Raw genomic sequence first — 141513 nt, forward strand, 5'->3', positions numbered from 1 at the left:
ATGGACAGACGGGTGATGGATGGATGGAGTGATGGACAGACGGGTGATGGATGGATGGAGTGATGGACAGACGGGTGATGGATGGATGGAGTGATAGACAGACGGGTGATGGATGGATGGAGTGATGGACAGACGGGTGATTGATGGATGGATGGAGTGATGGACAGACGGGTGATGGATGGATGGAGTGATGGACAGACGGGTGATGGATGGATGGAGTGATGGACAGACTGGTGATTGATGGATGGATGGAGTGATGGACAGACGGGTGATGGATGGATGGAGTGATGGACAGACGGGTGATGGATGGATGGAGTGATGCACAGACGGGTGATTGATGGATGGATGGAGTGATGGACAGACGGGTGATGGATGGATGGAGTGATGGACAGACGGGTGATGGATGGATGGAGTGATGGACAGACGGGTGATGGATGGATGGAGTGATGGACAGACGGGTGATTGATGGATGGATGGAGTGATGGACAGACGGGTGATTGATGGATGGAAGGAGTGATGGACAGACGGGTGATGGATGGATGGAGTGATGGACAGACGGGTGATTGATGGATGGATGGAGTGATGGACAGACGGGTGATGGATGGATGGAGCGATGGACAGACGGGTGATGGATGGATGGAGTGATGGACAGACGGGTGATTGATGGATGGATGGAGTGATGGACAGACGGGTGATGGATGGATGGAGTGATGGACAGACGGGTGATTGATGGATGGATGGAGTGATGGACAGACGGGTGATGGATGGATGGAGTGATGGACAGACGGGTGATGGATGGATGGATGGAGTGATGGACAGACGGGTGATGGATGGATGGAGCGATGGACAGACGGGTGATGGATGGATGGAGTGATGGACAGACGGGTGATTGATGGATGGATGGAGTGATGGATAGACGGGTGATTGATGGATGGATGGTATGATGGACAGACGGGTGATTGATGGATGGATGGAGTGATGGACAGACGGGTGATGGATGGATGGAGTGATGGACAGACGGGTGATGGATGGATGGATGGAGTGATGGACAGACGGGTGATGGATGGATGGAGTGATGGACAGACGGGTGATGGATGGATGGAGTGATGGACAGACGGGTGATTGATGGATGGATGGAGTGATGGACAGACGGGTGATTGATGGATGGATGGAGCGATGGACAGACGGGTGATTGATGGATGGATTGAGTGATGGACAGACGGGTGATTGATGGATGGAGTGATGGACAGACGGGTGATTGGTGGATGGATGGAGTGATGGACAGACGGGTGATTGATGGATGGATGGAATGATGGATAGACGGGTGATGGATGGATGGAGTGATGGACAGACGGGTGATTGATGGATGGAGTGATGGACAGACGGGTGATGGATGGATGGATGGAGTGATGGACAGACGGGTGATGGATGAATGGATGGAGTGATGGACAGATGGGTGATGGATGGATGGAGTGATGGACAGACGGGTGATGGATGGATGGAGTGATGGACAGATGGGTGATTGATGGATGGATGGAGTGATGGACAGAAGGGTGATGGATGGATGGAGTGATGGACAGACGGGTGATTGATGGATGGAGTGATGGACAGACGGGTGATTGATGGATGGATGGAGTGATGGACAGACGGGTGATGGATGGATGGAGTGATGGACAGACGGGTGATGGATGGATGGAGTGATGGACAGACGGGTGATGGATGGATGGAGGGATGGACAGACGGGTGATTGATGGATGGAGTGATGGACAGACGGGTGATTGATGGATGGATGGAGTGATGGACAGACGGGTGATGGATGGATGGATGGAGTGATGGACAGACGGTGATTGATGGATGGATGGAGTGATGGACAGACGGGTGATGGATGGATGGATGGAGTGATGGACAGACGGTGATTGATGGATGGATGGAGTGATGGACAGACGGTGATTGATGGATGGATGGAGTGATGGACAGACGGGTGATGGATGGATGGAGTGATGGACAGACGGGTGATTGATGGATGGATGGAGTGATGGACAGACGGGTGATGGATGGATGGATGGAGTGATGGACAGACGGTGATTGATGGATGGATGGAGTGATGGACAGACGGGTGATTGATGGATGGATGGAGTGATGGACAGACGGGTGATGGATGGATGGAGTGATGGACAGACGGGTGATTGATGGATGGATGGAGTGATGGACAGACGGGTGATTGATGGATGGATGGAGTGATGGACAGACGGGTGATGGATGGATGGAGTGATGGACAGACGGGTGATGGATGGAGGGAGTGACGGACAGATGGGTGATGGATGGATGGAGTGATGGACAGACGGGTGATTGATGGATGGATGGAGTGATGGACAGACGGGTGATTGATGGATGGATGGAGTGATGGACAGACGGGTGATGGATGGATGGAGTGATGGACAGACGGGTGATGGAGGGATGGAGTGATGGACAGACGGGTGATGAATGGATGGAGTGATGGACAGACGGGTGATTGATGGATGGATGGAGTGATGGACAGACGGGTGATTGATGAATGGATGGAGTGATGGACAGACGGGTGATGGATGGATGGAGTGATGGACAGACGGGTGATGGATGGATGGAGTGATGGACAGACGGGTGATGGATGGATGGATGGAGTGATGGACAGACGGTGATTGATGGATGGATGGAGTGATGGACAGACGGGTGATGGATGGATGGACTGATGGACAGACGGGTTATGGATGGATGGAGTGATGGACAGACGGGTGATGGATGGATGGAGTGATGGACAGACGGGTGATGGATGGATGGATGGAGTGGTGGACAGACGGGTGATGGAGGGATGGAGTGATGGACAGACGGGTGATGGATGGATGGAGTGATGGACAGACGGGTGATTGATGGATGGATGGAGTGATGGACAGACGGGTGATTGATGGATGGAGTGATGGACAGACGGGTGATGGATGGATGGAGTGATGGACAGACGGGTGATGGATGGATGGATGGAGTGATGGACAGACGGTGATTGATGGATGGATGGAGTGATGGACAGACGGGTGATGGATGGATGGAATGATGGACAGATGGGTGATTGATGGATGGATGGAGTGATGGACAGACGGGTGATGGATGGATGGAGTGATGGACAGACGGGTGATGGATGGATGGAGTGATGGACAGACGGGTGATTGATGGATGGAGTGATGGACAGACGGGTGATTGATGAATGGATGGAGTGATGGACAGACGGGTGATGGATGGATGGAGTGATGGACAGACGGGTGATGGATGGATGGAGTGATGGACAGACGGGTGATGGATGGATGGAGTGATGGACAGATGGGTGATGGATGGATGGAGTGATGGACAGACGGGTGATGGATGGATGAATGGAGTGATGGACAGACGGGTGATGGATGGATGGATGGAGTGATGGACAGACGGTGATTTATGGATGGATGGAGTGATGGACAGACGGTGATTGATGGATGGATGGAGTGATCGACAGACGGGTGATGGATGGATGGATGGAGTGATGGACAGACGGGTGATTGATGGATGGATGGAGTGATGGACAGACGGGTGATGGATGGATGGAGTGATGGACAGACGGTGATGGATGGATGGAGTGATGGACAGACGGGTGATGGATGGATGGAGTGATGGACAGACGGGTGATGGATGGATGGAGTGATGGACAGACGGTGATGGATGGATGGAGTGATGGACAGACGGGTGTTTGATGGATGGAGTGATGGACAGACGGGTGATGGATGGATGGAGTGATGGACAGACGGGTGATTGATGTATGGAAGGAGTGATGGACAGACGGGTGATGGATGGATGGAGTGATGGACTGACGGGTGATGGATGGATAGAGTGATGGACAGACGGGTGATGGATGGATGGAGTGATGGACAGACGGGTGATTGATGGATGGAGTGATGGACAGACGGGTGATGGATGGATGGAGTGATGGACAGACGGGTGATTGATGGATGGAGTGATGGACAGACGGGTGATGGATGGATGGAGTGATGGACAGACGGGTGATGGATGGATGGAGTGATGGACAGACGGGTGATGGATGGATGGAGTGATGGACAGACGGGTGATGGATGGATGGAGTGATGGACAGACGGGTGATGGATGGATGGATGGAGTGATGGACAGACGGGTGATTGATGGATGGAGTGATGGACAGACGGGTGATGGATGGATGGAGTGATGGACAGACGGGTGATGGATGGATGGAGTGATGGACAGACGGGTGATGGATGGATGGAGTGATGGACAGACGGGTGATGGATGGATGGAGTGATGGACAGACGGGTGATGGATGGATGGAGTGATAGACAGACGGGTGATGGATGGATGGATGGAGTGATGGACAGACGGGTGATTGATGGATGGATGGAGTGATGGACAGACGGGTGATTGATGGATGGATGGAGTGATGGACAGACGGGTGATTGATGGATGGATGGAGTGATGGACAGACGGGTGATTGATGGATGGATGGAGTGATGGACAGACGGGTGATGGATGGATGGATGGAGTGATGGACAGACGGGTGATGGATGGATGGAGTGATGGACAGACGGGTGATGGATGGATGGAGTGATGGACAGACGGGTGATGGATGGATGGAGTGATGGACAGACGGGGTGATGGATGGATGGAGTGATGGACAGACGGGTGATGGATGGATGGAGTGATGGACAGACGGGTGATGATGGATGGATGGAGTGATGGACAGACGGGTGATGGATGGATGGAGTGATGGACAGACGGGTGATGGATGGATGGAGTGATGGACAGACGGGTGATGGATGGATGGAGTGATGGACAGACGGGTGATTGATGGATGGATGGAGTGATGGACAGACGGGTGATGGATGGATGGAGTGATGGACAGACGGGTGATTGATGGATGGATGGAGTGATGGACAGACGGGTGATGGATGGATGGAGTGATGGACAGACGGGTGATTGATGGATGGATGGAGTGATGGACAGACAGGTGATGGATGGATGGAGCGATGGACAGACGGGTGATGGATGGATGGAGCGATGGACAGACGGGTGATTGATGGATGGATGGAGTGATGGACAGACGGGTGATGAATGGATGGAGTGATGTACAGACGGGTGATTGATGGATGGATGGAGTGATGGACAGATGGGTGATGGATGGATGGAGTGATGGACATACGGGTGATGGATGGATGGATGGAGTGATGGACAGACGGGTGATGGATGGATGGAGCGATGGACAGACGGGTGATGGATGGATGGAGTGATGGACAGACGGGTGATTGATGGATGGATGGAGTGATGGATAGACGGGTGATTGATGGATGGATGGTATGATGGACAGACGGGTGATTGATGGATGGATGGAGTGATGGACAGACGGGTGATGGATGGATGGAGTGATGGACAGACGGGTGATGGATGGATGGATGGAGTGATGGACAGACGGGTGATGGATGGATGGAGTGATGGACAGACGGGTGATGGATGGATGGAGTGATGGACAGACGGGTGATTGATGGATGGATGGAGTGATGGACACTCGGGTGATTGATGGATGGATGGAGCGATGGACAGACGGGTGATTGATGGATGGATGGAGTGATGGACAGACGGGTGATTGATGGATGGAGTGATGGACAGACGGGTGATTGATGGATGGATGGAGTGATGGACAGACGGGTGATTGATGGATGGATGGAATGATGGATAGACGGGTGATGGATGGATGGAGTGATGGACAGACGGGTGATTGATGGATGGAGTGATGGACAGACGGGTGATGGATGGATGGATGGAGTGATGGACAGACGGGTGATGGATGGATGGATGGAGTGATGGACAGACGGGTGATTGATGGATGGATGGAATGATGGATAGACCGGTGATGGATGGATGGAGTGATGGACAGACGGGTGATGGATGGATGGAGTGATGGACAGACGGGTGATGGATGGATGGATGGAGTGATGGACAGACGGGTGATGGATGGATGGATGGAGTGATGGACAGACGGGTGATGGATGGATGGAGTGATGGACTGACGGGTGATGGATGGATGGAGTGATGGACAGACAGGTGATGGATGGATGGATGGAGTGATGGACAGACGGGTGATGATGGATGGATGGAGTGATGGACAGACGGGTGATGGATGGATGGAGTGATGGACAGACGGGTGATGATGGATGGAGTGATGGACAGACGGGGTGATGGATGGATGGAGTGATGGACAGACGGGTGATGGATGGATGGAGTGATGGACAGGACGGGTGATTGATGGATGGAGGAGTGATGGACAGACGGGTGATGGATGGATGGAGTGATGGACAGACGGGTGATGGATGGATGGATGGAGTGATGGACAGACGGGTGATTGATGGATGGATGGAGTGATGGACAGACGGGTGATTGATGGATGGATGGAGTGATGGACAGACGGGTGATGGATGGATGGAGTGATGGACAGACGGTGATTGATGGATGGATGGAGTGATGGACAGACGGGTGATTGATGGATGGAGTGATGGACAGACGGGTGATGGATGGATGGAGTGATGGACAGACGGTGATTGATGGATGGATGGAGTGATGGACAGACGTTGATTGATGGATGGATGGAGTGATGGACAGACGGGTGATGGATGGTTGGAGTGATGGACAGACGGTGATTGATGGATGGATGGAGTGATGGACAGACGGGTGATGGATGGATGGAGTGATGGACAGACGTTTGATGGATGGATGGAGTGATGGACAGACGGTGATTGATGGATGGATGGAGTGATGGACAGACGGGTGATTGATGGATGGATGGAGTGATGGACAGACGGGTGATGGATGGATGGAGTGATGGACAGACGGTGATTGATGGATGGATGGAGTGATGGACAGACGGGTGATTGATGGATGGATGGAGTGATGGACAGACGGGTGATGGATGGATGGAGTGATGGACAGACGGTGATGGATGGATGGAGTGATGGACAGACGGGTGATGGATGGATGGAGTGATGGACAGACGGGTGATGGATGGATGGAGTGATGGACAGACGGGTGATGGATGGATGGATTGATGGACAGACGGGTGATGGATGGATGGAGTGATGGACAGACGGGTGATGGATGGATGGAGTGATGGACAGACGGGTGATTGATGGATGGAGTGATGGACAGACGGGTGATGGATGGATGGATGGAGTGATGGACAGACGGGTGATGGATGGATGGAGTGATGGACAGACGGGTGATTGATGGATGGAGTGATGGACAGACGGGTGATGGATGGATGGAGTGATGGACAGACGGGTGATTGATGGATGGATGGAGTGATGGACAGACGGGTGATTGATGGATGGAGTGATGGACAGACGGGTGATTGATGGATGGATGGAGTGATGGACAGACGGGTGATGGATGGATGGAGTGATGGACAGACGGGTGATGGATGGATGGAGTGATGGACAGACGGGTGATTGATGGATGGATGGAGTGATGGACAGACGGGTGATTGATGGATGGATGGAGTGATGGACAGACGGGTGATGGATGGATGGAGTGATGGACAGACGGGTGATTGATGGATGGAGTGATGGTCAGACGGGTGATTGATGGAGGGATGGAGTGATGGACAGACGGGTGATTGATGGATGGAGAGATGGACAGACGGGTGATTGATGGATGGATAGAGGGACAGATGATTGGACTGATGGCTGGATAAACAGGTGATGGATGTGCATAGGGGGCTCTGACAGATGGTCTCCGATTTGTAAAACATCCTTTTCCTGCCCCAGGTGAACGGACGCCCAGTGAAACAATCCCAACTGCCATTTAAAGCCACCTCCAGTGTGACCATCAGTGTTGAAGCGGGTGCAGTGATCGTGGCGCACTCTGCCAAGTTTCAGCTGCAGTTCCGTGGATCTTGGGATCTCACCGTGGCCGTGGCTGACAGCTTCACCAGCCAGCTGTGTGGTGCCTATGGAAACTTTGATGGCAGCAGCAATGGCGAGCTGAGGTTGCCCGATGGGAAAGTGACTACTGACATTCAGAAGTACTTTCAGGCATGGCTGGCAAAGGAGTTTGCGAGCTGGTGAGTCTCCCTATTAGGATGTCTGCCTACACCGTGCTGAGTGGGTCACTCTCCCTCAGAGACCCTCCCTGTGTCTCCACCCCTCTCTCTCAGCCATTCTGTGTCTCTCTCTCCCACCCACCACACCCCCCCCCCCCCCCCACCACCTCACCCACCCCCTCCGTATCTCTCTCGGCCCCTCCATTTGTGTCTGTCTCTTTCTCCCCTCTCACTAATGCCCCTCCATCTCTCTCTCGTCCCCCTCTGTATGTGTCTGTCTCTTGCTCAGTCTCTTGCCCTCCATCGCTCTCTCTTTTTGCCTCACCCCTTTCTCTCTCACCCTCCATCTCTCTCTTGCCCCCCACCCTGTGTCTCTCTCTCTCTCCCTTTCCCCTCTCTCGCCTCCCTCTATGTGTCTCTCTCCCCTGTCCTTCTGTCTCTCTCTCCTTCCCTCCCCGTGTGTGTGTGTGCCTCTCTCCCGTCCATCTCTCTCTCTCTCATCCCTCTGACTCTCCCTCTCTCTCCCTTCATCTGTGTATGTCACTCTTCCTCTCTCCCCTCTCTTGCCCCTTCCTCTCCATTCCCTCCACCCCCCCCTGTCTGTGATTTGGATTTGTTTGAATGTGTTACTAAAATAGAGGGGGATGTCTGACTTCAAGAATTCCCACATAGACAATTATTTGCATCAGTTGCAATTGAAATCAAATGATTGACTTGGTTGGGAAATTGGATGAGCAACAGGAGACAGAGCAGGAATGAAGGGTAGGTGCAGTAATTGGCAGGATTTGACTGGGGGTATCCTACAATGATATGTGGTCGGCCTCAAATTTTCACTGTATTCATTAACCACTTAGATGATGGGATAGAAAACACATATCCCGATTTACTGACCTCACAAAGATAGGCATTGTTGTAAGTGATGTAGACAGAAGCATAAAACTACAGAGAGATACTAATAGATTAGTGAACCGGTATACGTTAACAAATGGATATCAATGTAGGTAAATAAGAGGCAAAAATTTGGTCTCCTTATCTGAGGAAGGATGTACTTGCTATAGAGGGAGAGCAGCGAAGGTTTACCCGACTGATTCCTGGGATGGTGGGACTGACATATGAGGAGAGATTGAGTCGGTTAGGATTATATTTGCTGGAGTTCAGAAGAATGAGGGGGAATCTCATAGAGACCTATAAAATTCTAACAGGACCAGACAGGGTAGATGCAGGAAGGATGTTCCCGATGGTGGGGGAGTCCAGAACCAGGGGTCACAGTCTGAGGATATGGGGTGGACCATTTAGGACTGAGATGAGGAGAAATGTCTTCACCCAGAGAGTGGTGAGCCTGTGGCATTCACTACCACAGAAAGTAGTTGAGACCAAAACATTGTATGTTTTCAAGAAGGAGTTAGATATAGCTCTTGGGGCGAAAGGGATCAAAGGATATGGGGAGAAAGCGAGAGCAGGCTATTGAGCTGGATGATCAGCCATGATCATAATGAATGATGGAGCAGGATCGAAGGGCCGAATGGCCTACTCCTGCTCCTAGTTTCTATGTTTCTATCCACCTTGGACCCAAAAAAGGATTCTAAATGGTGCAAAGCTAGAAACAGTGGAGGTCCAAATAGACTTCTGTGGAGGAGTCAAGTACACAGGTCATTAAAATGTCACAAAAAGCTAGATATAATAATCCAATTGATGCCATAAGTAAATATCTTACATCGATAGCGCCTATTTCTGGTCACAGACCAAGAAGTGGAAATGTGTTCTCTACGGTGAATCGATTGAACCCCATTATTATTGTTAACGACCCGGTAACAGACTCACCCATCAATCTGCTCTCACAATATTACAATCCCAATCTAATGATTCCTACCTCTCTTTTTTAATTTTCAGTTTGATTTAAGAAATACCACTCAGTCTCGGGCTAACGGATTTCTGAAGATACAACACAGTCTGTCTCATCGTAAGTCCTTCAAATTCTCTACCGACCAATGAATGTATTTCACCTCAGACCAGTAAATCACTGAAGGAATTGTATAAATCGAAGGAGGGCGTGGGTTAAATTTAATGTACACTTCACAGCAAATAAAATCAGATTATTCAAAAGCATGGTCCGAGCTTTGTTCATTTACTGGGAGGTGTCACACAGTATTGGGATAGGCACAGAAGGCAAATTGGACTGGTGGGATATTAAAGTGAGCGGAGAGAGAGGGAAGAGTGGGATTAGACTGGGTGGGATATTAAAGGGTGTGGGGAGTGAGGGGGAGAGTGGGATTAGACTGGGTGGGATATTAAAGTGAGCGGAGAGAGAGGGAAGAGTGGGATTAGATTGGGTGGGATATTAAAGGGTGTGGGGAGTGAGGGGAGAGTGGGATTAGACTGTGTGGGATATTAAAGTGAGCGGAGAGAGAGGGAAGAGTGGGATTAGACTGGGTGGGATATTAAAGGGTGTGGGGAGTGAGGGGGAGAGTGGGATTAGACTGTGTGGGATATTAAAGGGTGTGGGGAGTGAGGGGGAGAGTGGGATTAGACAGGGTGGGATATTAAAGGGTGTGGGGAGTGAGGGGGAGAGTGGGATTACAATGGGTGGGATATTAAAGGGTGTGGGATGTGAGGGGGAGAGTGGGATTAGACTGGGTGGGATATTAAAGGGTGCGGGGAGTGAGGGGAAGAGTGGGATTAGATTGGGTGGGATATTAAAGGGTGTGGGGAGTGAGGGGGAGAGTGGGATTAGACAGGGTGGGATATTAAAGGGTGCGGGGAGTGAGGGGGAGAGTGGGATTAGATTGGGTGGGATATTAAAGGGTGCGGGGAGTGAGGGGGAGAGTGGGATTAGACTGTGTGGGATATTAAAGGGTGCGGGATGTGAGGGGGAGAGTGGGATTAGACTGGGTGGGATATTAAAGGGTGTGGAGAGTGAGGGGGAGAGTGGGATTAGATTGGGTGGGATATTAAAGGATGCGGGGAGTGAGGGGGAGAGTGGGATTAGACTGGGTGGGATATTAAAGGGTGCAGAGAGTGAGGGGGAGAGTGGGATTAGACTGTATGGGATATTAAAGGGTGTGGGGAGTGAGGGGGAGAGTGGGATTAGACAGGGTGGGATATTAAAGGGTGCGGGGAGTGAGGGAGGAGAGTGGGATTAGACTGGGTGGGATATTAAATGGTATGGGGGGGTGAGAGGGAGAGTGAGATTAGACTGGGTGGGATATTAAAGTGTGCGGGGAGAGAGGGGAGAGTGGGATTAGACTGTGTGGGATATTAAAGGGTATGGGGAGTGAGGGGGAGAGTGGGATTAGACTGTGTGGGATATTAAAGGGTGTGGGGAGTGAGGGGGAGAGTGGGATTAGACAGGGTGGGATATTAAAGGGTGTGGGGATTGAGGGGGAGAGTGGGATTAGACTGGGTGGGATATTAAAGGGTGCGGGGAGTGAGGGAGGAGAGTGGGATTAGACTGAGTGGGATATTAAATGGTATGGGGGGGTGAGGGGGAGAGTGAGATTAGACTGGGTGGGATATTAAAGGGTGTGGGGAGTGAGGGGGAGAGTGGGATTAGACTGTGTGGGATATTAAAGGGTGCGGGGAGTGAGGGGGAGAGTGGGATTAGACTGGGTGGGATATTAAAGGGGGTGGGGAGTGAGGGGGAGAGTGGGTTTAGACTGGGTGGGATATTAAAGGGGGCGGGGAGTGAGGGGGAGAGTGGGATTAGACTGGGTGGGATATTAAAGGGTGTGGGGAGTGAGGGGGAGAGTGAGATTAGACTGGCTGGGATATTAAAGGGTGTGGGGAGTGAGGGGGAGAGTGAGATTAGACTGGGTGGGATATTAAAGGGTACGGGGAGTGAGGGGGAGAGTGGGATTAGACTGGGTGGGATATTAAAGTGCACGGGGAGTGAGGGGGAGATTGGGATTAGACTGGGTGAGATGTTAAAGTGTGCGGGGAGTGAGCGAGAGAGTAGAATTAGACAGTGTGGGATATTAAATGATGAGGGGAGTGAGGGGGAGAGTGGGATTAGACTGGGTGGGATATTAAAGGGTGCGGGGAGTGAGGGGGAGAGTGGGATTAGACTGGGTGGGATATTAAAGGGTGTGGGGAGTGAGGGGGAGAGTGGGATTAGACTGGGTGGGATATTAAAGGGGGTGGGGAGTGAGGGGGAGAGTGGGATTAGACTGGGTGGGATATTAAAGGGTGCGGGGAGTGAGGGGGAGAGTGGGATTAGACTGGGTGGGATATTAAAGGGTGTGGGGAGCGAGGGGAAGAGTGGGATTAGACTGGGTGGGATATTAAAGGATGTGGGGTGTGAGGGGGAGAGTGGGATTAGACTGGGTGGGATATTAAAGGGTGCGGGGAGTGAGATTGAGAGTGAGATTAGACTGGGTGGGATATTAAAGGGTGTGGGGAGTGAAGGGGAGAGTGGGATTAGACTGGGTGGGATATTAAAGGGTGCGGGGAGTGAGGGGGAGAGTGGGATTAGACTGGGTGGGATATTAAAGGATGTGGGGTGTGAGGAGAGAGTGGGATTAGACTGGGTGGGATATTAAAGTGTGTGGGGAGTGAGGGGGAGAGTGGGATTAGACTGGGTGGGATATTAAAGGGTGCGGGGAGTGAGGGGGAGAGTGAGATTAGACTGGGTGGGATATTAAAGGGGGTTGGGAGTGATGGGGGAGAGTGGGATTAGACTGGGTGGGATATTAAAGGGTGTGGAGAGTGAGGGGGAGAGTGGGATTAGAATGGGTGGGATATTAAAGGGTGCGGGGAGTGAAGGGAGAGTGCGATTAGACTGGGTGGGATATTAAAGTGTGCGGGGAGTAAGGAAGAGAGTGGGATTAGACTGGGTGGGATATTAAAGGGTGTGGGGAGTGAGATTGAGAGTGGGATTAGACTGGGTAGGATATTAAAGGGTGCGGGGAGTGAGATTGAGAGTGAGATTAGACTGGGTGGGATATTAAAGGGTGCAGAGAGTGAGGGGGAGAGTGCGATTAGACTGGGTGGGATATTAAAGGGTGCAGTGAGTGCGGGGGAGAGTGGGATTAGACTGGGTGGGATATTAAAGGGTGCAGTGAATGCGGGGGAGAGTGGGATTAGACTGGGTGGGATATTAAAGGGTATGGGGAGTGAGGGGGAGAGTGGGATTAGACTGGGTGGGATATTAAAGGGTGTGGAGAGTGAGGGGGAGAGTGGGATTAGAATGGGTGGGATATTAAAGGGTGCGGGGAGTGAAGGGAGAGTGGGATTAGACTGGGTGGGATATTAAAGGGTGCGGGGAGTGAGGAGGAGAGTGGGGTTAGACTGGGTGGGATATTAAAGGGTGTGAGGAGTGAGATTGAGAGTGGGATTAGACTGGGTAGGATATTAAAGGGTGCAGAGAGTGAGGGGGAGAGTGGGATTAGACTGGGTGGGATATTAAAGGGTGCAGAGAGTGAGGGGGAGAGTGGGATTAGACTGGGTGGGATATTAAAGGGTGCGGGGAGAGAGGGGAGAGTGGGATTAGACTGGGTGGGATATTAAAGGGTGCGGGGAGTGAAGGGGAGAGTGGGATTAGACTGGGTGGGATATTAAAGGGTATGGGGAGTGAGGGGGAGAGTGGGATTAGACTGGGTGGGATATTAAAGTGTGCGGAGAGAGAGGAGAGAGTGGGATTAGACTGTGTGGGATATTAAAGGGTGTGGGGAGTGAGGGGGAGAGTGGGATTAGACTGGGTGGGATATTAAAGGGTGTGGGGAGTGAGGGGGAGAGTGGGATTAGACAGGGTGGGATATTAAAGGGTGCGGGGAGTGAGGGGGAGAGTGGGATTAGACTGGGTGGGATATTAAAGGGTGTGAGGAGTGAGGGGAAGAGTGGGATTAGACTGGCTGGGATATTAAAGGGTGCGGGGAGTGAGGGGGAGGGTGGGATTAGACTGGGTGGGATATTAAAAGGTGTGGGGGGGTGAGGGGGAGAGTGGGATTAGACTGGGTGCGATATTAAAGGGTGCGGGGAGTGAGGGGGAGAGTGGGATTAGACTGGGTGGGATATTAAAGGGTGCGGGGAGTGAGGTGTGAGAGTGAGATTAGACTGGGTGGGATATTAAAGGGTGCGGGGAGTGAGGGGGAGAGTGGGATTAGACTGGGTGGGATATTAAAGGGTGCGGGGAGTGAGGGGGAGAGTGGGATTAGACTGGGTGGGATATTAAAGGGTGTGGGGATGAGGGGAGAGTGGGGTTAGACTGGGTGGGATATTAAAGGGTGCGGGGAGTGAGGGGTGAGAGTGAGATTAGACTGGGTGGGATATTAAAGGGTGCGGGGAGTGAGGGGGAGAGTGGGATTAGACAGGGTGGGATATTAAAGGGTGTGGGGAGTGAAGGGGGGGAGTGGGATTAGACTGGGTGGGATATTAAAGGGTGTGGGGTGTGAGGGGGAGAGTGGGATTAGACTGGGTGGGATATTAAAGGGTGTGGGGAGTGAGGGGAGAGTGGGATTAGACTGGGTGGGATATTAAAGGGTGCGGGGAGTGAGGGGGAGAGTGGGATTAGACTGGGTGGGATATTAAAGGGTGCAGTGAGTGCGGGGGAGAGTGGGATTAGACTGGGTGGGATATTAAAGGGTGCGGGGAGTGCGGGGGAGAGTGGGATTAGACTGGGTGGGATATTAAAGGGTGTGGGGAGTGAGGGGGAGAGTGGGATTAGACTGGGTGGGATATTAAAGGGTGCAGTGAGTGCGGGGGAGAGTGGGATTAGACTGGGTGGGATATTAAAGGGTGCGGGGAGTGAGGGGGAGAGTGGGATTAGACTGGGTGGGATATTAAAGGGTGCGGGGAGTGAGGAGGAGAGTGGGGTTAGACTGGGTGGGATATTAAAGGGTGCAGAGAGTGAGGGGGAGAGTGGGATTAGACTGGGTGGGATATTAAAGGGTGCAGTGAGTGCGGGGGAGAGTGGGATTAGACTGGGTGGGATATTAAAGGGTGCAGAGAGTGAGGGGGAGAGTGGGATTAGACTGGGTGGGATATTAAAGGTTGCAGTGAGTGCGGGGGAGAGTGGGATTAGACTGGGTGGGATATTAAAGGGTATGGGGAGTGAGGGGGAGAGTGGGATTAGACTGGGTGGGATATTAAAGTGTGTGGAGAGTGAGGGGGAGAGTGGGATTAGACTGTGTGGGATATTAAAGGGTGCGGGGAGTGAGGGGGAGAGTGGGATTAGACTGGGTGGGATATTAAAGGGTGTGGGGAGTGAGGGGAGAGTGGGATTAGACTGGGTGGGATATTAAAGGGTGCGGGGAGTGAGGGGAGAGTGCGATTAGACTGGGTGGGATATTAAAGGGTGCGGGGAGTGAGGAGGAGAGTGGGGTTAGACTGAGTGGGATATTAAAGGGCGTGGGGAGTGAGATTGAGAGTGGGATTAGACTGGGTGGGATATTAAAGGGCGTGGGGAGTGAGATGGAGAGTGGGATTAGACTGGGTGGGATATTAAAGGGTGTGGGGAGTGAGATTGAGAGTGGGATTAGACTGGGTAGGATATTAAAGGGTGCGGGGAGTGAGATTGCGAGTGAGATTAGACTGGGTGGGATATTAAAGGGTGCAGTGAGTGCGGGGGAGAGTGGGATTAGACTGGGTGGGATATTAAAGGGTATGGGGAGTGAGGGGGAGAGTGGGATTAGACTGGGTGGGATATTAAAGGGTGCGGGGAGTGAGGGGGAGAGTGGGATTAGACTGGGTGGGATATTAAAGGGTATGGGGAGTGAGGGGGAGAGTGGGATTAGACTGGGTGGGATATTAAAGGGTGCGGGGAGTGAGGGGGAGCGTGGGATTAGACTGGGTGGAATATTAAAAGGTGTGGGGAGTGAGGGGGAGAGTGGGATTAGACTGGGTGGGATATTAAAGGGTGCGGGGAGTGAGATTGCGAGTGAGATTAGACTGGGTGGGATATTAAAGGGTGCAGTGAGTGCGGGGGAGAGTGGGATTAGACTGGGTGGGATATTAAAGGGTATGGGGACTGAGGGGGAGAATGGGATTAGACTGGGTGGGATATTAAAGGGGGCGGGGAGTGAGGGGGAGAGTGGGATTAGACTGGGTGGGATATTAAAGGGTATGGGGAGTGAGGGGGAGAGTGGAATTAGACTGGGTGGGGTATTAAAGGGTGCGGGGAGTGAGGGGGGGAGTGGGATTAGACTGGGTGGGATATTAAAGGGTATGGGGAGTGAGGGGGAGAGTGGAATTAGACTGGGTGGGATATTAAAGGGTGCGGGGAGTGAGGGGGAGAGTGGGATTAGACTGGGTGGGATATTAAAGGGTGCAGTGAGTGCGGGGGAGAGTGGGATTAGACTGGGTGGGATATTAAAGGGTGCGGGGAGTGAGGGGGGGAGTGGGATTAGACTGGGTGGGATATTAAAGGGTATGGGGAGTGAGGGGGAGAGTGGAATTAGACTGGGTGGGATATTAAAGGGTGTGGGGAGTGAGGGGGAGAGTGGAATTAGACTGGGTGGGATATTAAAGGGTGTGGGGAGTGAGGGGTGAGAGTGGGATTAGACTGGGTGGGATATTAAAGGGTGTGGGGTGTGAGGGGGAGAGTGGGATTAGACTGGGTGGGATATTAAAGGGTGTGGGGTGTGAAAGGTGTCTTTGGGCTATTGTAGGGAGCAGTCTCAATGGGGGAGTTGCGTTATGATTAAAAGATTACATTGAATATGATTCGATCCCAAAGAGGACTGGACCAATATTCCAAGTGGAAAAATTTGTCGGGCTATGGGGAAAGAGTGGGGCAAACTGGATAGCACAGGGAGGATGGGTCGAAGGGCCTCCACCTGTGCTGTACAATCACAGGGAGATTTGAGTTGGATTAAATGAGGAGAGAGCTGCTGGACTGGGAGTGTTCGTGGCGACAATGGGGGATGTATCCTGCATCTCTCCCACCGGGTACTGCCCGTTAGTGACAGCGAGTTAAAATGTCTGAGGCCACCAGCCTCAGTGTGGGAGGGTAACCAGACCTTCCCCGGCAGCAAACAGCTCTCTCAGTCACTGCCACCGCCCCCCTCTAACCAAACAGGTCTGAATCTGGGCTGAGCACACCCCACTCACAGCCAGTCTCAGCTGAAGGGCCTGACACACCTGTCACGTTCAGAGCAACATGGGAGGGGGGTGGGCGCATGAGGCCATTCAGCCCATCGAGACTGCTCCGCCATTCAATAAGATCACGGTTGATCTGATTGTGGCCTGAACTCCACTTTCCTGCCTGTCTCCACCCCACCCGCCCCCCCCACCCCCCACCCCCACACCCCCAATTCCAATAACCCTGGAGTCCCTTGTCAATCAAACATCTGTCTAAGTCAGCCTTGAATCTGTTCAATGGTCCAGCCTTCACTGCTTTCTGAGGAAGAGAACTCCACAGACTAATGCCCCTCAGAGAAATGAAATTCCTGCTCATCTGAGTCTTAAATGTGGAACCCCCTCATTTTTAAACCATGTCTTCTCATTCTAACCTGCCTTACAAGTGGAAACAGCCTCTCTGCACCCACCCTGTCGAGTCCCTGCTCAGAATCTGATATGTTTCAATAAGATCACCTCTCATTCTTCTAAACTCCAATGGACACAGGCCCAACCTGCTCAACCTTTCCTCATAAGACAAACCCCCCATCCCAGGAACCAGCCCAGTGAACCTTCTCCGAACTGCTTCGAACACATTTATATCCTTTCCAAAATGAGAGCAATTCTGTCCACAGGACTCTGGATGTGAAGCTGCAGCAAAACTTTCCTCGTTCTGTATTGCTCCCACTACAATAAATGCTAACGTTCCTTGTGACATTTGTATTGACTCACCAGGACCTCAGGCTCTTGGCCTCTGCCTGACCACAACGTACCATCCTGTGCATTGCCCAACTCGATCTCTTGTTCTGCTTTACTGAAGAGGGGGGAGGGGGAGAGCCGACACAGGAAGAAACAAAGTGAAAATTTTCAAAGCAACTTCAATAACATGAAATGGGTCTCACAAATCAAGCAAGGCTGGGCAGAATCTCTGACAGTGCGGCACTCCCTCAGTACCATCCCCGCAACAGTGCGGCACTCCCTCAGTACCGTCTCTGCGACAGTGCGGCACTCCCTCAGTACCATCCCCGCGACAGTGCGGCACTCCCTCAGTACCATCCCCGCGACAGTGCGGCACTCCCTCAGTACCATCCCCGCGACAGTGCGGCACTCCCTCAGTACCATCCCCGCGACAGTGCGGCACTCCCTCAGTACCATCCCCGCGACAGTGCAGCACTCCCTCAGTACCATCCCCGCGACAGTGCGGCACTCCCTCAGTACCGTCCCCGCGACAGTGCGGCACTCCCTCAGTACCATCCCCGCGACAGTGCGGCACTCCCTCAGTACCATCCCCGTGACAGTGCGGCACTCCCTCAGTACTGACCCTCTGACAGTGCAGCACTCCCTCAGTACTGACCCTCTGACAGTGCAGCACTCCCTCAGTACTGTCCCTGCGACAGTGCAGCACTCCCTCAGTACTGTCCCTGCGACAGTGCGGCACTCCCTCAGTACTGACCCACCGACAGTGCGGCACTCTCTCAGTACCATCCCCGCGACAGTGCGGCACTCCCTCAGTACTGTCCCTCCGACAGTGTGGCACTCCCTCAGTACTGTCTCTCCAACAGTGCGGCACTCCCTCAGTACCGACCCTCCGACAGTGCAGCACACCCTCAGTACCGACCGTCCGACAGTGCAGCACTCCCTCAGTATCAACCCTCCGACAGTGCAGCACTCCCTCAGCACTGACCCTCCGACAGTGCAGCACTCCCTCAGTACCGTCCCTACGACAGTGCAGCACTCCCTCAGTAGTGACCCTCCAACAGTGCGGCACTCCATCAGTACCGTCCCTGCGACAGTGCAGCTCTCCCTCAGTACCGTCTCTGCGACAGTGCAGCACTCCCTCAGTACTGACCCTCCGACAGTGCGGCACTCCATCAGTACCGTCCCTGCCACAGTGCAGCACTCCCTCAGTACTGTCTCTGTGACAGTGTGGCACTCCCTTAATACTGCCCCTCTGACAGTGTGGCACTCCCTGGGACCTGCCCCTCCGACAATGTGGCACTCCCTGGGTCCTGCCCCTCCGACAGTGTGGCACTCCCTGGGTCCTGCTCCTCCGACAGTGTGATGCTCCCTTGGTTCTACCCCTCCGACAGTGTGGCACTCACTCGGTCCTGCCTCTCCAACTGTGTGGCACTCCCTGGGTCCTGCCCCTCCGAAATGTAGCTCTCCCTTGGCTCTGCCTCTCTGACGGTGCAGTGCTCCCTGGGATGCGAGGCCATATTTTTGTTCTCAAGTCTCTGGACGGGGCTGGAACTAGGTGTGCAGTGCAGCTGGAGTGGACCGAGGCATTGCTCCAGCACCTTCTATTTAAAGGCTTTAATATTCACTGCTGGGTGGTAAACTCTGCTTTGCTGGTTGGCCATCCATTGGCTGCCTGATGTGTGATACAGAGGCAGCTGGCATGGGGATCACATCGAATGATTTCTGTCTGCATCTTTATGTGAGGCACAAGGGTAGGCTTGGCCACGAGTTCCTGTTTGAGTTCAGGCCAGACGGCAAGAGTTGACCACAATGTCCCAGCTTGCAGTGTGGCTATGAATCCGGAGCCTGGGGAGGTTTGGAGGTGGCGGAGTGAAGGCCCTGCCCAAGGTCCTGGTCTTCACACTGCTACTGATGAATGTCTCTGAGTCAATGTACAGCAATAGCAAGAACCCTCTTGTACAACTCCCTAACTGTAAAAATCATACAGACCTTACAACTCCGTGCACACAATTTCTCATAAACAGGCATTGCAGAGTCTTTGAATCTCAAGATCCTAAAGCAGCATCAATGTACCAAGCCACCCTGCTGCATTTGCCTACTGAACATTGATTCCTTGGCTGTCATGGCCTGAGTGTGTGAAATGCAGTGTAGTGTTTGTATTCCCTGCTGGAAACTTGACATGGAATTTACAGCACAGAAAGAAATAGACCTATCCTCAGTCAGTTGAAGGCTCAGATAACATATTGGAAGTGATACTGAATGTTCCACACAAGCCTCCTCCCACCCTTCTTCATCACACTATCAGGGTAACCTTCAGCTTCTTTTTACCCCCTGTGTTCTTCAAGTTCCTTGAATATACCTGTACTCGAATCATAGAATGGTTACAGCACAGAACAAGGGCATTCAGCGCATTGTCTTTCTGTCGGCTCTCCGCAACTGCAACTTAGCTAGTTCCATTCCTCCACCTTTTCCACGTAGCCTCGTAAAATCTTCTCTTCTGATAATTCTCCAGTTTCATTTTGAAAGCCACAAACCACAATTGAACCTGTCTCCGCCACATGCTCAGGGAGTGCATTCCAGATCCAAACCACCTTTCCTCATTTCGACTCTGGTTCTGTGGTTAATCACCTCAGGGTTCTCGACCTTCTGCTGATGAGAAAAGTTTCTCCCCATTTATTCTGTCCAGGCTCTTCATGATTTTTGAATACGTGTAACAAATCTCCTCTCAACCTTCTGCTGGCAAAGGAGAATGGCCCCAGCTTCACCAATCTCTCCATGTAACTGAAGTCATCCTCGGAACCATTCTTGTAAATCTTTTCTGCACCCTTTCGAAAACATTCACACTCTTCCCATTGAGGTTGAACCAGTGTTTTATGAAAGTTCATAACTTGCTTGATTTTGGACTCTGTGCCCCTATTTATAAAGCCCAGGATTCAGTATAATTTATTAACTGCTTCCACAACCTGCCCTGCCACCTTCAATTATTTATTCACATATACACCCAGGCCCCTCTGCTCCTGCATTCTCTTCAGAATTGTACCCTTTATTTTATGACACCTTCTCTTGTTCCTTTGACCACTTCACACTTCCCTCCATTAAATTTCATCTGCCACGTGTCTGCCCATTCCACATACCAGCCTGTGTAAATCCTCTTCAAGCCTATCACTAACCTCCTCACGGTTCACAATACTTTCAAGTCTTGCATCATCTTCCAATTTTGAAATTGTGCCCTGTGCACCCAGGTTCAGGTTACTAATATAGATCAAGAAAAGCAGTGGTCCCTCTATATACCATCCCCCTGTCAGAAGTAAATGAAGTTTTCAGTAATTCATGTTTTTAATCAGCTTGAATTAAATCATTAAACCATTGCATAATAAAATTCTAGCTATGCTAGAGACTAGTGATTCAAAATGCCGCATGGTTTGAAATAAAATACCTATAAGGACTAATATTTTTCACTTAAAAAGCATTGCTTTACTGACTTTTGGGGACTCAAATGATTAATACATAGATAATCAATGTAATAGTAGATTTAGAAATGATACAGCCAACACATTATCAAAATTTGGCACGATACCACTAACCACATAACAACTATCCCCTTAACAACTCTCAACCTTAACTCTAACAACTAACCACTGAACAACTAACTCCTTAACAACTAACCCCTTAATCCCAACAACTAATCCCAATGCATATGAGAAAATGGGCCTTTCATTAAACACCCAGAAGACTAAGATCCTCTCTAAACCACCTCCAGCACCACACCTTCACCCACCGATTCTGATCAATGGTGAAATCATGGAAAATGTGGACCTAAGCTTTCCTAAATTGGGATCTTCTTCCAAATGAATGCAGACGCAGACAACAAAATTCAACATCGCCTCCAATATGCCACCTGAGCCTTCAGCTGACTGTAAAAAGTCCATTTGAGGACCTAGAATGCAAACGTGAGATTAAGGTGATGATTTACCAGGCAGCAGTGATCCCTGCACTACCGTATGGGTCGGAGGCTTGGATGACCTACAGCAGGCATCTCAAATCACTGGAGAATTACCACCAGCAGTGGCCATGCATGATCCTCCAAATCCAGTGACAAGAAAGACCTCATCTCCCAAGCCAACTTCCAGGCCATTCACAAACTCGCTCTGCTAAATGGGACCTGCTGTTCCTATGCCTGACACTAGACTCGCAAAGCTGCTCCACTCACAACTTGGAAGAGGCAGAAGACTCCCAGGTTGGACAGTGGAAACACTTTAAGGATGCCCTCAAAGCATTTCTGAAGAGATCGAACATCCCTGCCGACACATGGGAGACCTTGGCTTGTGAGTGACTAAATTGGAGAAGCTTTGTTTGGGAAGGCACTGAGCACATTGACAGTTTTTCTTAGGAGCATTCAGAGACGTAGTTGATGTGTTGGAGGGAGCACACAAACCTCCGAACAACCCATTTACCCAACCCCACCAAGCGCCACCTGCCCTGTATATGGTAGAGTCTGCAGATTGCACATTAGACTTATCAGGCATCTTAGAACCCATTAAACCCGAGTGGAAGCCAGTCATCCTCAATCCCGAGAGACTCCCTTAACAACTTACCCCTTATGAACTAATCACTTCACCCTACAAACTAACCTTTTAACAAGTATCCCCTTAACAACTAATCTCTCAACACTACCAACTAATTCCTTCACCTTGCTAACTGATCACTTAAAAGCTAACTCCTTAACAGCTAGTCCCAACTCGGGCTCTACTATGTACGATCTCCCACTTCCCACTCAATCATTTTGGACCTTGAATTGCATTGGCTAGCAGCCATCTTCCATCAGAAATTCCCAGACACCGTCAACACTGACCACGAATCTGAGGCTTCTTCTCTCACTCAGGTCACGGCAGTCTTGAAGGCAGAGAATCCCCAGAAACTCTCTTCTGTGAACCCTTTAAATTATCCTGGAGTATTATGTGCAGTTCTGGTCACCACACTTTCGAAACAATGTAAAATCTTTACAAAAGGTGCAGAAAAGATTCATGAGAATGGTTCCAGGGATCAGGAATTTCAGTTGTGGAGATAGATTGGAGAAGCTGGGACTGTTCTCCTTGGAGAAGAGAAGATTGACAGGATCTTTGAGAGAAATGTTCAAAATGATGAGGGATCTGGACAGAGAGGAACTGTTTCTATTGGCAGCAGCATCGAGAACCAGAGGGACAGCGATTTAAGGTGACTGTCAAAAGAAGCAATGGTGACATGAGGAAAAGCCTTTTTGAACAGTGAGCTGTTAGGATCAGGAGTACACTTCCCCCGAGCGTGAGGGAGGCAGATTCAATCGAGGCTTTCAGAAGAGAGTTGGGTTATTATCTGAAGACAAAAAGGAATTGCAGGGCTCTGGGGAAAGGGTGGGGGAGAGGCTAGCTGATTTGCTCATGCAGGGAGCTGATATGGAAATGATGCACCTAATGGCTTTCTGTTCTGTAATTGACTGATTCTATTTTACTTGTTCTGCTTCACTGGTTTCATTTCTGCTGTGGATTTTGCTCTGATTTCCATTCCCTCCTTCTCACTTCCTGCTATGTAAGCAGCAACTCAGAGACAACACCCCTCCTTCCGGAGAGACAGAAGGAGAAGGTAACTCAGCTCCAAAAGCTGGAGGATCACTGAAACAAAAATGAGTGAAACAGGGAAGGTACGTGTTAGTTAAAATCAACCTCATTGCCATGAAATATAATCCTGTCTTTTCATTCTCTCTAGTTGGATTTGGCTATTTTATAAGATTATCATGAATGAATTCACAAATAATTATATTCCCTGCTTCATTTGCTGAGAGACTGTTTTAAGGATGGGACTCTGTCCTGGAGAGTGCAGCAATCTGAGTAAAGGTAACTCGGGGACATGGAGAAGTTCAGGAGTTTGAGAAATTCGGAAATGTAAGTGGCGTTCTTGGACAGAACACGCTGCTGTCCAAACAGGATACTGGTCACCGGGATGTGCTGCTCATTAATGAGATTGTGATCGATGGGTGAACTCTGCTAATGAATGTAACAATTGGTGACTGGTGCTCCACCAAAGAGAGGTAGCATGTTGAGTGGGAGCAGGGTTGCCAATGTATAATTGAACCCATGATGTGTAAGCTGGAGTATTGCTGAAAAAAGAGACATGCTGTTGAAGCTTTTCATCTTGAACTCACCAGGACAGGTTCATAAACTTCACAAATCTCAAAGTTAACAACAATTTATACTGCTTGGAAAAGAGTGCTTAATGGTTGGCAAATGGAAATCTGGAAAAGTAGCTGTTCATTGCTACAAGGAGATTCACTAGCAGCAATGTGACTCCAGGGACTCTGGTAGAGGTATTGCCATAGAGAATGCACCAGGGAATGATTAACTGCCAAGCTTTTCTTTAAATTCAAACCAGGCAAATCGACTCTGGTCAAGGCATTGTCATGGGGAATGAAGCAGGGAATGTCTGACCCCCAAACTTTTGTTTTGTTTAAAATGGTGTGATGCATGGACCTGTTCTTTCTGTTTGTGCAGTCGGAGTACTGAGGGAGACTGGAATCAGCACAAACTGTCAGACCACTAACACTATTATGTGTCAAAGAGGTGTGCAGTCAGACTCTGCAGGAGCCAGGTCTAATGACCAGCTTTTGTGGATGCTTGCTTAAACCTTGTGTTTTATTGCTGTGTTTGTGACAGGTGACCTGGCTGTTTTTGATCCTCTATCAATGTGTCTCCAAAGCCACCACCTCTCAGAACTGTCCCAGACTAGCTGAGGTAAGTGTATGGTATAAACATGCTCATCGAGAAGCCAGGGTAGTTTGTGTGACAGCGAGTGGTTATGGCCTCGAATACACTGCCTGAGAGGTTCAACTAGAGCTTTTGAAATGGAATAAGACTGTATTCTGAAAAGGGAGAATTTGCAGGGTTACGGGGAGAGGGTTGGGAGTGGGGAATGGCACAAACAGATTGCTCATTTGAAGATCTGGTGCAGAAACAACAGGCTGAATGGCCACCTTCTGCTCTCTAACAATTCTCTGATTCACTAGCAGCAATGTGACTCCAGGGACTGTGGCAGTGAATGTGATAACGTAGAAGGTTCCAGTTACATTAAGGGTTGGTGTCAGGAAGAAGTTCTTTATCCCAGGTCATAGTGAACCAATAGCAGAAGTTGCCTTTTCATGCTCTGCTGCTGATTTGCCAAGTAATGTCTGTCCAGGTCAGAACCGGGTTCAGCTATCAGCTTGTGCAAGAATGAGATGCCCTAGCAAGTAGGTCAGAGCCATTGTGATTTCCCATATTAGCAATGAACAGCTACTTTTCCAGATTTCATCCACCCTATCCTTTCCACATTAACCCTGGGTGTTTGGTCTGGCCTTTCCTCTCAGTTCAGTTGCTTTTTGACAACCATGTGGAGTGTATTCACACCTGGAGCACTGTGGACAGTTCTGTTCTCCTTACTTAAGGAGGGATAGACTTGCATTGGAGACAGTTCAGAGAAGGTTCAGTCGGCTGGTTCCTGGACTGGGGGTTTGTCTTATGAGGAAAGGTTGAGCAGGTTGGGCCTATACCTTTTGGAGTTTAGAAGAATGAGAGGCGATCTTATTGAAACATATCAGATTCTGAGGGGGCTCGACAGGGTGGGTGCGGAGAGGACGTTTCCCCTCATGGGGGGATCTAGAACGAGGGGGCACAGTTTCAGAATAAGGAGTCCCCCATTTCAGACTGAGACGAGTAGGAATTTCTACTCTCAGAGGGTCTTAACACTGTGGAATCCGCTACCCCAGGGAGCAGTGGATGCTGCGTTAGTCAAATATTTGATCTACAAGGGAGTCAAGGGTTATGGGGCCAGGCAGAAAAGTGGAGTTAAGGCCATAATCAGATCAGTCATGATCTTATTAAGTGGGGGAGCAGGCACAAGGGGCTGAATGACCTCACACTTTTCCTATTTCTTTTAATGTACTTATATGTGGACTGTGGCTGGGAAGTTTAAGGCTCTAGATTTAGGATAAACCATCTAAAGGCTATGGGTCCAAACTTCATGTCTGCTAGCATTTGTGGTACTATGATCTCATTTTGGGTATGGACTCAATGGGCTGGTGGAAGGTATATGCTGAGGGAGCGCCACACTGTCGGAGGGTCAGTACTGAGCGAGTGCTGCACTGTCGGAGGGTCAGTGCTGAGGGAGCGCCGCACTGTCGGAGGGTCAGTGCTGAGGGAGCGCTGCACTGTCAGAGGGTCAGTGCTGAGGGAGCGCCGCACTCTCGGAGGGTCAGTACTGAGGGAGTGCAGCACTGTCGGAGGGTCAGTGCTGAGGGAGCGCCGCACTGTCGGAGGGTCAGTGCTGAGGGAGCGCCGCACTGTCGGAGGGTCAGTGCTGAGGGAGCGCCGCACTGTCGGAGGGTCAGTGCTGAGGGAGCGCCGCACTGTCGGAGGGTCAGTACTGAGAGAGTGCAGCACTGTCGGAGGGTCAGTGCTGAGGGAGCGCCGCACTGTCGGAGGGTCAGTACTGAGAGAGTGCAGCACTGTCGGAGGGTCAGTGCTGAGGGTGCATTGTACTGTCGGATGGTCAGTGTTGATGGAACGCTGCACTGTTGGAGGGTCAGTGCTGAGGGAGTGCTGCACTGTCAGAGGGTCAGTGCTGAGGGAGCGCTGAGAAGGTCAGTGTTGATGGAGTGCCACACTGTCGAATCGGCAGTGCTGACAGAGTGCCGCTGTGTCAGAGGGTCAGTGTTGATGGAGCACCGCACTGTCGGAGGGTCAGTATTGAGGGAGTGTTGCACTGTCGGAGGGTCAGTGTTGAGGGAGTGCCGCACTGTCGGAGGGTCAGTGCTGAGGGAGTGCCGCACTGTCGGAGGGTCACTGTTGAGGGAGCTCCTCACTGAGAAAGAAATGCCTCCTTCCATCGATGCAGCTCCTTCACACTCAATACGAGGAACATTGAAAACTGGCTTTTCGAATTGTTTCAGATAACCTTTAAGGATATAAAAGACGCAATTAATAAAATTAAAGAGATTGATGCCCTGACCAGGAGGATCACTGTTTTGGAAGAAGAGGTGGCGAGTCTAAAGAAATGTAAGTGAGAACATACTCGATCTGGGCTTTATAATCTTTTGAGTTTGGTTGGTTTTGGGCTGGCGATCTGCAGATTCTGCCGTGTGGGGTGGGTGGAGTTTCAAGGGTTGGGTAGATAGGTTGTTTGAGGGTCTGTGCACTCCTTCAGAGGCCTCGACTTTCGCTCTGCACCTTCCCAGTGAAGCTTCTGTGATTGGTGCCTTCCCGAATGAGTTTTCTCCATTTTGGTCGGTCACAAACCAGGGACTCCCATGAGTCAGCAGGGCTGTTTGACCTCTTCAGGGATGCTCTGAGGATACCCCTCAAAGGTTTCTACTGTGCTTTTGGGAGCCTCCTGTCATGACTGAATTCTGACTAAAGCAGTAGAGCTTCCATAGTCTGGTATCAAGCATACGAACAACACAACCCTTCCAGCGGAGCTGGTCTGAGTGGTTTATATCAATGGCCTGGGACACGATGCTGCTGTTTGACCACCTTTCTTGTCACCAGATGTGTAGGATCTTACGAAGAAGCCACTGGTGGTATTTCTGCCGTGCTTTGAGTTGCCCGCTGTAGGTCTCCCAAACCTTTGAAGCATTTGGACTATCGGGGTCACTGCTGCCCAGCAAAGCATGACCTTAGTTGTCATAACCAATTAACACACCAGCCACAAAGTATCAAGCAATGAGCGTCTCCAACAAGAGAGAATCTAACCATCACCCCTTGACATTCAATGACATTACCATCACTGAATCCCCCAACATCCTGGGGGGTGACCCTTAACCAGAAACTGAACTGGACTAGCCATAGAAATACTGTGGCTACAAGAGCAGGTCAGAGGCTGGGAATCCTGCAACAAGTAACTCACCCCCTGATTCCCCAAAGCCTGTCCACCATCCACAAGACACAAGTCAGGAGTGTGATGGAATACTCCCCACTTCCTAGATGAGTGCAGCTCCCACTCAAGAACAACACTCAAGAACCTTGACACCACCCTGAACAAAGCAGCCTGATTGGCACCACATGCACAAACATGCGCTCTCTCTGTCACCGACACACAGTGTCAACAGTGTGTACCATCTACAAGATGCACTGCAGCAACTCACCTTAGTGCACCTTCCAGCACCTTCCAAACCCATGACCTCTACCATCTAGAAGGACAAGGGCAGCAGACACATGGGGAACACCACCACCTGGATGTTCCCCTCCGAGTCACTCACCATCCTGACTTGGGAATATATCGGCCGTTCCTTCACTGTCGTTGGGCCTGAGGCAATTAGAGCTAGATTATAAATGCTGACATTGCCAGATAAAGGGCGTCAAACATCATGTAATTTTAGAAGGGAAACGGGAACACACACGACACATTCAATTTAACATGAGAAATGGGATATATTGTGGTCGAAAGAATGAGGAGAGGTAACTTCAGCTGAATAATGCAATTTTAAACCAAGTGCAAGAACAGCAATCTTAACATTTTCACCCTAATTTTCAAACATATCCATGGCCTCCTTTCCCTCCCAATCTCTGTAACCTCCTCCAGCCCTTACATGCTGCCTATCACAGTTACCTCATCCTGTCCCTACAGCTTCCTAGTATCTGTAACCTCTTCCCACCCCTAGAAACCTCCCTATCTCTGTAGCCTCCTCCAGCCTCTGCACCCCTCCCTATGTACGTAATCTTCTCCAACCCCTACAACCCTCCCTATCTCTGTAGCCTCCTCCAGCCTCTGCACCCCTCCCTATCTCTGTAACCTCCTCCAGCCCCTACACCTCTCCCTATCTCTGTAACCTCCTCCAGCCCCTACACCTCTCCCTATCTCTGTAACCTCCTCCAGCCCCTACAACCCGCCCTATCTCTGTAACCTCCTCCAGCTCCTACACCCCTCCCTATCTCTGTAACCTCCTCCAGCCCCTACAACCCTCCCTATCTCTGTAACCTCCTCCAGCCCCTACAACACTCCCTATCTCCGTAACCTCCTCCAGCCCCTACACCCCTCCCTATCTCTGTAGCCTCCTCCAGCCGCTACACCCCTCCCTATGTATGTAACCTTCTCCAACCCCTACAACCCTCCCTAACTCTGTAACCTTCTCCAACCACTACAACCCTCCCTAACTCTGTAACCTTCTCCAACCTCTACAACCCTCCCTAACTCTGTAACCTCCTTGAGCCCGTACATACCTCCCTATCTGTGTAACCCCCTCCAGCCCCTACAACCCGCCTCCAGCCCCTGCAACCCTCCCTATCTCTGTAACCTCCTACAGCCCCTACAACCCTCTGAGATCTCTGCGCTCCTCCAAATTCCGGCCACTTGACCATCCCCCGATTCCCATCGCTCCACCATTGGCGGCTGTGCCTTCAGCTGCCTGGGGAGGGGGGCCCTGAGCTCTGGAATTCCCTCCCTAAACCTCTCCACCTCTCTGTCTCTTCACGCCTTTGAGACACTTCTCAAATTGGATCTCTTTGACCAAGTTTTTGGTCACTTGTCCTGACATCTCCTTACCTGCTTTAGGGCCACGTTTTGTTTTAGAACACTCCTGTGAAGCCCCTCTGGATGTTTTGTGATTTTGAAGGTGCTACATAAATGGCAATGCTTGTTGTTCTTATTGGCTCCTGCCTGTTTGCTCCTCACTCACCACCGTAACCTTCATTTCTAGACGTGCCGAGTGTCATTTTCCACGCTAAAGTGTCTGACGGCAAGAACCCAACGGCAAAGCAACGCCTCATTTACGACTCAATTATTGTCAACAAAGGATCAGCTTACAACCCCTTGACTGGGGTTTTCACTGCTCCGGTGGCCGGCACCTATCACTTCACTTACTCACTGCTCGGGGGATCGCAAGCAGAAGATACTGCAGTGCACCTGATGAGGAATGAGGAAAGACAGAGTTACTTACACAGCAAACTGAAAAGCGAACAAGCCCAGACAGCGTCCATGCCCGCAATACTGTCCCTCAACAAAGGTGATCAAGTCTCTGTCCGGCTGGAGACCGGAAACACATGGAGTGGGCTGGGAGCCATGAACTTCCAGGGAGTCCTTCTGGAGGCTGATGAGGCATGAGCCAGCAGGGTCTCTGGTCTTTACAGACTGAGCCGGGCTCCCGTGAGGAACGGTCCACTCTGTCCAATCAACAGCTGCCGCTTGACAAATCCATGGAACATTTTCATCCTTTCTTTGCAACCTTTCAATATTTGCACATTTATTTTTTTGCAAAGTGAGGAGACGATCCAGAGAGCTCACCGGACACCCGATACTCCCATACCCCCAACTACTGTCAGAAAAACTCCCTGCAACATCCCAGCTCCCCAACTGAAACATCTTCCTCCATAACCCAGCTTCCACATCGGGAGCCCTCCCTCCAAAACCCGAGCTCGCCCATCACAACCCCTCCCTCCAATACCCCCACTCCCCCATCGGGACCCCTCCCTCCAATACCCCTACTCCCCCATCAGGACCCCTCCCTCCAATACCCCTACTCCCCCATCGGGACCCGTCCCTCCAATACCCCTACTCCCCCATCACGACCCCTCCCTCCAATACCCCTACTCCCCCATCGGGACCCCTCCCTCCAATACCCCTACGCCCCCATCGGGATCCCTCCCTCCAATACCCCTACTCCCCCACCGGGACCCCTTCCTCCAATACCCCAACTCCCCCATCGGGACCCCTCCCTCCAATACCCCTACTCCCCCATCGGGACCCCTCCCTCCAATACCCCTACTCCCCCATCGGGCACTTCCCTCCAATATCCCAACTCCCCCATCGGGCCCCTCCCTCCAATATCCCAACTCCCCCATCGGGCCCCTCCCTCCAATATCCCAACTCCCCCATCGGGACACCTCCCTCCAAAACCCAAGTCTCCTATCGGGACTCCTCCCTCCAAAACCCCCATCAGAAACCTTCCCTCCAATTCCACAACTCCTCCATCAGGACCCCTCCCTCCAATAACCCTATTCTCCAATTGGGCTCCCTCTCTCCAATACCCCCATTCCCCCATCAGAAGCCCTCCTTCCAATACCCCAGTTCCCTCATCGAGACCCCTCCCTCCAATATCCCAATTCACCATGAGAAGTCCTCCTTCCAATACCCCAATTCCCCCATCAGAAGTCCTCCCTCCAATATCACTATTCCCACTTTGTGACTCCCCCCTCCAGTATCCCATCTACCCCCATCAGAAGCCCTCCCCCCAACCCCCCAAATCTCCCATTGGGACCCCTCTCTCCAATCCCCCAAATCTCCCATTGGGACCCCTCTCTCCAACACCCCAAATCTCTCATTGGGACCTCCCCCCCACAACCCCCCAAATCTCCCATTGGGACCCCTCCTCACAACCCCCCAAATCTCCCACTGGGACCCCTCCCTCCAATACCCCAAATCTCCCATCGTGACACCTCCCTCCAACACCCCAAATCTCCCATCGTGACCCATCTCTCCAACACCCCAAATCTCCCATCAGGTCCCCTCCCTGCAACACCCCAAATTTCCCATCAGGACCCCTCCCTCCAACACCCCAATCTCCCATTGTGACCCCTCCATTCAATATCCCAAATCTCCCATTGTGACCCCTCCATTCAATATCCCAAATCTCCCATTGTGACCCCTCCATCCAATATCCCAAATCTCCCATCGTGACCCCTCTCTCCAATACCCAAACTCTTCCAAGTCTCCTCCATCCAATATCTCAACTTCCTCCGTTAGACCACTTCCTCCAATACCCCCCAATCCATCGAGACACCTTTCTCTATTACCCCAAAATTTTCACCACCACATGGGAACATAAAACCTAGGAGCAGGAGTAGGCTATTCAGTCCTTTGAGCCTACTCCGCTATTCAGTAAGATCATGGCTGACCTGACTGAAGTCCCAACTCCACTTTCCCCCATATCCCTTGACTCCCCCCCAATCTATCAGAAATCTGTGTAACTCAGTCTTGAATAAATTCAATGACCCAGGATCCACTGCTCTCTGTGGAAGAGAATTCCACAGACTAACAAACCCCTGAGTACATTAACGATCCTCCTTATCTCCGTCTTAAAATAATTGTGTCCCCTTGTCCTCATCTTCTCCACAAGAGGAAATATCCAGCACCACTACCTAAACCAAAATTCACCACACCCACTCCCTTAAATTTTCCAATGAGGTTTATCTCACTCTCTCCCCAGTATCCCCTGCCCCCCGACCCCAACTCCCAGTGTGTAGGCCAGGGTGATTAGACTTTAGTTTATCTCAACCACTTTTAGACCATTTTTATATTACATTCATTTTAAAGCTAACAAGGTCAAGGAAGCCATTTTGATACTAACACATGGCTAAACAAGCTATTTTGTATTTTGCGTTAACCGCATGCATTAATGAAATCATTATATTGAGATTGTAACTAGTCACAAAACAGATGATTGTACAAGCAGTGAGCCTTAAATGAGTTACAATTAATGAATCAACAATCATATTAATGTAAATTTTCATGTAAAGCTTGTTAATTGTTAATTGCAATAAATTTCTATGCTGGGGTGAGAAAGAGCAGTTTCTGAAAAGTTATTCCATCAGTGTAACGCTTGGAACTCTGCTAAGTTCCTGAGAGAGCGTACACCACGACCTCAAAGAGGCAAAATCAGAAAATGCTGGAAAAACTCAACAGGTCTAACAGCATCTGTGGGGAGAAAGACAGAGTTAACATTTCCAGTCCTTATGACTCTTCATCAGTCTGACCTCAAAGAGCTTGCCTTTGTGAACAGTGATTAGATGGAGAGACACAGTGAAACAGTTCCATTGTATTCTTGTTGAAGATACTGAGGCCAGGTGCCTACTATGGTCAAGAATCAATTAATTAACCAATTAATTATTAAATTGGAAAAAGCCTGACTCTGACATAAGGTGATCACTAAACAAGAAGTGAAGACTCCCGAGGCAAGAACTACATATACATCTCCACAAGTGGGGTTGTGTCCCAGCCAGAGTCTTGAGAGGGTTACATATCGACAGACTGATCGCCCAGGTGAAGTTGTAAAAGTCACGGACTCGAGTTGCTAAGCAAACCTTGCTCTTTTAATAAATTTCTTAAAGTTACTTTCCAAAGCATCCTGTCTTGCCTTAATGGGTGAAATCATGTACAAAAAAAAAGTAAATTTATTGAGTCACTTAGAAATTGCTGGCAAATTGGGATGCCTGACATCAATGAAGTCCTGATGAGCAGACTTGGAGGAGTTTGGGTGTTGGAGAGAGGGGTCACGTTGGGAGATTTGGGGTGTTGGAGACAGGGGTCACAATGGGAGATTTAGGGTGTTGGAGAGAGGGGTCACAATGGGAGATTTGGGGTGTTGGAGAGAGGGGTCACGATGGGAGATTTGGGGTGTTGGAAAGAGGGGTCATGATGGGAGATTTGGGGTGTTGGAGAGAGGGGTCACGTTGGGAGATTTGGGGTGTTGGAGAGAGGGGTCACGATGGGAGATTTAGGGTGTTGGAAAGAGGGGTCACGATGGGAGATTTGGGGTGTTGGAAAGAGGGGTCATGATGGGAGATTTGGGCTGTTGGAGAGAGGGGTCATGATGGGACATTTGGGGTGTTGGAGAGAGGGGTCACGATGGGAGATTTGGGGTGTTGGAGAGAGGGGTCACGATGGGAGATTTGGGGTGTTGGAGAGGGGGGTCACGATGGGAGATTTGGGATATTGGATGGAGGGGTCACGATGGGAGATTTGGGATGTTGGAGAGAGGGGTCACGTTGGGAGATTTGGGATATTGGATGGAGGGGTCACGATGGGAGATTTGGGGTGTTGGAGAGAGGGGTCACGATGGGAGATTTGGGGTGTTGGAGAGAGGAGTCACGATGGGAGATTTGGGGTGTTGGAGAGAGGGGTCACGTTGGGAGATTTGGGATATTGGATGGAGGGGTCACGATGGGAGATTTGGGGTGTTGGAGAGAGGAGTCACGATGGGAGATTTAGGGTGTTGGAGAGAGGGGTCACAATGGGAGATTTGGGGTGTTGGAGGGGTCACGATGGGAGAGTTGGGGTGTTGGAGAGAGGGGTCACAATGGGAGATTTGGGGTGTTGGAGAGAGGGGTCACGATGGGAGATTTGGGGTGTTGGAGAGAGGGGTCACGATGGGAGATTTGGGGTGTTGGAGAGAGGAGTCACGATGGGAGGTTTGGGGTGTTGGAGAGAGGAGTCACGATGGGAGATTTGGGGTCTTGGAGAGAGAGGTCACGATGGGAGATTTGGGGTGTTGGAGAGAGGAGTCACAATGGGAGGTTTGGGGTGTTAGAGAGAGGAGTCACGATGGGAGATTTGGGGTGTTGGAGGGGTCACGATGGGAGAGTTGGGGTGTTGGAGAGAGGGGTCACGATGGGAGTTTTGGGATGTTGGAGAGAGGGGTCACGATGGGAGAGTTGGGGTGTTGGAGAGAGGGGTCACGATGGGAGATTTAGGGTGTTGGAGAGAGGGGTCACGATGGGAGATTTGGGGTGTTGGAGAGAGGGGTCACGATGGGAGATTTGGGGTGTTGGAGAGAGGGGTCACGATGGGAGATTTGGGGTGTTGGAGGGGTCACGATGGGAGAGTTGGGGTGTTGGAGAGAGGGGTCACGATGGGAGATTTGGGGTGTTGGAGAGAGGGGTCACGATGGGAGATTTGGGGTGTTGGAGAGAGGGATCACGATGGGAGATTTGGGGTGTTGGAGAGAGGAGTCACGATGGGAGGTTTGGGGTTTTGGAGACAGGAGTCACGATGGGAGATTTGGGGTGTTGGAAAGAGGAGTCACGATGGGAGATTTGGGGTGTTGGAGAGAGGGGTCACGATGGGAGATTTGGGGTGTTGGAGAGAGGGGTCACGATGGGAGATTTGGGGTGTTGGAGAGAGGAGTCACGATGGGAGATTTGGGGTGTTGGAGAGAGGGGTCACGATGGGAGATTTGGGGTGTTGGAGAGAGGAGTCACGATGGGAGATTTGGGGTGTTGGAGAGAGGGGTCACGATGGGAGATTTAGGGTGTTGGAGAGAGGGGTCACGATGGGAGATTTAGGGTGTTGGAGAGAGGGGTCACGATGGGAGATTTGGGATATTGGATGGAAGGGTCAGGATGGGAGATTTGGGATATTGGATGGAGGGGTCCCAATGGAAGGTTTGGGATGTTGGAGAGAGGGGACCCAATGGGAGATTTGGGATATTGGATGAAGGGGTCAGGATGGGAGATTTGGGATATTGGATGGAGGGGTCACGATGGGAGATTTGGGATATTGGATGGAGGGGTCACGATGGGAGATTTGGGGTGTTGGAGAGAGGGGTCACGATGGGAGATTTGGGGTGTTGGAGGGGTCACGATGGGAGAGTTGGGGTGTTGGAGAGAGGGGTCACGATGGGAGATTTGGGGTGTTGGAGAGAGGGGTCACGATGGGAGATTTGGGGTGTTGGAGAGAGGGATCACGATGGGAGATTTAGGGTGTTGGAGAGAAGGGTCACGATGGGAGATTTGGGATATTGGATGGAAGGGTCAGGATGGGAGATTTGGGATATTGGATGGAGGGGTCCCAATGGAAGGTTTGGGATGTTGGAGAGAGGGGACCCAATGGGAGATTTGGGATATTGGATGAAGGGGTCAGGATGGGAGATTTGGGATATTGGATGGAGGGGTCACGATGGGAGATTTGGGATATTGGATGGAGGGGTCCCAATGGGAGATTTGGGATATTGGATGGAGGGGTCCCAATGGGAGGTTTGGGGTGTTGGAGAGAGGGGACCCAATGGGAGATTTGGGATATTGGATGGAGGGGTCACGATGGGAGATATGGGATATTGGATGGAGGGGTCAGAATGGGAGATTTGGGATATTGGATGGAGGGGTCACGATGGGAGATTTGGGATATTGGATGGAGGGGTCCCAATGGGAGATTTGGGATATTGGATGGAGGGGTCCCAATGGGAGGTTTGGGGTGTTGGAGAGAGGGGACCCAATGGGAGATTTGGGATATTGGATGGAGGGGTCACGATGGGAGATATGGGATATTGGATGGAGGGGTCACGATGGGAGATTTGGGATATTGGATGGAGGAGTCACGATGGGAGATTTGGGATATTGGATGGAGGGGTCCCTATGGGGGAGGAGGGGTATTGGAGGGACGGGTCCCAATGGGGGAGTTGTGATATTGGAGGGAGGGGTCTCAATGGGGGAGTTTGGATATTGGAGTGAGGGGTCCCGATGGGGGTGTTGGGGTATTGGAGGGACAGGTCCTGATGGGGGAGTTGGGGTGTTGGAGGGACGTGTCCCAATGGGGTAGTAGCGGTATTGGAGGGAGGGGCCCGATGGGGGAGTTGGGATATAGGAGGGAGGGGTCCCGATGGGGGAGTGGGGGTATTGGAGGGAGGGGTTGTGATGGGCGAGCTCGGGTTTTGGAGGGAGGGCTCCCGATGTGGAAGCTGGGTTATGGAGGAAGATGTTTCAGTTGGGGAGCTGGGATGTTGCAGGGAGTTTTTCTGACAGTAGTTGGGGGTATGGGAGTATCGGGTGTCCGGTGAGCTCTCTGGATCGTCTCCTCACTTTGCAAAAAAATAAATGTGCAAATATTGAAAGGTTGCAAAGAAAGGATGAAAATGTTCCATGGATTTGTCAAGCGGCAGCTGTTGATTGGACAGAGTGGACCGTTCCTCACGGGAGCCCGGCTCAGTCTGTAAAGACCAGAGACCCTGCTGGCTCATGCCTCATCAGCCTCCAGAAGGACTCCCTGGAAGTTCATGGCTCCCAGCCCACTCCAGTGTTTCCGGTCTCCAGCCGGACAGAGACTTGATCACCTTTGTTGAGGGACAGTATTGCGGGCATGGACGCTGTCTGGGCTTGTTCGCTTTTCAGTTTGCTGTGTAAGTAACTCTGTCTTTCCTCATTCCTCATCAGGTGCACTGCAGTATCTTCTGCTTGCGATCCCCCGAGCAGTGAGTAAGTGAAGTGATAGGTGCCGGCCACCGGGGCAGTGAAAACCCCAGTCAAGGGGTTGTAAGCTGATCCTTTGTTGACAATAATTGAGTCGTAAATGAGGCGTTGCTTTGCCGCTGGGTTCTTGCCGTCGGACACTTTAGCGTGGAAAATGACACTCGGCACGTCTAGAAATGAAGGTTACGGTGGTGAGTGAGGAGCAAACAGGCAGGAGCCAATAAGAACAACAAGAATTGCCATTTATGTAGCACCTTCAGAATCACAAAACATCCAGAGGGGCTTCACAGGAGTGTTCTAAAACAAAACGTGACCCTAAAGCAGGTAAGGAGATGTCAGGACAAGTGACCAAAAGCTTGGTCAAAGAGATCCAATTTGAGAAGTGTCTCAAAGGCGTGAAGAGACAGAGAGGTGGAGAGGTTTAGGGAGGGAATTCCAGAGCTCAGGACCGCCCCCCCAGGCAGCTGAAGGCACAGCCGCCAATGGTGGAGCAATGGGAATCGGGGGATGGTCAAGAGGCCGAAATTGGGAGGAGCGCAGAGATCTCAGAGGGTTGTAGGGGCTGGAGGATGGTTGTAGGGGCCGGAGGAGGTTACAAAGATAAGGAGGGTTGTAGGGTCTGGAGGAGGTTACAGGTATAGGGAGGGTTGAGGGGCAGGAGGAGGTTACAGTGATAGGGAGACTTGGAGGGACTGGAGGAGGTTACAGAGATAGGGAGGGTTGTAGGAGCTGGTGGAGGATACAGAGATTGGAGGCTTGGAGGGGCTGGAGGATGTTACAGAGATAGGGAGGGTTGTAGGGCTGGAGGAGATTACAGAGATAGGGAGGGTTGTAGGGCTTGGAGGAGGTTACAGAGATAGGGAGGGGTGTAGGGGCTGAAGGAGGTTACAGAGATAGGGAGGGTTGTAGGGTCTGGAGGAGATTACAGAGATAGGGAGGGGTGTGGGGCTGGAGGAGGTTACAGAGATGGGAGGCTTGGAGGGGCTGGAGGAGGTTACAGAGATAGGGAGGGTTGTAGGGCTGGAAGAGATTACAGAGATATGGAGGGTTGTAGGGGCTGGAGGAGGTTACAGAGATAGGGAGGGTTGTAGGGGCTGGAGGAGGTTACAGAGATAGGGAGGGGTGTAGGGGCTGGAGGAGGTTACAGAGATAGGGAGAGGTGTTGGGGCTGGAGGAGGTTACAGAGATAGGGAGGGTTGTAGGGGTTGGAGGAGGTTACAGAGATAGGGAGGGTTGTAGAGGTTGGAGAAGGTGACATACATAAGGAGGGGTGCAGAGGCTGGAGGGGTTACAGAGATAGGGAGGGTTGTAGGGGTTGAAGAAGGTTACATACATAGGGAGGGGTGCAGAGGCTGGAGGAGGCTACAGAGATAGGGAGGTTTCTAGGGGTGGGAAGAGGTTACAGATACTAGGAAGTTGTAGGGACTGGATGAGGTAACTGTGATAGGCAGCATGTAAGGGCTGGAGGAGGTTACAGAGATTGGGAGGGAAAGGAGGCCATGGATATGTTTGAAAATTAGGGTGAAAATGTTAAGATTGCTGTTCTTGCACTTGGTTTAAAATTGCATTATTCAGCTGAAGTTACCTCTCCTCATTCTTTCGACCACAATATATCCCATTTCTCATGTTAAATTGAATGTGTCGTGTGTGTTCCCGTTTCCCTTCTAAAATTACATGATGTTTGACGCCCTTTATCTGGCAATGTCAGCATTTATAATCTAGCTCTAATTGCCTCAGGCCCAACGACAGTGAAGGAACGGCCGATATATTCCCAAGTCAGGATGGTGAGTGACTCGGAGGGGAACATCCAGGTGGTGGTGTTCCCCATGTGTCTGCTGCCCTTGTCCTTCTAGATGGTAGAGGTCATGGGTTTGGAAGGTGCTGGAAGGTGCACTAAGGTGAGTTGCTGCAGTGCATCTTGTAGATGGTACACACTGTTGACACTGTGTGTCGGTGACAGAGAGAGCGCATGTTTGTGCATGTGGTGCCAATCAGGCTGCTTTGTTCAGGGTGGTGTCAAGGTTCTTGAGTGTTGTTCTTGAGTGGGAGCTGCACTCATCTAGGAAGTGGGGAGTATTCCATCACACTCCTGACTTGTGTCTTGTGGATGGTGAACAGGCTTTGGGGAATCAGGGGGTGAGTTACTTGTTGCAGGATTCCCAGCCTCTGACCTGCTCTTGTAGCCACAGTATTTCTATGGCTAGTCCAGTTCAGTTTCTGGTTAAGGGTCACCCCCAGGATGTTGGGGGATTCAGTGATGGTAATGTCATTGAATGTCAAGGGGTGATGGTTAGATTCTCTCTTGTTGGAGACGCTCATTGCTTGATACTTTGTGGCTGGTGTGTTAATTGGTTATGACAACTAAGGTCATGCTTTGCTGGGCAGCAGTGACCCCGATAGTCCAAATGCTTCAAAGGTTTGGGAGACCTACAGCGGGCAACTCAAAGCACGGCAGAAATACCACCAGTGGCTTCTTCGTAAGGTCCTACACATCTGGTGACAAGAAAGGTGGTCAAACAGCAGCATCGTGTCCCAGGCCATTGATATAAACCACTCAGACCAGCTCCGCTGGAAGGGTTGTGTTGTTCGTATGCTTGATACCAGACTATGGAAGCTCTACTGCCTTAGTCAGAATTCAGTCATGACAGGAGGCTCCCAAAAGCACAGTAGAAACCTTTGAGGGGTATCCTCAGAGCATCCCTGAAGAGGTCAAACAGCCCTGCTGACTCATGGGAGTCCCTGGTTTGTGACCGACCAAAATGGAGAAAACTCATTCGGGAAGGCACCAATCACAGAAGCTTCACTGGGAAGGTGCAGAGCGAAAGTCGAGGCCTCTGAAGGAGTGCACAGACCCTCAAACAACCTATCTACCCAACCCTTGAAACTCCACCCACCCCACACGGCAGAATCTGCAGATCGCCAGCCCAAAACCAACCAAACTCAAAAGATTATAAAGCCCAGATCGAGTATGTTCTCTCTTACATTTCTTTAGACTCGCCACCTCTTCTTCCAAAACAGTGATCCTCCTGCTCAGGGCATCAATCTCTTTAATTTTATTAATTGCGTCTTTTATATCCTTAAAGGTTATCTGAAGCAATTCGAAAAGCCAGTTTTCAATGTTCCTCGTATTGAGTGTGAAGGAGATGCATCGATGGAAGGAGGCATTTCTTTCTCAGTGAAGAGCTCCCTCAACAGTGACCCTCCGACAGTGCAGCACTCCCTCAGCACTGACCCTCCGACAGTGCGGCGCTCCCTCAGCACTGACCCTCAGACAGTGCGGCGCTCCCTCAGCACTAACCCTCCGACAGTGCGGCGCTCCCTCAGCACTGACCCTCCGACAGTGCGGCGCTCCCTCAGCACTGACCCTCCGACAGTGCGGCGCTCCCTCAGCACTGACCCTCCGACAGTGCGGCGCTCCCTCAGCACTGACCCTCCGACAGTGCGGCGCTCCCTCAGCACTGACCCTCCGACAGTGCGGCGCTCCCTCAGCACTGACCCTCCGACAGTGCGGCGCTCCCTCAGCACTGACCCTCCGACAGTGCGGCGCTCCCTCAGCACTGACCCTCCGACAGTGTGGCGTTCCCTCAGCAGTGACCCTCCGACAGTGCAGCACTCGCTCAGTACTGACCCTCCGACAGTGTGGCGCTCCCTCAGCATATACCTTCCACCAGCCCATTGAGTCCATACCCAAAATGAGATCATAGTACCACAAATGCTAGCAGACATGAAGTTTGGACCCATAGCCTTTAGATTGTTTATCCTAGATCTAGAGCCTTAAACTTCCCAGCCACAGTCCACATACAAGTACATTAAAAGAAATAGGAAAAGTGTGAGGTCATTCAGCCCCTTGTGCCTGCTCCCCCATTTAATAAGATCATGACTGATCTGATTATGGCCTTAACTCCACTTTTCTGCCTGGCCCCATAACCCTTGACTCCCTTGTAGATCAAATATCTGACTAACGCAGCATCCACTGCTCCCTGGGGTAGCGGATTCCACAGTGTTAAGACCCTCTGAGAGTAGAAATTCCTACTCGTCTCAGTCTGAAATGGGGGACTCCTTATTCTGAAACTGTGCCCCCTCGTTCTAGATTCCCCCATGAGGGGAAACGTCCTCTCCGCACCCACCCTGTCGAGCCCCCTCAGAATCTGATATGTTTCAATAAGATCGCCTCTCATTCTTCTAAACTCCAATAGGTATAGGCCCAACCTGCTCAACCTGTCCTCATAAGACAAACCGCCATCCCAGGAACCAGCCAAGTGAACCTTCTCTGAACTGTCTCCAATGCAAGTCTATCCCTCCTTAAGTAAGGAGAACAGAACTGTCCACAGTGCTCCAGGTGTGAATACACTCCACATGGTTGTCAAAAAGCAACTGAACTGAGAGGAAAGGCCAGACCAAACACCCAGGGTTAATGTGGAAAGGATAGGGTGGATGAAATCTGGAAAAGTAGCTGTTCATTGCTAATATGGGAAATCACAATGGCTCTGACCTACTTGCTAGGGCATCTCATTCTTGCACAAGCTGATAGCTGAACCCGGTTCTGACCTGGACAGACATTACTTGGCAAATCAGCAGCAGAGCATGAAAAGGCAACTTCTGCTATTGGTTCACTATTACCTGGGATAAAGAACCTCTTCCTGACACCAACCCTTAATGTAACTGGAACCTTCTACGTTATCACATTCACTGCCACAGTCCCTGGAGTCACATTGCTGCTAGTGAATCAGAGAATTGTTAGAGAGCAGAAGGTGGCCATTCAGCCTGTTGTTTCTGCACCAGATCTTCAAATGAGCAATCTGTTTGTGCCATTCCCCACTCCCAACCCTCTCCCCGTAACCCTGCAAATTCTCCCTTTTCAGAATACAGTCTTATTCCATTTCAAAAGCTCTAGTTGAACCTCTCAGGCAGTGTATTCGAGGTCATAACCACTCGCTGTCACACAAACTACCCTGGCTTCTCGATGAGCATGTTTATACCATACACTTACCTCAGCTAGTCTGGGACAGTTCTGAGAGGTGGTGGCTTTGGAGACACATTGATAGAGGATCAAAAACAGCCAGGTCACCTGTCACAAACACAGCAATAAAACACAAGGTTTAAGCAAGCATCCACAAAAGCTGTTCATTAGACCTGGCTCCTGCAGAGTCTGACTGCACACCTCTTTGACACATAGTAGTGTTAGTGGTCTGACAGTTTGTGCTGATTCCAGTCTCCCTCAGTACTCCGACTGCACAAACAGAAAGAACAGGTCCATGCATCACACCATTTTAAACAAAACAAAAGTTTGGGGGTCAGACATTCCCTGCTTCATTCCCCATGACAATGCCTTGACCAGAGTCGATTTGCCTGGTTTGAATTTAAAGAAAAGCTTGGCAGTTAATCATTCCCTGGTGCATTCTCTATGGCAATACCTCTACCAGAGTCCCTGGAGTCACATTGCTGCTAGTGAATCTCCTTGTAGCAATGAACAGCTACTTTTCCAGATTTCCATTTGCCAACCATTAAGCACTCTTTTCCAAGCAGTATAAATTGTTGTTAACTTTGAGATTTGTGAAGTTTATGAACCTGTCCTGGTGAGTTCAAGATGAAAAGCTTCAACAGCATGTCTCTTTTTTCAGCAATACTCCAGCTTACACATCATGGGTTCAATTATACATTGGCAACCCTGCTCCCACTCAACATGCTACCTCTCTTTGGTGGAGCACCAGTCACCAATTGTTACATTCATTAGCAGAGTTCACCCATCGATCACAATCTCATTAATGAGCAGCACATCCCGGTGACCAGTATCCTGTTTGGACAGCAGCGTGTTCTGTCCAAGAACGCCACTTACATTTCCGAATTTCTCAAACTCCTGAACTTCTCCATGTCCCCGAGTTACCTTTACTCAGATTGCTGCACTCTCCAGGACAGAGTCCCATCCTTAAAACAGTCTCTCAGCAAATGAAGCAGGGAATATAATTATTTGTGAATTCATTCATGATAATCTTATAAAATAGCCAAATCCAACTAGAGAGAATGAAAAGACAGGATTATATTTCATGGCAATGAGGTTGATTTTAACTAACACGTACCTTCCCTGTTTCACTCATTTTTGTTTCAGTGATCCTCCAGCTTTTGGAGCTGAGTTACCTTCTCCTTCTGTCTCTCCGGAAGGAGGGGTGTTGTCTCTGAGTTGCTGCTTACATAGCAGGAAGTGAGAAGGAGGGAATGGAAATCAGAGCAAAATCCACAGCAGAAATGAAACCAGTGAAGCAGAACAAGTAAAATAGAATCAGTCAATTACAGAACAGAAAGCCATTAGGTGCATCATTTCCATGTCAGCTCCCTGCATGAGCAAATCAGCTAGCCTCTCCCCCACCCTTTCCCCAGAGCCCTGCAATTCCTTTTTGTCTTCAGATAATAACCCAACTCTCTTCTGAAAGCCTCGATTGAATCTGCCTCCCTCACGCTCGGGGGAAGTGTACTCCTGATCCTAACAGCTCACTGTTCAAAAAGGCTTTTCCTCATGTCACCATTGCTTCTTTTGACAGTCACCTTAAATCGCTGTCCCTCTGGTTCTCGATGCTGCTGCCAATAGAAACAGTTCCTCTCTGTCCAGATCCCTCATCATTTTGAACATTTCTCTCAAAGATCCTGTCAATCTTCTCTTCTCCAAGGAGAACAGTCCCAGCTTCTCCAATCTATCTCCACAACTGAAATTCCTGATCCCTGGAACCATTCTCATGAATCTTTTCTGCACCTTTTGTAAAGATTTTACATTGTTTCGAAAGTGTGGTGACCAGAACTGCACATAATACTCCAGGATAATTTAAAGGGTTCACAGAAGAGAGTTTCTGGGGATTCTCTGCCTTCAAGACTGCCATGACCTGAGTGAGAGAAGACGCCTCGGATTCGTGGTCAGTGTTGACGGTGTCTGGGAATTTCTGATGGAAGATGGCTGCTGGCCAATGCAATTCAAGGTCCAAAATGATTGAGTGGGAAGTGGGAGATCGTACATAGTAGAGCCCGAGTTGGGATTAGCTGTTAAGGAGTTAGCTTTTAAGTGATCAGTTAGCAAGGTGAAGGAATTAGTTGGTAGTGTTGAGAGATTAGTTGTTAAGGGGATACTTGTTAAAAGGTTAGTTTGTAGGGTTAAGTGATTAGTTCATAAGGGGTAAGTTGTTAAGGGAGTCTCTCGGGATTGAGGATGACTGGCTTCCACTCGGGTTTAATGGGTCCTAAGATGCCTGATAAGTCTAATGTGCAATCTGCAGAGTCTACCATATACAGGGCAGGTGGCGCTTGGTGGGGTTGGGTAAATGGGTTGTTCGGAGGTTTGTGTGCTCCCTCCAACACATCAACTACGTCTCTGCATGCTCCTGAGAAAGACTGTCGATGTGCTCAGTGCCTTCCCAAACAAAGCTTCTCCAATTTAGTCACTCACAAGCCAAGGTCTCCCATGTGTCGGCAGGGACGTTCGATCTCTTCAGAAATGCTTTGAGGGCATCCTTAAAGTGTTTCCACTGTCCAACCTGGGAGTCTCCTGCCTCTTCCAAGTTGTGAGTGGAGCAGTTGCTTTGCGAGTCTAGTGTCAGGCATAGGAACAGCAGGTCCCATTTAGCAGAGCGGGTTTGTGAATGGCCTGGAAGTTGGCTTGGGAGACGAGGTCTTTCTTGTCACTGGATTTGGAGGATCATGCATGGCCACTGCTGGTGGTAATTCTCCAATGATTTGAGATGCCTGCTGTAGGTCATCCAAGCCTCCGACCCATACGGTAGTGCAGGGATCACTGCTGCCTGGTAAATCATCACCTTAATCTCACGTTTGCATTCTAGGTCCTCAAATGGACTTTTTACAATCAGCTGAAGGCTCAGGTGGCATATTGGAGGCGATGTTGAATTTTGTTGTCTGCGTCTGCATTCATTTGGAAGAAGATCCCAACTTAGGAAAACTTAGGTCCACATTTTCCATGATTTCACCATTGATCAGAATCGCTGGGTGAAGGTGTGGTGCTGGAGGTGGTTTAGAGAGGATCTTAGTCTTCTGGGTGTTTAACGAAAGGCCCATTTTCTCATATGCATTGGGATTAGTTGTTGGGATTAAGGGGTTAGTTGTTAAGGAGTTAGTTGTTCAGTGGTTAGTTGTTAGAGTTAAGGTTGAGAGTTGTTAAGGGGATAGTTGTTATGTGGTTAGTGGTATCGTGCCAAATTTTGATAATGTGTTGGCTGTATCATTTCTAAATCTACTACTACATTGATTATCTATGTATTAATCATTTGAGTCCCCAAAAGTCAGTAAAGCAATGCTTTTTAAGTGAAAAATATTAGTCCTTATAGGTATTTTATTTCAAACCATGCGGCATTTTGAATCACTAGTCTCTAGCATAGCTAGAATTTTATTATGCAATGGTTTAATGATTTAATTCAAGCTGATTAAAAACATGAATTACAGAAAACTTCATTTACTTCTGACAGGGGGATGGTATATAGAGGGACCACTGCTTTTCTTGATCTATATTAATAACCTGAACCTGGGTGCGCAGGGCACAATTTCAAAATTGGAAGATGATGCAAGACTTGAAAGTATTGTGAACCGTGAGGAGGATAGTAATAGGCTTGAAGAGGAATTACACAGGCTGGTATGTGGAATGGGCAGACACGTGGCAGATGAAATTTAATGGAGGGAAGTGTGAAGTGGTCAAAGGAACAAGAGAAGGTGTCATAAAATAAAGGGTACAATTCTGAAGAGAATGCAGGAGCAGAGGGACCTGGGTGTATATGTGAATAAATCATTGAAGGTGGCAGGGCAGGTTGTGGAAGCAGTTAATAAATTATACTGAATCCTGGGCTTTATAAATAGGGGCACAGAGTCCAAAATCAAGCAAGTTATGAACTTTCATAAAACACTGGTTCAACCTCAATGGGAAGGGTGTGAATGTTTTAGAAAGGGTGCAGAAAAGATTTACAAGAATGGTTCCGAGGATGACTTCAGTTACATGGAGAGATTGGTGAAGCTGGGGCCATTCTCCTTTGCCAGGAGAAGGTTGAGAGGAGATTTGTTACACGTATTCAAAAATCATGAAGAGCCTGGACAGAATAAATGGGGAGAAACTTTTCTCATCGGCGGAAGGTCGAGAACCCTGAGGTGATTAACCACAGAACCAGAGGCGACATGAGGAAAGGGGGTTTGGATCTGGAATGCACTCCCAGAGCATGTGGCGGAGACAGGTTCAATTGTGGTTTGTGGTTTTCAAAATGAAACTGGATAATTATCAGAAGAGAAGATTTTACGAGGCTACGTGGAAAAAGTGGAGGAGTGGAACTAGCTAAGTTGCAGTTGCGGAGAGCCGACAGAAAGACAATGCGCTGTATGCCCTTGTTCTGTGCTGTAACCATTCTATGATTCGAGTACAGGTATATTCAAGGAACTTGAAGAACACAGGGGGTAAAAAGAAGCTGAAGGTTACCCTGATAGTGTGATGAAGAAGGGTGGGAGGAGGCTTGTGTGGAACATTCAGTATCACTTCCAATATGCTATCTGAGCCTTCAACTGACTGAGGATAGGTCTATTTCTTTCTGTGCTGTAAATTCCATGTCAAGTTTCCAGCAGGGAATACAAACACTACACTGCATTTCACACACTCAGGCCATGACAGCCAAGGAATCAATGTTCAGTAGGCAAATGCAGCAGGGTGGCTTGGTACATTGATGCTGCTTTAGGATCTTGAGATTCAAAGACTCTGCAATGCCTGCTTATGAGAAATTGTGTGCACGGAGTAGTAAAGTCTGTATGATTTTTACAGTTAGGGAGTTGTACAAAAGGGTTCTTGCTATTGCTGTACATTGACTCAGAGACATTCAGCAGTAACAGTGTGAAGACCAGGACCTTGGGCAGGGCCTTCACTCCGCCACCTCCAAACCTCCCCAGGCTCTGGATTCATAGCCACACTGCAAGCTGGGACATTGTGGTCAACTCTTGCCGTCTGGCCTGAACTCAAACAGGAACTCGTGGCCAAGCCTACCCTTGTGCCTCACATAAAGATGCAGACAGAAATCATTCGATATGATCCCCATGCCAGCTGCCTCTGTATCACACATCAGGCAGCCAATGGATGGCCAACCAGCAAAGCAGAGTTTACCACCCAGCAGTGAATATTAAAGCCTTTAAATAGAAGGTGCTGGAGCAATGCCTCGGTCCACTCCAGCTGCACTGCACACCTAGTTCCAGCCCCGTCCAGAGACTTGAGAACAAAAATATGGAGAGGCAGGACCCAGGGAGTGCCACACTGTCGGAGAGGCAGGACCCAGGGAGTGCCACACTGTCGGAGAGGCAGAACCAAGGGAATGCCACACTGTCGGAGAGGCAGAACCAAGGGAGTGCCACACTGTTGGAGAGGCAGGACCGAGTGAGTGCCACACTGTCGGAGAGGCAGAACCAAGGGAATGCCACACTGTTGGAGAGGCAGGACCAAGGGAGTGCCACACTGTCGGAGAGGCAGAACCAAGGGAATGCCACACTGTTGGAGAGGCAGGACCAAGGGAGTGCCACAATGTTGGAGAGGCAGAACCAAGGGAGTGTCACACTGTAGGAGGGGCAGGACCGAGGGAGCACCGCACCATCGAAGGGGCAGGACTCAGGGAGTGCCACACTGTCGGAGGGGCAGGACCGAGGGAGTGCCACACTGTCGGAGAGGCAGTACTGAGGGAGTGCCACACTGTCAGAGGGGCAGGACCGAGGGAGTGCCACACTGTCGGAAGGGCAGGACCCAGGTAGTGCCACACTGTCGGAGGGGTAGAACCAAGGGAGCATCACACTGTCGGAGGAGCATGATCCAGGATGTGCCACGCTGTCGGAGGGGCAGGACTCAGGGAGTGCCACACTGTCGGAGGGGTAGAACCAAGGGAGCATCACACTGTGGGAGAGGCAGGACCAAGGGAGTGCCACACTGTCGGAGGGGCAGGACCCAGGGTGTGCCACACTGTCGGAGGGGCAGGACCCAGGGCGTGCCACACTGTCAGAGGGGCAGGACCCAGGGCGTGCCACACTGTCAGAGGGGCAGGACCCAGGGAGTGCCACAGTGTCGGAGGGGCAGGACCCAGGGCGTGCCACACTGTCGGAGGGGCAGGACCCAGGGAGTGCCACAGTGTCGGAGGGGCAGGACCCAGGCAGTGCCACACTGTCGGAGGGGCAGGACCCAGGCAGTGCCACACTGTCGGAGGGGCAGGACCCAGGGAGTGCTACACTGTCGGAGGGGCAGGACCCAGGCAGTGCCACACTGTCGGAAGGGCAGGACCCAGGGAGTAACATTAAAGCAAGGATGTAAAAGATCCTACAGTCACAATTTTAGTGGACAGCAGGGAGTGCCCCCAAGATCCAGGCCAATGTTTCTCCTTCAACAATTCAGACAGATTTTCTGCCCATTTTCTCACTGCTGTTTGTGGGAGCACAATTATTCACAATTTTGCTGTTTTGTTTTGAATGCATCTTAAAAGTACTTCATTCCCTTTGGATCAACCTGAGCTGCTGAAAGCTGCTACATAAATGGAAATATTTTGCTTAAGAGGCAGAGAACACAATTACACCCCACAGTCATCAGGACTGTTCACTCCTCACTGTTGATAACATAATGGGCGGAATTTTCCCAGATTTGCAGTAAGTGCGGTAGTGGGTGGGTAAAACTATGTTTTACCTGCCAGCCACATGACAGGTTTTCACACTGTATTGTCCCAAACCCGCCTCATTATTTAGTCACTCCCGCGAAACATGCCATTCCCATGGTGGGCGGACTCTCCCACCATCACCCCGTGTTGCATCACAACGGCCGCTACATTTAAAAGGCAGCCGCTAGCACACCACTTATCGCTACCAGCTCACCATCGCTGCCTGGGAGACACGGCTAGCAAAGGGAAGAAGATTGCAGTCCCGCCGTTTAATGACCGGTCCCTCAAGCGACTGCTGGAGGTTGTAGATTCCGCCGGCACGTCCTGAGCCCCTGCTCTGGCCGCAGGATGGGCAGCAATGTGACTAACTTGGCTTGGGAGACGGTGGCACTGACAGTGGTGGTCAGCGCCAACGCTCCTCAGAAGAGGACAGCCACCCAGTGCGGAAAGAGGGTGAATGACCTCTGTCCCACCAGAGTAAGTCACTCTTTTCATCACTCACACACTCACAAACCCATCACACGCCCACAGGGCCCTCACTCACTGCCAGCTCGAGGGACATCACCATTCACTCTCTCACACTCACCGGCATTGTCCTCACCCCGTGCATGGGACCACTCACCACCCACACAGGCCGGGCACATCTATCATCTGACCCAGCAGGCATCCTGCTTACACTTTATCAATCTCTATCCATACAGGACAAGCTGGCACACGGCAAGAGGGAAAGGTCACAGACTGATGCTGGAATGCCCGAAATCAAGGTCCTCACAAACTTTTAAAACAGAGCCATCCAGCCAGCCGGCAATGACCGGGACCGGTCCTGTGCTGATGGTGAAGTCGGCGCTGCTCTACCAAGTGAGGGTCCAGCAGCGCAACATCCATCAGACAGCCACGCCGTGAGTGATGCGTCCTGTTTCACAGGCCACTGCCATGGACTAATTACGTCCTCTTGCTTTCACAGGCCCAGCTGACAAACAGCCAACAGAGTCCAGGACCCAGGGCCTCCAATCAAGCCCCGAAGAAACCTTGGAAGGGGAATCTGGAGGCACCCTCCCTGAAGTCCTGTCACAGCGCCTCACCCACACCCTCCAACAGCGCAGAGACACACACCTCGGTGAGGCCTAGCTTTAGAATAGGCAGGGGATCACAACCCGGTGAGCACAGTGCACAGAGTGACCAACCCCTTCAAATCCCCTCTTCCTGTGACCTCCGCAGCTCCAGCTCCACAGGCTGAGGAGGGTGCCCCTGCCGCACAGCAGGACCCTGTAAGCAAGCTGTGGCCCTCCAGGTCTCGGCTCTCCAGAAGAAGGCCGCCAAAGCCATCACAGACAGGGTGTCACAGTCAGCAGGCTGCCTCCATCTCCACTGTGGAGTTCTGGGGAGCACCAAGATGTAGCAGCAAGGTTAGGACAGTTAAAGAAAAGTGGTTGCACAGCCTGGGCACAGGTGTTGATCACTTGTGCATACTGTTCAACATTGTCAACAAACCCCTGAGAATGTCTCCCTGCCTGTGGCTCCTTGTTCTGATGAGCAGTGTTCTTGTCACTTGGGATGTGAAACCTTTCTACACAAGATAAATGCAGGTGAAGACAGAATTACCTGGACAAACTCAGCAGGTCTGGCAGCATCGGCAGAGAAGAAAAGAGTTGACGTTTCGAGTCCTCATGACCCTTCAACAGAACTGATCTTTCTTTACAAGGAGAGGGAAATATAAACTGGTTTAAGGTGGGGTGGGGGTGAGAAGTGGAGGGGGGGGGTTGTTAGGATAGGAGCAGATCATCAAAAGATGTCACAGACAAAAGAACAAAAGAACACAGAGGTGTTGAAGTTGGTGATATTATCTAAACGAATGTGCTAATTAAGATTGGATGGTAGGGCACTCAAGGTATAGCTCTAGTGGGGGTGGGGGAGAATAAAAGCGTTAAAAATAATGGAAGTAGGTGGGAAAAGAAAATTTTATATAAATTATTGGGAAAAAAAGGAAGTGGGAAGAAACAGAAAGGGGGTGAGGATGGAGGAGGGAGTTCAAGATCTAAATTTGTTGAACTCAATATTCGGTCCAGAAGGCTGTAAAGTGTCTGGTCGGAAGATGAGGTGCTGTTCCTCCAGTTTACGTTGGGCTTCACTGGAACAATGCAGCAGGCCAAGGACAGACATGTGGGCAAGAGAGCAGGGTGGAGTGTTAAAATGGCAAGCGACAGGGAGGTTTGGGTCATTCTTGCGGACAGACCGCAGGTGTTCTGCAAAGCGGTCGCCCAGTTTACGTTTGGTCTCTCCAATAGAGGAGACCACATTGGGAGCAACGAATGCAGTAGACTAAGTTGGTGGAAATGCAAGTGAAATGCTGCTTCACTTGAAAGGAGTGTTTGGGCCCTTGGACGGTGAGGAGAGAGGAAGTGAAGGGGAAGGTGTTACATCTTTTGCGTGGGCATGGGGAGGTGCCATAGGTGGGGGTTGAGGAGTGGACCAGGGAGTCCTGGAGGGAACGATCCCTACGGAATGTCGACGGGGGGGTGAAGGGAAAATGTGTTTGATGGTGGCATCATGCTGGAGTTGGCGGAAATGGCGGAGGATGCAGGTGTCTCAGTCCAGGGCCTCTTACCTGTGCTCTGCAGCTTGACTTGGTCCTCCTGCAGCATGAATGAGAGAGAGGGACATGCTTATCATGGGTGTACTTGGCACCTTTCCTGGCCCTGTGTGACCGCCCCTTAATGCTTCCCGGAGAGTGCTGGTCACCCCTCGGATGGCCAGAGATGAGTGCGCTGCATGGCTGCCCTGTTGACCTGCGACATGGGGGACACTGGTCCGCACTGGGATGCTGAGATTGCAAAGGGGCTGTGAGCGTCTCCAGCAGTGACTGCTCCATGGCCAGTGTTGGTGAGGAGATGGTACAACCTGTGCAATCCAACTGCTCCGCGGTCCAGTAATGTGGGAGCGGACTCATAGGGTAGGATTTTACGCGTTGGCGAGTGGGGGTGGGGCCCGCTCGCCGACGCGTAAAATGATGGGCGGTGATGCCGGGGGTAACTCCCGATGTCATCCCGCCCCATTTAAATTTTCAGGAAGGTGGGGGCACAGCAAAATCAACTGTGCGCCCGCCGACTTGTCAGCCGCCAATTGAGGCCATTGACAGAGTCAATTCTGTATTTAAAGGACCTGCCCGTCCAACCTTAAAGTCGGTGGGCAGGACAGGAGTCCCAGCGAGAACTGGAGAAAACGTGAAACCTCATCCACGGGCGGGATGAGTTTTCACGTAGCTTTTTAAAAAGTTTAATAAAGTTTTTTGTGAAAATTATGGACAAGTCCCAACTCACGTGACATTGTCACATGAGGGGACATTTTAGGGCAATTTTACATTTCTATTTTTCGGTTTTTGACATTTGGAGCCGATCTCCCTGAGGCTGCACTTAGCCTCAGGGAGATGAATGCGCTCTGTCGTGCGCATGCGCGCACTCTTGATTTTGGGATTCACCCCACCTCCCCCTCCCCCCCCCCCCACCCCGTCCGCACGGGGAACGTATGGCGCCGTGCCTGCGATCGGGGGTGCCGATCGGAAGCGCGCCTGTGTGCACCTGCCCATCAACATCCCCCCCCACCGTCAGGGGGAAATTTCAGCCCATGGTCTGTGCTTTCCCTCCAACGTGGGCAGACGATCCTGGGCGGGGAGGAGTTCAGCGCCTGGCGGGGTGGCCATTTAATGAGATGCTATTACAATGAGCTCCCCGACGACCGATGGCGGGGAATGCGGACCGCCGTTGGCGGGCTGAGCGGACAATCGCGAGCTACCTTTGCGCCGTCGTGAAGCCGGCCCCGCCATATTTTCTGTGCACGCCCACCTGTCACGACCGCTGCCAGCGGGCTGGGAAAATTGCGCCCCGATGTCTTCCCTTTAGTCCCAGCCACCCAAACCAGGCTGAATCTTCCTGTGAAAGATAATGTTACACGTATGGCGGTGGAGATGACACTCACCCTCATGCGGGATCTGACGACCCTCCGCCAGCACCAGCAGAACACAGCCCATGTGCCTGGACAAAAGCTGCTTTGGGTTGTCCATGCTGCTGGGAACTCTTGGTTATCTTACAATGAAACCCCTGCCAGCTGGAAAGGCTTCTAAAGTGCCGAGTCTGGTTAACTTTGGTGGGGCGAGGTGACGCGGGTGAAATCTGTGGAACGTAGAGGCTGACATGCTGACTAACTTACTGTTCCCCTCTCACTCACCCCGCCTTGTCTCCTGGGTCATTAGCTTCAGTTTCCAGACTGAAGGGCCGATGGCGTATAAATGGAAAAGTGGCGCGTCATCGAAAAATATCAGAAGCGATTGGGCAGATGAAGGCGACGAGCTGGTGACTGGGACCCAGCGGTGAATATTAAAGCCTTTAAATAGAAGGTAAAGGAGAGGCGCTCCGGTATGCGCCGGCAGCGCTACACTACTGGGTTAGTTGCTCGGGTTAAGGGGAGAGTTCTCAAAGGGTCACTTGTTAGGGTTAAAGGATTATTTGTCAAGGGGTTATTATTTAAGGGGGTTATTTGTTAGGATTAAGGGTTTCTTGGGGGTTAAGGGATTATTATTTGTTAAGGGGTTAGTTTGGGAAGGAGTTAAGGAATTACTTTTTTAGGGGTTGTGGCGAAATGTCCTGATGAGTGCAAGATGAAAACTTCCACACGTCTCTTTTGTCAGCGATCCTCAGATTATTATTATTATTTAAGGGGTTATTGTTTATTATGGGGTTATAATTTAAGAGGTTGTAATCATTATTTAAGGGGTTATTATTATTTAAGAGGTTATTATTAGTATTTAAGGGATTATTATTATTATTTAAGGGGTTATTATTTAAGGGATTATTATTAGTATTATTTAAGGGGTTATTATTTAAGGGATTATTATTAGTATTTAAGGGGTTATTATTTAAGGGATTATTATTAGTATTTAAGGGATTGTTATTATTATTTAAGGGATTATTATTATTTAAGGGATTATTATTATTTAAGGGGTTATTATTATTATTTAAGGGATTATTATTATTATTATTATTTAAAGGGATTATTATTATTATTTAAGGGATTATTATTATTATTTAAGGGGTTATTATTTAAGGGATTACTATTATTATTTATGGGATTACTATTATTATTTAAGGGGTTATTATTTATGGGATTACTATTATTATTTAAGAGATTATTATTATTATTTTAGGGGTTATTATTTAACGGATTATTATTATTATTTAAGGGGTTATTATTTATGGGATTACTATTATTATTTATGGGATTACTATTATTATTTAAGGGGTTATTATTTATGGGATTACTATTATTACTTAAGAGATTATTATTATTTTAGGGGTAATTATTATTTAAGGGATTATTATTATTATTTAAGGGGTTATTATTATTTAAGGGGTTATTATTTAAGGGATTACTATTATTATTTAAGGGGTTATTATTATTTAAGGGATTATTATTATTTAAAGGAATATTATTATTATTTAAGGGGTTATTATTTAAGGGATTACTATTATTATTTAAGGGGTTATTATTATTTAAGGGATTATTATTATTTAAAGGAATATTATTATTATTTAAGGGGTTATTATTTAAAGGATTATTATTATTATTTAAGGGGTTAATATTTAAGGGATTATTATTATTTAAGGGATTACTATTATTATTTAAGGGGTTAATATTATTTAAGGGATTATTATTATTATTTAAAGGATTATTATTATTTAAGGGGTTATTATTTAAGGGGTTACTATTATTATTTAAGGGGTTATTATTATTATTTAGGGGGTTATTATTTAAGGGATTACTATTATTACTTAAGGGGTTATTATTATTTAAGGGCTTATTATTTAAGGGATTACTATTATTATTTAAGGAGTTATTATTTAAGGGATTATTATTATTTAAAGGATTATAATTATTTAAGGGATTATTATTTAAGGGATTACTATTATTATTTAAGGGGTTATTATTATTATTTAAGGGGTTATTATTTAAGGGATTACTATTATTATTTAAGGGGTTATTATTATTTAAGGGATTATTATTATTTAAAGGATTATTATTATTTAAGGGGTTATTATTTAAGGGATTACTATTATTATTTAAGGGGTTATTATTATTATTTAAGGGGTTACTATTATTATTTAAGGGGTTATTATTATTTAAGGGATTATTATTATTTAACCGGTTATTATTTAAGGGATTACTATTATTACTTAAGGGGTTATTATTATTTAAGGGATTATTATTATTATTTAAAGGATTATTATTATTTAAGGGCTCATTATTTAAGGGATTACTATTATTATTTAAGGGGTTATTATTATTATTTAAGGGGTTATTATTATTATTTAAGGAATTACTATTATTACTTAAGGGGTTATTATTATTTAAGGGATTATTATTATTATTTAAAGGATTATTATTATTTAAGGAGTTATTATTTAAGGGATTACTATTATTACTTAAGGGGTTATTATTATTTAAGGGATTATTATTATTTAAAGGATTATTATTATTTAAGGGATTATTATTTAAGGGATTACTATTATTATTTAAGGGGTTATTATTATTATTTAAGGGGTTATTATTAATTAAGGGATTATTATTATTATTTAAAGGATTATTATTATTTAAAGGGTTATTATTTAAGGGATTACTATTATTACTTAAGGGGTTATTATTATTAAGGGATTATTATTATTATTTAAAGGATTATTATTATTTAATGGTTTATTATTTAAGGGATTACTATTATTATTTAAGGGGTTATTATTAATATTTAAGGGGTTATTATTTAAGGGGTTACTATTATTATTTAAGGGATTATTATTATTTAAGGGATTATTATTATTATTTAAAGGATTATTATTACTTAAGGGGTTATTATTTAAGGGATTATTATTTAAGGGTTAATATTTAAGGGATTATTATTATTATTTAAGGGTTAATATTTAAGGGATTATTATTATTATTTAAAGGATTATTATTATTTAAGGGATTATTATTATTTAACGGGTTATTATTTAAGGGATTACTATTATTACTTAAGGGGTTATTATTATTTAAGGGATTATTATTATTATTTAAAGGATTATTATTATTTAAGGGGTTATTATTTAAGGGATGATTATTTAAGGGTTAATATTTAAGGGATTACTATTATTATTTAAGGGATAATTGTTTAGTGAGGTTTCGGGGGGGGGGGGGGGTGGAGGGAATGGATTGATGCCCGGTCACGTGCTCCTTCTCCAGGCGGTTTTTTTTCCGTTGGTCTCGCGGCTGATTTGAATTTGAAATGTGCGCAGGCGCGGGCGCGGGTGGGGGGTGAGGCCATCCGGAGAGCCGCGCGTGCGCAGCACCGGACACGTAAGGTCACGCGGGAGGACGATGCGCCTGACGTCACGGCGTAACGAAGCGCAGCCAGGAAAAATCCGGCGGGAAAAACAAAGCGGGGTAAATAGGGGGGAGAGGGAGGGGTGTAGAGGGGTAAATAGGGGGAAGGGTGGGAGAGGGGTGGTAAATGGGGGAGGGGGGAATGGAGGGGGGTGTAGGGGGAATAGAGAGGGTTAAATAGGGGTATGGGGGGTGTAGAGGGAATAGAGAGGGGTAAATAGGGGTATGGGGGGTGTAGGGGGAATAGAGAGGGGTAAATAGGGGTATGGGGGGTGTAGAGGGAATAGAGAGGGGTAAATAGGGGTATGGGGGGTGTAGAGGGAATAGAGAGGGTTAAATAGGGGTATGGGGGGTGTAGAGAGAATAGAGAGGGTTAAATAGGGGTATGGGGGGTGTAGAGGGAATAGAGAGGGGTAAATAGGGGTATGGGGGGTGTAGAGGGAATAGAGAGGGTTAAATAGGGGTATGGGGGGTGTAGGGGGAATAGAGAGGGGTAAATAGGGGTATGGGGGGTGTAGAGGGAATAGAGAGGGGTAAATAGGGTTATGGGGGGTGTAGAGGGAATAGAGAGGGTTAAATAGGGGTATGGGGGTGTAGAGGGAATAGAGAGGGGTAAATAGGGGTATGGGCGGTGTAGAGGGAATAGAGAGGGGTATGGGGTGTAGAGGGAATAGAGAGGGGTAATTAGGGGTATGGGGGGTGTAGAGGGAATAGAGAGGGCTAAATAGGGATATGGGGGGTTGTAGAGGGAATAGAGAGGGGTAAATAGGGGTATGGGGGGTGTAGAGGGAATAGAGAGGGGTAAATAGGGGTATGGGGGGTGTAGAGGGAATAGAGAGGGGTAAATAGGGGTATGGGGGGTGTAGAGGGAATAGAGAGGGGTAATTAGGAGTATGGGGGCGTAGAGGAAGTAAAGAGGGTTAATTAGGGGTATGAGGGGTATAGAGGAAATAGAGATGGGTAAATAGGGGTATGGGGGGTGTAGAGGGAATAGAGAGGGGTAAATAGGGGTATGGGGGGTGTAGAGGGAATAGAGAGGGGTAAATAGGTGTATGGGGGGTGTAGAGGGAATAGAGAGGGGAAATAGGGGTATGGGGAGTGTAGAGGGAATAGAGAGGGGGAAATAGGGGTATAGAGGGAATAGAGAGGGTTAAGTAGGGGTATGGGGTGTAGAAGAGACTAGAGAGGAGTAAATAGGGGTATGGGGGGTGTAGGAGAGAGGGGGGCGTACAGGGGAGGGAGGGGGAATAGAGGAAGGAGGGGGGAGTAGAGGAAAGAGGGAGAAGGGGGCGTAGAGGAGAGAGAGAGGGTAATGTAGAGGAGGGAGAGGGTGGTGTTGAGGGGGTAAATGGGGGAAGGAATTATTAAGGGGGGGTAAATAGGGGAGGTGGATGTAGAGGGCAGGGTGGTGGCTATAGAGGAGAGAGAGGGGGTATTTATGGACAAGAGGGGTTATATAGAGGAGGGGGATACAAAGGGGGGAGAGGGGTGATATAGGGTGTAGAGCGGGAGTAGATGGAGAGGGTGCATAGAGGGGAGAGGGGAGAGGGGGTGTACCTGGGTATTTAGGGGTAAGAATGCATAAATAGGGGATAGATGGGGATGGCGGGGTTACATAGGGGAGAGAGGAGGGTAAATGGGGGAGATGTAAATAGGGAAGAGGGCGTAATTGGGAGAGAAGCTAAAAGGGAGGAGTAATTAGGGGTAAAAAGGAGGTGAATGGAAGATGGGGGCTACAGGGGGTGGGGTGGAGCAGTAGATAGGGGAGAGCGGGGAGGTGGATAGGGGAGAGTGGGGAGGTGGATGGGGGAGAGCCAGCGACAGCGGGGATGAACAGAGAGAGCGGGGATGGACAGAGGGGCAGAGAGAGTGGTGGGTATGGACAGAGAGAGACACGGGATGAGCAGAGGGAGAGAGCGGGGACGCGTGGAGAGGGAGACAGAGAGAGAGAGAGCGGGGATGGACAGGGAGAGGCACTGGAGATGAACAGGGAAAGAGAGAGAGCAGGGATGGACAGTGGGGGGATGAACAGAGGGAGAGAGAGAGACGCTGGAGATGGACAGAGTGGGATAGGGAGCAGGGATGTATAGAGGGGAAAGAGTGGGGGGGATGAACAGAGGGGCAGAGCTGGGGTAAAGGGGAAACGGGGACATTGGAGTGGATTTCTCAGGAAGGCCAGCAGCATTGGGACATGGTGCTCTGGATGAGGGTTCAATCAAAGTGTGTGTGTGTGTGTGTGTGAATGAGCTGATTCTGCTGCAGGTTTCTGTTCAAACAAGCTACTTGTTTTCTAGGTGATGGAGGACACAGCCAGGAAGCTGAAGAATTGGGCGGCCGAGATGGGAGTCCCTGCTCAGAACATGCCTTCTGACGCTGCGTTGCGAAAGTACGGGCAGTTTTAACCTTTTGATCATTATGTGCCCTTGCTCCTCACTGTGTCCTGACTGACTGCACTGCACTGTGCCGTGTTCAGTAGGATGTTACCTGAACTGGGAGGTTATAACCATCAGGAAAGACTGAACAGGCCAGGGCTCTTTTCTCTGGGAAAAGAGAAGGCTGAGGGGGTGACCTGATCGAGGTCTTTAAAGTGATGAAAGGGTTTCCATAGGGCAGGCGTAGAGAAGATGTTTCCACTTGTGGTGGGGTGGGGAAAGAGACCAGAACTGGGGGGCCATCGATATAAGATCGTCACTAATAAACCCAGTGGGGAATTCAGGAGAAACTTCTTTACCCAGAGAGTGGGCAGAGTGTGGAACTCGCTCCCACAGGGAGCGGTCGAGGTGAATAGTGTCAAAGGCTGATTTCTATGTTGTAGATATTTAGGGGTGTGTTTTAATTGTAAAAAGAGAGTAGGGATGAACGGGGTGGGAGGGGGGTAGAGAGAGTGGGGATGAACGGGGGGGAGAGAGAGTGGGGATGAACGAGGGGAGAGAGAGTGGGGATGAACGAGGGGAGAGAGAGTGGGGATGAACGAGGGGAGAGAGAGTGGGGATGAACGAGGGGAGAGAGAGTGGGGATGAACGAGGGGAGAGAGAGTGGGGATGAACGAGGGGAGAGAGAGTGGGGATGAACGAGGGGAGAGAGAGTGGGGATGAACGAGGGGAGAGAGAGTGGGGATGAACGAGGGGAGAGAGAGTGGGGATGAACGGGGGGAGAGAGAGTGGGGATGAACGAGGGGAGAGAGAGTGGGGATGAACGGGGGGGAGAGAGTGGGGATGAACGAGGGGAGAGAGATTGGGGATGAACGAGGGGAGAGAGAGTGGGGATGAACGAGGGGAGAGAGTGGGGATGAACGAGGGGAGAGAGTGGGGATGAACAGAGGAGGGGAGAGAGAGTGGGGATGAACGGGGGGGAGAGAGAGAGTGGGGATGAACGAGGGGAGAGAGAGTGGGGATGAACGGGGGGGAGAGAGAGAGTGGGGATGAACGAGGGGAGAGAGAGTGGGGATGAACGGGGGGGAGAGAGTGGGGATGAACGGGGGGGAGAGAGAGTGGGGATGAACAGGCGGGGAGAGAGTGGGGATGAACAGAGGAGGAGAGAGAGAGTGGGGATGAACAGAGGAGGAGAGAGAGTGGGGATGAACGAGGGGAGAGAGAGTGGGGATGAACAGTGGCGGGGAGAGAGTGGGGATGAACACCGGGGGGAGAGAGAGTGGGGATGAACACCGGGGGGAGAGAGAGTGGGGATGAACGAGGGGGGGAGAGAGAGGGGGGATGAACGAGGGGGGGAGAGAGAGGGGGGATGAACAGTGGGGGGTAGAGGGGGATGAACAGAGGTGGGTAGAGAGCTGGGATGAACAGGGGCAGGGTAGAGAGAGTGGGGATGAACAGAGTGGGGTAGAGAGGGGATGAACAGAGGTGGGGAGAGAGAGCGGGGATGAACTTGTTAACAAAGCTTCTGGTCTTAGACTCCTCAGGACAAATATAAGGGTGCCTGATTTCAAAGGCCGTAGTGTAAATAATTGTGATGGTTTGAAATTTGGCATTCTTGCAATTTTCCTGATGAGTCCAAGGCAGAAACTTCAACAAGACATCCCTCTGCAGCGATATTCAAGTTTGTGTTTTATCTAGAGGTGAGGGTTGATCTTATTGTTGAAAAATCATTATAAATGATCTATCTTTTCAATCCCTTGGCTGTGAACTTCAGACTGATTTTAGTTTTGTTAAATGTGTTTCTTTTCAGTCTGTGTAGCGGCCAGTGTCAAGAAATCTGGGAATATATCGTGCACCACATCAAAACGAAAGAGTGAGTGATGCCGAGTTGCTGCGTTCACATGAAGCTACACCAGTGCTTTTTATTCAGTCGTGGAATGTGGGCGTCATTGGCTACGCTGGTGTTTATTGCCCTCAGTACTGACCCTCTGACAGTGCGGCGCTCCCTCAGTACTGACCCTCTGACAGTGCGGCACTCCCTCAGTCCTGACCCTCCGACGGTGCGGCACTCCCTCAGTCCTGACCCTCCGACGGTGCGGCACTCCCTCAGTACTGACCCTCCGACAGTGCAGTACTCCCTCAGTACTGACCCTCCGACAGTGCAGCACTCCCTCAGTACTGACCCTCTGACAGTGTGGCACTCCCTCAGTACTGACCCTCCGATGGTGCGGCACTCCCTCAGTACTGACCCTCCGACAGTGCAGCACTCCCTCAGTACTGACCCTCCGACAGTGCAGCACTCCTTCAGTACTGACCCTCCGACAGTGCAGCACTCCCTCAGTACTGACCCTCCGACAGTGCAGCACTCCCTCAGTACTGACCCTCCGACAGTGCAGCACTCCCTCAGTACTGACCCTCCGACAGTGCAGCACTCCCTCAGTACTGACCCTCCGACAGTGCGGCACTCCCTCAGTACTGACCCTCCGACAGTGCGGCACTCCCTCAGTACTGACCCTCCGACAGTGCGGCACTCCCTCAGTACTGACCCTCCGACAGTGCGGCACTCCCTCAGTACTGACCCTCCGACAGTGCGGCACTCCCTCAGTACTGACCCTCCGACAGTGCGGCACTCCCTCAGTACTGACCCTCCGACAGTGCGGCACTCCCTCAGTACTGACCCTCCGACAGTGCGGCACTCCCTCAGTACTGACCCTCCGACAGTGCAGCACTCCCTCAGTACTGACCCTCCATTACAACTGCAGCTGATGTTCTTTGCTGAACAGGACAAATCCCACCTGGAAACTTGTCTTAGTGATCATGACCTTTTTTTGTTTGTTGAAAACGTGGTGAAAACTACTGATCCCAGAAGCATAGAATCCCAGTAACGCTTTTAGGATTTTACAGTTTAAAAAAAGATATATTAGCAAGGGGGAGGTGCTGGCATGGCAGTATTGTCACTGGTCTGGTATTCCAGTGACCCAGGGTGAAGCTCTGGGGACCTGGGTTCGAATCTCATCAGGGCAGACTGTAAAATTTTGAATTAAATAAAAGACGTGGAATTAAAGGTCTCATCATAACCATGAAACCATTGTCGATTGCTGTAAACTGGATCACCAATGTCCTTTAGGGAAGGAAATCTGCCCTACCTTATCTGGTCCGGCTGACGTGTGACTCCAGACCCACAGCAACGTGGTTGACTCTGAAAATGCCCTCTGAGCGAGGGCAATTAGGGATGGGAAATAAATGCTGGCTTAGCCAGTGACGCCCACATCCCATGAACGAATACATAAAAAAGAAACAGACTTAAACACATAAGATGAATATTACCCAGTCAAAACAGATTTACAAAACATTCCCCCCTCAGAAAAATCCCACTTGGTCAGAACACACAAGTAAACTTACTTCGCAACAGCTCCCTTATAGATTTTTAACCGTAAAAATCCAGTAATATTACACAAGGCAAAAAAAGCTTAGCACAGTATACCACATGACTTCTCACTCTCTTCCACTCTACTGTGGAAATCCGAAGGAATTTCAGAAACTTCCGGAAAACAAAGACTTCTCTGGCTTTGAACTGCTTCAAAAGTCACAACTTCCCTCAGCACCGAGCTGGATTCAGGACATCGCCCCCACACAGACCCCTCGGCTCAACGAAAGATCGCCCTTAAAAGCCTTTTGTTTTCCCGTTCGCCTTGGGTTCCATTGTCCCAAGCACCTCTTTGAATAAAAATCTTTCACGACTTCCGATTGCCTCGACTTTCGGGTCAGGTAAGATTTAATAACCTTGTTCCCTGTCGCTTCTAAACTCCCTTTGAAACTCAACAGCTGAAATGTCAAGTCCTTACCGATCACCTAATGCAAATTTTAAAACCCAACCTATTTACCCGTACATTCAGCTTCACCATAGCCCCTCGTTACACATGCTTGCATCGAGCGCCTGTACCTTTCATCTCTCAGTCCCCACAGAGAAGCAGTCTTTATGAACCTTCTCCCAGTTTAATCATGGACACACACACAAACACACACACAGAACCTTCATCACACAATACCGCCAGATTCCCAGAAACATTTTAAAAACTGACATCCATCTTCGCAGCCTCTGACAGTGCGGCGCTCTCCACCTACCTTCTGCCTCGGGTGAGAGTGGTGGCTGACTCCCTTCGAGCCGCTCAGTCACCGCAGGCTGATGATCGGTCGCCTCCCTGGCGCTGGGAATGACGAGTGAATGGTTAACACCGGAAGCTGTCGCCCACCTTTCAGAAGCACGGATGCTGGCGTAAACACGTCTTCAGGAGAGGGGTGTGACCCGATCAGTGTGCGGCGTTGCCCTGCGAGGTCTCCGTCTCCGTTCCTCCCCCCCCCCCACTTCGTCACAGGCTGACTGACACTGGCCGGCCTCCCGTGTTTGGCTGCGTGATTTCGGAAACCTCCGGCCCCTTTGCATGTTTAACGACGTGCGGTTTCTCTTTTTACAGGAAGGTGAAAAACATCAAAGGCAATCTGGAATGGTATCCTTCACGCTGTTAGCAGTCACTTGGGCCCACCGTTATAATGCCTGCGCTGTAAAGCTCTGACTGATAGGTGGACAGGGGTCACTCAGTGTGGTGGGCTGAAGCAAAGTGCTTGTCTGCCTGCGGCTGTGGGTGACGTTGCAGGGGTCGGTGGGGGTGGTCTGGTCTGTGGTGCCTTAGCCGATGTGAGGTGGAAGCTTTTCCCAGCTGCCAGTCCAGCTCTGACACTTGCTTCACTGGCACTGAAAGCAAAACACTCCAGGAAAGTAAGCGAGGCCGAGAGATGCACAACAAGCGGATTGGCCGGCTCCCTTTCAAAGGGCCCCGTCCGTGACCGGAAGAGCCTAAAGACGCTAGTCTGTGCTGCAAGATTCAACGATTATCCAGAAGTGTCTTCCAGGAGGGGAGAGAGAGAGATGGGCGGAGAGGTTTAGGGAGGGAGTTCCAGAGCTCAGGGCATCCCCCGCCCCCCCAGGCAGCTGAAGGCACGGCCGCCGATGGTGGAGCGATGGGAATCGGGATGGTCAAGAGGCCGGAATTGGAGGAGTGCAGACATCTCAGAGGGTTGTAGGGGCTGGAGGAGTTTACAGAGATAGGGAGGGGTGTAGGGGCTGGAGGAAGTTACAGAGATAGGGAGGGGTGTAGCGGCTGCAGGAGGTTACAGAGATAGGAAGAGGTGTAGGGGCTGGAGGAGGTTACAGTGATAAGGAGGGTTGTAGGGGCTGGAGGAGGTTACAGAGATAGGGAGGGGTGTAGGGGCTGGAGGAAGTTACAGAGATAGGGAGGGGTGTAGCGGCTGCAGGAGGTTACAGAGATAGGAAGAGGTGTAGGGGCTGGAGGAGGTTACAGTGATAAGGAGGGTTGTAGGGGCTGGAGGAGGTTACAGAGATAGGGAGGGGTGTAGGGGCTGGAGGAAGTTACAGAGATAGGGAGGGGTGTAGCGGCTGCAGGAGGTTACAGAGATAGGAAGAGGTGTAGGGGCTGGAGGAGGTTACAGTGATAAGGAGGGTTGTAGGGGCTGGAGGAGGTTACAGAGATAGGGAGGGGTGTAGGGCTGGAGGAGGTTATAGAGATAGGGAGGGTTGTAGGGGCTGGAGGAGGTTACAGTGATAGGGAGCGGTGTAGGGGCTGGGGGAGGTTACAGAGATAGGGTTGTAGAGGCTGGGGGAGGTTACAGAGATGAGTGTTGTAGGGGCTGGAGGAGGTTACAGAGATAGGGAGGGGTGTAGCGACTGGAGGAGGTTACAGAGATAGGGAGGGTTGTAGGGGCTGGGGGAGGTTACAGAGATAGGGAGAGGTGTAGGGGCTGGAGGAGGTTACAGAGATAGGGTGCGATGTAGGGGCTGGAGGAGGTTACAGAGATAGGGAGGGTTGTAGGGGCAGGGGGAGGTTACAGAGATAGGGAGGGGTGTAGGGGCTGGAGGAGGTTACAAAGATCGGGAGGGTTGTAGGAGCTGGAGGAGGTTACAGAGATAGGGAGGGTTGTAGGGGCTGGAGGGGTTACAGAGATAGGGAGGGTTGTAGGGGCTGGAGGAGGTTACAGAAATAGGGAGGGTTGTAGGGGCTGGAGGAGGTCACAGAGATAGGGAGGGTTGTAGAGGCTGGAGGAGGTTACAGAGATAGGGAGGGTTGTAGGGGCTGGAGGAGGTTACAGAGATAGTGAGGGTTGTAGGGGCTGGAGGAGGTTACTGAGATAGGGAGGGTTGTAGGGGATGGAGGAGGTTACAGAGATAGGGAGGGTTGTAGGGGATGGAGGAGGTTACAGAGATAGGGGTGTAGGGGCTGGAGGAGGTTACAGAGATAGGGAGGGGTGTAGGGGCTGGAGGAGGTTACAGAGATAGGGAGGGTGGTGAGGATGCCAGGGAAGTATTGAAAGATAAGGATGTATAATTTAATTTCCTCAGTTAGGAAGGATTACCCACCTACACAAACGTGAGACTTTCCTTAACTGTTGGATCCAAAGCCGGAGGCTGGACTGCACTGAGGTACGTGATGACGAGGAGAAGAGATTCATTATGAGCATTTTCCATCCTACCCTTTGTGAAATAGGTGTCACTGTGTTTGCCCAGGACACGTACAGCACGGGTTTAGATACAGAGTAAAGCTCCCTCTACACTGTCCCCATCAAACACTCCCAGGACAGGTACAGCACGGGGTTAGATACAGAGTAAAGCTCCCTCTACACTGTCCCCATCAAACACTCCCAGGACAGGTACAGCACGGGGTTAGATACAGAGTAAACCTCCCTCTACACTGTCCCCATCAAACACTCCCAGGACAGGTACAGCATGGGATTAGATACCGAGTAAAACTCCCTCTACACTGTCCCCATCAAACACTCCCAGGACAGGTACAGCATGGGGTTGGATACAGAGTAAAACTCCCTCTACACTGTCCCCATCAAACACTCCCAGGACAGGTACAGCACGGGGTTAGATACAAAGTAAAGCTCCCTCTACACTGTCCCCATCAAACACTCCCAGGACAGGTACAGCATGGGGTTAGATACAGAGTAAATCTCCCTCTACACTGTCCCCATCAAACACTCCCAGGACAGGTACAGCACGGGGTTAGATACAGAGTAAATCTCCCTCTACACTGTCCCCATCAAACACTCCCAGGACAGGTACAGCATGGAGTTAGATACAGAGTAAAACTCCCTCTAACCGTCCCCATCAAACACTCCCAGGACAGGTACAGCAAGGGGTTAGATACAGAGTAAAGCTCCCTCTACACCGTCCCCATCAAACACTCCCAGGACAGCTACAGCACGGGGTTAGATACAGAGTAAAACTCCCTCTAACCGTCCCCATCAAACACTCCCAGGACAGGTACAGCAAGGGGTTAGATACAGAGTAAAGCTCCAGACCTGCTGAGTTTTTCCAGGTAATTCTGTTCTTGTTTTGGTTCTCCCTCTATACTGTCTCGTCACCAAACTCATATTTTACTCACTTCACTTTGTTGTACTAATCTCCCGGTGTGACTGGTTGCCATTTGCAAGCACGATTGTGGTATACAGAGTTTCTCTTGTGTTTCTCTCAGGTTAAATTGTCAGGCAAGGAGCAAGGGAAGAGGAGGAAGCTTATGGAACAGTTGCTGTCTCTGAGGGCTGACATTGAGCAGCTGGATGAAAGTGCGGACAGAGAGCAGCAGGACATCGAGGGTGAGTCTCCCTCAGCATGAGAGATTGATAGGCATATGTACAATTTGTATTAACTAGTGGTAACTGCAGCCCGCTCCTCACCCCCTCAACTTAAATTGGGTGGCTCTCTCAATCATTTTGTCATTAACATGCAGAGCCACCCGCCTGATCTCTCCCAGGATGGACAGGGAGACGGGACAAAAAACATTTACAAAGGTGAACCAGAGGTCATAACTATCGGAATACACTCAACAGGCTGGGGCTGAGGGGTGACCTGATCGAGGTCATTAAAAGTATGCAAGGGTCTCAACAGAATAGACGTAGAGAAGATGTTTCCACTTATGGAGGGCGGAGGGTGAGACCAGAACTAGGGACCATCGATATAAAATCATCACTAATAAACCCAATGGGGGAATTCAGGAGAAACTTCTTTACCCAGAGAGTGGGGAGAATGTGGAACTCGCTCCCACAGGGAGTGGTCGAGGTGAATAGAGTCGATGTGTTTAAGGGGGAAGCTGGATAAACACATGAGGGGAGAAAGGAATAGAAGGATATGGTGATGGGGTGAGATGGAGAGGGGGGGGTGGGAGGAGGCTGGAGTGGAGCAGAAACACCAGCACAGAGCAGATGGCCTATTTCTGTGCTGGAAATCCTGTGCTCACTACATCCCATCAAGCATTAGGTCCAAAATGCTGGGGATTTACTGGGACCAGTCCCAGGGATGAGGGACTTCAGTCCATGTGGAGGGACTGGGAGAAGCTGGGATTGTTCTCCTTGGAGCAGAGAAGGTTAAGGGGGAGATTGAATCGAGGCGTTCAAAATCAGGAGGATCTTTGGATAGACTCAATGAGGAGAAAGTGTATCCAGTGACAGGAGGGTCGGTAACCAGAGGGACACAGAGTGAAGAGAATCGGGGAAAGAACCAGAGGGGGGAGATGAGGATTTTTTTTTCACAGAGCGAGTTGTTGTGATCTGTAAGGCGCTCCCTGAAAGGGCGGTGGAAGCAGATTCAATAGGAACTTTCAAAAAGGGGAATTGGAGAAATACTTGAAGGGGAAGAACTTACAGGTCTGTGGGGGACTGCAGAGGGGGGAGAGTGGGAACTAATTGAATAGATCATTCAAAGAGCTAGCACAGGCACAATGACCTGAATGGCCTCCTGCGATGTGCAGTATTATTGGCTGTGGGCTAGGCCTGTCTAATTTTAAAGACTGACTTGTTGCTGTACAGAGCAAGCACTGAAGGAGACTCGCGAGAGGCTGCAGGATCTGAAACAGCGGAACATGTTGCTAAAAGCATTCCTGCAGCGGACAGTTAGCCAGAGGAAGAACCTACAGGAGCAAAGCAAGAAGGTGGGCGATCGGCTGCATGCCTTCACACAGATCAGCAGGTGAGGTGGAACACTGGCTTTGTCTGAAATACATTTCACCGTTCACTTTCTGATTCTTGCTAACATACCATACAGGGCACACCCTGAGGGAGCACTGCACTGTCGGAGGGTCAGTACTGAGGGAGTGCTGCACTGTCAGAGGGTAGGTACTGAGGGAGTGCTGCACTGTCGCAGGGATGGTGCTGAGGGAGTGCTGCACTGTCGCAGGGACAGTACTGAGGGAGTGCAGCACTGTCGGAGGGTCAGTACTGAGGGCGCATTGCACTGTCGCAGGGACGGTACTGAGGGACTGCCGCACTGTCGGCGGGTCAGTACTGAGGGAGTGCCGCCCTGTTGCAGGGTCAGTACTGAGGGAGTGCTGCACTGTCGGAGGGTCAGTACTGAGGGAGTGCCGCACTGTCAGAGGGTCAGTACTGAGGGAGCGCTGCACTGTCGCAGGGATGGTACTGAGGGAGTGCCGCACTGTCGCAGGGACGGTGCCGAGGGAGTGCCGCACTGTCGCAGGGACGGTACTGAGGGAGTGCCGCACTGTCGCAGGGACGGTACTGAGGGAGTGCCGCACTGTCGCAGGGACGGTACTGAGGGAGTGCCGCACTGTCGCAGGGACGGTACTGAGGGAGTGCCGCACTGTCGCAGGGACGGTACTGAGGGAGTGCCGCACTGTCGCAGGGACGGTACTGAGGGAGTGCCGCACTGTCGCAGGGACGGTACTGAGGGAGTGCCGCACTGTCGCAGGGACGGTACTGAGGGAGTGCCGCACTGTCGCAGGGACGGTACTGAGGGAGTGCCGCACTGTCGCAGGGACGGTACTGAGGGAGTGCCGCACTGTCGCAGGGACGGTACTGAGGGAGTGCCGCACTGTAGCAGGGACGGTACTGAGGGAGTGCCGCACTGTCGCAGGGACGGTACTGAGGGAGTGCCGCACTGTAGCAGGGACGGTACTGAGGGAGTGCCGCACTGTCGCAGGGACGGTACTGAGGGAGTGTCGCAGGGACGGTACTGAGGGAGTGCCGTACTGTCGCAGGGACGGTACTGAGGGAGTGCCACACTGTCGCAGGGATGGTACTGAGCAAAGCAAGAAGGTGGGCGATCGGCTGCATGCCTTCACACAGATCAGCAGGTGAGGTGGGACACTGGCTTTGTCTGAAATACACTTCACCGTTCACTTTCTGTTTCTTGCTAACATACCATACAGGGAACACCCTGAGGGAGCACTGCACTGTCGGAGGGTCAGTACTGAGGGAGTGCAGCACTGTCAGAGGGTCAGTACTGAGGGAGTGCAGCACTGTCAGAGGGTCAGTACTGAGGGAGTGCTGCACTGTCGCAGGGACGGTACTGAGGGAGTGCCGCACTGTCGGAGGGTCAGTACTGAGGGAGTGCCGCCCTGTCGCAGGGACGGTACTGAGGGAGTGCCGCACTGTCAGCGGGTCAATACTGAGGGAGTGCCGCCCTGTTGCAGGGTCAGTACTGAGGGAGTGCCGCACTGACGGAGGGTCAGTACTGAGGGAGTGCCACACTGTCGGAGGGTCAGTACTGAGGGAGTGCTGCACTGTCGCAGGGACGGTACTGAAGGAGTGCTGCACTGTCAGCGGGTTAGTACTGAGGGAGTGCCGCCCTGTTGCAGGGTCAGTACTGAGGGAGTGCTGCACTGTCAGAGGGTCAGTACTGAGGGAGTGCCGCACTGTCAGAGGGTCAGTACTGAGGGAGTGCTGCCCTGTCGGAGGGTCAGTACTGAGGGAGTGCTGCACTGTCGCAGGGACGGTACTGAAGGAGTGCTGCACTGTCAGCGGGTTAGTACTGAGGGAGTGCCGCCTTGTTGCAGGGACGGTACTGAGGGAGTGCCGCACTGTCGCAGGGACGGTACTGTGAGTGCCGCACTGTCGCAGAGACGGTACTGAAGGAGTGCCGCACTGTCGCAGGGACGGTACTGTGAGTGCCACACTGTCGCAGAGACGGTACTGAAGGAGTGCCGCACTGTCGCAGGGACGGTACTGAGGGAGTGCCGCACTGTCGCAGAGACGGTACTGAGGGAGTGCCGCACTGTCGCAGGGACGGTACTGAGGGAGTGCCGCACTGTCGCAGGGACGGTACTGAGGGAGTGCCGCACTGTCGCGGGGATGGTACTGAGGGAGTGCTGCACTGTCAGAGATTCTGCCCAGCCTTGCTTGATTCGTGAGACCGGTTTCATGTTATTGAAGTTGCTTTGAAAATTTTCACTTTGTTTCTTCCTGTGCCGGCTCTCCCCCTCCCCCCTCTTCAGTAAAGCAGAACAAGAGATCGAGTTGGGCAATGCACAGGATGGTACGTTGTGGTCAGGCAGAGGCCAAGAGCCTGAGGTCCTGGTGAGTCAATACAAATGTCACAAGGAACGTTAGCATTTATTGTAGTGGGAGCAATACAGAACGAGGAAAGTTTTGCTGCAGCTTCACATCCAGAGTCCTGTGGACAGAATTGCTCTCATTTTGGAAAGGATATAAATGTGTTCGAAGCAGTTCGGAGAAGGTTCACTGGGCTGGTTCCTGGGATGGGGGGGTTTGTCTTATGAGGAAAGGTTGAGCAGGTTGGGCCTGTGTCCATTGGAGTTTAGAAGAATGAGAGGTGATCTTATTGAAACATATCAGATTCTGAGCAGGGACTCGACAGGGTGGGTGCAGAGAGGCTGTTTCCACTTGTAAGGCAGGTTAGAATGAGAAGACATGGTTTAAAAATGAGGGGGTTCCACATTTAAGACTCAGATGAGCAGCAATTTCATTTCTCTGAGGGGCATTAGTCTGTGGAGTTCTCTTCCTCAGAAAGCAGTGAAGGCTGGACCATTGAACAGATTCAAGGCTGACTTAGACAGATGTTTGATTGACAAGGGACTCCAGGGTTATTGGAGTGGGGGGGGTGTTGTGGGGGGGTGGTGGTGGAGACAGGCAGGAAAGTGGAGTTCAGGCCACAATCAGATCAACCGTGATCTTATTGAATGGCGGAGCAGTCTCGATGGGCTGAATGGCCTCCTGCGCCCACCCCCCCCTCCCATGTTGCTCTGAACGTGACAGGTGTGTCAGGCCCTTCAGCTGAGACTGGCTGTGAGTGGGGTGTGCTCAGCCCAGATTCAGACCTGTTTGGTTAGAGGGGGGCGGTGGCAGTGACTGAGAGAGCTGTTTGCTGCCGGGGAAGGTCTGGTTACCCTCCCACACTGAGGCTGGTGGCCTCAGACATTTTAACTCGCTGTCACTAACGGGCAGTACCCGGTGGGAGAGATGCAGGATACATCCCCCATTGTCGCCACGAACACTCCCAGTCCAGCAGCTCTCTCCTCATTTAATCCAACTCAAATCTCCCTGTGATTGTACAGCACGGGGGGAGGCCCTTCGACCCATCCTCCCAAGTCACAACAATTCCCCACATATTAACCTGCCCAGGGCTGATGCATCCTCAAGCTGGGAATCCACGGTTAATGGTTAATAGTTTATACAACAAGCTTCTGAGCTCCAGGAACAGCTCTGCAAACTCCAGTTAAGCCCAACATTTTACTTGTACACCAATCACCTGCACCAGGACATGGATGAGCAGAAGGGGCAGGCAAGTCCGGTTCCATTCCTTTCAGGCTTTGCATCAGTTTGATACAACTGAGCAGCTGGCTGGCCCACTTCGGAGGGCATTTAAGATTAAACCACATTGCTGTGGGTCTGGAGTTAGGTGTAGGCCAGACCGGGTAAGGATCAGCCGTATAAATACTGTGGCTACAAGAGCAGCTCAGAGGCTAGGAATCCTGCGGCGAGTAACTCACCTCCTGACTCCCCAAAGCCTGTCCACCATCTACAAGGCACAAGTCAGGAGTGTGATGGAATACTCCCCACTTGCCTGGATGAGTGCAGCTCCCACAACACTCAAGAAGCTCAACACCATCCAGGACAAAGCAGCCCCGCTTGATTGGCACCCCATCCACAAACATTCACTCCCTCCACCGCCGACACACAGTAGCAGCAGTGTGTGTACCATCTACAAGATGCACTGCAGCAACTCACCAAGGCTCCTTAGACAGCACCTTCCAAACCCACAACCTCTACCATCTAGAAGGACAAGGGCAGCAGATACATGGGGAACACCACCACCTGGAAGTTCCCCTCCAAGCCACTCACCATCCCGACTTGGAAATATATCGGCCGTTCCTTCACTGTCGCTGGGTCAAAATCCTGGAACTCCCTCCCTAACAGCACTGTGGGTGTACCTACACCACAGGGGCTGCAGCGGCTCAAGAAGGCAGCTCACCCACCACCTTCTCAAAGGGCAGTTAGGGGTGGGCAATAAATGCTGGGCCAGCCACCAATGCCCACATCCTGTGAAATCATTTTAAAAGTTACCCTGACGGTCCAAGGACTCAGAGTGAGCGTGTGTGTGTGTGGGAGCGGAGGGCGGGGGGGACACAGATTGAAGGTTTTGGACAGGGGGGGTGATGTGAGGAGGAACTTTTTTACACAGCGTGTGGTAATGAGCTGGAACTCGCTACCTACGAGGATGGTGGAAGCGGAGACGAATGATTTCAAAAAGAAATTGGACGAACACTTGAGGGAAATAAACTCGCAGGGATACGGGGATAGAGCGGGGGGAATGGGACTGACTGGATTGCTCTTCAGAGAGATGGCATGGACTCGATGGGCTGAATGGCCTCACTGTTCTGTGATGACTCTGACTCTATACAGACCTGCCTGTCGGAACCTGTCTAAATTATAACTCTCTCTCTCTCTCTCTCTTTCAGCGAGATGTTCGGAGAACTTGTTGCACAAGATTTCACTTCCTGAAGTCATTATATGAGGAACAGGCGAATGGACCAGGAGGCATGGGGCAAGTAACTCTCATACTCTGTGTTTGTATGAGCTGGCTGCTTCCTACCATGGGAATTCCAGAGCTTAAGGCCCAGGCAGCTGAAGGGACAGCTGGCAATTCCAGAGCAAAGGAAATCAGCGGGGGTGAGGGTGCGCACGAGGCAAGAATTTGGGGAGTGCAGAAATCTCGGAGGGTTGTAGGGGCTGGAGGAGGTTACAGAGATAGGGTTGTAGGGGCTGGAGGAGGTTACAGAGATAGGGAGGGTTGTAGGGGCTGGAGGAGGTTACAGAGATAGGGGGGGGTGTAGGGGCTGGAGGAGGTTACAGGGATAGCGAGGGTCAGGAGATTTGACCAGAAGGCTGACTATTTTATGTAGTATGCCTTCACAGACAGTCACACAGCTCAATGTGCCGTCTGTGTCTCTGGGAATACAATTTTGATTCTATAGTTTGACCGTATTTGGTGTTTTTTAACAAATATGTATTAAAGACATTTCTCCTTCGCACATAGTGATGTAGGTCATGATCTGAGGAGTACCAATTATCATCAGTGGCTGAGCCAGGTAGAGGTAAGTGCTCATCCAAATACACTGACTGTCACTGGGGGGTTCCACACACACTGTCTCTCACTGGGGTATGGGTCCCACACACACTGACTCTCACTGGGGTACGGGACCCACACACACTGACTCTCACTGGGGTACGGGACCCACACACACTGACTCTCACTGGGGTACGGGTCCCACACACACACTGACTCTCACTGGGGTACGGGTCCCACACACACTGACTCTCACTGGGGTACGGGTCCCACACACACTGACTCTCACTGGGGTACGGGTCCCACACACACTGACTCTCACTGGGGTACGGGTCCCACACACACTGACTGTCACTGGGGTACGTGTCGCACACACACTGACTCTCACTGGGGTACGTGTCGCACACACACTGACTCTCACTGGGGTACGGGTCCCACACACACTGACTCTCACTGGGGTACGGGTCCCACACACACTGACTCTCACTGGGGTACGGGTCCCACACACACTGACTCTCACTGGGGTACGTGTCGCACACACACTGACTCTCACTGGGGTACGTGTCGCACACACACTGACTCTCACTGGGGTACGGGTCCCACACACACTGACTCTCACTGGGGTACGGGTCCCACGCACACTGACTTTAACCTCCTTATTGGTGTGTGTGTTTTTCCATACTCCCACGTGTTCCATCAACAACTTTCATTTCTCCAGCACTTTAATGTCGTGAAGTGCCAATCCATGTTTCACAGAAACGTGGAACCAGAAAACATTTGTCTCCTTGCTGCATGAGGAGATATTAGAGACAGGCAACCACATGCTCTGTCAAAGAATTGGATTAGAAGGAAAAGAGAGAGGGAGAGGTTTAGGGAGGGAATTCCAGAGCTCAGGGCCCCAAGCAGCTGAAGGCACGGCCGCCGATGCTGGAGTGATGGGAATCGGGGGATGGTCAAGAGGCCGGAATTGGAGGAGCGCAGAGATCTTGGAGGGTTATAGGGGCTGGAGGAGGTTACAGAGATAGGGAGGGTTGTAGGGGCTGGAGAAGGCTATAGAGATAGGGAGGGGTGTAGGGGCTGGAGGAGGTTACAGAGATAGGGAGGGTTGTAGGGGCTGGAGGAGGTTACAGAGATAGGGAGGGTTGGGGCTGGAGGAGGTTACAGAGATAGGGAGCGTTGTAGGGGCTGGAGGAGGTTACAGATATAGGGAGGGTTGGTGGGACTGGAGGAGGTTACAGAGATAGGGAGCTATGTAGGGGCTGGAGGAGGTTACAAAGATAGGGAGGGTTGTAGGGGCTGGAGGAGGTTACAGAGATAGGGTTGTAGGGGCTGGAGGAGGTTACAGAGATAGGGATGGTTGGTGGGACTGGAGGAGGTTACAGAGATAGGGAGCTATGTAGGGGCTGGAGGAGGTTACAGAGATAGGGAGGGTTGTAGGGGCTGGAGGAGGTTACAGAGATAGGGATGGTTGGTGGGACTGGAGGAGGTTACAGAGATAGGGAGCTATGTAGGGGCTGGAGGAGGTTACAGAGATAGGGAGGGTTGGTGGGACTGGAGGAGGTTACAGAGATAGGGAGCTATGTAGGGGCTGGAGGAGGTTACAGAGATAGGGAGGGTTGTAGGGGCTGGAGGAGGTTACAGAGATAGGGAGGCTTGTAGGGACTGGAGGAGGTTACAGAGATAGGGAGGGGTGTAGGGGCTGGAGGAGGTTACAGAGATAGGGAGGGGTGTAGGGGCTGGAGGAGGTTACAGAGATAGGGATGGTTGGTGCGGCTGGAGGAGGTTACAGAGATAGGGAGGGCTGTAGGGGCTGGAGGAGGTTACAGGGATAGGGAGTGTTGTAGAGACTGGAGGAGGTTACAGAGATAGGGAGCTATGTAGGGGCTGGAGGAGGTTACAGAGATATGGTGGGTTGTTGGGGCTGGAGGAGGTTACAGGGATAGGGAGGGTTGTAGGGACTGGAGGAGGTTACAGAGATAGGGAGCTATGTAGGGGCTGGAGGAGGTTACAGAGATAGGGAGGGTTGTAGGGGCTGGAGGAGGTTACAGAGATAGGGATGGTTGGTGGGACTGGAGGACGTTACAGAGATAGGTAGGGTTGTAGTGGCTGGAGGAGGTTACAGAGATAGGGAGGGTTGAAGGGGCTGGAGGAGGTTACAGAGATAGGGAGGGGTGTAGGGGCTGGAGGAGGTTACAGAGATAGGGAGGCTTGTAGGGACTGGAGGAGGTTACAGAGATAGGGAGGGGTGTAGGGGCTGGAGGAGGTTACAGAGATAGGGAGGGGTGTAGGGGCTGGAGGAGGTTACAGAGATAGGGAGCTATGTAGGGGCTGGAGGAGATTACAGAAATAGGTAGGGTTGTAGTGGCTGGAGGAGGTTACAGAGATAGGGAGGGTTGTAGGGGCTGGAGGAGGTTACAGAGATAGGGATGGGTGTATGGGCTGAAGGAGGTTACAGAGATAGGGATGGTTGGTGGGGCTGGAGGAGGTTACAGAGATAGGGAGGGCTGTAGGGGCTGGAGGAGGTTACAGAGATAGGGAGCGTTGTAGGGGCTGGAGGAGGTTACAGGGATAGGGAGTGTTGTAGAGACTGGAGGAGGTTACAGAGATAGGGAGCTATGTAGGGGCTGGAGGAGGTTACAGAGATATGGTGGGTTGTTGGGGCTGGAGGAGGTTACAGAGATAGGGAGGGTTGTAGGGACTGGAGGAGGTTACAGAGATAGGGAGCTATGTAGGGGCTGGAGGAGGTTACAGAGATAGGGAGGGTTGTAGGGGCTGGAGGAGGTTACAGAGATAGGGATGGTTGGTGGGACTGGAGGAGGTTACAGAGATAGGGAGCTATGTAGGGGCTGGAGGAGGTTACAGAGATAGGTAGGGTTGTAGTGGCTGGAGGAGGTTACAGAGATAGGGAGGGTTGAAGGGGCTGGAGGAGGTTGCAGAGATAGGGAGGGGTGTAGGGGCTGGAGGAGGTTACAGAGATAGGGAGGCTTGTAGGGACTGGAGGAGGTTACAGAGATAGGGAGGGGTGTAGGGGCTGGAGGAGGTTACAGAGATAGGGAGGGGTGTAGGGGCTGGAGGAGGTTACAGAGATAGGGAGCTATGTAGGGGCTGGAGGAGATTACAGAGATAGGTAGGGTTGTAGTGGCTGGAGGAGGTTACAGAGATAGGGAGGGTTGTAGGGGCTGGAGGAGGTTACAGAGATAGGGAGGGGTGTAGGAGCTGGAGGAGGTTACAGAGATAGGCAGGGGTGTAGGGGCTGGAGGAGGTTACAGAGATAGGGAGTGTTGTAGGGGCTGGAGTAGTTACAGAGATAGGGAGGATTGTAGATGCTGGAGGAGGTTACAGAGATAGGGAGGCTTGTAGGGACTGGAGGAGGTTACAGAGATAGGGAGGGCTGTAGGGGCTGGAGGAGGTTACAGAGATAGGGAGCGTTGTAGGGGTTGGAGGAGGTTACAGGGATAGCGAGTGTTGTAGGGACTGGAGGAGGTTACAGAGATAGGGAGGGCTGTAGGGGCTGGAGGAGGTTACAGAGATAGGGAATGTTGTAGGGAATGGAGGAGGTTACAGAGATAGGGAGCTATGTAGGGGCTGGAGGAGGTTACAGAGATAGGGTGGGTTGTAGGGGCTGGAGGAGGTTACAGGGATAGGGAGGGTTGTAGGGGCTGGAGGAGGTTACAGAGATAGGGATGGTTGGTGGGACTGGAGGAGGTTACAGAGATAGGGAGCTATGTAGGGGCTGGAGGAGGTTACAGAGATAGGTAGGGTTGTAGTGGCTGGAGGAGGTTACAGAGATAGGGAGGGTTGTAGGGGCTGGAGGAGGTTACAGAGATAGGGAGGTGTGTAGGGGATGGAGGAGGTTACAGAGATAGGGAGGCTTGTAGGGACTGGAGGAGGTTACAGAGATAGGGAGGGGTGTAGGGGCTGGAGGAGGTTACAGAGATAGGGAGGGGTGTAGGGGCTGGAGGAGGTTACAGGGATAGGGATGAAATGTGCTTTGTACGGACATTTGGAAAGTGCACTCTGTCTTTGTGCCATGGTAGGGGGTTAATGCGACACACCCACCGAACCACATCCTTGCAGCATTGGAGAGTCTCGCGGCTGAGAATAAAGAGGAGCTGATGGAACTCCAATCAAAAGTGGACGTGGTGAAGGACATGGAGGCTCTGAGGTAAAGCTGCATTGTCCTGGTTCATCCTGGGGACAGTGTAGAGGGAGCTTTACTCTGTATCTAACCCCGTGCTGTACCTGTCCTCGGAGTGTTTGATGGGGACGGTGTAGAGGGAGCTTTACTCTGTATCTAACCCCTTTCTGTACCGGTCCTGGGAATGTCCGGCCCGAGGAGTTTGTTGAGGAGTGTATGTGTTTGCCCGGGCAGCAGATTGCAGTGTCTGTGTACAGATTGTGTTTTAACCATGTCCCTGGTGGCCGGGCTGATGATACACGTTCTTTTTGCAGGTTCTCTTACAGTTGTTCCCGCCTGCAGGATGTCTCGGAGCCTCTGCCTGTTCTCCGTTCAGTGAAGTCTTTGCTCGATGTAAGCTCTTTGCCTGGGTGTTTAGTTTTTGAGTGGGCACCTGAATGTGTGATAAGTGTTACCAACATCCCAGCAGCTGGACAACCAGCCTGAATCTTTCCATTACCCTCGCTCTGATTCATTCTCGTCCAATCTATTGCATGTACAACAGAGAAACAGGCCATTCGGCCCATCTGCTCCGTGCTGGTGTTCTTGCTCCACACCAGCCTCCTCCCTCTCCCCTCTTCATCTCACCCCGTCCTCACATCCTTCTATTCCTTTCGCCCTCGTGTGTTTATCCAGCTTCCCCCTTAAACACATCGACACTATTCACCTCGACCACTCCCCGTGGGAGCGAGTCCCACATTCTCCCCACTCTCTGGGTAAAGAAGTTTCTCCTGAATTCCCCCATTGGGTTTATTAGTGACGATCTTATATCAATGGCCCCCTTGTTCTGGTCTCACTCCGACAAGTGGAAACGTCTTCCCTACTTCCACCCCATCGAAACCCCCTTTCTCTGTTTCAAGGACCTCGATCAGGTTCCCTATTTTCTCGCATCAGGAGCCCCGGTGTGTTCAGCCTGTGCCGTGCAGGACAGTCTCTTTCGTCGTCTCAACGCCGGGACGGTGCTTGTCCTCTGCCCTCCTCTCCGCGGCTGCCTCTCTGGCCCCTTGTCTGACTGATACCTGGAGAGGGGTGTCAGCCCAGCACCGTTCGGTGAACCCTGCCCCGATCGTGAGACATTTACTGGGGCAAGGGCCGTTATTGATGTACCGTGCGGCTGAACTGTTTGCAGAGAGGGAGAGCGGGAGAGAGAGAACAGCTTTCTCATTCCTGAAACCTTCCCTCCCTTTGGAGACCCATTGGAAACCGCACTCCTTTGGAAATCATTCTGCCCACGTGCAAGCTACCTGCAAGGAGATGAAACTTTGTGACGTATCTAAGTCTAGGAAGACAGTCCATCAACGTGAGCGGTTCTAGTTTACTTCATAAACTGCTTCCCCTAAATAAGGCTTGCTGTGCTAACTGTTCATCACCCCCTTTGGAGAACAGGGTTTATTTACTGCTCGCTTGTCTTTCCCACTGTTGGTGAACACCTTGACGTCTGCCCTTTGTCTAGCCGTCACTTACGTGGTGACCACCCGGGGAGGGGGTAACCGTCTTACCCCCACATGCTCCCTCTGCACCTGTGGCTGCTCAGAACCCAGGGAAGGACCGGGGGGGTGCGGGGGGTGTTTTGTGTTTGGCGATGGGACGGTACAGGGTGGTCGAACGCGGGGACCGGTTTGCGGTCGGACTGTCCCGTGCCGCGTGTCACTCCCCCTACCCAAGCTGTGGTTTCTGTTTGGCAGGAGCGATGGCGGGACTGTGAGGTGAGGGCGGTGGAGAAGATTGGGGCTGTCCGACGTGACAGGGAGGCGAGCTCCAGGCTGACGTCGCTGTCCCGGGAGTTTAACCTGCTGCTGGAAGAGCAACACGGGCACAGCGCTGAGCTCCTGGCGACTGTCAGGTCAGAACCTCCGCCCTTCTGCAGCAACAACGTGCATTTATACGGTGCCCTTTAGACCAGTAAAACATCGCCAAGGCGAGAGCGTGAATCGGATAAAACCTGCCCGCAAGGCACGTTAGGAGATATTAGGGACAGACGACCCCCAATGCTCAGGCAAAAGGATTCGGTTTTAAGGGCCTTCTTAAAGGAAACCACAGAAAAGTAACAGCGCAGAAAGAGGCCACTCAGCCCGTCATGTCTGTGCGGAGGGAGAGAGGGGCGGAGAGGTTTAGGGAAGGAATTCCGAGCTTTGAGCCCCCAGACACCTGAAGGCACGGCCGCCAATGGTGAGGCGATGGGAATGGGGGGAGGGTCAAGAGGCCGGGATTGGAGGAGCGCAGAGATCTCGGAGGGTTGTAGGGGCTGGAGGGGGTTACAGAGAGAGGGAGGGTTGTAGGGGCTGGAGGAGGTTACAGAGATGGGCAGGTGGTGAGGAATTTAAAATGGAGGCATCGCGGGACTGGGAGCCACTGTCGGTCAGTGAGTGCCGGAGCGATGGTGAACGGGACTCGGTGTGAGTTAGGAATAGGGGGCAGCAGGTGTTTCGGGCCAGCTGAAGTGTTTGGAGGCTGTAAGCCGAGCCCGAGCGTATCCAAATAGCAGCAGAGCGTGGCTCCTCCGAAAGCCAGTCAGCGTCTGTCAGACCCTCCCTGACTCGCAGAGCTGCTGTCGCTCGTACTGTCTGCAGCCCGACCTGACTTGTGATTTTAACAGGGAGGCCTTGGAGCTGGAGCTGAGTATCACGGAGAGGAGAGCGTACTGCCAGGAGCTGTTGGAACAGGCCAACCTCTTAACCAAGTCCATCTCTGCCAAGAAGTGTGAGATCCAGACCCTGCTGCAGAAACACAGCCGCATCGTCGACTTCCAGGCGCTGGTGGTAAGCGGGGACTGTCAGCTTCCTGGGACTGTAGGAATCTGCCCACCGTCTGCTCCGGCAAAGTCATACACGAACCCGTCACCCTCAGAGCCCCGACCATCCTAACCAGGCCCCCCTCCCGGCCAGGAGAATTCATACTCCTCCTCTTTATCCCGTGCAGCGCTCAGCCGATGTGTACACGTGTGCAGCATTGCATGAAGGTGCAGGGAAATGTTTCCTACCCAGCAGGGAATCTGCTGTTGCCCTTCATGTCCCCGGGACATCCCAAAGGGCATCACAGACGACGAAGGACTTGTTCTGGAGTGTGGCCCGCTATCCGAGTGTAGGATACGCAGCAGCCAATTTGCACACAGCAAAGCTCTCACAAGCAGCACTGTGATAATGCCAAGGTAATAGATGTTTCATGATGTTGGTTGAGGGATAAATAGGCGCCAGGACACTGGGGAGAATTCTCCATCGCCTGCATCCAAACTGTGGCTGTGGGATCTTTTACATCCGGCTGGGAGGGCAGATGGGCCTCGGCTTAATGTCTCATTAGGAATATAGCACCTCTGACAGTGCAGCACTCCCTCAATACTCACCCTCTGGCAGTGCAGCACTCCCTCAGTACTGACCCTCTGACAGTGCAGCGCTCCCTCAGTACTGACGATCCGACAGTGCAGCACTCCCTCAGTACTGACCCTCTGACAGTGCAGCACTCCCTCAGTACTGACCCTCTGACAGTGCAGCACTCCCTCAGTACTGACCCTCCGACAGTGCGGCGCTCCTTCAGTACTGACCCTCCGACAGTGCGGCGCTCCTTCAGTACCGACCCTCCGACAGTGCGGTGTTCCCTCAGTACTGACCCTCCGACAGTGCGGCGCTCCCTCAGTACTGACCCTCCGACAGTGCGGCACTCCCTCAGTACTGACCCTCCGACAGTGTGGCACTCCCTCAGTACTGACCCTCCGACAGTGCGGCACACCCTCAGCACTGACACTCCGACAGTGCGGCACTCCCTCAGTACTGACTCTCTGACAGTGCGGCACTCCCTCAGTACTGACTCTCCGACAGTGCGGCACTCCCTCAGTACTGACTCTCCGACAGTGCGGCACTCCCTCAGTACTGACTCTCCGACAGTGCGGCACTCCCTCAGTACTGACCCTCCGACAGTGCGGCGCTCCCACCGTACTGACCCTCTGACAGTGCGGCACTCCCTCAGTACTGACCCTCCGACAGTGCGGCACTCCCTCAGTACTGACCCTCCGACAGTGCGGCACACCCTGAGCACTGACTCTCCGACAGTGCGGCACTCCCTCAGTACTGACTCTCCGACAGTGCGGCACTCCCTCAGTACTAACTCTCCGACAGTGCGGCACTCCCTCAGTACTGACTCTCCGACAGTGCGGCACTCCCTCAGTACTGACCCTCCGACAGTGCGGCGCTCCCACTGTACTGACCCTCCGACAGTGCGACGCTCCCACTGTACTGACCCTCCGACAGTGCGGCGCTCCCACTGTACTGACCCTCCGAAAGTGCGGCGCTCCCACTGTACTGACCCTCCGACAGTGCGGTGCTCCCACTGTACTGACCCTCCGACAGTGCAGCACTCCCTCAGCACTGACCCTCCGGCAGTGCAGCACTCCCTCGGTACTGACCCTCCAACAGTGCAGCACTCCCTCAGCACTGACCCTCCGGCAGTGCAGCACTCCCTCAGTACTGACCCTCCGACAGTGCAGCACTCCCTCAGTACTGACCCTCCGACAGTGCAGCACTCCCTCAGCACTGACCCTCCGACAGTGCGGCACTCCCTCAGTACTGACCCTCTGACAGTGCAGCACTCCCTCAGTACTGACCCTCCGACAGTGCAGCACTCCCTCAGCACTGACCCTCCGACAGTGCGGCACTCTCTCAGAACTGACCCTCTGACAGTGCAGCACTCCCTCAGCACTGACCCTCCGACAGTGCGGCACTCTCTCAGAACTGACCCTCTGACAGTGCAGCACTCCCTCAGTACTGACACTCCGACAGTGCAGCACTCCGTCACTACTGCCACTTGGGATGTCCGCCTGGTTTTTTTGAGCTCGAGTCTGTAAGTGTGATTTCCCGCAGTGAGCTTTTTGCAACTGAGACCAGGCTAACAGAGCAAATTGTTCCTGGGGTGATCCTAAAATATCTTCCCAGCATAAAACTCCAGCCCATTTCAGAGTTCAGTTCAAATAGCCCCAGCAGAACTGGTCCATGCCCAGGGCTGTTTAACCCGTGGGTATAGTGTGTGTCTCGAGATTCTGACATTCTCCTTTCCCCTCCTCAAACTCTGGCTTATTACAGGACACCAAACAAGATCTTATCCGAGCTTTAGTGAAAGGGAATTCGTCAGCGAAGAGTCAGTTGATGAAGACACAGGTGGAGGTAAGTCTTCCACCAAATCCCCAGACTGTGGAATTCCCTCCCCAAAGTTCTCCACGTTTCTCTCTCTTTCTCTCCCCAAGCTTCTCTCTCTCCCTCTCTCTCTCTCTCTCTCCTCTTTTAAGACGCTCCTTGAAACCTTCCCCTTCGATTGGTGCTTTTGGCCACCTGACCCTAATATCCCCTCACGTTGCTCTGGGACATAATCTGTCCGATTGCGGGGAAGTGTTTTCCTCTTTTCAAGGCGCTATTTAAATGCAACCCTGTTGCTGTTGTTGTAGATTGGCTCCTTTGTTGAGCAGAAGCTTGGAAAGCACGAGGATGGGATCCGGTCGCTAACTGAGGACCTACACAACTCGGTTAGCAGGGAAGTGAATCTCTTCACTGGCATCTCGCTACCTAACCTGGATCGCAGGGTTGTGCAAGAGTGAGTGACGTGTGGTTTTGTGACTGCATTCCAATCTGATCGGTGGTTTCTCTGTAGTGGCGCAGAGGAGTCAGCTGCGCCTTTGTCCGTGTTTCTATGCTGGTTTGTCAGAGTTGGTGATGAGGCTAGTTGTCCTGCCTGCTGTTGAGCAGCAAGGTGCTCAATGTAAAACCCGTGTTCCGCAGGGTCCCTGCTTTCTGCATCCCAGTAAGCCTGCTCTCCTCGGACTCGAGGGATGCGGGCATCAAGTCCCCACTCCAAAGGCAGGAACACAAAATCCCGGCTGACACTCCGGGCGCCAGCACTGAGGGAATGCTGCACTGTCGGAGGGTCAGTACTGAGGGAGCGCTGCACTGTCGGAGAGTCAGTGCTGAGGGAGCGCTGCACTGTCGGAGTGTCAGTGCCGAGGGAGCGCTGCACTGTCGGAGGGTCAGTGCCGAGGGAGCGCTGCACTGTTGGAGGGTCAGTGCTGAGGGAGCGCTGCACTGTCGGAGGGTCAGTGCTGAGGGAGCGCTGCACTGTCGGAGGGTCAGTACTGAGGGAGCGCTGCACTGTCGGAGGGTCAGTACTGAGGGAGCGCTGCACTGTCGGAGGGTCAGTACTGAGGGAGCGCCGCACTGTCGGAGGTTCAGTACTGAGGGAGCGCCGCACTGTCGGAGGGTCAGTACTGAGGGAGCGCCTCACTGTCGGAGGATCAGTGCTGAGAGAGCACTGAGGGAGGGCCGCACTGTCGGGTGGTCAGTGCTGAGGGAGTGCCGCACTGTCAGAGGATCAGTTCTGAGGGAGTGCCGCACTGTCGGGGGGTCAGTACTGGGGGAGTGCCGCGCTGTCGGAGGGTCAGTGCTGAGGGAGTGCTGCACTGTCGGAGGGTCAGTACTGAGGGACCGCCGCACTGTCGGAGGGTCATTACTGAGGGAGCGCCGCACTGTCGGAGGGTCAGTACTGAGGGAACGCCGCACTGTCGGAGGGTCAGTACTGAGGGAGCGCCGCACTGTCGGAGGATCAGTGCTGAGAGAGCACTGAGGGAGGGCCGCACTGTCGGGTGGTCAGTGCTGAGGGAGTGCCGCACTGTCGGGGGGTCAGTACTGGGGGAGAATTTGAATAGAATTCCCCACATTTCACTTCCACCCCTCTGGAAATGAGCCCCACTTCTCTGGTTTTTATTTATGATCTTATTAACCTCTGTCGTTACTCAGAGTGGTTTTTCCATTTGTTCCCCATATCCCCCTGCTCCTCCATCCCATTCTTATTATCCGGGGAGAGTGTGACTTCCTTAATCTTACTTTCCAAATGCAACAACTGACGGTGATGGATGTTGGGTTTGATTTGTCAGTGATACAGCCTTTCTGTAAATGTACTCGTGTTGATTGTGTTCTGCCACACTCTGTCCTATTTAAATTAGGCCTGGTTGAGACACATGGAGACCAGTATAGAGTGGATGGGCAGAATGGCCTGGGTAGTGTGGGGATCCTGGATTCATTATTTCATTACCTCGCTGTGGTTTTGGAGGTTTTGAACTGTCTTGTCTTCTCCAGGTCGCAGAGGGTTCCTGTACACAAGCTGTCCATTCACAGACTGGACTCTTCATTTAACAAGCCTCACTTCTTCCGGGAAGTCAAGAAGACTTTATACTTCCCCCTCTACAAGGTAATCAGCACCTTTAACATAGTGAAACATCGCCAAGGTGCTCCACAGGATCCGATGTCAAACCAAAACCCAACCCCGAGACACATCGGGAGATGTTAGGGACTGGTGATCAAAAGCTCGGACAAAGAGGTCGGATTTGAGGAGGGTCTTAAAGGACAGAGAGAGAGATACAGAGGGAGGGGGACAGCGCGAGGGAGGGGGTCAGCGCGAGGGAGGGGGTCAGCGCGAGGGAGGGAGACAGCGCGAGGGAGGGGGACAGCGCGAGGGAGGGGGAGGTGGAGATGTTTAGGGAGGGAATTCCAGAGCTTGGGGCCCCCAGGCAGCTGAAGGCACGGCCGCCAATGGCGGAGCGATGGGAACTGGGGGATGGTCAAGAGGCCGGAATTGGGAAGAGCGCAGAGACTGGTGTCCGTGATCCAGTGTGCGATATTGCGCTGGTTAGAAGGGAGTGAGAAACTCACATCAGCTGAGGAGGTGACCTTTGGCCAGTGACGGGATCTGTAAACACTGGAACTTGACTCCCACTGGATGAGGGAACATCCCCTCATCATACAGCACTGGAGGAGGCCATTCAGCACCTTGTGCCTGTGCTTAATTATACCCCCACCCACCCCCGCATAGCCCTGTAAATGTTTCCCCTTCGAGTATTTCTCCAATTTCCCCGTGTTGAAAGTTCCTATTGGAACTTTATTTTATTCGCTTATGGGATGTGGGTGTCGCTGGCTAGGCCAGCATTTACTGCCCATCCCTAATTACCCTCGGTCAGAGGGGCATTTCTAAGAGTCAACCATGTTGCTGTGGGTCTGGAGTCACATGTGGGCCAGACCGGGTAAGGGTGGCAGATTTCCCTTCCCTAAAGGGGCATTACTGACCCAGATGGGCTTTTGAAACAATTGGCAATGGTTTTATGGTCACCTTCAGATTTTTAATTCCAGATGTTTTATAGAATTCAAATTTCACCATCTGCCGTTGGGGGGTGGATTGGAACCCGGGTCCCCAGAGCATTACCCTGGGTCTCTGGATCACTGGCCCAGTGACAATCTGCTTCCACCGCCCTTTCAGGCAGCGCCTTCCAGATCACAACAACTCGCTATGTGTCAAAAAATAATCCTCCTCATCTCCCCCCCTCTGGTCCTTTTCCCCAATTCTCTTCAATCTGTGTCCCTCTGGTTACCGACCCTCCTGCCACTGGAAACACTTTCTCCTCATCGACTCTATCCAAACCCCCCTCCTGATGTTGAACGTCCCGATTCAATCTCCCCCCCTTAACCTTCTCCGCTCCGAGGGAGAACGATCCCAGCTTCTCCCAGTCCCTCCACGCGGACTGAAGCCTCCCTCATCCCCTGGGAACCGTCCCAGTACATCTCCCTCCCCCCCGACTCCCTCTCCGAGGCTCCGGCCCTCCTTCCCAAAGTGCTGGGCGAGCGGAACTGGCCGCTGTACCCTCCAGCACTCCCACCGGAGCCACGGTCAGTCTCGTTCTGCTACCCGCTGTCCGGTCCTGTCAGACTTAATTGCGCTGTCTTCTTCCCCACAGGCCGCTGAGTTCCTGGTAGAGCGTGCAGCTGAGGTGAAAATGGAGGCACTGTTTGTGAGGGTGATCCTGCAGCAACAGAGAGATGCACTGCAGACACTGCAAAGACAGTACAGCATCACTCCGGTCACTGACGCCGACGGTAAGGGAGGAGCGGCTACCCATTGCCCGCCGCTCACACAGCTGTTAGGGACCAGTTCATCGCCTCCCCGCTCTTAAAACAGAGACACCCGCGTAATGTCACTGCAGGTCTCAGAACTGCAGCAAACCATTTCCCCAGTGCCTCTCTCTCTCCCCCCGCCAGCTCAGGACACCTCAAACCGCTCCGCAGCCAACAGAGGACTTTTGTTTGAAGTGTGATCATTGGCAGCAGCCGGTTTGCGCACAGCAAGATCCCACACACAGCAGTGTGATAATGATGTGGATCACCTGTGGTTTTTTTTTTAAGTGATGTTGGCTGAGGGATAAATATTGGCCCCAGGACACCGGGGAGAACTCCCTCAACAACCCGCCCCCCCCAACCACCCCGACCCTGCGCTAGAAAGATGCAACACAAAAGGTGATAGAGAGGCCGTTCAGCCCATCGTGCCTGTGCTGGCTCTTTGAAAGGTCTATCCAATTAGTCCCCACTCTCCTCCCTGCTCCTTCCCCACAGACCTGCAAATTTTTCCCCTTCGAGTATTTTTCCAATTCCCCCCCTTTTTGAAAGTTCCTATTGAATCTGCTTCCACCGCCCTTTCAGGCAGCGCCTCCCAGATCACAGCAACTCAATAATCAGCGTGTTTCTGATTCTGCCAAGGGATCTTTTATGTTCACCTGAGACGACAAATGAAGCCTCTGATTAACTGTGCGGCGCTCCCTCGGCGCTGACCCTCGGGCGGAGCTCCCTCGGCGCTGACCCTCGGGCGGAGCTCCCTCGGCGCTGACCCTCGGGCGGAGCTCCCTCGGCGCTGACCCTCGGGCGGAGCTCCCTCGGCGCTGACCCTCGGGCGGAGCTCCCTCGGCGCTGGCCCTCGGGCGGAGCTCCCTCGGCGCTGACCCTCGGGCGGCGCTCCCTCGGCGCTGGCCCTCGGGCGGCGCTCCCTCGGCGCTGACCCTCGGGCGGCGCTCCCTCGGCGCTGACCCTCGGGTGGCGCTGGCCCTCGGGCGGCGCTCCCTCGGCGCTGGGGAGTATTAGCCTGGATTATGGAGCGGGGACTCACGACCTTCTGAGTCCGAGGCGAGAGTGTTAATACTGATCCACAACTGCCACTGAACGTAGCCCGTGAGAGTAACTTGTCGTCCTTTGTGCTCTCCCTCCCCAGCTCTGATTGAGCGAGTCCAGCGACTGGATGAGGAGTGCAGTAAGACGTCTATTCCAAATATCCGCAAAATCTCCTATAAGTGCGATCAAGCCATTCACTTTACTGATGAGCTACGGAATGATGTCCAGGACTGGTGAGTGATGAGGTGTCTGCAGATAACATCAGCACATTGGTAATGTCGCTGGGCGAGTCAACCAGAGGCCCAGTCTGATGGTCTGGGGACCTGGGATCAAATCCCACCAGGGCAGCGGGTGGAATTTAAATTCGATTGATCAATCTGGAATTGAGAGCTGGGGTGGGATTTTACACCCTCGGCTGGAGTCTGAGATCCCGACACATTTTCCTGGCCCAGGGCCCCACCACAACAGGGCCGGAAGATTCCACCCCCAGTCTCAGCGATAGTGACCATGAAACTATCATCGATCGTCATAAAAAACCTGAGGGAGGGAAATCTGCTGTCCTTACCCGGTCTGGCCTACATGTGACTCCAGACCCACACAGCCATGTGGGTGACTCTTGACTGCCCCTCTGAATTGGCTGAGCAAGACACTTAATTGTATTCAGGAAGGCAGCTCACCCACCACCTTCTCAAGGGGCAATTAGGGACGGGCAATAAATGCTGGGCCCGGCCAGCGATGTCCACTTCCCCTGAAAGAATAGAAGAATTTATGAATTGTGAGCACACAGCTGCAATTCATCTAGAGCTCCATAATTTCAAACAGCACGGATTTAACCAGGATCATAGAATCACCCAGTCCAGGGGGAGGCCATTCAGCCCATTGTTCCTGTGCTGGCTCTTTGAAATATCTATCCAATTAGTCCCCACTCCCTCCCCTGCTCTTTCCCCCCACAGACCTGCAAATTTTTCCCCTTCAAGTATTTCTCCAATTCCCCCCCTTTTTTTGAAAGTCCTTATTGAATCTGCTTCCACCGCCCTTTCAGGCAGCGCCTTCCAGATCACAACAACTCGCCGTGTCAAAAAAAAATCCTCCTCATCTCCCCCCACCCCGGTCCTTTTCCCCGATTCTCTTCAATCTGTGTCCCTCTGGTTACCGACCCTCCTGCCACTGGAAACACTTTTTCTCCTCATTGACTCTGTCCAAACCCCCTCCTGATTTTGAACGCCTCTATTCAATCTCCCCCCTTAACCTTCTCCGCTCTGAGGAGAACGATCCCAGCTTCTCCTGTCTCTCCACATTGTCACGACTCACAGGGGACACTGCGCCCCACTGTCGCACCCCACTGCTCCCTGAGCCTCAACAAATGGAAAAAGTTTGATCAGCCCACCTGTTTAATTTTGGTTAACAGAATACAAGCACCAGGTTTATAAACTTAGTAAGTAAATAACTGTTTATTGAACAAATTGTCTTTAACCAGTGGCAAAAGAAAGAAATATGAACTCTTAATTTCTAATTCTATAACCCAAACTCTACCCCTTCCTTAAATCCCTATACACATACATACAAGACACGTAAAACACACAAAAACATGGATTTTAAGGGTGGGATAAAACAGTTCAATAGCACCAATCCCGGAGTACAGGATTCGATGGGTTGATTTTGATCGACGTCTCCCAGATTCCTTTCAGTTCTTTATTGATGACACGAGGTGTCCTTCCAGCACTTTTACTCTTTAGTTCACTGGTTGAGCCCTTACCCTTTCAGTGTCTCTAACGGTGATTTCCCCCTTTTCCTCTTGACAGGGGTTTTCAGAGAGAGAGCAGGTTATAGAGATATGAGGAGAAAAAGCCAGCTCGCTCTTATTGTAGAAGTACTGGAACCTGACACACACAGGAGAGAGAGGTTTTAGGTCTTTTTCCTTTCAGGCTGTGAGCTATTCTGCTGCACTGCCCTCACACAAACCCTGCTCACCTGGTTAGGTGCCAATTAAAATGTTGTTGCCAGGCAGTTCCCCATTAGACCGGACTCCTCCTCAGCACCATCCTGTCTTTCAAGGCACATTCTGTTCCAGGTCAGCAACATTGTATATATCCCTCACACTGTTCCAGTGAACGTGTCTTTCAAACTACAGCCATTGTAATTTTAGTCTACAGTCCAACAGAGATAGTAAGATATGTTCTTTACAATATTATCTGAAGTCTCTTATCAGCACCTGGTGTTAATGAAGTTGCAGAACAGGGATGGGAGGGGATTGTAATCTCACAGTGGATCAATGTGTGGAGGTGTGAGTGGGGGGAGGTATAATCTCACTATGACTCAGTGTGTGGGGGTGTGAGTGGGGGAGGTGTAATCTCACTATGATTCAGTGTGTGAGTGGGGGAGGTGTAATCTCACTATGACTCGGTGAGTGGGGGTGTGAGTGGGGGAGGTGTAATCTCACTGTGATTCAGTGTGTGGGGGTGTGAGTGGGGGAGGTGTAATCTCACTGTGAGTCAGTGTGTGGCGGTGTGAGTGGGGGAGGTGTAATCTCACTATGATTCAGTGTTTGGGGGTATGACTGGGGGAGGTGTAATCTCAGTGATTCAGTGTGTAGGGGTGTGAGTGGGGAAGGTGTAATCTCACTGTGATTCAGTGTGTGGGGCTGTGAGTGGGGGGGGGGTGTAATCTCACTATGATTCAGTGTGTGGGGGTGTGAGTGGGGGAGGTGTAATCTCACCGTGATTCAGTGTGAGTGGGGAGGGTGTAATCTCACTGTGATTCAGTGTGTGGGGGGTGTGAGTGGGGGAGGTGTAATCTCACTGTGATTCAGTGTGTGGGGGTGTGAGTGGGGGAGGTGTAATCTCACTGTGATTCAGTGTGAGTGGGGAGGGTGTAATCTCACTATGATTCAGTGTGTGGGGGTGTGAGTGGGGGAGGTGTAATCTCACCGTGATTCAGTGTGAGTGGGGAGGGTGTAATCTCACTGTGATTCAGTGTGTGGGGGTGTGAGTGGGGGGGGGTGTAATCTCACTGTGATTCAGTGTGTGGGGGTGTGAGTGGGGGAGGTGTAATCTCACTGTGATTCAGTGTGTGGGGGTGTGAGTGGGGGAGGTGTAATCTCACAGTGATTCAGTGTGTGGGGGTGTGAGTGGGGGGGGGTGTAATCTCACTATGATTCATGTGTGGGGGTGTGAGGGGGGGGTGTAATCTCACTATGATTCAGTGTGTGGGGGTGTGAGTGGGGGAGGTGTAATCTCACTATGATTCAGTGTGTGGGGGTGTGAGTGGGGGAGGTGTAATCTCACTGTGATTCAGTGTGTGGAGGTGTGAGTGGGGGAGGTGTAATCTCACTGATTCAGTGTGTGGGGGTGTGAGTGGGGGAGATTTAATCTCACTGTCATTCAGTGTGTGGGGGTGTGAGTGGTGGAGGTTTAATCTCGCTGTGATTCAGTGTGTGGGGGTGTGAGTGGGGGAGGTGTAATCTCACTGTGATTCAGTGTGTGGGGGTGTGAGTGGGGGAGGTGTAATCTCACTGTGTTTCAGTGTGTGGGGGTGTGAGTGGGGAGGGTGTAATCTCACTGTGATTCAGTGTGTGGGGGTGTGAGTGGGGGGGGTGTAATCTCACTGTGATTCAGTGCGTGGGGGTGTGAGTGGGGGAGGTGTAATCTCACTATGATTCAGTGTGTGGGGGTGTGAGTGGGGGAGGTGTAATCTCACTGTGATTCAGTGTGTGGGGGTGTGAGTGGGGGAGGTGTAATCTCACTGTGATTCAGTGTGTGGGGGTGTGAGTGGGGGAGGTGTAATCTCACTGTGATTCAGTGTGTTGGGGAGGTGTAATCTCACTGAGTCAGTGTGTGGGGGAGGTGTAATCTCACTGAGTCAGTGTGTGGGGGAGGTGTAATCTCACTGTGATTCAGTGTGTGGGGGTGTGAGTGGGGGAGATTTAATCTCACTGTCATTCAGTGTGTGGGGGTGTGAGTGGGGGAGGTTTAATCTCACTATGATTCTGTGTGTGGGGGTGTGAGTGGGGGAGGTGTAATCTCACTGTGATTCAGTGTGTGGGGGTGTGAGTGGGGGAGGTTTAATCTCACTGTGATTCAGTGTGTGGGGGTGTGAGTGGGGGAGGTGTAATCTCGCTGTGATTCAGTGTGTGGGGGTGTGAGTGGGGAGGTGTAATCTCGCTGTGATTCAGTGTGTGGGGATGTGAGTGGGGGAGGTGTAATCTCGCTGTGATTCAGTGTGTGGGGGTGTGAGTGGGGGAGGTGTAATCTCAGTGATTCAGTGTGTGGGGGTGTGAGTGGGGGAGGTGTAATCTCACTGAGTCAGTGTGTGGGGGAGGTGTAATCTCACTGTGATTCAGTGTGTGGGGGTGTGAGTGGGGGAGGTGTAATCTCACTATGATTCAGTGTGTGGGGGTGTGAGTGGGGGAGGTGTAATCTCACTGTGATTCAGTGTGTGGGGGTGTGAGTGGGGGAGGTGTAATCTCACTGTGATTCAGTGTGTGGGGGTGTGAGTGGGGGAGGTGTAATCTCACTGTGATTCAGTGTGTGGGGGTGTGAGTGGGGGAGGTGTAATCTCAGTGAGTCAGTGTGGGGGGGTGGTATAATCTCACTGTGATTCAGTGTGTGGTGGAGGTGTAATCTCACTATGATTCAGTGTCTGGGGGTGTGAGTGGGGGGGGGTGTAATCTCACTATGATTCAGTGTGTGGGGGGGTGTAATCTCACTGTGATTCAGTTTGTGGGGGTGTGAGTGGGGGAGGTGTAATCTCACTATGATTCAGTGTTTGGGGGTATGAGTGAGGGAGGTGTAATCTCAGTGATTCAGTGTGTGGGGGTGTGAGTGGGGGAGGTGTAATCTCACTGTGATTCAGTTTGTGGGGGTGTGAGTGGGGGAGGTGTAATCTCAGTGATTCAGTGTGTGGGGGTGTGAGTGGGGGAGGTGTAATCTCACTGTGATTCAGTGTGTGGGGGTGTGAGTGGAGGAGGTGTAATCTCACTGTGTTTCAGTGTGTGGGGGTGTGAGTGGGGAGGGTGTAATCTCACTGTGATTCAGTGTGTGGGGGTGTGAGTGGGGGGGGTGTAATCTCACTGATTCAGTGCGTGGGGGTGTGAGTGGGGGAGGTGTAATCTCACTATGATTCAGTGTGTGGGGGTGTGAGTGGGGGAGGTGTAATCTCACTGTGATTCTGTGTGTGGGGGTGTGAGTGGGGGAGGTGTAATCTCACTGTGATTCAGTGTGTTGGGGAGGTGTAATCTCACTGAGTCAGTGTGTGGGGGAGGTGTAATCTCACTGAGTCAGTGTGTGGGGGAGGTGTAATCTCACTGTGATTCAGTGTGTGGGGGTGTGAGTGGGGGAGATTTAATCTCACTGTGATTGTGTGTGGGGGTGTGAGTGGGGGAGATTTAATTTCACTATGATTCTGTGTGTGGGGGTGTGAGTGGGGGAGGTGTAATCTCACTGTGATTCAGTGTGTTGGGGTGTGAGTGGGGGCGGTTCAATCTCACTGTGATTCAGTGTGTGGGGGTGTGAGTGGGGGAGGTGTAATCTCGCTGTGATTCAGTGTGTGGGGGTGTGAGTGGGGGAGGTGTAATCTCGCTGTGATTCAGTATGTGGGGGTGTGAGTGGGGGAGGTGTAATCTCACTGTGATTCAGTGTGTGGGGGTGTGAGTGGAGGAGGTGTAATCTCACTGTGTTTCAGTGTGTGGGGGTGTGAGTGGGGAGGGTGTAATCTCACTGTGATTCAGTGTGTGGGGGTGTGAGTGGGGGAGGTGTAATCTCACTGTGATTCTGTGTGTGGGGGTGTGAGTGGGGGAGGTGTAATCTCACTGTGATTCAGTGTGTGGGGGTGTGAGTGGGGGAGATGTAATCTCACTGTGATTCAGTGTGTTGGGGAGGTGTAATCTCACTGAGTCAGTGTGTGGGGGAGGTGTAATCTCACTGAGTCAGTGTGTGGGGGAGGTGTAATCTCACTGTGATTCAGTGTGTGGGGGTGTGAGTGGGGGAGATTTAATCTCACTGTGATTGTGTGTGGGGGTGTGAGTGGGGGAGATTTAATTTCACTATGATTCTGTGTGTGGGGGTGTGAGTGGGGAGGTGTCATCTCACTGTGATTCAGTGTGTTGGGGTGTGAGTGGGGGCGGTTCAATCTCACTGTGATTCAGTGTGTGGGGGTGTGAGTGGGGGAGGTGTAATCTCGCTGTGATTCAGTGTGTGGGGGTGTGAGTGGGGGAGGTGTAATCTCGCTGTGATTCAGTGTGTGGGGGTGTGAGTGGGGGAGGTGTAATCTCGCTGTGATTCAGTGTGTGGGGGTGTGAGTGGGGGAGGTGTAATCTCAGTGATTCAGTGTGTGGGGGTGTGAGTGGGGGAGGTGTAACCTCACTGAGTCAGTGTGTGGGGGAGGTGTAATCTCGCTGTGATTCAGTGTGTGGGGGTGTGAGTGGGGGAGGTGTAATCTCAGTGATTCAGTGTGTGGGGGTGTGAGTGGGGAGGTGTAATCTCAGTGATTCATTGTGTGGGGGTGTGAGTGGGGAGGTGTAATCTCAGTGATGCAGTATGTGGGGGTGTGAGTGGGGGAGGTGTAATCTCACTGTGATTCAGTGTGTGGGGGTGTGAGTGGGTGAGGTGTAATCTCAGTGAGTCAGTGTGGGGGGGGGTGTAATCTCACTATGATTCAGTGTGTGGTGGAGGTGTAATCTCACTATGATTCAGTGTCTGGGGGTGTGAGTGGGGGGGGGTGTAATCTCACTATGATTCAGTGTGTGGGGGGGTGTAATCTCACTGTGATTCAGTGTGTGGGGGTGTGAGTGGAGGAGGTGTAATCTCACTGTGTTTCAGTGTGTGGGGGTGTGAGTGGGGAGGGTGTAATCTCACTGTGATTCAGTGTGTGGGGGTGTGAGTGGGGGGGGTTGTAATCTCACTGATTCAGTGCGTGGGGGTGTGAGTGGGGGAGGTGTAATCTCACTATGATTCAGTGTGTGGGGGTGTGAGTGGGGGAGGTGGAATCTCACTGTGATTCTGTGTGTGGGGGTGTGAGTGGGGGAGGTGTAATCTCACTGTGATTCTGTGTGTGGGGGTGTGAGTGGGGGAGGTGTAATCTCACTGTGATTCAGTGTGTTGGGGAGGTGTAATCTCACTGAGTCAGTGTGTGGGGGAGGTGTAATCTCACTGAGTCAGTGTGTGGGGGAGGTGTAATCTCACTGTGATTCAGTGTGTGGGGGTGTGAGTGGGGGAGATTTAATCTCACTGTGATTGTGTGTGGGGGTGTGAGTGGGGGAGATTTAATTTCACTATGATTCTGTGTGTGGGGGTGTGAGTGGGGGAGGTGTAATCTCACTGTGATTCAGTGTGTTGGGGTGTGAGTGGGGGCGGTTCATCTCACTGTGATTCAGTGTGTGGGGGTGTGAGTGGGGGAGGTGTAATCTCGCTGTGATTCAGTGTGTGGGGGTGTGAGTGGGGGAGGTGTAATCTCGCTGTGATTCAGTATGTGGGGGTGTGAGTGGGGGAGGTGTAATCTCACTGTGATTCAGTGTGTGGGGGTGTGAGTGGAGGAGGTGTAATCTCACTGTGTTTCAGTGTGTGGGGGTGTGAGTGGGGAGGGTGTAATCTCACTGTGATTCAGTGTGTGGGGGTGTGAGTGGGGGGGGTGTAATCTCACTGTGATTCAGTGCGTGGGGGTGTGAGTGGGGGAGGTGTAATCTCACTATGATTCAGTGTGTGGGGGTGTGAGTGGGGGAGGTGTAATCTCACTGTGATTCTGTGTGTGGGGGTGTGAGTGGGGGAGGTGTAATCTCACTGTGATTCAGTGTGTGGGGGTGTGAGTGGGGGAGGTGTAATCTCACTGTGATTCACTGTGTTGGGGAGGTGTAATCTCACTGAGTCAGTGTGTGGGGGAGGTGTAATCTTACTGAGTCAGTGTGTGGGGGAGGTGTAATCTCACTGTGATTCAGTGTGTGGGGGTGTGAGTGGGGGAGATTTAATCTCACTGTGATTGTGTGTGGGGGTGTGAGTGGGGGAGATTTAATTTCACTATGATTCTGTGTGTGGGGGTGTGAGTGGGGGAGGTGTAATCTCACTGTGATTCAGTGTGTGGGGGTGTGAGTGGGGAGGGTGTAATCTCGCTGTGATTCAGTGTGTGGGGGTGTGAGTGGGGGCGGTTCAATCTCACTGTGATTCAGTGTGTGGGGGTGTGAGTGGGGGAGGTGTAATCTCGCTGTGATTCAGTGTGTGGGGGTGTGAGTGGGGGAGGTGTAATCTCACTGTGATTCAGTGTGTGGGGGTGTGAGTGGGGGAGGTGTAATCTCGCTGTGATTCAGTGTGTGGGGGTGTGAGTGGGGGAGGTGTAATCTCAGTGATTCAGTGTGTGGGGGTGTGAGTGGGGGAGGTGTAACCTCACTGAGTCAGTGTGTGGGGGAGGTGTAATCTCGCTGTGATTCAGTGTGTGGGGGTGTGAGTGGGGGAGGTGTAATCTCAGTGATTCAGTGTGTGGGGGTGTGAGTGGGGAGGTGTAATCTCAGTGATTCAGTGTGTGGGGGTGTGAGTGGGGGAGGTGTAATCTCACTGTGATTCAGTGTGTGGGGGTGTGAGTGGGGGAGGTGTAATCTCACTGTGATTCAGTGTGTGGGGGTGTGAGTGGGGGAGGTGTAATCTCAGTGAGTCAGTGTGGGGGGGTGGTATAATCTCACTGTGATTCAGTGTGTGGTGGAGGTGTAATCTCACTATGATTCAGTGTCTGGGGGTGTGAGTGGGGGGGGGTGTAATCTCACTATGATTCAGTGTGTGGGGGGGTGTAATCTCACTGTGATTCAGTGTGTGGGGGTGTGAGTGGGGGAGGGGTAATCTCTGATTCAGTGTGTGGGGGTGTGAGTGGGGGAGGTGTAATCTCACTGTGATTCAGTTTGTGGGGGTGTGACTGGGGGAGGTGTAATCTCACTATGATTCAGTGTTTGGGGGTCTGAGTGAGGGAGGTGTAATCTCAGTGATTCAGTGTGTGGGGTTGTGAGTGGGGGAGGTGTAATCTCACTGTGATTCAGTTTGTGGGGGTGTGAGTGGGGGAGGTGTAATCTCACTATGATTCAGTGTGTGGGGGTGTGAGTGGGGGAGGTGTAATCTCACTGTGATTCAGTGTGTGGGGGTGTGAGTGGAGGAGGCGTAATCTCACTGTGTTTCAGTGTGTGGGGGTGTGAGTGGGGAGGGTGTAATCTCACTGTGATTCAGTGTGTGGGGGTGTGAGTGGGGGGGTTGTAATCTCACTGTGATTCAGTGCGTGGGGGTGTGAGTGGGGGAGGTGTAATCTCACTATGATTCAGTGTGTGGGGGTGTGAGTGGGGGAGGTGGAATCTCACTGTGATTCTGTGTGTGGGGGTGTGAGTGGGGGAGGTGTAATCTCACTGTGTTTCAGTGTGTGGGGGTGTGAGTGGGGGAGGTGTAATCTCACTGTGATTCAGTGTGTTGGGGAGGTGTAATCTCACTGAGTCAGTGTGTGGGGGAGGTGTAATCTCACTGAGTCAGTGTGTGGGGGAGGTGTAATCTCACTCTGATTCAGTGTGTGGGGGTGTGAGTGGGGGAGATTTAATCTCACTGTGATTGTGTGTGGTGGTGTGAGTGGGGGAGATTTAATTTCACTATGATTCTGTGTGTGGGGGTGTGAGTGGGGGAGGTGTAATCTCACTGTGATTCAGTGTGTGGGGGTGTGAGTGGGGGAGATTTAATCTCACTGTGATTGTGTGTGGGCGTGTGAGTGGGGGAGATTTAATTTCACTATGATTCTGTGTGTGGGGGTGTGAGTGGGGGAGGTGTAATCTCACTGTGATTCAGTGTGTTGGGGTGTGAGTGGGGGCGGTTCAATCTCACTCTGATTCAGTGTGTGGGGGTGTGAGTGGGGGAGGTGTAATCTCGCTGTGATTCAGTGTGTGGGGGTGTGAGTGGGGGAGGTGTAATCTCGCTGTGATTCAGTGTGTGGGGGTGTGAGTGGGGGAGGTGTAATCTCGCTGTGATTCAGTGTGTGGGGGTGTGAGTGGGTGAGGTGTAATCTCAGTGATTCAGTGTGTAGGGGTGTGAGTGGGGGAGGTGTAATCTCACTGAGTCAGTGTGTGGGGGAGGTGTAATCTCGCTGTGATTCAGTGTGTGGGGGTGTGAGTGGGGGAGGTGTAATCTCAGTGATTCAGTGTGTGGGGGTGTGAGTGGGGAGGTGTAATCTCAGTGATTCAGTGTGTGGGGGTGTGAGTGGGGGAGGTGTAATCTCGCTGTGATTCAGTGTGTGGGGGTGTGAGTGGGGGAGGTGTAATCTCGCTGTGATTCAGTGTGTGGGGGTGTGAGTGGGGGAGGTGTAATCTCACTGTGATTCAGTGTGTGGGGGTGTGAGTGGGGGAGGTATAATCTCACTATGACTCAGTGTGTGGGGGTGTGAGTGGGGGAGGTGTAATCTCACTGTGATTCAGTGTGTGGGGGTGTGAGTGGGGCAGGTGTAATCTCAGTGAGTCAGTGTGGGGGGGTGGTATAATCTCACTGTGATTCAGTGTGTGGTGGAGGTGTAATCTCACTATGATTCAGTGTGTGGGGGTGTGAGTGGGGGTGGGTGTAATCTCACTATGATTCAGTGTGTGGGGGGGTGTAATCTCACTGTGATTCAGTGTGTGGGGGTGTGAGTGGGGAGGGTTTAATCTCACTGTGATTCAGTGTGTGGGGGTGTGAGTGGGGAGGGTGTAATCTCACTGTGATTCAGTGTGTGGGGGTGTGAGTGGGGAGGGTGTAATCTCACTGTGACTCAGTGCGTGGGGGTGTGAGTGGGGGAGGTGTAATCTCACTGATTCAGCGTGTGGGGGGTGTGAGTGGGGGAGGTGTAATCTCACTGTGATTCAGTGTGTTGGGGGGTGAGTGGGGGAGGTGTAATCTCACTGTGGATCAATTTGCCGGGGTATTTTGGCCCGAGGATTAAGGCTGCGCTGCGTTTGACTTTGGCTGCTGTTTACAGGTGGCTGCAGCCCGCCCAGTTCTTGCTGCCCTGGGTCAAGAAACACGGACACAATGTCCAGGAATGGATTCACAAGTGGCATGACCTGATTCACCGGGGACTGATGCAGACTCGGGGAGGGACTTACTCTGCGAAACCCTGCTAACGGTCACCGTGAGCTGCTGGTGTCAATATTGACCCATTCACCGGTGACGAGCCGAGATCTCCCCACACTCTACGCCTGCTTTGCCTGCAACTCGAGATGTGATGCTGGGCGATGGGACAGAATCTCCTCTTCCAAATCCTACTCAGTGGTCACCTGGGTAGGAAGGGGACCTTCATACTGAAACACTGTTTATATGTTTGGAAATAAAGGCAATTATTTGGAGCAAATTTACCTCGTGGCATCAGTCTGTTCCTGTACTAGCCGCTCTGCATATGGGGGGCGCAAACACTTAACCTGCATCTGGGTGTGAAGACCAGGGTCCTGAGAGAATATGTCCGATTTCTGACAGGTACCAGGCAGCACAGCACGAACGCACCCCTTATTAACCCAGTGCAGGGGCAAAGCCCACTTATCCAGGGCAACAATCACAGTGAGTACTGAGGGAGTGCTGCACTGTCGCATTGTGAGTACTGAGGGAGTGCCGCACTGTCGGAGGTTCAGTACTGAGGGATTGTTGCACTGTCGGAGGGTCAGTACTGAGGGAGTGCCGCACTGTCGGAGGTTCAGTACTGAGGGAGTGCTGCACTGTCGGAGGGTCAGTACTGAGGGATTGTTGCACTGTCGGAGGGTCAGTACTGAGGGAGTGCCGCACTGTCGGAGGTTCAGTACTGAGGGAGTGCTGCACTGTCGGAAGGTCAGTACTGAGGGAGTGCTGCACTGTCGGAGGGTCAGTACTGAGGGAGTGCCGCACTGTCGGAGGGTCAGTACTGAGGGAGTGCCGCACTGTCGAAGGGTCAGTACTGAGGGAGTGCCGCACTGTCGGAGGGTCAGTACTGAGGCAGTGCCGCACTGTCGGAGGGTCAGTACTGAGGGAGTGCCGCACTGTCGGAGGTTCAGTACTGAGGGAGTGCTGCACTGTCGGAGGGTCAGTACTGAGGGAGTGCTGCACTGTCGGAGGGTCAGTACTGAGGGAGTGCTGCACTGTCGGAGGGTCAGTACTGAGGGAGTGCCGCACTGTCGGAGGGTCAGTACTGAGGCAGTGCCGCACTGTCGGAGGGTCAGTACTGAGGCAGTGCCGCACTGTCGGAGGGTCAGTACTGAGGGAGAGCCGCACTGTCGGAGGGTCAGTAATGAGGGAGCGCCGCACTGTCGGAGGGTCAGTACTGAGGGAGTGTCGCACTGTCGGAGGGTCAGTACTGAGGGTTTGTCGCACTGTCGGAGGGTCAGTACTGAGGGTTTGCCGCACTGTCGGAGGGTCAGTACCGAGGGGGTGCCGCACTGTCGGAGGGTCAGTACTGAGGGAGTGCCGCAGTGTCGGAGGGTCAGTACTGAGGGAGTGCCGCAGTGTCGGAGGGTCAGTACTGAGGGAGTGCCGCACTGTCGGAGGGTCAGTACTGAGGGAGTGCCGCACTGTCGGAGGGTCAGTACTGAGGGAGAGCCGCACTGTCGGAGGGTCAGTACTGAGGGAGTGCCGCACTGTCGGAGGGTCAGTACTGAGGGAGTGTCGCACTGTCGGAGGGTCAGTACTGAGGGTTTGCCGCACTGTCGGAGGGTCAGTACTGAGGGAGTGCCGCACTGTCGGAGGGTCAGTACTGAGGGGGTGCCGCACTGTCGGAGGGTCAGTACTGAGGGAGTGCCGCAGTGTCGGAGGGTCAGTACTGAGGGAGTGCCGCAGTGTCGGAGGGTCAGTACTGAGGGAGTGCCGCACTGTCGGAGGGTCAGTACTGAGGGAGTGCCGCACTGTCGGAGGGTCAGTACTGAGGGAGTGCTGCACTGTCGGAGGGTCAGTACTGAGGGAGTGCTGCACTGTCAGAGGGTCAGTACTGAGGGAGTGCCGCACTGTCGGAGGGTCAGTACTGAGGGAGTGCCGCACTGTCGGAGGGTCAGTACTGAGGGAGCGCCGCACTGCCAGAGTGCCAGTACTGAGGTAGCGCCGCACTGTCAGAGGGTCAGTACTGAGGGAGCGCCGCACTGTCGGAGGGTCAGTACTGAGGGAGTGCCGCACTGTCGGAGGGTCAGTACTGAGGGAGTGCTGCACTGTCGGAGGGTCACTACTGAGATGAGACATTAAACCGAGGCCCCGTCTGCCCTCTCGGGTGGGTGTGAAAGATCCCACGGCCACAATTTGGAGGGGGGTGGGGGGGGGGGGGCGGGGTTCTCCGCGCTGTCCCGGGATCAACATTTATCCCTCAACCGACATCACTAAAAAATAGATTATCTGGGTTTAGATGATCTGGGTCATTATCACATTGCTACTTGTGGGATCTTGCTGTGTGCAAATTGGCTCCTGCATTTCCTGAAGTACGACAGTGACCTCGCTTCCAAAAACGTCGCTCGTTGGCTGTGAAACACTTTGGGACGTCCTGAGGTGGTGATAGGCGCTAGAGGAATGTAAGTTCTATGTTTGTGGCTGTTTTATTCCCACTGTCTGAATATTGCATCTGGAACCTTCAAGCTAGACTCTCATCTACAAAAAGCAGGACAAATCCAACCCGGCCAATTACCGCCTCATCTGTCTACTCTCCATCATCAGTAAAGTAATGGAAGGTGTCATCGACATTGCTATCGAGTGGCACTTGCTTAGCAATAACCTGCTCACTGACGCCCAGTTTGGGTTCCACCAGGGCCACTCAGCTCCTGACCTCATTACAGCCTTGGCTCAAACATGCACAAAAGAGCTGAACTCCTGAGGTGAGGTGAGAGTGACTGCCCTTGACATCGAGGCAGCATTTGACCGAGTGTGGCATCAAGGAGCCCCAGCAAAACTGGAGTCAGTGGGAATCAGGGGGAAAACTCTCCACTGGTTGGAGTCATACCCAGCACAAAGGAAGATGGTTGTGGTTGTTGGAGGTCGGTCATCTCAGCTCCAGGACATCACTGCAGGAGTTCCTCAGGGTAGTGTCCTCGGCCCAACCATCTTCAGCTGCTTCATCAATGACCTTCCTTCCATCATAAGGTCAGAAGTGGGGATGTTCGCTGATGATTGCACAATGTTCAGCACCATTCACAACTCCTCAGATACTGAAGCAGCCCATGTCCAAATGCAGCAAGACCTGGACAATATCCAGGCTTGGGCTGACAAGTGGCAATTAACATTCACACCACACAAGTGTCAGGCAATGACCATCTCCAACAAGAGAGAATCCAACCATCACCCCTTGATGTTCAATGGCATTATCATCACTGAATCCCCCACTATCAACATCCTGGGGGTTACCATTGACCAGAAACTGAACTGGACCAGCCATATAAATACTGTGGCTACAAGAGCAGGTCAGAGGCTGGGAATCCTGCGGTGAGTAACTCACCTCCTGACTCCCCAAAGCCTGTCCACCATCTACAAAGCCCAAGTCAGGAGTGGTGTAGGTATATTCCCCACTTGCCTGGATGAGCGCAGCTCCCTCAACACTCAAGAAGCTCGACACCATCCAGGACAAAGCAGCCCCTCTTCTTTGGCACCCCATCCACAAACATTCACTTCCTCCACCACCGACGCACAGTAGCAGCAGTGTGTGTACCATCTACAAGATGCACTGCAGCAACTCACCAAGGCTCCTTTGACAGCACCATCCGAACCCACGACCACTACCGTCTAGAAGGACAAGGGCAGCAGACACATGGGGAACACCACCACCTGGAAGTTCCCCTCCAAGTCACTCACCATCCTGACTTGGAAATATATCGGCCGTTCCTTCACTGTCGCTGGGTCAAAATCCTGGAACTCCCTCCCTAACAGCGCTGTGGGTGTACCTACACCACACGGACAAAATCCTGGAACTCCCTCCCTAACAGCGCTGTGGTTGTACCTACACCACAGGGACAAAATCCTGGAACTCCCTCCCTAACAGCGCTGTGGGTGTACCTACACCACACGGGGACTGCAGCGGCTCAAGAAGGCAGCTCACCCACCACCTTCTCAAGGGGCAATTAGGGATGGGCAACAAACACCAGCCTAGCCAGTGACACCCACATCCCGTGAACAGAAAAAAAGATGACAAATGTCAGCCAGCGATGCCCATATCGGTGAACGAATAAAGTAGCCGTTTAGTAGGGCAGAACTTGAGACTTGCTGAAAAAAGAGACATGTTGAAGCTTTTCATCTTGCACTCATCAGGACAATTGCACGAACATCAATATAAGGGGAAAGCAACAACTTATACTAAATGTCATTCGGAACAACAGCTGCTACTGCGCAGTAGCAACACCAGTGGTATGGGCCAGTAAGAGGAAGTTGCCGACAGGCAAAATAAGACATTCTGCCTATCACACAAATGAGTAACGTGGGATATGAATTTCAGGGCCAGTGCGATGCTCGGGGTGTGGGCTGTACATCCCAAAGACTGGCGGATTGTATCAAACAGCCTGTCCCAGTCACCGTTCACAACGGGCAAGGTACAGGCGGTACCCAACCAGCCCGTGCTGGCAAAACTCAAAACACGGTGTCCAACATGAGATGTGATTCTGCGATTGGAGGACATTTGCTAAATAATCCTCAGTGTGCTAAGTATTACGCTGACAACCCATTTAAGATTGTCAGTCGGGCTCATGGTGCGGTACATTTGCGTGTGCTGGAAGCCACACATATCAATGCACAGGGGCCCTGTTCTTTCCAGACAGGAAGAACATGAACACACACTGCGCCTGTTTCAGTTTAAACAGAATGGGTGACAGCCATTCGTTGGTTCATTCCCCGGGGCAATGCCTTGACCAATCACATTCAAGCTACCTGGTTAACTGTCAGTCACCATCACCGGTGGATTCTGCACGGCGATGCCTCTACCAATCAGAGTCCACTTGCCAACCAATCGGCGCTCTCTTCACATACAGTATAAATTCTTCACTCCCCTTAAACTGGTATTCTTAGCAACGTGTCCTGATGAGTGCAAGACAAAAAACTTTGACGTGTCTCTTTATTCAGCAACAGAAACAATGTTGCTGCTGCCCCTGAGGCTGCTGGGAAAATGAACACTCGGCAGAAATCCAATTCTCAAGCCCTGTTTAGGCAGCACCAGATGGCATTGTCGCTCCACTGAGCGCTCAGTGACTAAGCCGCAGAGCCCTCTGGTGTCACTATTAGGTACTGTCCAAACGGAAATCCTTAATCTCAGTCACCCCCGTGCCTAAACTAAAACGACCAGCACAGGTATACGTGATCTGCGGTGTACAGGTGACTGCCACGTCACTGTTCACTCTGCCCCGGATTCGCAAGTCTTGATCCCTTCAATTCCCGTGTCCGGGAAACGCGACCGGTCCTGGAACGTTGCCTGAACAAAACTCATCTCCGCTCGCACTGCCGCCTCCCCGTTTACTCTGGAACACGTTAAGCGGTTCCCAACGCCCCTCTCTGGAAAGGGGCCACCGTCGAGGAGCAGCTCGGATCAGCCTGCATCAGCGCGGCCATCGACAACCTCCAGGGGCGAGTGGTTTGACTGCAGAGGTCTCCACGAGTCAACAGGAGCCCCTGCGTGTGTGTGTGTGTGGGGAGCGGCTGTCGACGCCAGACTCCAGCCGGACTGCGTCGGGGTGCGGAGGAGAGAAAGGGAAGCGAATTCTACACTCTGGATCCCACAACCTGATGGGAACGGCCTGCCCCATGAGCCAAACGATCAAGAATCGGCCCTGTTCAGTCACAGGAGGAGCCCTGGCAGAAACCGGAGAGAAATGTCATCCTCGAATCGAGGGACTGGTGAGGGCCTGGGAGAAATTAATTTCAAAGCACCTCGCCGACACAGTACATATAAACTTCCCTATTATTAGTGCGCTGACCGACAATCAGCTCTGTGCTTTGGAGTTCCAGAAACACCTTCGCGCTGAAAAAGTTTGAAAATACTTACAACTTGAATTTCTATAGCGCCTTGAACCTAGTAAAACATCTCAGGAGCATAAATCAGACAAGACTTAACACTGAACAGAGGTCGAGACAGGCGACCAGAAGCTCAGTCAATGCCGTTGGTTTGAAGGAATATCTTAAAGAAGGAGAGAGAGAGACAGAGAGAGACAATGGTGGAGCGATGGGAATCGGGGGCTGCACGAGAGGATCGAATTGGAGGAAGTTACAGAGATAGGGAGGGGTGTAGGGGCTGGAGGAGGTTACGGAGATAGGGAGGGTTGTCGGAGCTGGAGGAAGTTACAGAGATAGGGAGGGTTGTAGAGGCTGGAGGAAGTTACAGAGATGGGAAAGGCTGTAGGAGCTGAAGGAGATTACAGAGATAGGTAGGGTTGTAGGGGCTGGAGGTGGTTACAGAGATAGGGAGGTGTGTTGGGGCTGGAGGTGGTTACAGAGATAGGGAGGGGTGTAGGGGCTGGAGGAGGTTACAGAGATATGGAGGGGTGTAGGGGCAGGAGGTGGTTACAGAGATAGGGAGGGTTTTGGGGCTGGAGGAGTTTATAGAGATAGGGAGGGTTGTAGGATCTGGAGGTGGTTACAGAGACAGGGAGGGGTGTAGGGGCTGGAGGAGGTTACAGAGATAGGGAAGGGTGTAGGGGCTGGAGGAGGTTACAGAGATAGGGAGGGGTGTAGGGGCTGGAGGAGGTTACAGAGATAGTGAGGGTTATATGGGCTGGAGGAGGTTACAGAGATGGCGAGGGTTGTTGGGGCTGGAGGAGGTTACAGAGATAGGGAGGGCGGTAGGAGCTGGAGGAGGTTACAGAGATAGTGAGGGTTGTACGGGCTGGAGGAAGTTACAGAGATAGGGAGGGTTTTGGGGCTGGAGGAGGTTACAGAGAAAGGGATGGTTGTAGGGGCTGGAGGAGTTTATAGAGATAGGGAGGGTTGTAGGAGCTGGAGGTGGTTACAGAGATAGGGAGGGGTGTAGGGGCTGGAGGTGGTTACAGAGATAGGGAGGGGTGTAGGGGCTGGAGGAGGTTACAGAGATAGGGAGGGTTGTAGGGGCTGGAGAAGGATACAGAGATAGGGAGCGTTGTAGGGACTGGAGAAGGTTATAGGGATAGGGAGGGGTGTAGGGGCTGGAGAAGGTTATAGAGATAGGGAGGGTTGTAGGGGCTGGAGGAGGTTACAGAGATAGGGAGGGTTGTAGGGGCTGGAGGAGGTTACAGAGATAGGGAGGTGTGTATGGGCTGGAGGAGGATACAGAGATAGGGAGGGTTGTAGGGGCTGGAGAAGGTTACAGAGATAGGGAGGGGTGTAGCGGCTGGAGGACGTTGCAGAGATAGGGAGGGTTGTAGGGGCTGGAGAACGTTACAGAGATAGGGAGGCGTGTAGCGGCTGGAGGACGTTGCAGAGATAGGGAGGGTTGTAGGGACTGGAGGAGGTTACAGAGATAGGGAGGGTTGTAGGGGCTGGAGAAGGTTACAGAGATAGGGAGTGTTGTAGGGGCTGGAGAAGGTTACAGAGATAGGGAGGGTTGTAGGGGCTGGAGAAGGTTACAGAGATAGGGAGGGTTGTAGGGGATGGAGGAGGTTACAGAAATAGGGAGGGTTGTAGGGGCTGGAGGAGGTTACATAAACAGTGATTGTTGTGGGGGACTGGAGGAGGTTACAGGGATAGGAAGGGGTGTCGGGACTGGTGCAGGTTACGGAGATAGGGAGGGTTGTAGGGGCTGGAGGTGGTTACAGAGATAGGGAGGGGTGTAGGGGCTGGATGAGGTTACAGAGATGGGGAGTGTTGTAGGGGCTGGAGGAATTTACCGAGATAGGGAGGGTTGTAGGGGCTGGAGGAGGTTACAGAGATAGGGAGTATTGTAGGTGCTGGAGGAGGTTACAGACATAGGGAGGGGTTGTAGCGGCTGGAGGAGGTTACAGATATAGGGAGTGTTGTAGGGTCTGGAGAGGTTACAGAGATAGGGAGGGTTGTAGGGGCTGGAGGAGGTTACAGACATAGGGAGGGGTGTAGCGGCTGGAGGAGGTTACAGAGATTGGGAGTGTTGTAGGGGCTGGAGGAGTTTACAGAGATAGGGAGGGTTGTAGAGGCTGTAGGAGGTTACAAAGATAGGGAAGGATGTAGGAGCTGGAGGAGGTTACAGAGATAGGGAGTGGCGTAGAAGCTGGAGGAGGTTACAGAGACAGGGAGGGTTGTAGAGGCTGGAGGAGCTTACAGAGATAGGGAGGGGTGTAGAGGCTGGCTGAGGTTACAGAGATAGGGAGGGTTGTAGGTGCTGGAGGAGGTTACAGAGATAGGGAGGGGTGTAGGGGCTGGAGGGGGTTACAGAGACAGGGAGGGTTGTAGGGGCTGGAGGAGGTTACAGAGATAGGGAGGGTTGAAGGGGCCGCAGGAGGTTGCAGAGATAGGGAGGGTTTTAGGGGCTGGAGGAGGTTACAGAGATAGGGTGGGTTGTAGGGGCTGGAGGAGGTTACAGAGATAGTGAGGGTTGTAGGGGCTGGAGGAGGTTACAGAGATAGGGAGGGTTGTAGGGGCTGGAGGAGGATACAGAGATAGGGAGTGTTGTAGGGGCTGGAGGAGGTTACAGTGATAGGGAGGGTTGTAGGGGCTGGAGGAGGTTACAGAGATAGGGAGGGTTGTATGGGCTGGAGAAGGTTACAGAGATAGGGAGGGTTGTAGTGACTGGAGGAGGTTACAGTGATAGGGAGGGTTGTAGGGGCTGGAGAAGGTTACAGAGATAGGGAGGGCGCTAGGAGCTGCAGTAGGTTACAGAGATAGGGAGGGTTGTAGGGGCTGGAGGAGGTTACAGAAATCGGGAGAGCGGTAGGGGCTGGAGGAGGTTACAGAGATAGGGAGGGTTGTAGGGGCTGGAGAAGGATACAGAGATAGGGAGAGTTGTAGGGACTGGAGAAGGTTATAGGGATAGGGAGGGTTGTAGGGGCTGGAGAAGGTTATAGAGATAGGGAGGGTTGTAGGGGCTGGAGGAGGTTACAGAGATAGGGAGGGTTGTAGGGGCTGGAGGAGGTTACAGAGATAGGGAGGTGTGTATGGGCTGGAGGAGGATACAGAGATAGGGAGGGTTATCGGGGCTGGAGAAGGTTACAGAGATAGGGAGGGGTTGTAGCGGCTGGAGGACGTTGCAGAGATAGGGACGGTTGTAGGAATGGAGGAGGTTACAGAGATAGGGAGGGTTGTAGGGGCTGGAGAACGTTACAGAGATAGGGAGGGGTGTAGCGGCTGGAGGACGTTGCAGAGATAGGGAGGGTTGTAGGGACTGGAGGAGGTTACAGAGATAGGGAGGGTTGTAGGGGCTGGAGAAGGTTACAGAGATAGGGAGTGTTGTAGGGGCTGGAGAAGGTTACAGAGATAGGGAGGGTTGTAGGGGCTGGAGAAGGTTACAGAGATAGGGAGGGATGTAGGAGCTGGAGGAGGTTACAGAGATAGGGAGTGGCGTAGAAGCTGGAGGAGGTTACAGAGACAGGGAGGGTTGTAGAGGCTGGAGGAGCTTACAGAGATAGGGAGGGGTGTAGAGGCTGGCTGAGGTTACAGAGATAGGGAGGGTTGTAGGTGCTGGAGGAGGTTACAGAGATTGGGAGGGGTGTAGAGGCTGGAGGAGGTTACAGAGATAGGGAGGGTTGTAGGTGCTGGAGGAGGTTACAGAGATTGGGAGGGGTGTAGGGGCTGGATGGGGTTACAGAGACAGGGAGGGTTGTAGGGGCTGGAGGAGGTTACAGAGATAGGGAGGGTTGAAGGGGCCGCAGGAGGTTGCAGAGATAGGGAGGGTTTTAGGGGCTGGAGGAGGTTACAGAGATGGGGTAGGTTGTAGGGGCTGGAGGAGGTTACAGAGATAGTGAGGGTTGTAGGGGCTGGAGGAGGTTACAGAGATAGGGAGGGTTGTAGGGGCTGGAGGAGGATACAGAGATAGGGTGGGATGTAGGGGTTGGAGGAGGTTACAGCGATAGGGAGGGTTGTAGGGGCTGGAGGAGTATACAGAGATAGGGAGTGCTGTAGGGTCTGGAGGAGGTTACAGAGATAGGGAGGGTTGTAGTGACTGGAGGAGGTTACAGTGATAGGGAGGGTTGTAGGGGCTGGAGAAGGTTACAGAGATAGGGAGGTGTGTAGGGGCTGGAGGTGGTTACAGAGATAGGGAGGGGTGAAGGTGCTGAGGGAGGTTACAGAGATAGGGAGGGTTGTAGGGTCTGGAGGAGGTTACAGAGATAGGGAGGGTTGTAGGGGCTGGAGGAGATTACAGAGATAGCGAGGGTTGTTGGGGCTGGAGGAGGTTACAGAGATAGGGAGGGTTGTAGGAGCTGGTGGTGGATACAGAGAAAGGGAGGGTTGTAGGGGCTGGAGGAGTTTATAGAGATAGGGAGGTTTGTAGGAGCTGGAGGTGGATACAGAGAAAGGGAGGGTTGTGGGGCTGGAGGCGGTTACAGAGATAGGGAGGGGTGAAGGGCTGTAGGTGGTTACAGAGATAGGGAGGGTTTTAGGGGCTGGAGGAGGTTACAGAGATAGGGAGCGGTGTAGCGGCAGGAGATGGCTACAGAGATAGGGAGGGTTGTAGGGGTTGGATGAGGTTACAGAGATGGGGAGTGTTGTAGGGGCTGGAGGAATTTACCGAGATAGGGAGTGTTGTAGGGGCTGGAGGAGGTTACAGAGATAGGGAGGGTTGTAGGGGCTGGAGGAGGTTACAGAGATAGGGAGGGTTGAAGGGGATGGAGGAGGTTACAGAGATAGGGAGGGTTGTAGGGGCTGGAGAACGTTACAGAGATAGGGAGGGGTTGTAGCGGCTGGAGGACGTTGCAGAGATAGGGAGGGTTGTAGGGACTGGAGGAGGTTACAGAGATAGGGAGGGTTGTAGGGGCTGGAGAAGGTTACAGAGATAGGGAGTGTTGTAGGGGCTGGAGAAGGTTACAGAGATAGGGAGGGTTGTAGGGGATGGAGGAGGTTACAGAAATAGGGAGGGTTGTAGGGGCTGGAGGAGGTTACATAAACAGTGATTGTTGTGGGGGACTGGAGGAGGTTACAGGGATAGGAAGGGGTGTCGGGACTGGTGCAGGTTACGGAGATAGGGAGGGTTGTAGGGGCTGGAGGTGGTTACAGAGATAGGGAGGGGTGTAGGGGCTGGATGAGGTTACAGAGATGGGGAGTGTTGTAGGGGCTGGAGGAATTTACCGAGATAGGGAGGGTTGTAGGGGCTGGAGGAGGTTACAGAGATAGGGAGTATTGTAGGTGCTGGAGGAGGTTACAGACATAGGGAGGGGTGTAGCGGCTGGAGGAGGTTACAGATATAGGGAGTGTTGTAGGGTCTGGAGAGGTTACAGAGATAGGGAGGGTTGTCGGGGCTGGAGGAGGTTACAGACATAGGGAGGGGTGTAGCGGCTGGAGGAGGTTACAGAGATTGGGAGTGTTGTAGGGGCTGGAGGAGTTTACAAAGATAGGGAGGGTTGTAGAGGCTGTAGGAGGTTACAAAGATAGGGAGGGATGTAGGAGCTGGAGGAGGTTACAGAGATAGGGAGTGGCGTAGAAGCTGGAGGAGGTTACAGAGACAGGGAGGGTTGTAGAGGCTGGAGGAGCTTACACAGATAGGGAGGGGTGTAGAGGCTGGCTGAGGTTACAGAGATAGGGAGGGTTGTAGAGGCTGGAGGAGGTTACAGAGATAGGGAGGGTTGTAGGTGCTGGAGGAGGTGACAGAGATAGGGAGGGGTGTAGGGGCTGGAGGGGGTTACAGAGACAGGAAGGGTTGTAGGGGCTGGAGGAGGTTACAGAGATAGGGAGGGTTGAAGGGGCCGCAGGAGGTTGCAGAGATAGGGAGGGTTTTAGGGGCTGGAGGAGGTTACAGAGATAGGGTGGGTTGTAGGGGCTGGAGGAGGTTACAGAGATAGTGAGGGTTGTAGGGGCTGGAGGCGGTTACAGAGATAGGGAGGGTTGTAGGGGCTGGAGGAGGATACAGAGATAGGGTGGGATGTAGAGGTTGGAGGAGGTTACAGCGATAGGGAGAGTTGTAGGGGCTGGAGGAGGATACAGAGATAGGGAGTGTTGTAGGGGCTGGAGGAGGATACAGAGATAGGGAGGGTTGTATGGGCTGGAGAAGGTTACAGAGATAGGGAGGGTTGTAGTGACTGGAGGAGGTTACAGTGATAGGGAGGGTTGTAGGGGCTGGAGAAGGTTACAGAGATAGGGAGGGCGCTAGGAGCTGCAGTAGGTTACAGAGATAGTGAGGGTTGTAGGGGCTGGAGGAAGTTACAGAGATAGGGAGGGTTTTGGGGCTGGAGGAGGTTACAGAGAAAGGGATGGTTGTAGGGGCTGGAGTAGTTTATAGAGACAGGGAGGGTTGTAGGAGCTGGAGGTGGTTACAGAGATAGAGAGGTGTGTAGGGGCTGGAGGTGGTTACAGAGATAGGGAGGGGTGAAGGTGCTGAGGGAGGTTACAGAGATAGGGAGGGTTGTAGGGTCTGGAGGAGGTTACAGAGATAGGGAGGGTTGTAGGGGCTGGAGGAGATTACAGAGATAGCGAGGGTTGTTGGGGCTGGAGGAGGTTACAGAGATAGGGAGGGTTGTAGGAGCTGGTGGTGGATACAGAGAAAGGGAGGGTTGTAGGGGCTGGAGGAGTTTATAGAGATAGGGAGGGTTGTAGGAGCTGGAGGTGGATACAGAGAAAGGGAGGGTTCTGGGGCTGGAGGCGGTTACAGAGATAGCGAGGGGTGAAGGGCTGGAGGTGGTTACAGAGATAGGGAGCGTTCTAGGGGCTGGAGGAGGTTACAGAGATAGGGAGGGGTGTAGCGGCAGGAGATGGCTACAGAGATAGGGAGGGTTGTAGGGGCTGGAGGAGGTTACAGAAATAGGGAGGGGTGTAGGGGCTGGATGAGGTTACAGAGATGGGGAGTGTTGTAGGGGCTGGAGGAATTTACCGAGATAGGGAGGGTTGTAGGGGCTGGAGGAGGTTACAGAGATAGGGAGGGTTGTAGGGGCTGGAGGAGGTTACAGAGATAGGGAGGGTTGAAGGGGATGGAGGAGGTTACAGAGATAGGGAGTGTTGTAGGGGCTGGAGGAGGTTACCGAGATATGGAGGGTTGAAGGGGATGGAGGAGGTTACAGAGATAGGGAGGGTTGTAGGGGATGGAGGAGGTTACAGAGATAGGGAGTGTTGTAAGGGACTGGAGGAGGTTACGGAGATAGGGAGGGTTGTAGGGACTGGAGGCGGTTACAGAGATAGGGAGGGGTGTAGCGGCAGGAGATGGCTACAGAGATAGGGAAGGGTGTAGGTGCTGGAGGACATTACAGAAATAGGGAGGGGTGTAGGGGCTGGATGAGGTTACAGAGATGGGGAGTGTTGTAGGGGCTGGAGGAATTTACCGAGATAGGGAGGGTTGTAGGGGCTGGAGGAGGTTACAGAGATAGGGAGGATTGTAGGGGTTGGAGGAGGTTACAGAGATAGGGAGGGTTGTAGGGGATGGAGGACTTTATAGAGATAGCGAGGGTTGTAGGAGTGGGAGGTGGTTACAGAGATAGGGAGGGGTGAAGGGGCTGGAGGAGGTTACAGAAATCGGGAGAGCGGTAGGGGCTGGAGGAGGTTACAGAGATAGGGAGGGTTGTAGGGGCTGGAGAAGGATACAGAGATAGGGAGAGTTGTAGGGACTGGAGAAGGTTATAGGGATAGGGAGGGTTGTAGGGGCTGGAGAAGGTTATAGAGATAGGGAGGGTTGTAGGGGCTGGAGGAGGTTACAGAGATAGGGAGGGTTGTAGGGGCTGGAGGAGGTTACAGAGATAGGGAGGTGTGTATGGGCTGGAGGAGGATACAGAGATAGGGAGGGTTGTCGGGGCTGGAGAAGGTTACAGAGATAGGGAGGGGTATAGCGGCTGGAGGACGTTGCAGAGATAGGGACGGTTGTAGGAATGGAGGAGGTTACAGAGATAGGGAGGGTTGTAGGGGCTGGAGAACGTTACAGAGATAGGGAGGGGTGTAGCGGCTGGAGGACGTTGCAGAGATAGGGAGGGTTGTAGGGACTGGAGGAGGTTACAGAGATAGGGAGGGTTGTAGGGGCTGGAGAAGGTTACAGAGATAGGGAGTGTTGTAGGGGCTGGAGAAGGTTACAGAGATAGGGAGGGTTGTAGGGGCTGGAGAAGGTTACAGAGATAGGGAGGGTTGTAGGGGATGGAGGAGGTTACAGAAATAGGGAGGGTTGTAGGGGCTGGAGGAGGTTACATAAACAGTGATTGTTGTGGGGGACTGGAGGAGGTTACAGGGATAGGAAGGGGTGTCGGGACTGGTGCAGGTTACGGAGATAGGGAGGGTTGTAGGGGCTGGAGGTGGTTACAGAGATAGGGAGGGGTGTAGGGGCTGGATGAGGTTACAGAGATGGGGAGTGTTGTAGGGGCTGGAGGAATTTACCGAGATAGGGAGGGTTGTAGGGGCTGGAGGAGGTTACAGAGATAGGGAGTATTGTAGGTGCTGGAGGAGGTTACAGACATAGGGAGGGGTGTAGCGGCTGGAGGAGGTTACAGATATAGGGAGTGTTGTAGGGTCTGGAGAGGTTACAGAGATAGGGAGGGTTGTCGGGGCTGGAGGAGGTTACAGACATAGGGAGGGGTGTAGCGGCTGGAGGAGGTTACAGAGATTGGGAGTGTTGTAGGGGCTGGAGGAGTTTACAGAGATAGGGAGGGTTGTAGAGGCTGTAGGAGGTTACAAAGATAGGGAGGGATGTAGGAGCTGGAGGAGGTTACAGAGCTAGGGAGTGGCGTAGAAGCTGGAGGAGGTTACAGAGACAGGGAGGGTTGTAGAGGCTGGAGGAGCTTACAGAGATAGGGAGGGGTGTAGAGGCTGGCTGAGGTTACAGAGATAGGGAGGGTTGTAGGTGCTGGAGGAGGTTACAGAGATTGGGAGGGGTGTAGGGGCTGGAGGGGGTTACAGAGACAGGGAGGGTTGTAGGGGCTGGAGGAGGTTACAGAGATAGGGAGGGTTGAAGGGGCCGCAGGAGGTTGCAGAGATAGGGAGGGTTTTAGGGGCTGGAGGGGGTTACAGAGATAGGGTGGGTTGTAGGGGCTGGAGGAGGTTACAGAGATAGTGAGGGTTGTAGGGGCTGGAGGAGGTTACAGAGATAGGGAGGGTTGTAGGGGCTGGAGGAGGATACAGAGATAGGGTGGGATGTAGGGGTTGGAGGAGGTTACAGCGATAGGGAGGGTTGTAGGGGCTGGAGGAGGTTACAGTGATAGGGAGGGTTGTAGGGGCAGGAGAAGGTTACAGAGATAGGGAGGGCGCTAGGAGCTGCAGTAGGTTACAGAGATAGTGAGGGTTGTAGGGGCTGGAGGAAGTTACAGACATAGGGAGGGTTTTGGGGCTGGAGGAGGTTACAGAGAAAGGGATGGTTGTAGGGGCTGGAGGAGTTTATAGAGACAGGGAGGGTTGTAGGAGCTGGAGGTGGTTACAGAGATAGAGAGGTGTGTAGGGGCTGGAGGTGGTTACAGAGATAGGGAGGGGTGAAGGTGCTGAGGGAGGTTACAGAGATAGGGAGGGTTGTAGGGTCCGGAGGAGGTTACAGAGATAGGGAGGGTTGTAGGGGCTGGAGGAGATTACAGAGATAGCGAGGGTTGTTGGGGCTGGAGGAGGTTACAGAGATAGGGAGGGTTGTAGGAGCTGGTGGTGGATACAGAGAAAGGGAGGGTTGTAGGGGCTGGAGGAGTTTATAGAGATAGGGAGGGTTGTAGGAGCTGGAGGTGGATACAGAGAAAGGGAGGGTTGTAGGGGCTGGAGGCGGTTACAGAGATAGGGAGGGGTGAAGGGCTGGAGGTGGTTACAGAGATAGGGAGGGGTGTAGCGGCAGGAGATGGCTACAGAGATAGCGAGGGTCGTAGGGGCTGGAGGAGGTTACAGAAATAGGGAGGGGTGTAGGGGCTGGAGAGGTTACAGAGATGGGGAGGGTTGTAGGGGCTGGAGGAATTTACAGAGATAGGGAGGGTTGTAGGGGCTGGAGGAGGTTACAGAGATAGGGAGGGTTGTGGGGGCTGGAGGAGGTTACAGAGATAGGGAGGGTTGAAGGGGATGGAGGAGGTTACAGAGATAGGGAGGGTTGTAGGGTTGGAGGAGGTTACAGAGATAGGAGGGTTGTAGGGGCTGGAGGAGGTTACAGAGATAGGGAGGGTTGTAGGGCTGAGGAGGTTACAGAGTTGGGAGGGTTGTAGGGCTGGAGGAGGTTACAGAGATAGGGAGGTTGTAGGAGCTGGAGGAGGTTACAGAGATAGGGAGGGGTGTAGGGACAGAGGAGGTTACAGAGTCAGGACGTGTTGTAGGCGGCTGGAGGAGTTAGCAGAGATAGGTGGGGGGGAGGGGGGAGGTGTACGGGTAGGGAGGGCTGTGGTTGTGGGATAGGAGGGGTGTGGAGAGGACTGGAGGAGGGTTGAGGACTGGGAGGAGTAGGAGGGTGGAGGGGGTGTGGAGGGAAGTGAAGGGCTGGGGAGAGAGGGGGTTACAGGGGGAGGAGGGTGATGGGGGGAGGGTTACAGAGGTAGGGAGGGTTGTAGGGCTGGAGGAGGAAGGGGGGTTGGTAGGGGGAGGGACTGGAGGTAGGGGCTGGAGAAGGTTATAGAGATAGGGAGGGTTGTAGGGGCTGGAGGAGGTTACAGAAATAGCGAGTGTTGTAGAGGTGGAGGTGGTTACAGCGATAGGGAGGGGTGTAGGGGCTGGATGACGTTACAGACATGGGGAGTGTTGTAGGGGCTGGAGAAGTTACAGAGATAGGGAGGTGTGTAGCGGCTGGAGGACGTTGCAGAGATAGGGAGGGTTGTAGGGACTGGAGGAGGTTACAGAGATAGGGAGGGTTGTAGGGGCTGGAGAACGTTACAGAGATAGGGAGGGTGTGTAGCAGCTGGAGGACGTTGACAGAGATAGGGAGGGTTGTAGGGACTGGAGGAGGTTACAGAGATAGGGAGGGTTGTAGGGGCTGGAGAAGGTTACAGAGATAGGGAGGGTTGTAGGGGCTGGAGAAGGTTACAGAGATAGGGAGGCTTGTAGGGGCTGGAGAAGGTTACAGAGATAGGGAGGGTTGTAGGGGATGGAGGAGGTTACAGAAATAGGGAGGGTTGTAGGGGCTGGAGGAGGTTACATAAACAGTGATTGTTGTGGGGGACTGGAGGAGGTTACAGGATAGGAAGGGTTGTCGGGGACTGGTGCAGGTTACGGAGATAGGGAGGGTTGTAGGGGCTGGAGGTGGTTACAGAGATAGGGAGGGGTGTAGGGGCTGGATGAGGTTACAGAGATGGGGAGTGTTGTAGGGGCTGGAGTAGGTTAGAGAGATAGGGAGGGTTGTAGGGGCTGGAGGATGTTACAGATATAGGGAGTATTGTAGGTGCTGGAGGAGGTTACAGAGATAAGGTGGTTTGTAGGGGCTGGAGGAGGTTACAGATATAGGGAGGGTTGTAGGGTCTGGAGAGGTTACAGAGATAGGGAGGGTTGTAGGGGCTGGAGGAGGTTACAGACATAGGGAGGGGTGTAGCGGCTGGAGGAGGTTACAGAGATAGGGAGTGTTGTAGGGGCTGGAGGAGGTTACAGAGATAGGGAGGGTTGTAGAGGCTGTAGGAGGTTACAAAGATAGGGAAGGATGTAGGAGCTGGAGGAGGTTACAGAGATAGGGAGTGGCGTAGAAGCTGGAGGAGGTTACAGAGATAGGGAGGGGTGTAGAGGCTGGCTGAGGTTACAGAGATAGGGAGGGTTGTAGGTGCTGGAGGAGGTTACAGAGATAGGGAGGGGTGTAGGGGCTGGAGGGGGTTACAGAGACAGGGAGGGTTGTAGGGGCTGGAGGAGGTTACAGAGATAGTGAGGGTTGAAGGGGCCGCAGGAGGTTGCAGAGATAGGGAGGGTTTTAGGGGCTGGAGGAGGTTACAGAGATAGGGTGGGTTGTAGGGGCTGGAGGAGGTTACAGAGATAGTGAGGGTTGTAGGGGCTGGAGGAGGTTACAGAGATAGGGAGGGTTGAAGGGGATGGAGGAGGTTACAGAGATAGGGAGGGTTGTAGGGGATGAAGGAGGTTACAGAGATAGGGAGGGTTGTAGGGGCTGGAGAAGGATACAGAGATAGGGAGAGTTGTAGGGACTGGAGAAGGTTATAGGGATAGGGAGGGGTGTAGGGGCTGGAGAAGGTTATAGAGATAGGGAGGGTTGTAGGGGCTGGAGGAGGTTACAGAGATAGGGAGGGTTGTAGGGGCTGGAGGAGGTTACAGAGATAAGGAAGATTGTATGGGCTGGAGGATGATACAGAGATAGGGAGGGTTGTAGGGGCTGGAGAAGGTTACAGAGATAGGGAGGGGTGTAGCGGCTGGAGGACGTTGCAGAGATAGGGAGGGTTGTAGGGACTGGAGGAGGTTACAGAGATAGGGAGGGTTGTAGGGGCTGGAGAACGTTACAGAGATAGGGAGGGGTGTAGCAGCTGGAGGATGTTGCAGAGATAGGGAGGGTTGTAGGGACTGGAGGAGGTTACAGAGATAGGGAGGGTTGTAGGGGCTGGAGAAGGTTACAGAGATAGGGAGTGTTGTAGGGGCTGGAGAAGGTTACAGAGATAGGGAGGGTTGTAGGGGCTGGAGAAGGTTACAGAGATAGGGAGGGTTGTAGGGGATGGAGGAGGTTACAGAAATAGGGAGGGTTGTAGGGGCTGGAGGAGGTTACATAAACAGTGATTGTTGTGGGGGACTGGAGGAGGTTACAGGGATAGGAAGGGGTGTCGGGACTGGTGCAGGTAACGGAGATAGGGAGGGTTGTAGGGGCTGGAGGTGGTTACAGAGATAGGGAGGGGTGTAGGGGCTGGATGAGGTTACAGAGATGGGGAGTGTTGTAGGGGCTGGAGGAATTTACCGAGATAGGGAGGGTTGTAGGGGCTGGAGGAGGTTACAGAGATAGGGAGTATTGTAGGTGCTGGAGGAGGTTACAGACATAGGGAGGGGTGTAGCGGCTGGAGGAGGTTACAGATATAGGGAGTGTTGTAGGGTCTGGAGAGGTTACAGAGATAGGGAGGGTTGTAGGGGCTGGAGGAGGTTACAGACATAGGGAGGGGTGTAGCGGCTGGAGGAGGTTACAGAGATTGGGAGTGTTGTAGGGGCTGGAGGTGTTTACAGAGATAGGGAGGGTTGTAGAGGCTGTAGGAGGTTACAAAGATAGGGAAGGATGTAGGAGCTGGAGGAGGTTACAGAGATAGGGAGTGGCGTAGAAGCTGGAGGAGGTTACAGAGACAGGGAGGGTTGTAGAGGCTGGAGGAGCTTACAGAGATAGGGAGGGGTGTAGAGGCTGGCTGAGGTTACAGAGATAGGGAGGGTTGTAGGTGCTGGAGGAGGTTACAGAGATAGGGAGGGGTGTAGGGGCTGGAGGGGGTTACAGAGACAGGGAGGGTTGTAGGGGCTGGAGGAGGTTACAGAGATAGGGAGGGTTGAAGGGGCCGCAGGAGGTTGCAGAGATAGGGAGGGTTTTAGGGGCTGGAGGAGGTTACAGAGATAGGGTGGGTTGTAGGGGCTGGAGGAGGTTACAGAGATAGTGAGGGTTGTAGGGGCTGGAGGAGGTTACAGAGATAGGGAGGGTTGTAGGGGCTGGAGGAGGATACAGAGATAGGGAGTGTTGTAGGGGCTGGAGGAGGTTACAGTGATAGGGAGGGTTGTAGGGGCTGGAGGAGGTTACAGAGATAGGGAGGGTTGTATGGGCTGGAGAAGGTTACAGAGATAGGGAGGGTTGTAGTGACTGGAGGAGGTTACAGTGATAGGGAGGGTTGTAGGGGCTGGAGAAGGTTACAGAGATAGGGAGGGCGCTAGGAGCTGCAGTAGGTTACAGAGATAGGGAGGGTTGTAGGGGCTGGAGGAGGTTACAGAAATCGGGAGAGCGGTAGGGGCTGGAGGAGGTTACAGAGATAGGGAGGGTTGTAGGGGCTGGAGAAGGATACAGAGATAAGGAGAGTTGTAGGGACTGGAGAAGGTTATAGGGATAGGGAGGGTTGTAGGGGCTGGAGAAGGTTATAGAGATAGGGAGGGTTGTAGGGGCTGGAGGAGGTTACAGAGATAGGGAGGGTTGTAGGGGCTGGAGGAGGTTACAGAGATAGGGAGGTGTGTATGGGCTGGAGGAGGATACAGAGATAGGGAGGGTTATCGGGGCTGGAGAAGGTTACAGAGATAGGGAGGGGTGTAGCGGCTGGAGGACGTTGCAGAGATAGGGACGGTTGTAGGAATGGAGGAGGTTACAGAGATAGGGAGGGTTGTAGGGGCTGGAGAACGTTACAGAGATAGGGAGGGGTGTAGCGGCTGGAGGACGTTGCAGAGATAGGGAGGGTTGTAGGGACTGGAGGAGGTTACAGAGATAGGGAGGGTTGTAGGGGCTGGAGAAGGTTACAGAGATAGGGAGTGTTGTAGGGGCTGGAGAAGGTTACAGAGATAGGGAGGGTTGTAGGGGCTGGAGAAGGTTACAGAGATAGGGAGGGATGTAGGAGCTGGAGGAGGTTACAGAGATAGGGAGTGGCGTAGAAGCTGGAGGAGGTTACAGAGACAGGGAGGGTTGTAGAGGCTGGAGGAGCTTACAGAGATAGGGAGGGGTGTAGAGGCTGGCTGAGGTTACAGAGATAGGGAGGGTTGTAGGTGCTGGAGGAGGTTACAGAGATTGGGAGGGGTGTAGAGGCTGGAGGAGGTTACAGAGATAGGGAGGGTTGTAGGTGCTGGAGGAGGTTACAGAGATTGGGAGGGGTGTAGGGGCTGGATGGGGTTACAGAGACAGGGAGGGTTGTAGGGGCTGGAGGAGGTTACAGAGATAGGGAGGGTTGAAGGGGCCGCAGGAGGTTGCAGAGATAGGGAGGGTTTTAGGGGCTGGAGGAGGTTACAGAGATGGGGTAGGTTGTAGGGGCTGGAGGAGGTTACAGAGATAGGGAGGGTTGTAGGGGCTGGAGGAGGTTACAGAGATAGGGAGGGTTGTAGGGGCTGGAGGAGGATACAGAGATAGGGTGGGATGTAGGGGTTGGAGGAGGTTACAGCGATAGGGAGGGTTGTAGGGGCTGGAGGAGGATACAGAGATAGGGAGTGCTGTAGGGTCTGGAGGAGGTTACAGAGATAGGGAGGGTTGTAGTGACTGGAGGAGGTTACAGTGATAGGGAGGGTTGTAGGGGCTGGAGAAGGTTACAGAGATAGGGAGGTGTGTAGGGGCTGGAGGTGGTTACAGAGATAGGGAGGGGTGAAGGTGCTGAGGGAGGTTACAGAGATAGGGAGGGTTGTAGGGTCTGGAGGAGGTTACAGAGATAGGGAGGGTTGTAGGGGCTGGAGGAGATTACAGAGATAGCGAGGGTTGTTGGGGCTGGAGGAGGTTACAGAGATAGGGAGGGTTGTAGGAGCTGGTGGTGGATACAGAGAAAGGGAGGGTTGTAGGGGCTGGAGGAGTTTATAGAGATAGGGAGGGTTGTAGGAGCTGGAGGTGGATACAGAGAAAGGGAGGGTTGTGGGGCTGGAGGCGGTTACAGAGATAGGGAGGGGTGAAGGGCTGTAGGTGGTTACAGAGATAGGGAGGGTTTTAGGGGCTGGAGGAGGTTACAGAGATAGGGAGCGGTGTAGCGGCAGGAGATGGCTACAGAGATAGGGAGGGTTGTAGGGGCTGGATGAGGTTACAGAGATGGGGAGTGTTGTAGGGGCTGGAGGAATTTACCGAGATAGGGAGTGTTGTAGGGGCTGGAGGAGGTTACAGAGATAGGGAGGGTTGTAGGGGCTGGAGGAGGTTACAGAGATAGGGAGGGTTGAAGGGGATGGAGGAGGTTACAGAGATAGGGAGTGTTGTAGGGACTGGAGGAGGTTACAGAGATAGGGAGGGTTGTAGGGGCTGGAGAACGTTACAGAGATAGGGAGGGGTGTAGCGGCTGGAGGACGTTGCAGAGATAGGGAGGGTTGTAGGGACTGGAGGAGGTTACAGAGATAGGGAGGGTTGTAGGGGCTGGAGAAGGTTACAGAGATAGGGAGTGTTGTAGGGGCTGGAGAAGGTTACAGAGATAGGGAGGGTTGTAGGGGATGGAGGAGGTTACAGAAATAGGGAGGGTTGTAGGGGCTGGAGGAGGTTACATAAACAGTGATTGTTGTGGGGGACTGGAGGAGGTTACAGGGATAGGAAGGGGTGTCGGGACTGGTGGCGGTTACAGAGATAGGGATGTGTGTAGGGGCTAGAGATGGCTACAGAGATAGGGAAGGGTGTAGGGGCTGGATGAGGTTGCAGAGATGGGGAGTGTTGTCGGGGCTCGAGGAATTTACCGAGATAGGGAGGGTTGTAGGGGCTGGAGGAGGTTACAGAGATAGGGAGCATTGTAGGTGCTGGAGGTGGTTACAGAGTTAGGGAGGGGTGTAGCGGCTGGAGGAGGTTACAGATATAGGGAGTGTTGTAGGGTCTGGAGAGGTTACAGAGATAGGGAGGGTTGTCGGGGCTGGAGGAGGTTACAGACATAGGGAGGGGTGTAGCGGCTGGAGGAGGTTACAGAGATTGGGAGTGTTGTAGGGGCTGGAGGAGTTTACAAAGATAGGGAGGGTTGTAGAGGCTGTAGGAGGTTACAAAGATAGGGAGGGATGTAGGAGCTGGAGGAGGTTACAGAGATAGGGAGTGGCGTAGAAGCTGGAGGAGGTTACAGAGACAGGGAGGGTTGTAGAGGCTGGAGGAGCTTACACAGATAGGGAGGGGTGTAGAGGCTGGCTGAGGTTACAGAGATAGGGAGGGTTGTAGAGGCTGGAGGAGGTTACAGAGATAGGGAGGGTTGTAGGTGCTGGAGGAGGTGACAGAGATAGGGAGGGGTGTAGGGGCTGGAGGGGGTTACAGAGACAGGAAGGGTTGTAGGGGCTGGAGGAGGTTACAGAGATAGGGAGGGTTGAAGGGGCCGCAGGAGGTTGCAGAGATAGGGAGGGTTTTAGGGGCTGGAGGAGGTTACAGAGATAGGGTGGGTTGTAGGGGCTGGAGGAGGTTACAGAGATAGTGAGGGTTGTAGGGGCTGGAGGCGGTTACAGAGATAGGGAGGGTTGTAGGGGCTGGAGGAGGATACAGAGATAGGGTGGGATGTAGAGGTTGGAGGAGGTTACAGCGATAGGGAGAGTTGTAGGGGCTGGAGGAGGATACAGAGATAGGGAGTGTTGTAGGGGCTGGAGGAGGATACAGAGATAGGGAGGGTTGTAGGGGCTGGAGAAGGTTACAGAGATAGGGAGGGTTGTAGGGGCTGGAGGAGGTTACAGAGAAAGGGAGGGTTGTAGGGGCTGGAGAAGGTTACAGAGATAGGGAGGGCGCTAGGAGCTGCAGGAGGTTACAGAGATAGTGAGGGTTGTAGGGGCTGGAGGAAGTTACAGAGATAGGGAGGGTTTTGGGGCTGGAGGAGGTTACAGAGAAAGGGATGGTTGTAGGGGCTGGAGTAGTTTATAGAGACAGGGAGGGTTGTAGGAGCTGGAGGTGGTTACAGAGATAGAGAGGTGTGTAGGGGCTGGAGGTGGTTACAGAGATAGGGAGGGGTGAAGGTGCTGAGGGAGGTTACAGAGATAGGGAGGGTTGTAGGGTCTGGAGGAGGTTACAGAGATAGGGAGGGTTGTAGGGGCTGGAGGTGGTTACAGAGATAGCGAGGGTTGTTGGGGCTGGAGGAGGTTACAGAGATAGGGAGGGTTGTAGGAGCTGGTGGTGGATACAGAGAAAGGGAGGGTTGTAGGGGCTGGAGGAGTTTATAGAGATAGGGAGGGTTGTAGGAGCTGGAGGTGGATACAGAGAAAGGGAGGGTTGTGGGGCTGGAGGCGGTTACAGAGATAGCGAGGGGTGAAGGGCTGGAGGTGGTTACAGAGATAGGGAGCGTTCTAGGGGCTGGAGGAGGTTACAGAGATAGGGAGGGGTGTAGCGGCAGGAGATGGCTACAGAGATAGGGAGGGTTGTAGGGGCTGGAGGAGGTTACAGAAATAGGGAGGGGTGTAGGGGCTGGATGAGGTTACAGAGATGGGGAGTGTTGTAGGGGCTGGAGGAATTTACCGAGATAGGGAGGGTTGTAGGGGCTGGAGGAGGTTACAGAGATAGGGAGGGTTGTAGGGGCTGGAGGAGGTTACAGAGATAGGGAGGGTTGAAGGGGATGGAGGAGGTTACAGAGATAGGGAGTGTTGTAGGGGCTGGAGGAGGTTACCGAGATATGGAGGGTTGAAGGGGATGGAGGAGGTTACAGAGATAGGGAGGGTTGTAGGGGATGGAGGAGGTTACAGAGATAGGGAGTGTTGTAAGGGACTGGAGGAGGTTACGGAGATAGGGAGGGTTGTAGGGACTGGAGGCGGTTACAGAGATAGGGAGGGGTGTAGCGGCAGGAGATGGCTACAGAGATAGGGAAGGGTGTAGGTGCTGGAGGACATTACAGAAATAGGGAGGGGTGTAGGGGCTGGATGAGGTTACAGAGATGGGGAGTGTTGTAGGGGCTGGAGGAATTTACCGAGATAGGGAGGGTTGTAGGGGCTGGAGGAGGTTACAGAGATAGGGAGGATTGTAGGGGTTGGAGGAGGTTACAGAGATAGGGAGGGTTGTAGGGGATGGAGGACTTTATAGAGATAGCGAGGGTTGTAGGAGTGGGAGGTGGTTACAGAGATAGGGAGGGGTGAAGGGGCTGGAGGAGGTTACAGAAATCGGGAGAGCGGTAGGGGCTGGAGGAGGTTACAGAGATAGGGAGGGTTGTAGGGGCTGGAGAAGGATACAGAGATAGGGAGAGTTGTAGGGACTGGAGAAGGTTATAGGGATAGGGAGGGTTGTAGGGGCTGGAGAAGGTTATAGAGATAGGGAGGGTTGTAGGGGCTGGAGGAGGTTACAGAGATAGGGAGGGTTGTAGGGGCTGGAGGAGGTTACAGAGATAGGGAGGTGTGTATGGGCTGGAGGAGGATACAGAGATAGGGAGGGTTGTCGGGGCTGGAGAAGGTTACAGAGATAGGGAGGGGTATAGCGGCTGGAGGACGTTGCAGAGATAGGGACGGTTGTAGGAATGGAGGAGGTTACAGAGATAGGGAGGGTTGTAGGGGCTGGAGAACGTTACAGAGATAGGGAGGGGTGTAGCGGCTGGAGGACGTTGCAGAGATAGGGAGGGTTGTAGGGACTGGAGGAGGTTACAGAGATAGGGAGGGTTGTAGGGGCTGGAGAAGGTTACAGAGATAGGGAGTGTTGTAGGGGCTGGAGAAGGTTACAGAGATAGGGAGGGTTGTAGGGGCTGGAGAAGGTTACAGAGATAGGGAGGGTTGTAGGGGATGGAGGAGGTTACAGAAATAGGGAGGGTTGTAGGGGCTGGAGGAGGTTACATAAACAGTGATTGTTGTGGGGGACTGGAGGAGGTTACAGGGATAGGAAGGGGTGTCGGGACTGGTGCAGGTTACGGAGATAGGGAGGGTTGTAGGGGCTGGAGGTGGTTACAGAGATAGGGAGGGGTGTAGGGGCTGGATGAGGTTACAGAGATGGGGAGTGTTGTAGGGGCTGGAGGAATTTACCGAGATAGGGAGGGTTGTAGGGGCTGGAGGAGGTTACAGAGATAGGGAGTATTGTAGGTGCTGGAGGAGGTTACAGACATAGGGAGGGGTGTAGCGGCTGGAGGAGGTTACAGATATAGGGAGTGTTGTAGGGTCTGGAGAGGTTACAGAGATAGGGAGGGTTGTCGGGGCTGGAGGAGGTTACAGACATAGGGAGGGGTGTAGCGGCTGGAGGAGGTTACAGAGATTGGGAGTGTTGTAGGGGCTGGAGGAGTTTACAGAGATAGGGAGGGTTGTAGAGGCTGTAGGAGGTTACAAAGATAGGGAGGGATGTAGGAGCTGGAGGAGGTTACAGAGCTAGGGAGTGGCGTAGAAGCTGGAGGAGGTTACAGAGACAGGGAGGGTTGTAGAGGCTGGAGGAGCTTACAGAGATAGGGAGGGGTGTAGAGGCTGGCTGAGGTTACAGAGATAGGGAGGGTTGTAGGTGCTGGAGGAGGTTACAGAGATTGGGAGGGGTGTAGGGGCTGGAGGGGGTTACAGAGACAGGGAGGGTTGTAGGGGCTGGAGGAGGTTACAGAGATAGGGAGGGTTGAAGGGGCCGCAGGAGGTTGCAGAGATAGGGAGGGTTTTAGGGGCTGGAGGGGGTTACAGAGATAGGGTGGGTTGTAGGGGCTGGAGGAGGTTACAGTGATAGTGAGGGTTGTAGGGGCTGGAGGAGGTTACAGAGATAGGGAGGGTTGTAGGGGCTGGAGGTGGATACAGAGATAGGGTGGGATGTAGGGGTTGGAGGAGGTTACAGCGATAGGGAGGGTTGTAGGGGCTGGAGGAGGTTACAGTGATAGGGAGGGTTGTAGGGGCAGGAGAAGGTTACAGAGATAGGGAGGGCGCTAGGAGCTGCAGTAGGTTACAGAGATAGTGAGGGTTGTAGGGGCTGGAGGAAGTTACAGACATAGGGAGGGTTTTGGGGCTGGAGGAGGTTACAGAGAAAGGGATGGTTGTAGGGGCTGGAGGAGTTTATAGAGACAGGGAGGGTTGTAGGAGCTGGAGGTGGTTACAGAGATAGAGAGGTGTGTAGGGGCTGGAGGTGGTTACAGAGATAGGGAGGGGTGAAGGTGCTGAGGGAGGTTACAGAGATAGGGAGGGTTGTAGGGTCTGGAGGAGGTTACAGAGATAGGGAGGGTTGTAGGGGCTGGAGGAGATTACAGAGATAGCGAGGGTTGTTGGGGCTGGAGGAGGTTACAGAGATAGGGAGGGTTGTAGGAGCTGGTGGTGGATACAGAGAAAGGGAGGGTTGTAGGGGCTGGAGGAGTTTATAGAGATAGGGAGGGTTGTAGGAGCTGGAGGTGGATACAGAGAAAGGGAGGGTTGTGGGGCTGGAGGCGGTTACAGAGATAGGGAGGGGTGAAGGGCTGGAGGTGGTTACAGAGATAGGGAGGGGTGTAGCGGCAGGAGATGGCTACAGAGATAGGGAGGGTCGTAGGGGCCGGAGGAGGTTACAGAAATAGGGAGGGGTGTAGGGGCTGGATGAGGTTACAGAGATGGGGAGTGTTGTAGGGGCTGGAGGAATTTACCGAGATAGGGAGGGTTGTAGGGGCTGGAGGAGGTTACAGAGATAGGGAGGGTTGTGGGGGCTGGAGGAGGTTACAGAGATAGGGAGGGTTGAAGGGGATGGAGGAGGTTACAGAGATAGGGAGTGTTGTAGGGTCTGGAGGAGGTTACCGAGATATGGAGGGTTGAAGGGGATGGAGGAGGTTACAGAGATAGGGAGGGTTGTAGGGGATGAAGGAGGTTACAGAGATAGGGAGGGTTGTAGGGGCTGGAGAAGGATACAGAGATAGGGAGAGTTGTAGGGACTGGAGAAGGTTATAGGGATAGGGAGGGGTGTAGGGGCTGGAGAAGGTTATAGAGATAGGGAGGGTTGTAGGGGCTGGAGGAGGTTACAGAGATAGGGAGGGTTGTAGGGGCTGGAGGAGGTTACAGAGATAGGGAGGTGTGTATGGGCTGGAGGAGGATACAGAGATAGGGAGGGTTGTAGGGGCTGGAGAAGGTTACAGAGATAGGGAGGGGTGTAGCGGCTGGAGGACGTTGCAGAGATAGGGAGGGTTGTAGGGACTGGAGGAGGTTACAGAGATAGGGAGGGTTGTAGGGGCTGGAGAACGTTACAGAGATAGGGAGGGGTGTAGCAGCTGGAGGACGTTGCAGAGATAGGGAGGGTTGTAGGGACTGGAGGAGGTTACAGAGATAGGGAGGGTTGTAGGGGCTGGAGAAGGTTACAGAGAGAGGGAGTGTTGTAGGGACTGGGGAAGTTTACAGAGATAGGGAGGGTTGTAGGGGCTGGAGAAGGTTACAGAGATAGGGAGGGTTGTAGGGGATGGAGGAGGTTACAGAAATAGGGAGGGTTGTAGGGGCTGGAGGAGGTTACATAAACAGTGATTGTTGTGGGGGACTGGAGGAGGTTACAGGGATAGGAAGGGGTGTCGGGACTGGTGCAGGTTACGGAGATAGGGAGGGTTGTAGGGGCTGGAGGTGGTTACAGAGATAGGGAGGGGTGTAGGGGCTGGATGAGGTTACAGAGATGGGGAGTGTTGTAGGGGCTGGAGGAATTTACCGAGATAGGGAGGGTTGTAGGGGCTGGAGGAGGTTACAGAGATAGGGAGTATTGTAGGTGCTGGAGGAGGTTACAGACATAGGGAGGGGTGTAGCGGCTGGAGGAGGTTACAGATATAGGGAGTGTTGTAGGGTCTGGAGAGGTTACAGAGATAGGGAGGGTTGTAGGGGCTGGAGGAGGTTACAGACATAGGGAGGGGTGTAGCGGCTGGAGGAGGTTACAGAGATTGGGAGTGTTGTAGGGGCTGGAGGAGTTTACAGAGATAGGGAGGGTTGTAGAGGCTGTAGGAGGTTACAAAGATAGGGAAGGATGTAGGAGCTGGAGGAGGTTACAGAGATAGGGAGTGGCGTAGAAGCTGGAGGAGGTTACAGAGATAGGGAGGGGTGTAGAGGCTGGCTGAGGTTACAGAGATAGGGAGGGTTGTAGGTGCTGGAGGAGGTTACAGAGATAGGGAGGGGTGTAGGGGCTGGAGGGGGTTACAGAGACAGGGAGGGTTGTAGGGGCTGGAGGAGGTTACAGAGATAGTGAGGGTTGAAGGGGCCGCAGGAGGTTGCAGAGATAGGGAGGGTTTTAGGGGCTGGAGGAGGTTACAGAGATAGGGTGGGTTGTAGGGGCTGGAGGAGGTTACAGAGATAGTGAGGGTTGTAGGGGCTGGAGGAGGTTACAGAGATAGGGAGGGTTGTAGGGGCTGGAGGAGGATACAGAGATAGGGAGTGTTGTAGGGGCTGGAGGAGGTTACAGTGATAGGGAGGGTTGTAGGGGCTGGAGGAGGTTACAGAGATAGGGAGGGTTGTATGGGCTGGAGAAGGTTACAGAGATAGGGAGGGTTGTAGTGACTGGAGGAGGTTACAGTGATAGGGAGGGTTGTAGGGGCTGGAGAAGGTTACAGAGATAGGGAGGGCGCTAGGAGCTGCAGTAGGTTACAGAGATAGGGAGGGTTGTAGGGGCTGGAGGAGGTTACAGAAATCGGGAGAGCGGTAGGGGCTGGAGGAGGTTACAGAGATAGGGAGGGTTGTAGGGGCTGGAGAAGGATACAGAGATAGGGAGAGTTGTAGGGACTGGAGAAGGTTATAGGGATAGGGAGGGTTGTAGGGGCTGGAGAAGGTTATAGAGATAGGGAGGGTTGTAGGGGCTGGAGGAGGTTACAGAGATAGGGAGGGTTGTAGGGGCTGGAGGAGGTTACAGAGATAGGGAGGTGTGTATGGGCTGGAGGAGGATACAGAGATAGGGAGGGTTATCGGGGCTGGAGAAGGTTACAGAGATAGGGAGGGGTGTGTAGCGGCTGGAGGACGTTGCAGAGATAGGGACGGTTGTAGGAATGGAGGAGGTTACAGAGATAGGGAGGGTTGTAGGGGCTGGAGAACGTTACAGAGATAGGGAGGGGTGTAGCGGCTGGAGGACGTTGCAGAGATAGGGAGGGTTGTAGGGACTGGAGGAGGTTACAGAGATAGGGAGGGTTGTAGGGGCTGGAGAAGGTTACAGAGATAGGGAGTGTTGTAGGGGCTGGAGAAGGTTACAGAGATAGGGAGGGTTGTAGGGGCTGGAGAAGGTTACAGAGATAGGGAGGGATGTAGGAGCTGGAGGAGGTTACAGAGATAGGGAGTGGCGTAGAAGCTGGAGGAGGTTACAGAGACAGGGAGGGTTGTAGAGGCTGGAGGAGCTTACAGAGATAGGGAGGGGTGTAGAGGCTGGCTGAGGTTACAGAGATAGGGAGGGTTGTAGGTGCTGGAGGAGGTTACAGAGATTGGGAGGGGTGTAGAGGCTGGAGGAGGTTACAGAGATAGGGAGGGTTGTAGGTGCTGGAGGAGGTTACAGAGATTGGGAGGGGTGTAGGGGCTGGAGGGGGTTACAGAGACAGGGAGGGTTGTAGGGGCTGGAGGAGGTTACAGAGATAGGGAGGGTTGAAGGGGCCGCAGGAGGTTGCAGAAATAGGGAGGGTTTTAGGGGCTGGAGGAGGTTACAGAGATGGGGTAGGTTGTAGGGGCTGGAGGAGGTTACAGAGATAGTGAGGGTTGTAGGGGCTGGAGGAGGTTACAGAGATAGGGAGGGTTGTAGGGGCTGGAGGAGGATACAGAGATAGGGTGGGATGTAGGGGTTGGAGGAGGTTACAGCGATAGGGAGGGTTGTAGGGGCTGGAGGAGTATACAGAGATAGGGAGTGCTGTAGGGGCTGGAGGTGGTTACAGAGATAGGGAGGGGTGTAGGGGCTGGATGAGGTTACAGAGATGGGGAGTGTTGTAGGGGCTGGAGGAATTTACCGAGATAGGGAGGGTTGTAGGGGCTGGAGGAGGTTACAGAGATAGGGAGGGTTGTAGGTGCTGGAGGAGGTTACAGAGATAGGGAGGGGTGTAGCGGCTGGAGGAGGTTACAGAGATAGGGAGTGTTGTATGGGCTGGAGAGGTTACAGAGATAGGGAGGGTTGTACTGGCTGGAGGAGGTTACAGAGATAGGGAGGGTTGGAGGAGGTTACAGAGATAGGGAGGGTTGTAGGGGCTGGAGGAGTTTACAGAGATAGGGAGGGTTGTAGGGCTGGAGGAGTTTACAGGGATAAGGAGGGTGTAGGGGCTGGAGGAGGTTACAGAGATAGGGAGGTGTGTATGGTCTGGAGGAGTTTACAGATATAGGGAGGGTTGTAGGGGCTGGAGGAGGTTACAGAGATAGGGAGGTGTGTATGGGCTGGAGGAGGTTACAGAGATAGGGAGGGTTGTAGGGGCTGGAGAAGGTTACAGAGATAGGGAGGGTTGTAGAGGCTGGAGGACGTTAGCAGAGATAGGGAGGGTTGTAGGGACTGGAGGAGGTTACAGAGATAGGGAGGGTTGTAGGGGCTGGAGAAGGTTACAGAGATAGGGAGGGGTGTAGGGCTGGAGGACGTTACAGAGATAGGGAGGGTTGTAGGGACTGGAGGAGGTTACAGAGATAGGGAGGGTTGTAGGGGCTGGAGAAGGTTACAGAGATAGGGAGGTTTGTAGGGGCTGGAGAAGGTTACAGAGATAGGGAGGGTTGTAGGGGCTGGAGAAGTTTACAGAGATAGGGAGGGTTGTAGGGGCTGGAGAATGTTACAGAGATAGGGAGGGTTGTAGGGGCTGGAGAAGGTTACAGAAAACAGTGATTGTTGAGGGGATGGAGGAGGTTACAGAGATAGGGAGTGTTGTAGGGACTGGAGGAGGTTACAGGATAGGGAGGGTTGTAGGGGCTGGAGAACGTTACAGAGATAGGGAGGGGTGTAGCGGCTGGAGGACGTTGCAGAGATGAGGGAGGGTTGTAGGGACTGGAGGAAGGTTACAGAGATAGGGAGGGTTGTAGGGGCTGGAGAAGGTTACAGAGATTGGGAGTTTTGTAGGGGCTGAGAAGGTTACAGAGATAGGGAGGGTTGTAGGGGATGGAGGAGGTTACAGAAATAGGGAGGGTTGTAGGGTCTGGAGGGGTTACATAGACAGTGATTGGTTGTGGGGGACTGGAGGAGGTTACAGGGAATAGGGAAGGGGTGTCGGGACTGGTTCTGGTTACGGAGATAGGGAGGGTTGTAGGGGCTGGAGGAGGTTACAGAGATAGGGAGGGTTGTAGAGGCTGGAGGAGGTTACAGAGATAGGGAGGGATGTAGGAGGCTGGAGGAGGTTACAGAGATAGGGAGGGTTGTAGTGGCTGGAGGAGGTTACAGAGATAGGGAGGGTTGTAGGGCTGGAGGAGGTTACAGAGATAGGGAGGGTTGTAGGTGCTGGAGGAGGTTACAGAGATAGGGAGGGTTTGTAGGGGCTGGAGGAGGTTACAGAGATAGGGAGGGTTGTAGGGGCTGGAGGAGGTTACAGAGATAGGGAGGGTTGAAGGGGCTGGAGGAGGTTACAGAGATAGGGAGGGTTGTAGGGGCTGGAGGAGGTTACAGAGATAGGGAGGGTTGTAGGGGCTGGAGGAGGTTACAGAGATAGGGAGGGTTGTAGGGGCTGGAGGAGGTTACAGAGATAGGGAGGGTTGTAGGGGCTGGAGGAGGTTACAGAGATAGGGAGGGTTGTAGAGGCTGGAGGAGCTTACAGAGATAGGGTGTGTTGTAGAGGCTGGAGGAGGTTACAGAGATAGGGAGGGTTGTAGAGGCTGGAGGAGGTTACAGAGATAGGGAGGGTTGTGGGGGCTGGAGGAGGTTACAGAGATAGGGAGGGGTGTAGGGGCTGGAGAGGGTTACAGAGCTCGGGAGGGTTGTAGGGGCTGGAGGAGGTTACAGAGATAGGGAGGGTTGTAGGAGCTGGAGGAGGTTACAGAGATAGGGAGGTTTTAGGGGCTGGAAGAGGTTACAGAGATAGGGAGGGTTGTAGGGGCTGGAGGAGGTTACAGAGATAGGGAGGGTTGTAGGGGCTGGAGGAGGTTACAGAGATAGGGAGGGTTGTAGGGGCTGGAGGAGGTTACAGAGATAGGGAGGGTTGTAGGGTCAGGAGGAGGTTACAGAGATAGGGAGGGTTGTAGGGGCTGGAGGAGGATACAGAGATAGGGAGTGTTGTAGGGGCTGGAGGAGGATACAGAGATAGGGAGGGTTGTAGGGGCTGGAGAAGGTTACAGAGATAGGGAGGGTTGTAGGGACTGGAGGAGGTTACAGAGATAGGGAGGGTTGTAGGGGCTGGAGGAGGTTACAGAGATAGGGAGGGTTGTAGGGGCTGTAGAAGGTTACAGAGATAGGGAGGGTTGTAGGGGCTGGAGGAAGTTACAGAGATAGGGAGGGTTTTGGGGCTGGAGGAGGTTACAGAGAAAGGGAGGGTTGTAGGGGCTGGTGGATGTTACAGAGATAGGGAGGGTTGTAGGGGCTGGAGGAGGTTACAGAGATAGGAGGGTTGTAGGGGCTGGAGGTGGTTACAGAGATAGGGAGGGTTGTAGGTGCTGGAGGAGGTTACAGAGATAGGGAGTGTTGTAGGGGCTGGAGGAGGTTACAGAGATAGGGAGGGTTGTAGGGGCTGGAGGAGGTTACAGAGATAGGGAGGGTTGTTGGGGCTGGAGGAGGTTACAGAGATAGGGAGGGTTGTAGGAGCTGGAGGAGGTTACAGAGATTGGGAGGGGTGTAGAGGCTGGAGGAGGTTACAGAGATAGGGAGTGTTGCAGTGGCTGGAGGAGGTTACAGAGATTGGGAGGGGTGTCGAGGCTGGAGGAGGTTACAGAGATAGGGAGGGTTGTAGGGGCTGGACGAGTTTACAGAGATAGGGAGGGTTGAAGGGACGCAGGAGGTTGCAGAAATAGGGAGGGTTGTAGGGGCTGGAGGAGGTTACAGAGATAGGGGTAGGGTTGTAGGGGCTGGAGGAGGTTACAGAGATAGTGAGGGTTGTAGGGGCTGGAGGAGGTTACAGAGATAGGGAGGGTTGTAGGGGCTGGAGGAGGATACAGAGATAGGGTGGGATGTAGGGGTTGGAGGAGGTTACAGCGATAGGGAGGGTTGTAGGGGCTGGAGAGTATACAGAGATAGGGGAAGTGCTGTAGGGCTGGAGGTGGTTACAGAGATAGGGAGGGGTGTAGGGGCTGGATGAGGTTACAGAGATGGGGAGTGTTGTAGGGGCTGGAGGAGGTTACAGAGATAGGGAGGGTTGTAGGGGCTGGAGGAGGTTACAGAGATAGGGAGGGTTGTAGGGGCTGGAGGAGGTTACAGAGATAGGGAGGGTAAAGGGGCTGGAGGAGGTTACAGAGATAGGGAGGGTAGAAGGGGCTGGAGGAGGTTACAGAGATAGGGAGGGTAGAAGGGGCTGGAGGAGGTTACAGAGATAGGGAGGGTTGTAGGGACTGGAGGAGGTTACAGAGATAGGGAGGGTTGTAGGGGCTGGAGGAGGTTACAGAGATAGGGAGGGTTGTAGGGGCTGGAGGAGGTTACAGAGATAGGGAGGGTTGTAGGGGCTGGAGGAGGTTACAGAGATAGGGAGGGTGTAGGGGCTGGAGGAGGTTACAGAGATAGGGAGGGTTGTAGGGCTGGAGGAGGTTACAGAGATAGGGAGGGTTGTAGGGCTGGAGGAGGTTACAGAGATAGGGAGGGTTGTAGGGGCTGGAGGAGGTTACAGAGATAGGGAGGGTTGTAGGGGCTGGAGGAGGTTACAGAGATAGGGAGGGTTGTAGGGGCTGGAGGAGGTTACAGAGATAGGGAGGTTGTAGGGGCTGGAGGAGGTTACAGAGATAGGGAGGGTTGTAGGGGTGGAGGAGGTTACAGAGATAGGGAGGGTTGTAGGGGCTGGAGGAGGTTACAGAGATAGGGAGGGTTGTAGGGGCTGGAGGAGGTTACAGAGATAGGGAGGGTTGTAGGGGCTGGAGGAGGTTACAGAGATAGGGAGGGTTGTAGGGGCTGGAGGAGGTTACAGAGATAGGGAGGGTTGTAGGGGCTGGAGGAGGTTACGGAGATAGGGAGGGTTGTAGGGGCTGGAGGAGGTTACAGAGATAGGGAGGGTTGTAGGGGCTGGAGGAGGTTACAGAGATAGGGAGGGTGTAGGGCTGGAGGAGGTTACAGAGATAGGGAGGGTTGTAGGGGCTGGAGGAGGTTACAGAGATAGGGAGGGTTGTAGGGGCTGGAGGAGGTTACAGAGATAGGGAGGTTGTAGGGGCTGGAGGAGGTTACAGAGATAGGGAGGGATGTAGGGGCTGGAGGAGGTTACAGAGATAGGGAGGGTTGTAGGGGCTGGAGGAGGTTACAGAGATAGGGAGGGTTGTAGGGCTGGAGGAGGTTACAGAGATAGGGAGGGTTGCAGGGGCTGGAGGAGGTTACAGAGATAGGGAGGGTTGTAGGGGTGGAGGAGGTTACAGAGATAGGGAGGGTTGTAGGGGCTGGAGGAGGTTACAGAGATAGGGAGGGTTGTAGGGGCTGGAGGAGGTTACAGAGATAGGGAGGGGTGTAGGGGCTGGAGGAGGTTACAGAGATAGGGAGGGTTGTAGGTATTGGAGGAGGTTACAGAGATAGGGAGGGTTGTAGGGGCTGGAGGAGGTTACAGAGATAGGGAGGGATGTAGGGGCTGGAGGAGGTTACAGAGATAGGGAGGGTTGCAGGGGCTGGAGGAGGTTACAGAGATAGGGAGGGTTGTAGGGGCTGGAGGAGGTTACAGAGATAGGGAGGGTTGTAGGGGCTGGAGGAGGTTACAGAGATAGGGAGGGTTGTAGGGGCTGGAGAGGTTACAGAGATAGGGAGGGTTGTAGGGGTGGAGGAGGTTACAGAGATAGGGAGGGTTGTAGGGGCTGGAGGAGGTTACAGAGATAGGGAGGGTTGTAGGGGCTGGAGGAGGTTACAGAGATAGGGAGGGGGTTGTAGCTGGAGGAGGTTAGAGAGAGGGAGGGTTGTAGGGGCTGGAGGAGGTTACAGAGATAGGGAGGGTTGTAGGGGCTGGAGGAGGTTACAGAGATAGGGAGGGGTTAGGGGCTGGAGGAGGAGGTTACAGAGATAGGGAGGGTGTAGAGGCTGGACGACGTTACAGAGATAGGGAGGGTTGTAGGGGCTGGAGGAGGTTACAGAGATAGGGAGGGTTGTAGGGGCTGGAGGAGGTTACAGAGATAGGGAGGGTTGTAGGGGCTGGAGGAGGTTACAGAGATAGGGAGGGTTGTAGGGGGCGGGAGGAGGTTACAGAGATAGGGAGGGTTGTAAGGGCTGGAGGAGGTTACAGAGATAGGGAGGGTTGTAGGGGCTGGAGGAGGTTACAGAGATAGGGAGGGTTGTAGGGGCTGGAGGAGGTTACAGAGATAGGGAGGGTTGTAGGGGCTGGAGGAGGTTACAGAGATAGGGAGGGTTGTAGGGGCTGGAGGAGGTTACAGAGATAGGGAGGGTTGTAGGGGCTGGAGGAGTTACAGAGATAGGGAGGGTTGTAGGGGCTGGAGAGAGGTTACAGAGATAGGGAGGGTTGTAGGGGCTGGAGGAGGTTACAGAGATAGGGAGGGTTGTAGGGGCTGGAGGAGGTTACAGAGATAGGGAGGGTGTAGGGGCTGGAGGAGGTTACAGAGATAGGGAGGGTTGTAGGGGCTGGAGGAGGTTACAGAGATAGGGAGGGGTGTAGGGGCTGGAGGAGGTTACAGAGATAGGGAGGTTGTAGGGGCTGGAGGAGGTTACAGAGATAGGGAGGGTTGTAGGGGCTGGAGGAGGTTACAGAGATAGGGAGGGTGTAGGGGCTGGAGGAGGTTACAGAGATAGGGAGGGTTGTAGGGGCTGGAGGAGGTTACAGAGATAGGGAGGGTTGTAGGGGCTGGAGGAGGTTACAGAGATAGGGAGGTTGTAGGGCTGGAGGAGGTTACAGAGATAGGGAGGGGTGTAGGGGCTGGAGGAGGTTACAGAGATAGGGAGGGTTGTAGGGGCTGGAGGAGGTTACAGAGATAGGGAGGGTTGTAGGGGCTGGAGGAGGTTACAGAGATAGGGAGGGTTGTAGGGGCTGGAGGAGGTTACAGAGATAGGGAGGGGTGTAGTGGCTGGAGGAGGTTACAGAGATAGGGAGGGTTGTAGGGCTGGAGGGTTACAGAGATAGGGAGGGTTGTAGGGGCTGGAGGAGGTTACAGAGATAGGGAGGGTTGTAGGGGCTGGAGGAGGTTACAGAGATAGGGAGGGTTGTAGGGGCTGGAGGAGTTTACAGAGATAGGGAGGGTGTAGGGGCTGGAGGAGGTTACAGAGATAGGGAGTGGTGTAGGGGCTGGAGGAGGTTACAGAGATAGGGAGGGTTGTAGGGGCAGGCGGCGGTTACAGAGATAGGGAGGGGTTAAGGGGCTGGAGGAGGTTACAGAGATAGGGAGGGTTGTAGGGGCAGGAGTAGTTTACAGAGATAGGGAGTGTTGTAGTGTGCTGGAGGAGGTTACAGGGATAGGGAGGGTTGTCGGGGCTAGAGGAGGTTACAGAGAGAGGGAGGGTTGTAGGGGCTGGAGGAGGTTACAGAGATAGGGAGTGTTTTAGGGGCTGGAGGAGGTTACAGAGATAGGAAGGGTTGTAGGGGCTGGAGGAGGTTACAGAGATATTGAGGGATGTAGGGGCTGGAGGAGGTTACAGGGGTAGGGAGGGTTGTAGGGGCTGGAGGAGGTTTCCGAGATAGGGAGGGTTGTAGGGGCTGGAGAGAGGTTACAGAGATAGGGAGGGTTGTAGGGGCTGGAATATGTTACAGAGATAGGGAGGGTTGTAGGGGTGGAGGAGGTTACAGAGATAGGGAGGTTTGTAGGGGCTGGAGGAGGTTACAGAGATAGGAAGGGTTGTAAGGGCTGGAGGAGCTTACAGAGATAGGGAGGGGTTGTAGGGCTGGAGGAGGTTACAGAGATAGGGAGGGTTGTAGGGGCTGGAGGAGGTTACAGAGATAGGGAGGGTTGTAGGGGCTGGAGGAGGTTACAGAGATAGGGAGGGTTGTAGGGGCTGGAGGAGGTTACAGAGATAGGGAGGTTTGTAGCGGCTGGAGGAGGTTACAGAGATAGGGAGGTTTTTAGGGGCTGGAGGAGGTTACAGAGATAGGGAGGGTTGTAGGGGCTGGAGGAGGTTACAGGGGGGGGACGAGGATTTTTGGAGGGGGGAGGGTTGTAGGGCTGGAGGAGGTTACAGAGATAGGGAGTGTTGTAGGGGCTGGAGGAGGTTACAGAGATAGGGAGGGTTGTAGGGCTGGAGGAGGTTACAGAGATAGGAGGGTTGTAGGGGCTGGAGGAGGTTACAGAGATAGGGAGGGTTGTAGGGGCTGGAGGAGGTTACAGAGATAGGGAGGGTTGTAGGAGGGGGGGGAGGTTACAGAGATAGGGAGGTTTGTAGGGGCTGGAGGAAGTTACAGAGATAGGGAGGGTTGCAGGGGCTGGAGTAGCTTACAGAGATAGGGAGGGTTGTAGGGGCTGGAGGAGGTTACAGACTTAGGGAGGTTTTAGGGGCTGGGGCGATTACAGAGATCGGGAGGGTTGTAGGGGCTGGAGGAGGTTACAGAGATAGGGAGGCATGTAGGGGCTGGAGGAGGTTACAGAGATAGGGAGGGCTGTAGGGGCTGGAGGAGGTTACAGAGATAGGGAGGGTTGTAGGGGCTGGAGGAGGTTACAGAGATAGGGAGTGTTGTAGGGGCTGGAGGAGGTTACAGAGATAGGGAGGGTTGTAGGGGCTGGAGGAGGTTACAGAGATAGGGAGGGTTGTAGGGGCTGGAGGAGGTTACAGAGATAGGGAGGGTTGTAGGGGCTGGAGGAGGTTACAGAGATAGGGAGGGTTGTAGGGGCTGGAGGAGGTTACAGAGATAGGGAGGGTTGTAGGGGCTGGAGGAGGTTACAGAGATGGAGGGTTGTAGGGGCTGGAGGAGATTACAGAGATAGGGAGAGGGTAGGGGTTGGAGGAGGTTACAGAGATAGGGTCGGTGTAGGGGCTGGAGGAGGTTACAGAGATAGGGAGGGGTTTAGGGACTGGAGGAGGTTACAGAGATAGGGAGGGTTGTAGGGGCTGGAGGAGGTTACAGAGATAAGGATGTTGTAGGGGCTGGAGTAGGTTACAGAGATAGGGAGGGCTGTAGGGGGCTGGAGGAGGTTACAGAGATAGGGAGGTGTGTAGGGCTGGAGGAGGTTACAGAGATAGGGAGTGTTTTAGGGGCTGGAGGCGGTTACAGAGATAGGGAGGGGTGTAGGGGCTGGAGGAGTTACAGAGATAGGGAGGTTTGTAGGGCTGGAGGAGGTTACAGAGATAGGGAGGGTTGTAGGGGCTGGAGGTGGTTACAGAGATAGGGAGGAGTGTTTTAGTGGTTGGAGGAGGTTACAGAGATAGGGAGGGTTGTGGGGGTTGGAGAAGGTTACAGAGATAGGGAGGGTTGTAGGGGGCTGGAGGTGGTTACAGAGATGGGGAGTGTTGTAGGGGCTGGAGGAGGTTACCGAGATAGGGAGGGTTGTAGGGTCTGGAGGAGGTTACAGAGATAGGGAAGGGTGCAGGGGCTGGAGGAGGTTACAGAGATAGGGAGGGGTGTAGTGTCTGGAGGAGGTTACAGAGATAGGGAGGGTTGTAGGGGCTGGAGGAGGTTACAGAGATAGGGAGGGGTGTAGGGACTGGAGGAGGTTACAGTGATAGGGAGGGTTGTAGGGCTGGAGGAGGTTACAGAGATAGGGAGGGTTGTAGAGGACTGGAGAAAGTTGGAGATAGGGAGGGCTGTAGGGACTTGAGGAGGTTACAAAGATAGGGAGGGTTGTAGGGGCTGGAGGAGGATACAGAGATAGGGAGGGTTGTTGGGGCTGGAGGAGGTTACAGAGATAGGGAGGGGTGTAATGGCCTGGAAGAGGTTACAGAGATAGGGAGGGTTGTAGGGGCTGGAGGAGGTTAAAGAGATAGGGAGGTTTAAGGGGCTGGAGGAGGTTATAGAGATAGGGAGGGTTGTAGCTGCTGGAGGAGGTTACAGAGATAGGGAGGGTTGAAGTGGTTGGAGGAGGTTACAGAGTTAGTGAGGGTTGTAGGGGCTGGAGGAGGTTACAGAGATAGGGAGGGTTGTAGGGGCTGGAGGAGGTTACAGAGATAGGGAGGGTTGTAGGGGCTGGAGGAGGTTACAGAGATAGGAGGTTGTAGGGGCTGGAGGAGGTTACAGAGATAGGGAGGGGTGTAGGTGGAGGAGGTTACAGAGATAGGGAGGGTTGTAGGGGCTGGAGGAGGTTACAGAGATAGGGAGGGTTGTAGGGGCTGGAGGAGGTTACAGAGATAGGGAGGGTTGTAGGGGCTGGAGGAGGTTACAGAGATAGGGAGGGTTGTCGGGGCTGGAGGAGGTTACAGAGATTGGGGGGGGTTGTGGTTTGGAGGAGGTTACAGAGATAGAGAGGGGTGAAGGGCTGGAGGAGGTTACAGAGATAGGGAGGGTTGTAGGGGCTGGAGGAGGTTACAGAGATAGGGAGGGTTGTAGGGGCTGGAGAGGTTACAGAGATAGGGAGGGTTGTAGGGGCTGGAGGAGGTTACAGAGATAGGGAGGGTTGTAGGGGCTGGAGGAGGTTACAGAGATAGGGAGGGTTGTAGGGGCTGAAGAAGGTTAAAGAGAAAGGGAGGGTTGTAGGGGCTGGAGGAGGTTACAGAGATAGGGAGGTTGGTAGGGGCTGGATGAGGTTACAGAGATAGGGAGGGTTGTAGGGCTGGAGGAGGTTACAGAGATAGGGAGGGTTGTAGGGGCTGGAGGAGGTTACAGAGATAGGGAGGGTTGTAGGGGCTGGAGGAGGTTACAGAGATAGGGAGGGTTGTAGGGACTGGAGGGGGAGGTTACAGAGATAGGGAGAGGTTGGAGGGTTGTAGGGGCTGGAGGAGGTTACAGAGATAGGGAGTGTTGTAGGGGCTGGAGGAGGTTACAGAGATAGGGAGGGGTGCAGGAGCTGGAGGAGGTTACAGAGATAGGGAGGGTTGTAGGGGCTGGAGGAGGTTACAGAGATAGGGAGGGTTGTAGGAGCTGGAGGAGGTTACAGAGATAGGGAGTGTTGTAGGGATTGGCAGAGGTTACAGAGATACGGAGGGTGTAGAGGTTGGAGGAGGTTACAGAGATAGGGAGGGAGAAGGGGCTGGAGGAGGTTACAGAGATGGGAGGATTGTAGGGGCTGGAGGATGTTACAGAGATAGGGAGGGTTGTAGGGGCTGGAGGAGGTTACAGAGATAGGGAGAGGTGCAGGGGCTGGAGGAGGTTACAGAGATAGGGAGGGTTGTTGTAGGCTGCTGGAGGGTTACAGAGATAGGGGTGGTTGTAGGGGCTGGAGGAGGTTACAGAGATAGGGAGGGTTGTAGGGGCTGGAGGAGGTTACAGAGATAGGGAGGGTTGCAGGGCTGGAGGAGGTTACAGAGATAGGGAGGGTTGTAGGGGCTGGAAAAGGTTACAGTGATAGGGAAGGTAGAAGGGGCTGGAGGAGGTTACAGAGATAGGGCGGGTTGTAGGGGCTGGGGAGGTTACAGAGATAGGGAGGGGGTGTAGAGTGGCTTGGAGGTACAGAGATAGGGAGGGTTGTAGGGCTGGAGGAGGTTACAGAGAGGGAGGGTTGTAGGGGCTGGAGGAGGTTACAGAGATAGGAGGGTTGTAGGGGCTGGAGGAGGTTACAGAGATATGGAGGGGTGTAGGGGCTGGAGGAGGTTACAGAGATAGGGAGGGTTTTAGGGGCTGGAGGAGGTTACAGAGATAGGGAGGGATTTTAGGGCTGGAGGAGGATACAGAGATAAGGAGGGTTGTAGGGGCTGGAGGAGGTTACAGAGATAGGGAGGGTGAGTTGATTTAGGATTGAATAGGGGGAGGGGTGGAGGAGGCAGGAGAGGGTTGTTTGGAGAGGGTTACAGAGATAGGGAGGGGTGTAGGCGTTGGAGGAGGTTACAGTTATATGGAGGGGTGTAGGGTCTGGAGGGGTTACAGAGATAGGGAGGGTTAACGGGTCTGGAGGTGGTTACAAAGATAGGGAGGGGTGTAGGGGCTGGAGGAGGTTACAGAGATAGTGAGGGTTGTAGTGGCTGGAGGAGGTTACAGAGATAGGGATGGTTGTAGGGGCTGGAGGAGGTTACAGAGATAGGGAGTGTTTTAGGGAGCAGGAGGTGGTTACAGAGATAGGGAGGGTTGTAGGGGCTGGAGGAGGTTACAGAGATAAGGAGGGTTGTAGGGGCTGGAGGAGGTTACAGAGATAGCGAGGGTTGTAGGGGCTGGAGGAGGTTACAGAGATAGGGGGAGTTGTAGGGGCTGGAGGAGGTTACAGACATAGGGAGGGTTGTAGGGGACAGGAGGCGGTTACAGAGATAGGGAGGTGTGTAGGGACTGGAGGAGGTTACAGAGATAGGGGGGTTGTAGGGGCTGGAGGAGGTTACAGAGATAGGGAGGGGTTGTAAGGCTGGAGGAGGTTACAGAGATTGGAGGGTTGTAGGGGCTGGAGGAGGTTACAGAGATAGGGAGGGTTGTAGGGGCTGGAGGAGGTTACAGAGATAGGGAGGTTTCTAGGGGTGGAGGAGGTTACAGAGATAGGGAGTGTGTAGGGGCTGGAGGAGGTTACAGAGATAGGGAGGGGTGTAGGGGCTGGAGGAGGTTACAGAGATAGGGAGGGTTGTAGGGGCTGGAGGAGGTTACAGAGATAGGGAGGGGTGTAGGGGCTGGAGGAGGTTACAGAGATAGGGAGGGTTGTAGGGGCTGGAAGAGGTTATAGAGATAAGGAGGGTTGTAGGGGCGGAGGAGGTTACAGTGATAGAGAGGGTTTTAGGGGCTGGAGGAGGTTACAGTGATAGGGAGGGTTTTAGGGGTGGAGGAGGTTACAGAGATAGGGAAGGTTGTAGGGGCTGGAGGAGGTTACAGAGATAGGGAGGGTTGTAGGGGCTGGAGGAGGTTACAGAGATAGGGAGTGTTGTAGGGGTGGAGGAGGTTACAGAGATAGGGAGGGTTGTAGGGGCTGGAGGAGGTTACAGAGATAGGGAGGGTTGTAGGGGCTGGAGGAGGTTACAGAGATAGGGAGGGTGTGTAGGGGCTGGAGGAGGTTACAGAGATAGGGAGGGATGTAGGGACTGGAGGATGTTACAGAGATAGGGAGGGGTTTAGGGGGCTCGAGGTGTTACAGAGATAGGGAGGGTTGTAGGGGCTGGAGGAGGTTACAGAGATAGGGAGAGTTGTAGGGCTGGAGGAGGTTACAGAGATAGGGAGGTCTGTAGGGGCTGGAGGAGGTTACAGAGATAGGGAGGGTTGTAGGGGCTGGAGGAGGTTACAGAGATAGGGAGGGTTGTAGGGGCTGGAGGAGGTTACAGAGATAGGGAGGGGTGTCGTGGCTGGAGGAGGTTACAGAGATAGGGAGGGTTGTAGGGGCTGGAGGAGGTTACAGAGATAGGGAGGTGTGTTGGGGGCTGGAGGAGGTTACAGAGATAGGGAGGGTTGTAGGGGCTGGAGGAGGTTACAGAGATAGGGAGGGTTGTAGGGGCTGGAGGTTACAGAGATAGGGAGGGTTGTAGGACTGGAGGAGGTTACAGAGATAGGGAGGGTTCTAGGGACTAGAGGTTACAGAGATAGGGAGGGTTGTAGGGACTGGAGGTTACAGAGATAGGGACGGTTGTAGACACTGGAGGTTACAGAGATAGGGAGATGTGTAGGGGCTGGAGGAGGTTACGGAGAAAGGGATGGGTGTAGGGGCTGGAGGATCTTACAGAGATAGCGAGATTTGTAGGGGCTGGACGAAGTTACAGAGATGGGAGGGTGTAGGGGCTAGAGGCTGGTACAGAGATAGGGAATGGTGTAGGTTGCTGGAGGTGGTTACAGAGATAGGGAGGGTTGTAGGGGTGGAGGAGGTTACAGAGATAGGAGGGGTGTAGAGGTGGTGGAGGAGGTTACAGAGATAGGGAGGGTGTAGGGGCTGGAGGAGGTTACAGAGATAGGGAGGGTTGTAGGGCTGGAGGAGGTTACAGAGATAGGGAGGGTTGTAGGGCTGGAGGAGGTTACAGAGATAGGGAGGGGTTGTAGGGCTGGAGGGGTTACAGAGATTGGGAGGGTTGTAGGGGCTGGAGGAGGTTACAGAGATAGGGAGGGGTTGTAGGGGCTGGAGGAGGTTACAGAGATAGGGAGGGTTGTAGGGGTGGAGGAGGTTACAGAGATAGGGAGGTTGTAGGGGCTGGAGGAGGTTACAGAGATAGGGAGGGTTGTAGGGGCTGGAGGAGTTTACAGAGATAGGGAGGGTTGTAGGGGCTGGAGGAGGTACAGAGATAGGGAGGGTTGTAGGGTGGAGGAGGTTACAGAGATAGGGAGGGTGTGTAGGGGCTGGAGGAGGTTACAGAGATAGGGAGGGGTGTAGGGGCTGGAGGAGGTTACAGAGATAGGGAGGGGTGTAGGGGCTGTAGGAGGTTACAGAGACAGGGAGGTTTTTTAGGGGCTGGAGGAGGTTACAGAGATAGGGAG

At 52.6% G+C, this 141513-nt stretch overlaps 2 protein-coding genes and 1 long non-coding RNA gene across 4 annotated transcripts; 2 read left to right on the forward strand and 1 right to left on the reverse strand.

Annotated features, from left to right (window-relative positions):
• Positions 1-23413: 23413 nt before the first annotated feature.
• Positions 23414-30403, forward strand: LOC121274048 (complement C1q-like protein 4). Its single transcript, XM_041181185.1, has 4 exons — positions 23414-23537; positions 24547-24624; positions 26817-26922; positions 29559-30403. Exons 1-4 carry the CDS (start codon positions 23520-23522, stop codon positions 29960-29962), a joined length of 606 nt encoding a protein of 201 aa, XP_041037119.1. The 5' UTR covers positions 23414-23519; the 3' UTR covers positions 29963-30403.
• A 6385-nt stretch (positions 30404-36788) lies between these two features.
• Positions 36789-42999, reverse strand: LOC121274052. 2 transcript variants are annotated; one of them, XR_005942157.1, is made up of 3 exons: positions 42894-42999; positions 41807-41884; positions 36789-36986 (listed from the first exon to the last, which is right to left on the reverse strand). It is a non-coding gene; the product is annotated as an uncharacterized LOC121274052 (long non-coding RNA). The 2 variants fall into 2 exon arrangements; XR_005942156.1 differs by lacking the exon at positions 36789-36986 and adding an exon at positions 39866-39904.
• Positions 43000-55821: 12822 nt separating this feature from the next.
• haus5 (HAUS augmin-like complex, subunit 5) lies at positions 55822-98090 on the forward strand. Its single transcript, XM_041181178.1, has 20 exons — positions 55822-55925; positions 58160-58251; positions 60048-60110; positions 62713-62745; positions 64712-64733; positions 65791-65911; positions 67121-67280; positions 69541-69622; positions 72025-72110; positions 72603-72660; positions 76670-76797; positions 77085-77163; positions 78495-78652; positions 79406-79568; positions 81879-81959; positions 82238-82383; positions 83919-84030; positions 85568-85706; positions 86869-87001; positions 97719-98090. Exons 1-20 carry the CDS (start codon positions 55860-55862, stop codon positions 97861-97863), a joined length of 2067 nt encoding a protein of 688 aa, XP_041037112.1. The 5' UTR covers positions 55822-55859; the 3' UTR covers positions 97864-98090.
• Positions 98091-141513: the final 43423 nt, after the last annotated feature.

The sequence above is a fragment of the Carcharodon carcharias genome (genome assembly GCF_017639515.1).
Source record: "Carcharodon carcharias isolate sCarCar2 chromosome 29 unlocalized genomic scaffold, sCarCar2.pri SUPER_29_unloc_2, whole genome shotgun sequence".
Taxonomy (NCBI): Eukaryota; Metazoa; Chordata; class Chondrichthyes; order Lamniformes; family Lamnidae; genus Carcharodon; species Carcharodon carcharias.

Coding starts and splice junctions, on each gene's coding strand:
- LOC121274048 (XM_041181185.1), top strand. Junction 24,625..26,816: donor ACTGTCCCAGACTAGCTGAG/GTAAGTGTATGG, acceptor GAATTGTTTCAG/ATAACCTTTAAGGATATAAA. Junction 26,923..29,558: donor GGTGGCGAGTCTAAAGAAAT/GTAAGTGAGAAC, acceptor CTTCATTTCTAG/ACGTGCCGAGTGTCATTTTC.
- haus5 (XM_041181178.1), top strand. CDS start 55,860: ATGCGCCTGACGTCACGGCGTAACGAAGCGCAGCCAGGAAAAATCCGG. Junction 62,746..64,711: donor ATCAAAGGCAATCTGGAATG/GTATCCTTCACG, acceptor TTGGATCCAAAG/CCGGAGGCTGGACTGCACTG. Junction 78,653..79,405: donor GAGCTCCTGGCGACTGTCAG/GTCAGAACCTCC, acceptor TGATTTTAACAG/GGAGGCCTTGGAGCTGGAGC.